The following is a 144,179-nucleotide window of genomic DNA, read 5'->3' on the forward strand; positions in this document are numbered from 1 at the left end:
GCTGAAGTCATCAAGTGAGACCCAGGGTCAAGTGGCATGCACGTTGCTACAGAGTTTAGATCAGATCCCAACAGAGTTTACGGTCATGCATTCGGAGACATCTCCCCTCATCCCAATGCACGACTGTTGGGACTAGATTACTACAAGCCTAGGGGTTGCGTGGTCACAATTGGATCTCATAGCATAAATTCTAGTCGTTGTCCAAATTTTATTTCATTTCTTTTTTAACTTTTTAATTTTCAGCAATTACAATGATTTATCTATGTAGATCGTTCTTATATGCATAGTACAGAGTCATCAATCAAGGGTTTTAGTTTGGAGTCTGGATCTGTATCCGATGCACGGTCCCAACAGCATTCCAACAAGTGGTCAGATTCTTCCTCTATGCATAACTGCAATGACTTGTTGGGACCATGTGTTGGGATTGGATTGGGAATTTTAGTTTGGGCCCTTTTCCTTCTCTCATGGTTCAATTACCTTGGTCAATAGGTGAATCCATGGGGTCATAATCATAACAATAAAATTTTGAAAAAAATAACACCAAACAGTTTTGGTAGTATGACAAGTTAATGCTTGACTCAAATCGGAAATATGGTCAGACCACTAGTCCGACCAGTCGGGTCAGCAATGATTTGAAAATTCTACAATCAACCAATCTCTCTTCGATCATTTTACTCATCTCTCATTTTCATATAGATCTGTTCATAGGTCAGGTGGCCTGGTCTGTTCTTGGTCAGGCATGGACAATATTTTGAGATCACTTCTGCGCTCCACAGAGGGCCCCCAAACAAATGCCCCACATATACATCTATCTCAGTGTGCATTGAGAACATCTCCTGAAGTTGTCAATGGGAGATGTTTCCAATACATAGTTGGATATGCTGTGGAGCTTTTGTGGGGCACAGATGTGATTCTAATATTTTAGCCCTACAGGCTTAGGCTCAGGTCCAAAACACTTTTTTTTTTTTTTTTCAGGTTAGGCTTAGGCTTCCTCAAAAATTCCTGGCCTGAGCCTGAGCCCAAGCCCTATGTAATGATGTTTTATATAATAAAAGTTATATAATACATATTTTTTTCTTTACTCCTCTTCTATTTTCTCAATCTTTTAGTATTTTGGTTTTCAAGTCATTTAATTTAAATAAATTAGTTTTATTGTTGAGTTAAAATAAAAATTCGTCTTACCCAATTTTCTTGGTTAGGTTTAGGAGTTTATATCAGGGTTGGGCTTAAATTCAAAATCTAGGCCCAATGGTCAGGACTTAAGCTCAGGCCTGAATTCATTAATATAGAGGCAATGCCCATCCCGTGAGCATGTCTACTTTTATGTGCAAATGGACACGGTCTTACTAGTTTTCTATGCTATTATAAAGCAGATAATTGATTTAACTTTGGTGCAAATCATAAAAATTAAATTTGAATACTTAATGTTGATTTTTTTTTAAAAAAAAACCTCGGTTTATATCTTACCCTTTACTTGCCCATTTGCATATCACATGTCTTACACTAGATTATGTCATTATAGGGTAAAAAACTTAGGGTCTGTTTGGTTTGAAAGAATAAGAGTTCGAAATTGAAATCGGAATGGTTCACTCCCATTCTGAATGTTTGGTTAAACGGAATGGGAACATTCTACGCGGATGGGGGAATGCCCATTCCCGACCCCACCCTAAGAAATTCCATTCCCATTCCCATTCCCATTCCGGTTTATGCTTTTTTATTATTTTTTTTTGACAAAAAAACCCCATCGTTTCCAAATTCCAACCCTAATCGACTAGAGGAAGAACTGAAGAAGCGTAGACCTCCAAGATACTCGTCATCGTCGAACCGCCCTCCGACGAGGTAAGATCGTCGCTGATCCATTCTTCTTCGGTTCTTCCCCTCCTTCTTCTTCCAAATCAACCATGCATGCTTTGATCTGGGATCTGGGATCTTCTCTTATGCAGGATCTTCTTCTTCTTCCCTGCCTCCTCTTCCTCTCCTTCTTCCTTCTTTTTTTATTTTAACTGACTACAATATGATTTTTATTTTTTTCTGATCCGCCCTTGCTCTAATTTGGGGTTGATTTATTTCTTCACTGCTGCCATTAACGAGTTCTTCAAATCAGTCAATCCAGGTTTTGCAGCTCTATTTTATAACTTAGAAATCAGTTCAGTAGATACTCAAACCAAATTGGATAATCAATCAGATCTTGTTTGGTATAGATAGATTTGTCACTAAAATCTCACAATCTGAAACTACAATTGTTCTCTTTTTTACCCAACTAGCAATGTCTTTGCTTCCCGAAACAGAGGCCATCTACGCTGATCATCTTCTAATGCTGCAGCTAAAAACCTGTGCGCAGATCATTTCATAGCAGTTAATTTTTAAGTTGTTATTTTAATAAAAATAATAATTTGATTATTTCTAAGTGCAACTTATTAATAATACACAATATCCAAATCCTTTATGAATCTGATGGATATGATCCAATTCAAATCTGAACATTAATGGATTAAATTTGAATGTGAGTACATCCAATTTGAATCCAATCCATTTGCAGCACTAAATAATTAAAGAAGTCCCTTTGATTGGATGGACATGATTTCCTCAATATATTTGTTATATACTTAAAAGGACATTGAGAAGCCAGAGTGGGGAATGGAGAAGAAGAACATACCTAGACAGATTATTTCAATTACAAGGAATACTTTCCTTGATATTTCTTAGATAGTTCGTAGCATACATAGATAAACATAAGCAAAGTTATGTTACTATGATTTCCTTTGTTATTTTGAAACAAATAAAAGAACAGTACAAGAAGGCCATAGATATCTTGGGTTGGGTGGACCCTAACTGTGATCCTGATATTCCTATTAGTTTAGATGCAGTGATATTTTCTATTGATTGTGTGATTTATAGTAATCATTAATTAGCATCCGATTGATGCAGTTGCTCTCACTTGTATTCCTTGGATGTCATCATGTATCAATTATGTTTATTTCTACAAGAAAATGTGAACTTGATACTCTTGCAATGAACTTTAATGAGAGAGAAAAACATCTTGGATCTTGTTATTTGAGATTTGAAAAATTAATATTTTAATGCTTAATGAGACCTTTGTGCATATTCTGTCTTATCTCAGTTGTTTTCTTTAGGTGCCATTTTTTATCCATTTAAATATGATGTGTTGCCTTGACTTTTTTGTGTGTGACCTTTTATTGTTTCCTTGGTTACTATTTTCATAATGGTAGTAGTTAACAAGCATGTCAGTATTACAACCAACAGTTGTCCAATAAAACTACTCATATAGTTGGGATAAGGCATAGATGATGATGATGATGATATTTTTCAGTTACTACGTTTTGAGGATTCAACATATGCCCAAAACCCACGTTGATTTTAAGCTTTATCTTGCTAACATATATAGTTTTCATCCCTTTGATAGTCTAAAAGGTAAGTTTTATATTTGTTGGCCATCATTTTTATACACCAAAAAGAAGGTATTGATCACCATCTGCTTGAATGTGAACATTTGTTTTTGGTCTATAATATCTAGTTGTTAGAAGCCTAGAGCCCATTGGATTTTAGAACATATTATTCATGTATCCATGTTGAACTATTCATCATGCAGACCTATAAGACTAGAATCATATTTTAAGAAACATCGTTGTCACATAAATTTCTCAACTTTTGGATCACTGTGACTTGAGCGCATATCAAACCAACCTTCTCATTTTTCTTCTACGTTTTTTGTTCAGTGTTTATTTCAGAAAATCATTTTGAAATATATCATAGTTTATCTCTCATTTTTTAGGTGATGTGAAGATATGGCATCCCAATACCTTATGACAAACTGAAGGAACTAACCATAGGAAGGGTAGTAACTAAAAGAGCATACAAGAATTTATTGAAGGCTTGGAATTGCCAAAGGTACAAGTGGGCATGTATTTATCCACGCTGCAAAAATTACTGAAATAATATTTATGTATAGGTGTTAAACACCTCTCCACCCTTTAATGACGTTTCTACATGAGTGAAATAATTTTTGTTCAATGTAAAAATTTTTATTTTCGTCCTTTTTGGTATTATATATCACACTATAGGGTTCGACTATGATATGAAAAAGATATGATATCGGAAAAACATCTGACCAATCAACTGGAATCATAAATGAAGTAGTGAATCAGGTGTTATTTATCAAAAGTCATGGGTGGGTTTTGATTTGTCAAAACTCTTTTCATATCATATCTTTCCCTCATCATAGATTTTCCCGAAATGAAAAACCTCAAAGGAGGTTTAAATCTTTTACCCTAGATTATAAGAATTTCAATAAATTAGAAGTGTTTTCAGGTTCAGACAGAACCAGGCAATTGAACCGTTGAACTGGTCACCCGCTAAGTCCCAATTTTTTTAGGGGTTTGTACCATTCAGTCCACCCCTAGGTGGAGCTACTAGTATACTCGGGATGGATTGAATCCTGCCCCGTGGATTGATGCCAAATTCACGGGTATGAAACCACAGGGCAATGAGCCAATGAACCAGGAAACAGAAGCAGAATCATCCCTGAATTCTATGGAATTCAAATAAACAAATCTTGGTTATTTGGTTGTTTTTTTATCATATATTTTGGTAGTTCAAATTCTAATTGTTGGTTGTTTTTTCTCATTCGATGGAATCACTAATCCTAGGTCGACCAGGTTATTGCTCTCTCTAGTCCCTACTGAAAGACAAATTTAAGCATTATAGGATAATTTTTACAGCACAATGATGGAATATGAATAGGGTTAGCCTCTGAACTAGGCGTTGTCACAATTACGCAATTCTGATATTTAACAATAATTATAACTGCTTGATAAAAAAAAAAGAAACAAAAAGCATTTCATTTGAAAACTTGAATCAAATGCAGCCTCTTCTTTTTTCTATGCCATCCATCAAAAGAAAAAACACCGATTTCTTTTTTCCTCTTCTATAATTTCTTTTCCTTTGTCTTGCATCTCTTTGATTCCCTTGTTTGATTCAAGTTTCTTCAGTACACTAGCTCACAAACATGTGTAAATGAACGGGATTGATCCGAAATTAGATGGATTGGCAAATTCGGGTTTTGACATCGATTTGCTTTCAGGAAAAGGCCCCATGTTTAGGCTTGGTCTTGGGTTGGCATTTAACCCCATCCAACCCATCTAATTTATACCCATATTTTATTAGAGATGTTCAAAAGGGGTTTGAAGTTATTTAATAGGAAATGAGGGATTTAATAGAAGATGGAGATATTACAATCATTGACTATTGAAGAGGGAAGAGGGAGAGGGATATTTAAGAATGACTTTATTAGAGAAGAATAATAATAGATTTTAATAGAGGAATTAAGGCATAGGAGGACTTTTATGAGGAAACCTGTCTAATAAAATTTCTATTTTTAATTTTTACGCATGGAAGAGAGAAAGGGAGACTGACGCCTGTGGTGAGAGACCTTTGGCCTCCACATGAATTCATGTCTGTCCCACAAAGCATGCCCCAAAAATGACCCACATCACATCCCAACCATGCATTGGGAACATCTCCCAATGACAAGTACGGGAGATGTCCCAATGCATGCTGAGATGTACATGTGGGGTGTTTTCGGGCACAAACATGAATTTCCTCCATATACTCATCTTTCTATTATATATGTAGACGAAGGCAATGATTAAATTATCGATATGATACACCTGATACAGAGCGTATCGTATCCTTAGCCGTGTTCACTAGTACAAGATACACTACAATTCTATGAATATCCTGCTAGTTGTGTGTATTGGCACGATACGCCATTGTATCAATGCATATTCGCATTCACCTCACATGCCTTTCAAAACAATTGCCATTGGTGCATTTTACAATGTATACAGCATTTCATAAAATTAAAAAAATTAATTCAGTTTTTATCTAATGCTTAAAGCACCAAAAGAACAAGGTGTATCAAAAATACAATTTTAAAAGACGTATCGAAATATACTTTGAATATGCATGGATACAAACGAAAAATCAAGATACACAAATATACTAGAAAACTCAAATAAATCATAACAAAACATATTAATAACAATAGTTGTACGTTTTATATGATCGTAAATAAGTTACTTAAAAGTAAAAAAAAAAACTGTAATTTAATGATTTATATAAAGTTCAAGATACTGAACACACTTGGCAACTATTGACAAATGATCAAATAATTAAAATGTGAAACAACAAAAAAAGCTAAAATGTATATGGATATACACCTAGTTTTAAAATAATCAATATAATTTATCTTAATATTTATTAATATATAAAGAACCAAAACAGTCCGATACAGGCTCGTATATGTTCAGTACATACGAAAAGGAATGCTACAGATGATTTCTATATGTTCCATTTATTGGACTTGTACTGAAACGATACATATCAGCCAATACGGTCCAATCCATTGTGAAATTTTGAACCTTGCTTTTACTATCATTAAGAATAACAAATACGAAGGCTAACTTTTTACTTCGTTTTCAATATCATCAGTGCTGTTTTTAAGCCCTTAGTTATAGATTAATACAATAAAGCACCCTAAAATGAAAGAGGCTGTTTATTTGTGAACTGTGACCCAATCTGATGGCTTTTACTACATTAAACTAGGTGCAAAGCGGTCAATATCAGCTGCATAGTCATTAGTTTCATTTTTGAAGCAAAAAATTTAGATAATTAAGCGTCTGTTACTGCATTCAGGAGGTAGCCAGTTGATGCCCAATTTGCAGGGAAAAAAAGAAAAGAAATGTAAATAATTGAGAAAATTACTCATTATAAATAAACTAGTAATACCTCAAAAGAAGATGGTTCAATACATTACAATCTATTATTATAATTTACTTGTTGTCATAATAGTCAATGCCGTAATATATTCCAAGTTTGTTCGCCTCTCGTATCATGAGAAAGAATATTTTGAGATTTTCTTGTAATAAACAAGACAAATGGCACAGGTAAAAGAAGATAAAAAGGAAAAAAAAAAAGTTAACATATCCTACCTGGGTATATTTGAGCACAAGCTTCTTCAAAATTGTTGAAGGCACAAGCTTCATTCCTTGGGCTTATTCCTCATCATTTTCCGCTTATTAGCATCCAGGTATCTCTTCCTCAACCGAATAGCTTTTGGAGTAACCTGAAAACATGCAAAAGGGTATTTTCAAATTAAGAAAGTGATTGATCCATCCCAACCATCAGTTAAGATCAGGTGCTCAGGGATTTCACCTCAATGAACTCATCAGAAGCAACATATCCTATAGCTTCTTCAAGTGTCATCTGCATAGAAATGCATTCAGTTAATACATCGTGCTTGTAAAGAAATTTCTTAAATATTACTCAAAAAAAATGTAGTAGTGCTTTTCCACCTTGCACTTCAGCAGTAATGCATTATTGTATGCTTGACAATAACTCCTAGTAGGCTAGCCCAAGCATTTTTAACAAGGCAACCATGTATACTGTTGTATGTAATCAGAAGTCAAAGGGAAAGAGAGGAAAATAGAATCCCAAGGAAGCAAACACAAGTTGCAGAAGGCAATCGTTCGTTAATATGGGGAAGAAACAAATAAAGGTAACTTGACAATGGACCTGCTAACTCTCTCCCTCCAAATATCTTATGTCACCCTATAAAACAACAATTCTGGACATCTAAATGAAATCATCACAAGTAAACCATGAGAAACATATATAAAATGTTTTATTGTTTGCTATGTATTTCCTAGTTATCACAAGTAAATAATTGACAGGCCTAGGTAAAAGAAAATAAGAAAAAGAAAAATTCACAGAGTATCTCGTAGGCATCTTTTCTTAGAATAATTTCCTACTGCAATGGTTGGCTTTACATGGCTATTGATAAGCAATACATTAGAACACAAGGCACAGGCTAACGAGAATGGGCTTTTAGTCTTTGCTTTAGCACACAGCTTTGTGGCATTCAGGGCTACTACAAGGACTTCATGTGCATTGACCTACCTTTAATTAGATGAAGCCTACTACCAAACCCAGCACGAGTCTGCTCCTCACAGAGCACTCTTCGCACCATCCTCAAAGCACATTGCATCCGCACATCGGGAACATCTCCCCATGAGGTTGGTGTGAGAAGCACTCTGAGGAGAAGATCCGAATTCTATCAAACCGCCCTCCCAGCACAGATATAAACCACTCTAGTGGACATAGATGAAATGGCTATGGGCTCGCAAGAGAAGCTTGATCAAATCTAGATGTTTGGATCACCATCATCATCATTCCAAGTATATGGGGTCAGCTAAATGAATCCTGTTTTGTCATTCCATTCTGTTCAGTGTCAATATCCACTGTTAAATTATGATCCCTTAAATCAATTCTTACTACTTCAGCCCATATCCTTTGTGGCCTGCCCCCCAGCTCTTCTAACCCCTTCAACTTGTAACAGTTGACTTATGTCCTGTGCATAGCATGCACATTGCACACAGCAGATTCACCCTCATCCTATTGGTGCTGTATACATGGTCTTCTCTGCATGTGACCAAACCATCTTAGTCTGCTTTCCCTCATTTTATCATCAATTAAGCTACTCCTAGGTTCCTTTGAACGAGTTCATTTCTAATCCTGTCCTTTCTAGTTTCAAGATTAACGTATTATCAAACAACAGTTACATTTTGCTCACCATTAAAAATCATACAACTATCACATGCTTGTCTCTTCTAGATTCTAATTTTAAGGTTAAGATCAAAACCTTTTGGAAGGGTAAGGTTACTTAAAGAGTAAATTTAAGTATAAGGTTTATATTTTAGTTTCTGTTTCCAACTAAAGTTTTTTTTCTTTTTTTCTGATCGTTTTCCAACTAAAGTTCTCTTGAAAAACTTCTTCCTATTCAATCGTGTCCAGGAAGGATTGCAGCCATAGCTTTTAATTTGTCAACTTTCACAAGTATAATCATTAACTCATGTCCCCTTGGTGCAAATTGTGCAGTTTTGATGCAATTGTTAGATATAGTTCTTGGAATTCGGAAGAACTTAATGAATTTCTTTTCATCTTCTTGCAAAGACTTATGCTTTCCAATTCTTTGTTATCCAACTTTAAGCAACATATCCTTAAAAAGTCAAGAAATCCATCCTATGGCATTCAGCAAGTCTAACTGAATTCATCTTGTGGTGTGCATTCTTAAGTATCCAGAATTTCTGCCTTCATATCAAAGTTTTGAAACCTTTCAAAAGGTTGTGTGGACCTGAGCTCTGATGCCCCATCATCCTGCTCCTCACGTGAGGATGACCATGGAAAGGATTAAAGTAAATATCTTCTTGAACATGATTCTTGTCGCTTTTCTCAGCTTCGTAGCATGCAACATTCTATGGTTAATGTGTTAACTATCTCCTTGATTACTCTGTTTTATCTTTCATGGACATTATGCAGTGAGAATCTAGACCAGGCTCCCTTTTTTGACCTCTCCTAGCTGATATTTTATGGAATCTTTAGAGGAAAGTGATTTCTGGAAACAACCCAAAGCAGAGATATGATTGGCTGAACACAATACCTGTTCAGCAGGCCGTGGAACCAATAGTAACACTCCACACCAGTCATAAAATACATGGGGCCCACAACCATTCAATCTGTGTGGGCTCCATGCATTTTGTCACTGGTGTGGGGCATTATCATTGGTTCCGCAACCTGCTATACAGCTAAAGCATTCAGCTAATCCGAATTCCCCAAAGCAACCCAAATAAAGGGCCTCATCCCTAGAAACCTGAGATGAGAACCAAAAAAACTAAATATGATAGAATAGCTGATAACAATTTGAACAGAAAGAAGTTTCATATGGCTGTATTTGTTTCTTTGCAAAATGGGCACAAACTTTTTCACAATTTATAATTTAATTTCATGTAAAAGGGGTAAAAATATAGCTAAAACATTTAATGATGAAAATTATTTATTCCATTTTACTTTAAACAAATACAGCCAAGAGATTTCCATCTTCATTAGAGAAAACAGAAATTCAAAAACTTACTTGCAGTGTCAAACTTTTGGGATTAAGAAGGGGGGAGCCCTAAAATAATTCAGCTTCTAAAGATCTAATGATCTAATTGTAAGTACATTTAGTTCACTATGTCTGTGATCGCGATGAAAACATTAAACCGGAAGAATGGAAGCCACCGAGGGCCCGCAATGAGCCCATAACCCATTACAGGTTTGCGATGAGACCATAACCCATCACAGGTCTGCAATGAGCTCAAAGCCATCGCAGACCTGCAATAGACTAAAAGACCGTTACAAGATTGCAACAAGTCAAAGACACCCACAACAAGACACCCAGCAAACTAAGCAAAACACGTCAGACTAGTTCCAGCGTCATGTGTGCCACGACGACGCAGGGGACCCACGAGGAGTAGCGCACATCTATCATGAGAATCCACGGACGAAAGGAAACTTCGCCCTAAGAGGACCTCAGGCGACACGTGGCGAACCCCCAGCAGTGTCCTCCTGGCAACCAACATCTAATCTAAGATCTCCTTTCCCAATAGGAATCAAACCCCTTTTTGGCACCTTCCCTTTAGGATCTCAGGGCCTTCCCCTATAAAAGGGGGGAATAAACCGTGATCGAGACATGATTCTTTCAACTTTGTGACCCCTACTCGCCTTTGCTACTTTTGGCCTTTCTTCGTCCTTCAAGGAGATCGTCACATTCTGCCTTACCACACTGCTTACACTAATCATATACATATAATTAGAACTTAAAAGAGGCTAGCATGTGACAGTCATTTGACCTTTTCATAGATAGAAATATGTTACTATCATGCAATTTTTCATAAAAGAACATAAGAAACAAACAACCCAAGTTGCTGGGCAGATTACACAGAGTCACAACTAAAATATGCAAACCAGCCAAAGAGAGCAGAAGTAACTGATCTGCATCCACCACCAAAACCCCATTTATAGTGTTCATGCCAGTTTTTTGGCCACTACATTGGGCCTTCCCTCTTCTATTTCTATACTTTTTATATTCCAACTCTGAATTAACAAAACTGCCCACGAAAGAGTCTCTTTTTCCATGATGGAGGCTGAAACTTACTATGCAATTGGTTATTTGGCAACAAATTGAATTTTGTGGGCTGCCACTGGCAACAGGCAAGCGAAAAATTCCTGGTAATTTAGATGATTGGTAGACTAATCCCCTACATATATACTCTCTTCCAAAATCATCCTTTTTCTCGCACTTTTTCACCATCTAACCACCAACTTCACTGTTCCTTCTTTGATAGTTAAGATCATAGCATTTTTGAGTTCCAATTGCAAGATTTATAGCAATGGCTCAATGAGGTAATGTAAATAGAAACTGGTGAACCTTTGTTCTTTTTATTTATTTATTTTTTGATAAACTAGTGAACTTTGGTTCTTCAAAAAAATTTAGCACAATTTCAAATCTTTAATGAATATATGTACATATATCACCATATTATTGCTTTGCTTAATAACCCTCCAACACCATCTCCAGATAAAATGAGATAACAAAAAGATTCCAGACTGCTTGGTCAGACATGGAAATGCTGTATCTACCAAATGTATGAAAGAGTTGGACCACATAAGCAAAGCCCATGGTGAAAGTTTATCCCTTTTTTTTATCAATAACTGTGAAATTTCATTAGATTAGAAAAATGATGTAGTACAGTGAGTAAAAACCATAGAAAAATACAGTGAGATAAAGCAACTTATCTCTCCCCTTAAATGCACCCTTCCCTTACAATTGTGCCCAGAACAGAACTTGTCGTCCCACCCCTTGTTTTGCTAGAGAATCAACAAAAAAGTTGGCACTATGCTTGCACCAGCTGAAAGAAACTGCCATATCCCTTGTTAGCCATCTGAATTTTTTCTTTTCATTGTTGTAAACCCACATCTTCATCTCAACACTGTGCAGCCAATTTACAACCAATTGTGAGTCCCCTTCCACTACTAATTTCCTAACATTCAAAGATCTTGCCCTTTGAACTCCTTCCATCATTGCCAAAACCTCTGCTCTGAGAGAATCTCCCTCTCCCACCAGGCCTGAAAATAAGGCAATTATTCTCCCCTCATCATCCCTAAACACACCTCCAATTCCTGATGGTCCTGGGTTTCCCATGCTACAACCATCAAAGTTTGATAGATCCTGTTTCTGGTAGAGAAAGTGTATCCTTGATTGATTTAGATTTTCAATAGTTGTAATAAGTCCACTTGATCAATGAAAGTTTCACTATCCTCCCATAGTTGTGTGGTTATTTGACAATCCTATGGCATGGAAAAATAATCAGAATTTCTTTCATGCACAGTCTAAGAAATTGTTATTGGAAAACTGCTTACACACTAAACTAACAGTAAGATCAGAAGCTTATTTGGAAAGTAACCAATATTAAAATAAGACATGACAATTCTTTTTCCATTATCCTAATTTAGTAACAAAAGAAATTTTATGGAAGTATCCATCAAACATCTAGTAGCAATATCATGTTGAAGTATCCCATGTAATCACAGATACCAAAAGAAAAATATTGTATTCAACTGTGGTAATACTATATCCAGCAACACAATATGCTTAACACAATTGCTTGTAGAAGAAACTAAATTGTGCAAGACAAGGCCAAGAAAGGAGAACATGATGGTTGAAGAAACATACAAGGCGAGGTGGGGACAACTTCACATTCTCATCCTTCCCAGCAGCACGGACATTGGTCAGTTCCTTTGCTCGTACAGGATTTACCTGTAACAAATTAATCACTCCAGGGTCTCATAAACTTCTCTGTTTTTACACATAACACATATCATAAAGGGTTGCCATGCCTTTGCACTTACATCCAGATCTGTATCTCTTGAATGTTCCCCAACAATCATGCCATCATATGTCTGCAAACAAATTAGACAAAGAAAGTCAACCAGCAGTATATTATGCAGATTGATTTAAGGATATCACATAATGTGTTCTGTTATATACTTTTGGGTGGCAACAGTAATTGTTTTATACATCATGGTACCAAACATCTCAATTTATTGGATTGAATTGCCAAAATAACAAATGATCTATTATAACCATCCAACAAATTATATAATTTTGATGGTAAAGAAAGGTACCATCAATAAGTTGATGTGATTGTTATAATGAATATAATAAAGAAATACGAGTACAACTAATCTGCTAGGTCATGTATTAACTTGATAGTCCAGATCAAGGAAATGGCTTGCCAAGATGACAGGCATATAATGGAATGCATAGAGATTTTAAAATTTCCTGGATTATTTGATATAACCTGTTGACTTAAAAACATCAAGCAGAAGAAGAGAAGAAACACAATAATCAAATTAGAAGACAACCTCCATTCCAGGGGTAACAAAGAGGGTTCCACGAGCTTCTAAACTCATAAGTGCATGTGCAGTTATGGTTCCATTACCCATTGATACCTGTTCAACCAAGTGTTTCAAGTGAGTCAGGTGTCAAATTAACAACTGATATATCAATCTACAGTATTTCTATTGAATAAAACAAAAAATGGTTAGTATGATTGACCAACACATAAACATTTATTTAATTTTAAAAGATGCCAAAGAAAAACATTCTGGTGGATGAGTTGTTTGTTTTATTCATCTATTTTCATGGGTGTGCATGTATTACCACGATATCAGAATAAGAGAAACCATAAATATGGTTTTAAGGCATTGTCCTATATCAATAAACAATGCCTGGATTATATTAATTTTATTCAGAAACAATTGAGTGAAACAATTTGATTGTGATTTACATGGTTTCATTCGCAACAAGTTTTGCACTATATGAACTACATGGACAAGCAAAATGGAAAACCACTTAAGGGAAGCAACCAAGTTCAATTTCTTTTCACTTGAACCCTATAACTAATTTTCCATATCCTCTGAAATGTACACATATGTCCATGTCATGAAGACAAGCTGTTCAGAGGTCTCGAATTCATAACAAAGATTGAAGCCTGGATAACTAGACCCAAGCACTTGGATTTGAAATAAAGGGTTCTTCATTTTTTTATGAATATAAAAAGGAATCTCCATTGTGAAGTACACCAAACCTTTTTCTCCCTATGTTTTAGCTTTTGTTTTCCTCAACACTAACATGTGTTTCCTTTTTTTTCCATTTTAAAGGGGGATTTGACTATGAATTATAATATTTGAAGGAAGCAAACAAGATCTATTAGAAGGCTTTTAACATGATGATTTCAAATAATTGGATGTGGTTTAAAAGGTAATTTTAGTGTTTTTAGTGTTTGAACAAAGAAATTTGTCTTTTAGGTATCTCCAATGGCTCAAAGCAATTCTGAAAAAAGGTAAACATTACAGTCATCACTTAGACACTATTTGTTATTAGGATCATATCCATGTTTCTGGCCATACACTATTTTTTATAGTAAAATAAGAAGAAAGCTTTATTAAGAAAAAACAAGAGAGAAAAATTACAAAACAGGTGATAAGGTATCACCCACAAAAAACAAAAGAAGAAACAATACCGAGACCAGAAACCCTCCTCTAAATTTCAACCATGACCACCCAATATCCATAAAAGAATTAAACAAAAACAAAAAACCCACCTACCCTTATTGATCAAAAAAACAAACAAAAAACCCCCTACCCTTTCAGCAAAAAAACTTATCCCACCCCTGAAGTAAACCAACTATACCAACCAATCACAGAGGAAATCCATCTCATCAACAAATAAACAAATAAACAACAAACCTCAAATCTTTATAATCCTTACACAATCTCCACGCAAAAAACTCCTCACCCTGCAAACAAAAAATTACTCCATTTCCCCAAGAATCTCAGATAGAGTTCAATGCTTTTTTTCTTATTTATCTTCTTACTAGGGCCCATCCAAAAAGACCCATCTTCAATCTGGTGAAAACTCTCGACACTTGAACTGTTCGATGCTTCTTCTTGTTCTTAATTCACATTAATTAGGTAACTGTTCTCTTTCAAAAGAAAGTCCTTAGATTTATAGATAAATCCTTTCCAGTTCGAGAACCAGATTCTTCTCAAACGTCTGGGCTGCCACCTGCTCTCTAACTCCTTCAAAATCTTCCACCTCCTCATCAGAACATTGCAACCTCTTGCTTGTCCATTGGTCTTCCCTATCCACCAAAACAAAATTTCCTTTTGCTTCTTCCTTATTCTTCAAATTTCCAAAGTGTTTATCTTCTAAGTCCTTGAATTTCTCCCTCACAAATCCCCCCCTCCCAAATAAAAAACAAGGTCAGTGTTTTATTAAATTCCACCTCTTTATTCACCTCTGTCTCCAAATCTATTGTAATTCCAATCTCATGCTTTTCATCCACGATCACTTTGCCATCATTTTCCTTAGATTCTTCTCCATCTTCATCAACAACCTCCTTATCCTCGACCAAAGAAAAGGTTCTGTACTTTCTTTTTCTTTTATAGTTTTTGTTCACCAGGTAATATTAATCCCAACCCTGATCCATTTCCTACTTCTTCACTCTTAAGTTCCTGCCATTAAACCTCCTCCTCCTATACTACCCTTTTTCAAGAGAAAGCAACTGAAATTCATTAATAAAGAAAACAGGGGTACATGATACGATGTACAAGCAAAAACTAGAGGGAGGCCCAAAGGAGCTACACAGGTACAGACCTTTCACTATACAAAGCATCTGAATGAGCACCAAGCTTTGCTAGGTCATTAGCTATTGACCAAGTCTTCAACCTCAGCAAAAAAATGACCAAGTCTCCAAGGGCCACCCTCTTTTTCTTCGAACCATTTTATAGTATTTATAAAGTCATCTTTAGTGGTTAGATTCAGAATGCCCAGATCTCTAGCAATACAGAAGACCTATGAGAGCTACAGCACCTCTGCCTTAGTACAGTTAGCGATCCCAATTGGTCCACTAAAGGCGCAGCATATGTTGCCATTTCAGTCTCTGAATACTCCTCCAATTCCAGGCTATCCAGCTAGTCCACGATTCCTAAAGACACTTCCATCAAAATTTAGTATCAACACTTCTTCCATTCTACTACCCTTTTTGTCATTAACTCTACCCTTATCTTTTGAAACAGAGATTCCACTCAAACCACACAGTCTGTCCCCCCTTTTCACTTCATTCTCCCTTCCTTCAATCTCTACACCCACATTGTTTACCAATGTTTTCTGTTCATACCCCATCTCGCCGTCTGATTCTCTGCCCACTTCTCTGCCTTCCCCTCTTGGCTTTCCTTCTTCAAACCCATTGCAAGGTTCTCTTCCCTTCTTACCTTCCTCTATGCTCCATTCCTTTGAACTGCTCATCCCACTCTGTACTGTCTAATCAACACCTTTGTAGGTGTCTAAGCACACCAATGCCAACAAGACATTTTCTGGTTGGTCCGTTGGTGTCTTTATATTGGTTTTCTTTTTCATACATGTTTAAGGTCTTCTCAGGCAAGGAAAAGGGCAAGACAGACACCTTATTACATGTTGCATACTTGTACACTATCACCATCATGTAAGCCTTGTCCCAACTTCCCAACTATATGGGGTGTACTACATAAATCCTGTTTTGCCATTCTGTTTAGTGTCATGCCATGTCCATCGTCAAATGACGAGTGCTTAAATCATTTCTTACCACTTCAACCCAGTCCTTTTCGTTCTGCCCCTATCTCTTGTAGCCCTCTTCAACTTGTAGCCATGGTTCAAAGTATCGATACACCTCTGCGTATCAGTACTTTAAACCACGAAGAAACATGATTTTTTTTTTCAAAATTTGGTTTTTGGGGATTAAACTACCTATATTTTTCATTAGAAAATAGTGGGGTACTGAAACACCTATAAACAGGCGTATCGGGACCCAAAAGATACAATACGATACGCCCGATACGGGGCGTATCGTATCGATTTTTTGAACCTTGCTTGTAGCAGATCAATTCTTATGGATGTTCTGTACCACTGTCTTAGCATAGTTGTCAAGCTGACGCCTAGGCGGGCGCCTAGGTGACAAGGTGCCCTTTGAGGCTCGTCTCGCCTAATCACCTAGGCGCCCCCCTGTTGGCTAGCCTCACCTTGGCGCCTTGAAAACTATGCGTCTTATTCTAATTTCTCATTTTATTACCTATGGGACCTACTCTAGGATTCCTCCAAATGATTTTATTTCTTACCCTATCCTTTCTAGTTTTTCCACTCATCCATCTCCGCATTTGCATTTCTGCTACACTCGTTTTTTGGACATTTTGTTTCTTCACTACCAACACTCTGCTCCATGAAACATCGTTGGCCTTACAACTGCTTTATAGAATTTTCCCTTTAGTCTAAGTGGTATTCACCTATCACACAAAACTACAGATGCACCTCATAATCATGCCCATCCTGCTCTAATTCTATGGATGACATTTTCCTCAATTTCTCTCTTGTTATGATATATTGCTCCGAAGTAATGGAAGAGGCCACATTGAGTTCTCTTGGTCTCCAATCCTAGGTATATCCTGATTTACAATCCTATTATTATTAAATTTACATTGCATATGTTATATAATATGTTGCATTTTTCTTCAATTCTTTCTGCAATAAAAGTTTCTTGCTCCAATCCATGTGCTGTTACTTTGCTTAAATAGTCTGAATGTAGCTTTGGGCTCTTCCCAGCAAAACGAATCTGGAATCCTTAATCCCCTACAAATATTAATGCTTTGGTTTGGGCTGCAGTATCGGACATTTGTCTGACATAGGATAACTCTGTTAGAAGGGGGGTGCAGCTTCCTGACTTGAATTGCAATTTGTGTGGATAGACAACATAAGATGTTGACCACCACTTCATTCATTGTCCATTTATCCCTCAGATTTGGTGACACTTCCTTAAAGCTGTGAGAGTAAGTTGGGCCATGCCTAGATTGGTCAAGGAGATATTGTGGTGCTAGAGCCTCCCAGGTTTGAGTAAAAGAGGGAACTGTATTTGGCTCTCCATTCTGGCAGCTGTAATAGGGGCAGTATGGGTAGAGAGAAATAGAAAGTAGTTTAGGAACTCTAAAAAGAAAGTGGATGAGCTGATTTCCATTTCAGTTGGTAAACCTTTTTCTTGGGTTTCAGTTGTAAAGGAGTTCCAGCATCAATTTCTGTTTGCTTTGCTGAGCTCCTTGAGTATTAGGAATGCATAAGTATAACTGGTTGTTTGTGGTTGGCCTGTACATGTGGGGGCCTGTGGCCCGGTTTCTCTTGGGCCCTATTGTACTATGCTCCTGTGTTTGACTCAATAAATTTTACCTTATCTTTTTCAAAAAAAAGCAACTTTAAATATGCTTTGTTATTTTTCTGAATGGAATTGATTATATTGTATATGAAATATTGAAATTTATGATTATGAGTTGTTAGAGTTGGTCTAGTAAGGGTAGATTAGTCTTTTCATCATGTTTAAGTTATATGCTGATGTGGTTTTGACAGTAAATCCGATTGAAGATTACAGAAGAAGAGGAGAGAGGAGAAGAGAAGAGAAGAGAAGAAGGTAGAAAGGAGAAGGATTAGAGGCAATGGAACAGTGTTGGCGGCGCCAGCTTCATTATAAAATATAGGGCAAAAAAAATAAGAAGGGAAAGGACCCTTGTGCCCCTACTAAGTAAAGTTACAATAACATATTGAAATAAAAAAGTTTTAATCAGCCAAAGAGACCCTAACAAAATAAAATCAATTATTTCAACGCTCCCCCTCAAGTTGGAGCATAGATGTCAATCATGCCCAACTTGTCACACAAATCATTATGCCACACATGATGAAGACCTTTGGTGAAGATGTCTGCAAGTTGTTCTTCTGAGCTGACATATGGGGTGCACACTTCTCCATTTACAAGTTTCTCTCTAATAAAATGCTTGTCCACTTCAATGTGTTTCGTCCTATCATGGTGGACTGGATTAGCTGCAATGTTGATAGCAGCCTTATTGTCGCAATAGAGTGACATAGGGTTGCTAATTGTAAAACCCAGTTCTCCTAACAGATTTCTTATCCACATGATTTCAGCAACTCCATGAGACATAGCTCTGTATTCTGCTTCAGCACTAGATCTAGCCACCACACTGCTTCTTACTTCTCCATGTGACTAGGTTTCCCCCTACAAAGGCATAATATCCACTGGTAGACTTCTGGTCATCAACTGCCCCTGCCTAATCAACATCAGTATACCAGCTCCAGGAAACTTCTTGAGGTATCTGAGGAACAGTAAACCAGCTCCAGCAAACTTCTTAAGGTATCTGAGGATCCTCTCTACAGCTTCAAGGTGAGTTGTCCTAGGATTGTGCATGAACTGACTAAGAATACCCACTGCATAAGCAATATCAAGCCTGATCATAGACAAATACAAGAGTCTCCCTACAAGTCTCTGAAACTTCTTCACATCTTTCAAGAACTCTCCTTGATTGTCTCCCAGTCAATGGTTGGGTTCCATTGGTGAGTCAATTGGTCTCGCCCCTAGTTTGCCTGTATCTTCTAGTAGATCTAGTACATATTTCCGTTGGGAAATAAAGATGCCCTTGTGAGAGCGAGCAACTTCAATTTCAAGGAAATAACGTAAGGGGCCTAGATCTTTCACCTCAAATTGAGTGGCTAGGAACTTTTTTAGTCTCTGTATTTCAGCCAACCAATCTCCTGTGACCACTATGTCATCCACATACACAATTAAAGCTGCACTTTTCCCTTCACCTTTCTTCACAAATAGTGTGTGATCTGACTGGCATTGTTTGAACCCCATCTATTGAACTGCTAAGTGGAACTTACTAAACCAGGCCCGAGGAGATTGTTTCAGCCCATATAAAGATTTTTTTAACTTGTACACTTTCTGTTCACTGCCTTTGGCACAAAAACCTGGAGGTTGGGTCATGTACACTTCCTCTTCTAAGTCACCATTCAAGAAAGCATTTATGATGTCAAATTTGTGAAGTTCCCAATCAAGATTTGCCACCAGGTGAAAGGAGAATTCTGATAGAGTTCATCTTGGCTACTGGGGCAAAAGTCTCTGTATAGTCCACTCCATATACTTGTGTAAAACCTTTTGCCACCAGTCTAGCCTTGTACCTTTCAATAGTTCCATCAACCTTGTGTTTCACTATGAACACCCACTTGCACCCTACTGGTTCCTTCCCTTCAGGAAGATCCACCAACTCCCAAGGGCCATTTTTGTGTAATGCATCGATCTCTTCCTTCATTGCATCTGTTCATTCAGGTTTGGATAAAGCTTCTGCCACATTCTTAGGAATAGGGATACTGTCAACAGAGGAGAGGAATGCACGATATGAAGATGAAATATGATCATAGGACACAAAATGAGAGATAGGATGATTAGTGGTACAAGATCTAACACCATTTCTGTTAGCAATAGGAACATCAAGATCATTAATGACAGGGGAATCAACATTAAGAGGAGCAAGCATATCAATAGGAGCAAGTGTACCTGGCTGATGGGAAGGATCAACCTCCGGTGAAGCCGATAATGTTGGTTGCATAGTGTCAGGTTCCACGGCCCTTGAACTCTGCTGACTTTTGTGGTGGCGAAGAAAGACACAGAACAGAGGAGGGTCAGGTAGAGGAGGTAGTTGAGTCTGAGCCTGTTTCTCCTCAACCCTACTCTCCCCTTGAGGAGAAACCGAGAAGAAAGGTTGATTCTCAAAGGACACGTCGATTGAGACATAGTACTTACGAGAGGCGGGATCATAGTAACGATACCCCTTTTGAGATAGAGGGTAGCCAAGGAATACACAAAGAATAGCACGAGGATCAAGTTTACCCCGAGTAGGTGACAAGTTATGTACAAAGCAACAACACCCAAAAAAACACACATTGGAATGGGGAACAACGGAACTGTAGGAAACAAAAGCTGATGCGGGGCCTTATACTCTAGTAACCGAGATGGCATACAGTTGATGATGTACATAGCACACAGAACAACATCCATCCAAAAGCATTTTGGAACATTCATATGGATTAACAAGCAATGAGCCACTTCAAGAAGATGACGGTTTTTTCTTTCAGCAACACCAATTTGTTGGGGTGTCCTAGCACAAGAGCTTCGTTGAAGTGATCCACTCGAAGCAAAGAATTCCGTGAGATCACAATGGAAGTATTCCTTTGCATTGTCCGACTGGAAAATATGGACTTCAGTTTGGAATTGAGTGAACACCATGTGTTGAAAGTCTTTCACAATTTTAGGCACTTCATCTCTAGATCGCATAGGGTTAACCCAGGTGTATCTAGAGTAATCATCGATCAAGGTAATGAAGTACTTATATCCAACCTCAATAGGTAGAGTAACAGAGCCCCAAACATCAGATTAAATAATATGAAACAAAAATTCAGATCTTTTATTTCTCAAAGGAAAAGAGCTTCTACAATGTTTACTCAATTGACATGTCTGACACTGCAACTGACTCACTGACAATGACTCAAACAATTTTGGAAACATAACTTTTAATGACTCAAAAGAAAGATGACCAAGATGATTGTGCCATAAATAGGCTTGACTCTCATTGGACGAACTCAATGACTCTATAACCACAAGACCAGCTTTATTCTCCAACACGTAGAGACCATCCACCATGCTTCCTCTACCAATCGTCTTCCCTGAGGCCAAATCTTGAAACACACATGAAGACGGATAAAAAGTAACTGAACAGTTCAAGGAGTGAGCAATACTACTAATGGAAAGCGAATTTATAGGTAATTTAGGAACATGTAGTACAATAGAAAGGGTAAGGCCGAGTGGGAGAGATATGGTTCCTTGGCCGGCTATGGTGGAGAAAGATCTATCAGCTAGTCTCACCTTATCTCTCCCAAAGAGAATATTGTATTCCTGAAATAAACTTGACTTACCGGTCATGTGGTTTGAGGCTCCGAAGTCAATTACCCAAGGGGAACCAGAGGTATGAGATCACACATGGAAGGTAGTGGTAGTATTACCTGATGCAGACACAAAAGTAGGAGTAGGACCAGAATCCATCTGGCGAAGAGTCCTACCATATAACTCCAAATGGTCACGGAAGGAGTTGATGATCTCTTCCTTAAGGTCAGAACTGGAATGCCTATCCTGAGTTACCATGGGACCAATCTCTTGAGATGCCATATTAGCTGAGTTATACTTTTTCTTATTCTACTGACTTGGTTTCTTGCCTTGATCAGTTGCTGACTTCTTACCCAAATCCTGTGCCCATTTAGGTTTTCCATGGAGATCACAGCATGTATCTTTGGTGTGTCTTGTCTTCTGGCAGTGAGTGCACCAAAGCTTACTCTTATCATCCATTCTCTTCTGAGAGCCACCCTTCTTAAAACCACCTCTGACATTAGTATCTAAACTCCCCCGGACAACTAGGGCAACTGGCTCCCCCTCTGTACAATTCATCACATTTCTTCTACTCTCTTCTGACTGAACCAAGGCATAAACCTCCTGAACCGATGACAAGTCTTTACTTCCCAAGATCTGCACCTTGATGGACTCATATGAAGGATTCATCCCCACGAGGAAGGCAAATACCCGTTGTTGAGATACAGGTGATTTGTATGCCTTTGCACCTTCATCACACTTCTAGTTAACATTCTGATAGTGATCAAGTTCTTTCCATATCGATGCCAGATCTGAATAGTACACCGAGAGACTCCTTTCCCCTTGCTTGCAAGTGGACGATTCATCTTGCAATTGGTATATCTTGGTATATCTTCCAGTTAACTTTGTTTGTTCCCATATTTCACAAGCAGTTTCAGCCCACAAAAATTTTTCTCACCTATGGCAGCATGGAAACCAAGAGCCATGACATCACCATACTACTTTCTTGGTTCCATCTATCATATTCAGCACTTCCGCTCTTCGGTTCCTTCACTTTCCCATTGATGTATCATATTTTTCCCCTAGCAGTGATGTAGAGTTTTATTCCCCTACACCATTCAAGGTAATTGAGACCATCAAAGGGAATAACAGCCATGGGGGAACTCATATCCATTCCCCCACTCACTCCATTTTGACTTCCGGAAATCCTTGAAGTAGCAGAATTCTCAGACGACATGGTCAACACAATTTTTTTATCTAAAACCTCAATTTAGCATCCCTCCTTATACCAGAACAAAAGATTCCACACACAACAAGTGATCAGTCCACACACACTTCAGTTTTTTGGACTTAATCAGTGCACAAGACCAGCACCAAGCATTAATCACAATCCTTACACATAAGACATCAAACCAACAAGTAGAGAAAACAGGTCATATGTGACCTACAGCCACCTTTCATAGGTACAGGATCACACGATCCAAAACAAACAGAGGTAAAAAACCTCACAAGGGTCTGCCGACATTCAGTGGTTCAGATCCATTCGTTTTCCTCTTGGTACACGACCAAGGGAAGAAAGAAAAACAGGAAAACAAAGGGGCGGTACCAGTTGCAGATCTGATTCGATCAGCCCAATTCAGCAGCTTGGAGAAGACACTTGATCGCCCAGATTCAATGGCCACGCTTTGATACCATCTTGACAGTAAATCCGATTGAAGATTACAATAAAAGAGAGAGAAGAGAAGAGAAGAGAAGAGAAGAGAAGGTAGAAAGGAGAACGATTAGAGGCAATGGAACAGTGTTGGCGGCGCCAGCTTCATTATAATATATAGGGTGAAAAAAAAAATAAGGGAAATGAAGCATTGTGCCCCTACCAAGTAAAGTTACAATAACAGATTAAAATAAAAAAGCTTTAATCAGCCAAACAGTCCCTAACAAAATAAAATCAATTATTTCAACATGTGGCAATTCTGATATTACTTCTGTAGTTCTCTTGTCCCATACTTAAGTGGGGGCAGTTTTGTCCTTGTACACTAATTACAATATAATACACATTATGGTCGACTAGTAGGGTTCGGACTCTAGTTCGACAGCTTCTTCTTCTTCTCTTTCTCCTTCTCTACTGGTTCTAACTGTTGAAACATGGTATCAGAGTGCTAAACGAAGGAGAAGAAGGCTGCGGCTTCAAGTTTTCTGACCTGCGATCTCTCCTTCTCTTTTCTCCTTCTTTGGGCTGCGAAATCTGAGGTACACAACTTGGTAGCTGCGGCACTATTTTATTTTTTTTAGGACTACGGAAATCCCTATTACAAGTGTTAGGAAGATGCGGCAGCCCTAAAATATCAACCTAATACTGTTGTCACCATGAGTGACAGCCCTAGTCGTCGTGTGGTGGTGTTTGTAGTGTTTACCCTCTATTGAGCAGTTTCAAGAGGATTTGTGTGGTTGTTTGAGTTGTTGAGTTGCTGTCATGGTGATTAATTGTCAGTAGTGGTGTGAAAAGAAAAAAAATAAAAAATTTGCTGAAAAGAGTGGCCGAATATCTCTGAATGGTAGTTTACATCAACGTTTTTGATCTGAATGGTAGCCGAATCTGTCTGAATGGTAGTTTACATCAAGTTCTTGATCTGAATGCTAGTTTACATCAAGTTTATTGATTGTGACTGGTTGTAAAACTGTTATAAGTGATTTGGAGACTGTTGTAGTGTTGCCTTGACAGCAGTATTTGTTTGGTGGCTGAGAACTCAGCATTAGAAATAGCATTGGAGGACATAATGGCAGCAATTGGAGATGGTGGTAGCAATCAGAAATCTGGTGTGATGGTTCCCTGACTATCTAGGTGTGCAGATGACTTCAATTAAACTTAATGGTGAAAATTATGTGCCATGGACCAAGTCAGTGAAAGTTTCTCTCAAGGCAAAGAGGAAAGTGAGACATGTGAAGGAAGATAAACCATCAGCTGAATCTCCAAAATTTGATGATTGGGAACAAGAAGACGCCAAAATCATGACATGGTTGTGGAACAATATGGAACCCAAGATAAGTGTCAACTTTATGTTCTTAGATACAACTAAGGACATATGGGAACATGCCAAGAAACTTTATTCTGGACAGGATAATACTACGAGAGTATATCAACTCTATCAGGAGTATTTCAATCTGCAGCAAGGGAATCAAACCCTAGAAGAGTATTATGCCAATATGAGAAACCTCAGAAATGAACTCAATGTCTATCATCCCCTAACTCCAGATGTTAAGGTTTAGCAACAACAAAGGGAGCAACTAGATGTCACTAGGTTCTTAGTGGGGCTAAAATCAGAGTATGAACTAGTTAGAGCACAAATATTAGGGAGTTCTGCTCTTCCTACACTTGAGGAAGTATTTGCACGGCTTCGCAGGATTTCTTTGGGATCCACAGAGTACCACACCGTCTAACAGATCAGCATTTGTTGTAGCAAGAGGAGGTCGACATGGTAATAGAGGGGGAGGACATGCGTTTCAAGGAGATCGTGGTGGTTCCATGTTTGGCCGTGGTGGTGGTCGTGACTTAGGGGGAGGTCGTGGTAAAGGAAAAAGCAACACTACTAGGAAGTGTACACACTGTGGTAGGGAAGGGAATTCAGTTAATTCCTATTATGATCTCCATGGCCCACCTTCTACATGGGCTAATCATGCAGCTGCTAGTGGGGTTGATATGAGTGATAACCAACAAACGGATCAAACACCTTCCACATCTACATCTGCATCCGGGAAGAAGATGATAAGTGTACCACGAGATGAGTATAAGAGGTTCCTTCAGGCTACTTCACAACATACTACAGCCACTCTTGCACACTCAGGTATGAACTGTCTGGCATCCAAACCCTCTTCCTGGATTATTGACTCTGAAGCCTTTAATCACATGACCGGGACTCCAGGTGTATTTTCTTCCCTCTCTGAAACTTCCACATCTCAAACCGTTACCCTGGCCAATGGTTCCTCTTCCCCCATCTGTGGTGTTGGTAATGTTGACACGACATCTCTTTCTTTATCATTTGTTCTATATGTGCCTAAATTTCCATTAAATCTCATGCCAGTTAGTAAATTAACTAAGACCCTTAATTTCTCTATTACAATTTTCCCTTCATTTTTTGTTTTTCAGGATCTCAAGACGGGGAAGAAGATTGGTAGATGGCATGAGACTGGTGGATTGTATTATCTTGACGGTGGTGGATCGTCAGTTGCACTTCAAACTTCCTTAACTCCTCTACAATGGCATTGTCGGCTGGGACATCCATCTCTCAAGGCATTCAAGCTATTGGTTCCTTCTTTGAGTCATTTGTCTTCTTTATAGTGTGAGTTGTGTCAGTATGGGAAACACCATTGGGTTTCCTTCAGTCCTAGAGTTGATAGTCGTATGTTCAATCCTTTTGCTTTAGTCCACTAAGATGTTTGGGGTGGCTGAACAAAAGAACCGTCATCTCCTTGAAACTGCTCGGTCTATTCTTCATCATATGAATGTTCCTAAACGATTTTGGAGTGACATTGTACTTACTGCTTGTTTACTTATTAACCGGATACCCACCTTCGTCCTTCACGATTGATCTCCCTTTTCTATTTTGTTCCCCACCTTGTCTCCCTTTCCATTAACACCTCGAGTCTTTGGCTGTGTGTGCTTTGTTCACAATCTGAGTCCTAGTTTAGAAAAGTTGGATGCACGCTCTATTAAGTGTATCTTTCTTGGCTATTCTTGAACTCAGAAAGGGTACAAGTGTTACAATCACACCACTTGGAAGTCCTATGCCTGTCCTAATGTCACATTTTTTGAGTCTGTACCGTTCTTTTCGGGACCTGAAGTACCATCAAATCCACCATTGCTTCCTCTTCCTCTTCCAGTTAGTGATCCCGTTCTGGTTTTTCCCATTGGGGTTGAACCTTCACCTCCTCCCGTGCAAAATCCTACTAAACGACCACTGATCTGGCACGTGTATACTCATCAACAGACACCGGCACCTCCTCCGACTTCTACCTCGTCTACAGATCCTATCATTGCTCCTATCTCAGAACCTTTAGAACTTGATCTTCCCATTGCTTTACGGAAAGGTAAAAGTAGTTGTACCCTACACCCCATTTCCAATTTTATTTGTCTCTCACCTTTCCGTTTCACATCGCCAATTTGTTTCTCTGTTGTCCACTATATCTATACCCAAGGATGTCCAAGAGGTCCTTACTTCACCCGGGAGGCATCAAGCAATGGAGGAACACTTTGCTCTTCAGCATACTCACACGTGGGAGCTCACTACTCTTCTTCCAAGTAAATGGGTGTATACTATTAAATACTTTCCAGATGGTAGTGTGGAGCGGTTGAAGGCCTGACTAGTTGCTAAAGGTTATTCTCAGTTGTATGGGGTGGACTATATGGAGACCTTCTCTCCTGTGGCAAAGATTGGTTCAGTCTAAGTCTTAATTTCCTTGACAGTTATGTATGGTTAGCCCATGTTTCAGCTTGACATTAAAAAAGCCTTCCTCCATGGTAACCTTATGAAGGAGGTATATATGGAGCAACCACCTAGGTTTGTTGCTCAGGGGGAGGATGGTAAGGTGTGTAGACTAAAAAAGGCAATTTATGGGTTGAAACAATCTCCTCGTGCTTGGTTTGGGAAATTTAGTGAAGTGGTGAAAAATTTTGGAATGAAACAATGTCAGGTAGACCACTCAGTGTTCAGCTATGATTTTGAAGCCGAAAAGATTTTATTAGAAGTCTATGTGGATGATATTTGTCATAACTGGCAGTAACAGATTAGGATTTTGATAGACTAAAAGCCTTTCTGCAAGACCATTTTCAAACAAAAGATCTTGGGACGTTGAAGTATTTCTTAGGTATAGAAGTTGCCAGGTCAAAACAAGGTGTAAACTTGTGCAAAAGAAAATATGTCCTTGATTTGCTGGATGAAACAGGGTTGTTAGGTGTGGAACTGGCTGAAACTCCCATGGAACCGAATGCTAAGTTGAGTAGTGATACAGGTGAAATATTTGATGATCCTGGAAGATATAGACGATTAGTGAGGAAGCTGAACTACCTGACCATCACAAGACTAGACATCTCCTTTGCTATTAGTGGGATGCAAAACCCCCGAATACCTCACTGGGATGCAGTTCTTAGAATTGTAAGGTACCTGAAGGGAACTCCAGGCCGTGGGTTATTGTACAAACCAGCAGGAAGACTTGAGGTAGTTGGGTATACAGATGCAGATTGGGTAGGCTCAGTGTCGGATAGAAGATCTACTACAGGTTACTGCACATTTCTTGGAGGAAATCTAGTGACATGGAAGAGTAAGAAGCAGACCATTGTGGCAAGGAATAGTGTTGAAGCCGAATACAGAGCCATGGCACACACTACATGTGAGTTAGTATGGCCGAAAGATCTCCTACAAGAGATTGGATTCTCAATGGACAGACCTATGAGATTGTACTGTGATAACCAAGCTTCAATTCACATCTCATCTAATTCAGTTTTCCATGAGAGAACAAAGCACATAGAGATTGATTGCCATTTTGTGAGGGAGAAAGTCCTTACTGGAGAGATAAGCACAGAACACGTGGGCTTAGGTGATCAGTGGGCAGATTTGTTTACAAAAGGTTTGAACTCAGGGAGAGTGAACTATATATGTAACAAGCTGGGATTATATGACATATATTCTCCAGCTTGAGGGGGAGTGATAGAGTTGGTCGAGTAAGGATAGATTAGTCTTTTCATCATGTTTAAGTTATATGCTGATGTGGCAATTCTGATATTACTTCTGTGGTTCTCTTGTCCCATACTTAAGTGGGGGCAGTGTTGTCCTTGTACACTAATTACAATATAATACACATTATGGTCAATTAGTAGGGTTCAGACTCTCTAGTTCGACAGCTTCTTCTTCTTCTTCTCTCTCTCCTTGCTTCTCTACTAGTTCGAACTGCTGAAACAAGAGTAATATTGTCTTATGAAATTAACGATATAATGTAAATTACAAAACCCAGTTCTGATATGTGCAGCATTTTTCAATGGAAATATTAAGAACTGATTGGCTTCTGTTTAATCATTTGGTACAATATGTATACATATTTGAAAGCTCGAGAAGAAAATAGAGAAGCATACCAATACTCCTTTTCTCACATTTCCAAGAGGGCCCCTGTATTTTGAATAGGCTGGAAGCATAAAAGTAAATAAATAAATAAAAGACCTTACCAATTATACTGTGTTATGAACCAATAGAAACTCATGCTATAACAGAGGAGAACAATGCACAAAGAAACAAAAAGTAAAATGCAATAACAAAGAAGAAAAATGCATAAAGAAACAAGAAGGAAAATACATCATGAATAATGGGGAATAAATAGAAGAATACATCGAGAGTACACAGAGGCCATTGCTTGATGTAATGGTAAAATCTAGGCTTACAAGTGTGAGAATGTGGATTCTAGTCTGAACATCCACTTTATGCAAAAAGAAAGAGAGAGTGAGAGAGAGAGAGAGAGAAGAAAAGAAAAGAAAAGAAAAAGAAAATTGCAAAATGTTAGGAACAACATCCATTCCACCCCTACCAAGATCCCAGATAGCTAGGATCAACATTAGACAATGGATTTTTTATACATTCAGAGCCCACATTATTAGAAATTTGCAGATAACAAGGGTTCACTTTACTTTATTGAGATATAACATTACCATTTCCATTCCTCATCAATTATCACAAACATAGAAAACCACTCAAGAAATGTCCCCAACATGCTTCAATCTCCACCTTCACTACACCTTCTTTCAGCTTCTCTCCTTCCTGATTATTTCCCTCCCAAGAGTTGGATTTAACACACCTCGTTCAGTCTAGTTCCGAAAATACTTTTTTAGTATGTAGCATATTCCTCACCACCTAACCTAAGAACAACCTTAATTTCTTACAAACATCTACTTTTATAAATAGCTTTGTTTAGATCCACCTTCTTAAAGGCAAGCCTAGTTATGGGACTCCCACCAATGATGACATGTTTGAAATATCCTCCTATTCCTGATCACACTCACTTTCTCCCTGAACTCTCCTTTCCAAAAACAATCTCCTCTGATGGTTTTAGAAGAATCCAATGATTTAAAAGGTGCACCTAAGGCATACCTAGGCATACAGGCGAGGCACATTTTGGGGTGTGTGCCTCGCATAGGTCCTAGGCGCACCTCTTTTAAAAGGATGCGCCTTGTGCCTCAGCCCAGGTGTGCACCTTTTTTAAATTTTGTTCTTTTTGCTTTTTTTGAGTCTAATGGCCCTGGACCCCCGACCATGCCCCTTGAGGCAAGCCCGAACAAGTCTATGTTAAGGTCTGAAATTCTTATTTCTCAGATAACAAATAATGATTTTATAACTTTCACCGAAGCTCCGAGAACCCCCTATTTGCCAATGTTCATTCATTCATTGCAATAAAATATCTTCTTAAAAGGCAATGAAAGTTATAAAATCATTATTTTTTATCTGAGAAAGAATAATTTCAGACCTTAACATAGACTTGTTCGGGCTTGCCTCGTAGGGCGTGGTACAAAGGCGACTCATAGAATCAAGAATGCAATATGTTTTACATCACATTAGCTACTTGAAGCAATGCAATTAAGAAGAATAAGAGATTGTGGGTTTTACATGCTTGAAAATGCTTTATATGTTTGCTTTTATTTTTAAATTTTCATTTGAATACGCTTTACATGTTATGTTTATGTATTTTAATTTTTAGATAATAGGTTTTTTAAAACATTTATTTTAAAATTTAAGTTTATATTTTTTATTAACATTATGTTTAATATTTTTCGAATTCTTTGCATTTTTTTTTAATTTTTTGGCCTTTTTTTTATTTTTTAGCTTTTCTTTGTAATTTTGCGCCTTGCTTAAAAGGGCGTGTGCCTCGCCTTGCGCCTCAGGCGCAAATTGGCCCTTGCGCTTTTTTTGCGCTTTTAAAACACTGGAAGAATCAGAAGATGTCCAAAACCATGTGGAACTGTGAATAGCACCACTGACCTAGAGGAGACTGTTTGAAATATCCTCTATTCACAGTTCCACATGGTTTTAGACATCTTCCCATACTAGAGTAATTAAATAAGAAAGAGAAAAAATCTGCACTAGAACAAACTTACTAAGGAATGCACGATGCATAAATCCAGTCCCACGTGTGTCACTACTGAAAACACACCTATAACCAACCAAGCCCCTGCAATTACAAAACGAAAAAGAGATTAAGTTTTTAACATAACAAAGAAAAGCAAAGGCTATGAGGAAAAAATAAAGTATTTTTTTATTTTTATTAAAAACACATCCTATGCACATTTGTTAGGATTAAAGATACCTGAGAGCACAAGAGAAAAATATAAGAAATTGATTTGGACAAGAAAGCAATGAGTTTTCACTTGTATACCCCTCTTCTATTATAAAATATAAGTTCTCCAAAGACCATTATGCCCTTACAATGAAGCCTTGTAGGATTGATTTGTGAACATCACCTTCTTTGATAAACCAAGCACATCCATAGTTAAAAGAAAAAGAAGAGAAAAAGATGAGAAATATAAATTGGTTTGGGCAAGGAAGTGGTTTACACTATTTGTCATACTCGTCATTTATTATAAAACGTAAGGTTTACGAAGAGCATTATCCTCTTTCAATAATGTCATCTAATTTAAAATATTGCAATTAGGGAACTGATTTGGACATGTCTCTTCTTTGATAAATCAGGCACATCCCCAAGGAGAAGGCAAAGAAACCACTGTTAGTTGTCAGTTGTGACAAAATTCAAAACATGGAGGGGCTTTTGTCTTTTAATCAATGTACTTTGTGACTAATGATAATGTACCCCCCTTTATCAAAATGGTTGTGCCCAAACCACTCCCCTTACAAAATTTTTTATAAGTAAAAGGGACAAAATTTATTAATGCAAGCAAAAACAGGTAGAAATAAAGATGTCGAGGCAACACCCACCATACACTTGAAAGAAAACTAGACCAACTGTCCAAAATAAATAACATCAATTGATTTTTTTTTCAAAATAAAAGAACCCTGCATTTCATAGAAAACAAGTCATCTAAAACCTCAATTTGAGAGGAGGTTCGTGAAGCATATATAAGCAGAAAAATCCCCTTTCACAAAGTGAAATTGAAATTAAAAAAAAGAGTAATAATTTTTTTTCTTTTTAAAAGAACGGATGTCTGATACAAGAAAACAGAAGCAGGTCCCAAACAATACCACCTTTTTCTTCTAGATCCTGGGAGATCTATATCATGAATGTCCAAAACAGATCAAGATCTGAACCCAACATAAACATGCATTCCCTCCGCTATGATTATACCTTTTTCTTCTAGACTGTTTTTGACTTGGGAACCATCTTCTTGGCTTCTCTCTTTGGGATAGAGCTGAACTCAACTGAAATAACTATCAAAGTCACAGACTTGTAATTCTAGTGCCTCCCAAAACCTTTCCCCTAAATCTTCCTTTTTGATCTGAGCAAATTCAAGGTGAACCAGCACCCAATCAGAAGAAATTTTGCCAATAGCTGTCACTAATTTCTTCAAACTCCAGCATTTGTCTTCATAACATCTCCTATACTTTTCCTTCCATATGCACCAGCAAACCACAAAAGGAATGCAGGAATAGAAGCTTGCCCTTCTTATAAGCTCTGAACTTTGGCCACGAAGAAAAGATCTGAGCAGGGGAACCAGGTTCAAGATATCTCAGCCCAAACAATGCAGAAAATAGCTTCCAGATGAAAACAATCACCTTGCACTGAATGAACAGTGACACAGATTCCTCTTGCTCTCTGCCTAAGTAGCACATGCTAGAAAGACAGAAACCTCTATTCTTAAGGTGATACACAGTGAGTACACTATCCATAGAAATAAGCTAAACTAAAGCTTCCACCCTCGGGGGCACTGGGTTGACCCAAATGCCCACACTCTGATCAAGCTCCAGATAATTCTTGCACAATGCTGAGTAGCAAGATTTAACTGTATATTTCCATTAGAACACTCATTCCACCACAGCTCCTCTCTCGAGTGGTCTGTAACCTTAATGCCTTCCAGTTTTTCCAACAAGTAAATACATTCCTCCACCTCTCCTTCTAGCAATGGTCTCCTGAACCTAGGACACCAAACCCTCTAATCTGCATGATGCTCAAAACATTGGTCGATGGTGACCTTATGCTCAAAGAGTCTATACAGCCTTGGGCACCTCCATCAGCTTACCCGCCCTACTCCAATCATCTTCCAAAAACCTTATCTTCTCCTCATCTCCAAAGTCCAAATGAGAGACAAGTTCTTAAACTCCTGGTTGAATTTCATAACACCTTTCCAGACACAAACCCCATAAGAAGCCCTGACCTCCCTTGATTCCCAACCAAACCGAACCACCCCACCACCACTCTCCTCCAGAATGATTGACTCTCCCTCTCTGAGCCAAACCTCCACAGCCACTTCCCAAGAAGAGATTTATTAAAAAATCTCACTCTTCTAATCCCCAAACCCCCTCCCCTCTTTTGATCTACATACTTCATCCCTTTTCACCAAGTGAAGTTTCTTGGCACAATGGTACCCCCTCCTCCCACTCCTTCCCAAAGAAAATCCTTTTGAAGTTTTTCCATTCTTCTTGCTATCTTAGCTGGAACCTTTAGAAGAGAGAAATAGTATGATAGAAGATTTGACAATCTAATCCTAATGAGAGTAATTCTCCCTCCCAAAGACAGATATCTTGCTTTCCACCCATCCAATCTTTTTTCTAACCTCTCAACAATAGGTTTCCAGATAGTAGAAGAGGACTTTGCCCCCACTAGAAAACCCATTTCACCAGTTTACTTGCTCATGTGCATTGGCATAACATGGATTCCAATTGCTGGGGTCCTTTTCCCATTGTTGATTATGCTACTAGTCCCAGTGCGGCAATACATACTCCCTAAATTTTTTGAAGGAGTCCATCTTCAAGACTTAGATGCAGCAGCTAATACAATCTTGTCATTCAAGATTTTTGCCTGGTTACAGTTTGCATTTGCAACTAGTGCTTTTTTTATGTGCATCTGATATAGTGCTAACAGCTATTCATTTTTTGACAACCTATATAACCTTAGGACAAGCATCACATAGTTTCCCAAGAAGAGTTTTCTGTCGGCATTTCGTAAGATGGGAAGTTTCACTCAGGCGGGGAAGTGGCGAGTGGAGCTGGCTATAGAGTCAAAGAAATTCCTATTCGAGCACAGACGGACAAAGGGCAAGTCGTACTTGAAGATCAGGGAAGGAAATAGGGCAACGATTATTCTACCAGAGGAAGCTTGCAGTTGGCTGTAAGGTTTTGTTGATGGAGTAGTCAATACTATGAAGGAAGAAGGTTGGAAAAACTCAGTGAGTTGCGGTGGTAGAAGATACGATGCAGTATTTAGGAAAAATGAGAGGGGCTGGTTCTTCACAGTAACAGAGTATTTTGGCATCAACAAGAAGCAGATGATTTGTGTGCCGGAGGGGCCAAGGGAGCAAGGTTGGAGCTCCTTTGCTAGGAACCTTCAAGCTTTCCTAGTGAAGGTTGAGAGGAAGGGCGAAGAGCCTAATGGAAGCCCAATGGTTTGTAACTCCACCTCCCTCTGTTTACCAGCGTCGAGTAAGAAGCAGACCGCGCTCTGTCAAGAGGTCTTAGTAAACTCTGCAACTGTTCTTCAGAAGATAACTCTCGATGAAGAAGGAAGAAACTGGGAGCACAGAAAGGTGTTAAAGGCAGATAAGGTGGTAAGGGATTGGACAAAAGTCCTTAACGCAGTGGCAGAGAGATTGGGTTTTGATGGCAATGCTGTTCTTTTGCCGTTTTCTGAGAAGAAAGCAATCCTTGACATGGGTGGTGAGAAGTTGAGTTTCAACACGGTAAGAATTGAGGATGGGCTGATACAGATTCAAAACTGGGTCCCAATCTGCAATGAAGTCGACCCAGAAGAAGGCGGTTTCTCCATTAAACTGTTAGGGCTTCCCTTCAACCTCTGGAATGAATCGATTCTGGGAAAAATCACAAGAGCTTTAGGTGGTGTTTTGCTGGAACAAAACCAGAGGAACCTGCGAGCTATGGAGATCAAGGTCGCAGGCATAAAGCCAGAGAACGTGCCTCGCTCGTTGGAAATCCTCTCTGGTGGCGCCTGGTACAAGATTTGGCTTGCTTCTGAAGCTGAAGCATCGCTTTGGGGAAGACGAACAGAGGTAGGGGATGATGGTGAAGTGGCAGGGTGGAGGACACGTGGCAAGCTAGGGATGGAGAAGCGGAAGTTCGGCAGTGTGAAAAGGGAAGAGGAACAGTCGCAGGAGGTTAATCAGTCCCGAAATGCTCTATTTAAGGCAATAAATTCAAATATTTTTGAATTAAAGACTTTTATTAATGGTGGTCCTTCCTTTGCTGACGTGGCCAGGAGAGGAGCCGGCCCGGTCGGTCTCAACCAAGTGGCTCTATCTGAACCGCTGGAAGTAAGGGTGGCCCAGCCTTTAGACCTTTGAAGACTTTAAGTGAGCCACGTGACAGTTTAAGGTGTCACGTGGGTCGGGGTTAAGGAGAGAGAGATGGTAGACAAGACTTACTGTCTATCATCTTCCAAATCAGGTGTGTCTGAAATGAACCAGATTCAGGGGCGGCGAACAGAAGCTGGAACTAAGTCTCTGAGCTGGGTCTCTCGGCCGGGATGTCGACGAACAGCTCTCTCTTGCAGTAGATCGCCCAAATCCGCGATACCTGAGGGACAAAACAGAAGAAAGGGAGGAGGATGATAAGGGTTGGTTAAGGTATAGTTCCGAAAGTGAAGATGAGGAGGAGAGTTCAGAAGAAATTTCAAGCAAAGGGAGTTTGGAAGACGATGAACTCCAAGGAGATCAAAACAGGGAGACTCTAAATCTGATGGGTCTCTTTCTTGGAGATTGGGAGTGCGCACAAGTGGAGTCGGGCGGATCGGAAGGAAAAGTCAGTGTTAGCCAATGCCCACAAGGGGATAAGCCTTCACCAAGTCTTGGGGCCAGGCAAGAAACCAAGATGGTGGCAGATCGTGTTAACCCAAAACTGAACAGGGATACACCTCCGAGAGGTAAACAGTCGGATTCCTCCCCAATTCAGAGTTTGAAGCCCATAGTCAGAAGACCACAAGAACTTTTCAAGGGGTGTTGGAAGGGGAGATGAGGGTGGAGGGAACTTGCAGGGATAAAAGAATCTGGGGAATCATTGACAGTATAATGGGAGCAATTGAAATAAATGAATTATGGAGGAAGGCTACAACTGGGACAGAATCGGATTATAGTGGGGAGGCTGAGGACAGAATTGAGGAGATGGCTAGGAGTGGAGAGCACAAAGATATTAAAAGAGGGGAGGCTAGTAAGGAGGACTCAATAGCAGAATTTGTTGGCAAGCTAGGGTGTAAACTTAAGAACCCAAATGACCTAAAAGCCTTTCTACAAAAAAAGGAGGAGAGTAAGATTAAAAGAGGAAAACTGAGTGAAGTTGAGAGGTTAAGGAGAGATATTGAGGGGGATAAGAAGTTTGGGGTTCGAGGGGAGAGAAGGAAAGGGATTAAATAAATCTCGGGTGAGTTAGGGCTGAAGCCTAAATTTGAAATGCGGATCCTAAGCTGGAATGTAAGGATCGGATGGGTAGTGCGAGGAAGAGAGCAACTATCAAAGAGGTGATTAAGAAGTTTGACCCGGATGTGGTGTTAATTCAAGAATCTAAGAGATCTGATTTTGACAGTAGATGGGCAAGAGGTGTGTGGAGATCAAGGGGGATAAGGTGGGCAACTTCTCCATCATGGGGAGCTTCAGGTGGGATTGTAACTTTGTGGAAAGAGGATGTGGTTGTAGGGGTCAAAGAATTAATAGGAGATCACTCAGTATCTGTAAAATTCAGGCAGGTGGCAGATGGTTTTGATTGGGTCTTAACAAATGTATATGGCCCCAACGACTACAGACAGAGAAAGAAACTGTGGAAAGAGTTGAGTGATATTAGGGGCCTCTAGGAAGGACCCTAGTACGTGGGAGGGGATTTTAATGTGGTGAGGTTCAAAGAGGAAACTAATAATCCGAGTCAGAGGGTGACTACAAGCATGAGGAATTTCAATCAGTTGTGGACACCTTTGAGCTTAAAGAAATCCCTCTTCTAAATCACGATTTCACCTAGTCCAACCTACAACCTAGGCCGTTTTGCTCCAAGCTAGATAGATTCCTGTTTTCAACAGATTGGGAAGAGCATTGGAGGAATCTAACTTCTAGGGCACTCCCTAGACTTACCTCATACCACTGGCCCATAGTGATGTGTAAGGAGGAATTAAGAGGAGATGGACCTGCCCCCTTTAGGTTTGAGAACATGTGGCTGGCTCATCCGGGATTCATCGAGAAAATCAGAGACTGGTGGGAGCAATGTAATCTATCAGTAGAGTGGGAGAGTATGAAATTCCACAAGAAGCTTCAATTTCTAAAATCTGAGATAAAGGAGTGGAACCGGCTGGAGTTTGGAAGATTGGAGGAGAGAAAGCAAACTTTGCTGGAACAATTAGAGGACTTGGATTTGAAGGAAGTAAGGGGTCCCTTTGGATAGGAAGACAGAGAGTTGAGGTGGAGTGTGAGGCAGATGGAAGACCTTTTGCTCAAGGAGAAAATAAGTTGGAGACAGAAATCTAGGTGCAAATGGTTAAAGGAGGGAGACAGAAACACGAGGTTTTTTCATTCTTTGGCAAATAGCAGAAAAAGGAAGAACTTCATTCCAAAATTGGAAGTCGAAGGTGAAGTAATTTCCCAGCAAGCAGAAATAGCAGAGGCCTTTGTAAATCATTTTAAATCTATTTTCATAAGGCCAGTAAATGTGAGGGTTTGGCTGGAAGGGCTGGATTGGCCTACCCTAAGTGTAGTGGATAGGGAGAGGTTAGAGAAGGTTTTTGATATAGAGGAGATCAAGGAGGTAGTGTTTATGATGGATAGGAAAAAAGCTCCAGGCCCAAATGGATTCACAATGGCTTTTTATCAGGATTGTTGGGATATTGTGAAGCAGGATATTATGCAAGTCTTTGAGGAATTTCATAGGAGGGGAATTTCATAGGATATTATGCAGATGGATTCACAATTTCATAGGATATTATGTTGGGATATTGTGAAGCAGGATATTATGAGGGTTTGGCTTAAACTCCACTTTTATTGCTTTGATCCCGAAGAAGAAAGAGGCTTCACACCTAAGGATTTTAGACCTATCAGTTTGGTGCATAGTTTGTATAAGATAATTGCAAAAGTGTTGTCTCTAAGAATAAAGAAAGTTCTTCCTTCTATTATTGCACCCAATCAATGAGCATTTGTGAAGGGGAGGCAGATCACTGATCAAATCTTGATTGCAAATGAGAGTTTGGAAAGTTTCAAGAAGTCCAAGAAGAAGGGTGTGGTTTGCAAACTAGATTTAGAGAAGGCCTATGACCTAGTTGATTGGTCCTTCCTAGTGCAGGTGATGAAGAGTTTTGGGTTTGGAAACATATGGTGTAAATGGATTTGGGGTTGTGTTAAGAGCTGCCACTATTCAATCTTGGTGAATGGAGCTGTAAGGGATTTCTTTCCTGCCTCGAGGGGAATAAGACAAGGAGACCCACTTTCCCCCTTCCTATTCACTCTGGTTGTAGATGTTTTGGGCAAACTAATTCATAGAGCTGATGCAAGGAACTTAGTAAAAGGGTGGAGAATAGGAAGGGAGCAAGTAACACTAACACACTTACAATTCGCAGATGACACAATTCTTTTCTGTGAAGGTGGGGACATAAATTGGATAGGGAACCTGAAATTGGCCATACAATTATCTAAGCAGATGTCCAATCTAAAAGTGAACTTTGATAAGAGTTGTTTGGTGGGAGTGAATTTGGAGAGAGAGGTAAGTGAATATGTGGGGTTGTTAGGGTGTGCAATTTCATATTGGCCATTGACTTATTTGGGTCTCCCCTTAGGAGATAATCCCATGAAGGACAGCTTCTGGAACCCGGTTATGGAAAGACTTGAGAAAAGGCTTGCCTCATGGAGGAAAAATTATCTTTCTCTAGGGGGGAGAATCACTTTAATTAGGCCTACCCTAGCTAACCTTCCTGTTTACTTTCTATCGGTGTTTAAGATTCCCACAAAGGTCTCAAGTAGAGTGGAAAAGTTAATGAGGGATTTCTTGTGGGAACCAGGAGAGGAGAAGAAAGACCATAGGGTGAGTTGGGAGGTGGTAACTAGAAGCAAACAGTTAGGACGGCTTGGGATTGGGAATATCAGGAAAAGAAACATGGCATTGTTGGGAAAATGGTTATGGAGGTTTCCAATGGAAAGGGACAAACTCTGGACGAAGATTGTGACTAGTATACATGGGCTGGAAGACAATGACTGGGATCCAGAAACCTTGGCAAGGACTACAGCTGCTTCTCCTTGGAAAGCCATTCATGATCTACTTCCGGTTTTCTCCCCTTGGATAAGGTATGATCTGAACTTTGGTAATCTCGTAAAATTCTGGGAGCAGCCTTGGGTTGGGAACTCATCTCTAATGGACCAATTTCCCTCCTTATATGTGTTGTCAGACCTGAAGAATGAACCCATTTCTTTTTTCTTAGTTTCTTCTGATTCTAATTCCGGTTTTGGATGGAATCTAGGGTTGAGGAGAACAATAAGGGATACGGATTTGGGCTGTTTGTCATCTCTACTAGCCACCCTTGAAAATGTTTTCTTGGACCCAAGTAAGGATGACTCCGAATTTGGACCCCATCCTCCAATGGTTCCTTCTCCTGTGCGTCGTTTTTTGAGACCTTGGTCCATCCTCCTACTCCCTCTGGCCTTTCCTTCCCTGTTAATGAGATTTGGAGTAAACCCATTCCTCCTCGGGTTTGTAGTTTTTGCTAGGAAACTTTCCTGGAAAGAATAAACACAACCAACTTGCTTCAAAGAAAGAGACCTAATTCTTGCTTACTTCCCAATAGGTGTGTTCTTTGTAAAGCTAATGGGGAAACGGCTTACCACCTTATGGTTACTTGTCCGGTTACTCAGACTATTTGGGAATGGGCTTCATCCTTGTTTGGATGCACTTGGAATCCCCCCGTGAGTTTGCAAAGCTTGTTCTCTCCCCCGTTCTCTAGATGGCCTAAGAAAAGAGGGAAGATCATGTGGAGAAGCATTAGAGCAGTTGTGTGCTGGTCCGTATGGGAAGAGAGGAACTCTAGACTTTTTTCAGACAAGGAAAGAACTCTAGTCATTGGCTGAAATCTTTGGAGCTTTTTTCAGAGTTCTCCATGACTGGTCTTTTGAGAAAGTGGAAAGAAGTTGCTACCTCGGCTCAGTGCAAAAGGACCTCTAGACCTTCTTGGTCCCCCCCTCCTTGAGGATTCATGAAACTGAATTTTGATGGTTGTAGTTCAAGGAATCCTGGGCCTTGTGGGATTGGGGGAGTTTTCAGAAATGAGGCTGGGACTATTTTTGCTATGTTCTCTGGCCCTATTGGTGAGGGTGACTCTCTTAGGGCAGAGATTTTAGCAGCTTTGGAAGGAATCAAAAGAGCAAGAGAATTAAACATTCGGTGCTTGATCATTGAAGGGGACTCAGAGGTGGTAATTAGGTGGTTGAAGGAAGACAGCAATGGTTTGTGGAGCTACAGAAATGAAAAGAAAAAATTTAAATGGCTGAGTAGGGATATTGAGGTGAAGTACAGCTGGGTGAAGAGAAGTGCTAATTCCATGGCTGATGGGTTAGCCAAGCAAGGGGTGCTTAAGGATTCTTTGTTTTGGGCCACTTTTTAGCTTTCCTTCTTGTTCTCTGTTGTGGGGGAGTTAAGATATTTTACCTCCCCTCTCTTGCACTCAAAGTTTCACAATTTTTATAATCTAATAAAACATTCTGTTATTGATCAAAAAAAAAAAAAAAACCATTTCACCAATCTTGCAGTCGAAGACATTTACACAATCTGTTAACACCTCCCTACTCACTTCGCTCACTCTAATTAAAATACTCTTAGACAAATTCACCTTCAAACCAGTTAACAGCTCAAAATTAGCTAACACAGCCCTCAATTCAGAATTTGATCCACTAAAGCACCAAGGAAAATAAGTGTATCATCTGTGTATTGCAGATGAGAGATGCAAGGGCCATCTGAGAAGTCTTCAAATAAATCCAACTGAACTCCTCTTGATGGAAGCAAATTCAGCACTTCCATCATTAAGACAAAAAAGCCAATTTCATTAAAAGAAGAAATTAGTCCAATAAGAAGGGGAGGGATAAACACTCTTAGCTCTCCCCAAAAGAAAGATTACAAATAATACAGTCCAAAATAAATCATTCCTTTCCCCCTTTGCATCTCTTTTGACCCAATTACAAGACACCTCTACTCCTTGCAGATTTGCAGCAATTTAACAGCTTTTCTCTTCTCATGGGTCCCTTTTTCTAAAGCCAACTAATTACAAGCTTCGAATCACCTTCTATTACTAACTTCCTGATATTCAGCTCTTTAGCCTTTTGGATCCCTTCCATAACAGCCATAATTTCAGCTCTTAACAAATCCCCTTCACCAATTGGGCCTGAGAATAGTGCAATTATATTTCCTTCTTCATTCTTGAAAACTCCTCCAATGCCAAAAGGACCGGGATTGCCTTCATTGCAACCATCAAAATTAAGTTTAGTGAAACCACTAGAGGGTGGGGACCACAAAGGCCTACCCACCTCATTAACTGGAGCAGAATCAGCCACCTCCCTCCACTTTCTCATCACCTCAATACCACGAACATCTCTAGAAGTATCCAATGACTTAACACAATGGACTACCTTGATGGTGATAGCTTCGATGACAGCTTCTATACTTCTTTTTTTTTTCATGGAAGAGTCTTTGATTCCTCTCCTCCCAGATTCTCCAACACACCACTGCCCTTGTGCATCTCCAAAGTATTCTTCCCCTCTTCTTTGACCAACTTAGGAAATTAGAACCGAATAGGCTTTGTACAGGGTTCCACCTACACCCAAACAAAGAAAAGAACCATTCCCAAATTGAAGAAGCAAAAGGGCAAGAAATTAAAAAGTGATAGCAATTATCACCATTAACTTTGCAAAAGGAGCACCAGTGAGGGGAAAGACACCAACTAGGTCTTTTTCTTTGTAGTAACTCACAAGTATTAATTCTTTTCAAATACATTCCCAACACAAACCGCCTAGCCTGAGAGGAATAGGTTTATACCAAATCTCTTTGGATAGTAAGAAAGACCCTTGGCTTTCACTCGGTTGAATAAGGGCTGAAAAAAAGGGAACCACAAGAGAAGGTAGCTGAGGGTGATGGGATCCAGATTCTCCTATCCCTCCCTCTTACCACCTTCCAAAAACACCCCTTCCAAATTTTGTAGGAGGTTAATGACAGTGTTCATTTCATAATCATGTATCCCACTTCTGAAACCCAAAAGGCAAGAAATAGGTTCCTCCCTACGGTTGGAAATGTTATAAAGGAAAGGGAATTGTGTTCTTAGTGATTCACTACCCACCCAAACATTCTCCCAAAATTTAACATGGTTTCCAACTCCTGGGCTATACCTGATGTGTGGTAAAAAAAAGGGGTAGAATATCATAGATGGACTTCTATGGCGAAGCCCTTGTAGCCCTAGCTGAAATTCCGGAATCCCAACCATCTGCCACAAGACCATGAATGCTAACTATTACCCTTGCCCACAACTTGTCTCTCTCCATCATCAATCCCCACAACCATTTCCCTAGAAGAGCCATGTCCCTTTTTTGTATGTTCCCTAGCCCTAATCCACCATATTTCTTACTTCTGCAAACCAACTCCTAGTTTACTTTGTGATCCTTCCTTTCCTCCCCTAGTTCCCACAAAAAATCTCTCATCAACTTCTCTATAATTGTACTTAACGCCAATCAGAATTCTAAACACTGACAAGTAGTAAATCGGTAAGTTGCAAAGTAGATTTCATTAACATGATTCTTCCTCCAAGGGATAAATACTTGCTATTCCACGAAGACAACCTCTTAGTAATTTGTCCCATAGGATCCCAAGAAAACTTATCCCCTAAAGGTAAACCCAAATAAGTCATAGGACACTTGGAGACAATACACCTCAAAATTTCTACACTTTCTAAAATCTCCCTTTCCTCCATATCCACTCCTACCAAGCAACTCTTCTCCGAGTTAGTCTTCAAGTTGGACATTTTTTCAAATGTCCGCACCACCAATCTTAAGTTCCTCACTTGGCTAATTTCACCCTTTTCACAAAATAAAATAGTATCAACGGCAAACTGTAGGTGAGTAACTAAAACTTGTTCTCTTCCCACTCTCCAACCTTTATTAAATTTCTTGAAACTGCCTTTTCGGTAAGTCTCCCAAACACATCAGCAATCAGTGTGAAAAAAAAGGGGGAGAGTGGGTCCCCTTGCCTAATTCCCCCAAGGGCTAGAAAATGATGTACCACTGTCCCATTATCAGTATTGAGTAATGACAGGTCTTAACGCAACCCAAAATCTATCTACACGTCACTGAAACCAAGCTCACCATAACATCCTTCAAAAAACCCCAATTCACTAAATCATATGCCTTCTCCAGATCCAGTTTACAAACAAACCCTTCCCTACCATTTCTCTTCAAATCCTCCACACTTTCATTAGCAATCAGAATCTAATCAATTATTTTCTTCTCCTTAACAAAAGCCCCTTGATTTTGTGAGGTAATGGAGGGGAGAACAATTCTAATCCTTCGAGACAGCACCTTAGCAATGATCTTGTAGAGGCTATGTACCAAGCTAATTGGTCTAAAATCCTTAGGATGCAATGTCTCCGCTTTCTTTGGTATCAAAGTAATAAAGGTTGAGTTTAGACCTAGATTAATCACCCCCCTATCAAAAAATTTTAGGACTATGTGTGTTATTCCTGTCCATAGAGAAAATTGCATCCATTATTTCTTCACTATCAAATCTTCTTTCCAACCATCTTTGAGAATTCTCTAGAAGCTTAGGCCACTCCAATCCATTAATTTGAATTCTATCATTCAGAGGCTTCTTAAAAATTGATCTGAAAATGTTCCACAAAAGCTTGAGCAATCTCATTCTGTTGGCTAACACTCACCCTATTAACCTCCAACTTTGGCACTGAGTTCTTCTTTCTCCTCCCATTTGCTAGTGCATGAAAAAAATTTAGTGTTCCTGTCACCCTCCTTAATCCACTTGCTCCTTGACTTTTGTCTCCAACTGATTTCCTCTTTCAATAATAACTCCTCTAGTTCCTTCCTCAACCTCCATCTTTCATTTCTATCACTTTCCTCTAGCAAACTAGCCACTTCCTTTCCATCTAACATTGGTTTGGGAAACAAATGGTTGCTTTTGCTCCTTAATACTGCCAAACTGTTGTAAATTCCACTCTTAAGTTTTTCCTTTAAGCTCCTTCAACTTCCATTGAAACCTCATACCTTCCCAATGTACCCTTGGATTGCTCTCCTACCACCATATTTTAACTCTCTCACTGAAACCATCATTAACCACATATTCTCAAATCTGAATAGGGTTGAACCTCTACCCTCCAAATTTTCCTCAGAAATGGATATTGGCCAACGATATGAAGTTATTCTTGGCAAGGCTCTAAACACTAGACCTCTCCAATGCTCCTCTCAATCAACTGTGAATAAAAAATCTGTCCAGTTTAGAGCAAACTGGGTTGGCTTATAGGTTGGACCAGGTAAAGTTATTATGAGTCAAATGAAGTTCTTTCAGCCCGAAAGCATCAATAACCTGATTAAACTTCTCCACGCTTAAACTAATCTTCCGACTCTGATTGTTAGTCTCTTCCAAGAATTGTATCACGTTGAAATCCCACAGTCCCTTAATATCTTCCAATTCCTCCAAAAGTTATTTCTTTCCCTATACCCATTTGGCCCGTATACATTTGTCAACACCCACTCAAATCCATCTGAAATCTGCTTAAACTTAATCGAAACTGAAATTCCCAATCAGCTCCTCCATTCCAGTTACAATCTCAATATTCCACATAGTCAAGATACCACCTAAGCCTCTAACATTCCAGCTTACTATCCTCATTCCTAACCTCTGTAGTCAACCCAATCCCGAACCTCGCCTACCTGTTCCCCCTTACCCTTCCCTTTCTTTCACTAATTCTTTCACTAAACTCATTATCCCCTTCTACATCTTTTCTCAATCCCTCCACTTCGCTCAATTTTCTTTTCCTCCATTATTTTTCTTTAAATACACCTTCATATCATTAGGCTTTTGTACTTCACACACCAACTTTTCCACAAACTCCGTCACTGGATCATTCTGCCCATCCCCATCTCCATCTTCTCCCCCCCCCCCTTTCATTCTCGCCTCCTAAATTGGTCCCATGTTCATTATACTTAAACCTACCCTCTTCTACTTCACAGTAATTCCCTTCCTGTAATTCTTTCTCCTCAACTCCCCTTGATCATCTCCCAAATTTTCCTACCCCCACCTTGTGCTTCGAAAAATTTTGAGGAAACTCCATTTAAGAGGACCGAGAAGGAAACCAAGGATAACATTCAGCTTCTCCATCTCTCCCCAAAACCCATAAGGCTTTGAACCTCCTTCAAAAAACCCCACTCTCCTTATAATATTTGTATTATTTGAAAGAGAATAACTTATTTGTATTCTTGTATTTTCAGTAATCATTTTATTATGTAAGACTATTGATTTGTTCTATTAAGCAACTGGAAAAAAAAAATAAGAATGGTTTTCATACAAGGAAAGAAATTGCAACTACTATGTAGATTAGCCATGTTTTTCCTAACCAAGCACTTTTCTTAATGGACTCAATGTTTTAAAAGTGCAAGGCGAGGCATGAGCCTTTTTGAATCAATGCGCAAAAATACAAAAAAGCCAAAAAAATGAGAAAAATGTTAGAAAATTCTAAAAATAAGCCAAAAAATCAAATAAATGCAAAAAAATAAAAGTATATATTAAACATAAAATTAATAAAAGATATAAACTTAAATTTTAAAATAAATGTTTTAAAAAAACCTATTATCTAAAATTAAGATACAAAAACATAACATGTAAAGCATATTCAAATGAAAATTTAAAAATAAAATCAAACATATAAAACATTTTCAAGCATGTAAAACCCACAATCTCTTCTTTTCCTCAATTGCATTACTTCAAGTAACTAATGTGATGTAAAACATATTGCATTCCTGATTCTATGAACCGCCTTTCTACCAAACCCCTTGAGGCAAGCCCAAACAAGTCCATGTTAGGATCTTAAATTCTTAATCTTACACAAAAAATAATGACTTTATAATTACCTTTTAAGAAGATATTTTATAAGGATGAATGAATGAACAACATTAGCAAATAGGGGGTTCTCAGAGCTTCAATGAGCGAGCAAAGCGAGCGAATTTTTAAAAATTTAAAAAGCATAAAATGTTAAAAAAGGCACACGTCTGGGCTGAGGCACAAGGAGCATCAGGCGCTCACCTACACTAAAGCACAAGGCACATCAGGCGTGCGCCTTTTGAAAGTGCTGTGCCTAGGACTTAGGCGAGGTGCATACCCTAAAATGTGCCTCGCCTATGCGCGTAAGTGCACCTTTTAAATCACTGAATGGACTTGGCATATGTTTGTGAGTTTGTGCTAAAATAAAATATATAGAACAATACTTTAAAATAATGAAAAGTTTCTAAAAAGCAAGCCAACTCATATTCCATATAGATCAGCAAACCAATATGACTGATTTTTTCATCATAATTCTTTGAAGGAACACATAAACCTTTAAATAATAAGTAAATAGTATTTTTTTTATAAATGTAAATAATGTTTTTGTTTGGATAGATAACAGGTAGCATTTCATTAACATAAACAAGAATGTACAGTGAGTTAAAACAGGGTATGAGTACCTAAAGAGCAGTTAAAACAATTGAAACCAAAACAATCACACCCTAACAACTCCTTGCCCTAAAGAGCATGTAAAACAATTGCTCCTTAAAATTAATAAGAAAATATATAAATACTTATGGTAACTGGCTGACTTCACTAGAGATACTCATGAATAAAAGAAATGTTTGCTTTTGATATTTCTTCATGTTGGAGGACTTTAATCATGGTTAGGGATCATTCAACTTTATATAATAAGATCTTTAATCATTGTGCAAGCATTATAATTCTCAATAATTGCAATGTCCTATACTCCTATATTTCCTTCTTCAAAATTTCCCCTTCTCTTTTTGAGACCCAAGTGTGTTTTGATGCTTACTCTATCATTTACTTTTTTTAGTTTATTCTTGATTTCCAAAACCTATTTCCACTGTTTCTGTATTTAAAAATACCCCTTCTAAGTTCCACTGTAATCTTTGAGCAAAAAAAGTTATACTATAATCCTCTAAGACAGTTCCACTTCCATTAGGAGCCTGGTTTAAAGTATTGATACGATACTCCCAATACGGGACATATCGTATCTGTAACCATGGCCACGGGTACAAGATATGCCATGTCTGGGTACATATCCCATGAGTCGTGCGTGTTGTGTCAATATGCCTCTATATTGGGCCATACACCAATACAGCCCAATATGCACGAATACAAAAGCATAACGATGGCGAGTTTGACAAAACTGTATATTGACCACTTTTGGATTGTTTTTTATCTACAATAAAAATTGAACTTTTTTTTGATAATTTATAATAAAAATTATAACAATTGAACATTTTTTTTATAATTATAATGTTCAACTTTTATTGTATAATAAAAATTGAACATTATAATTATCAAAACTGAAATAAATAATTTAAGATTTATTTTCCCCAAAAATTTAATAAGAACTAAAAGTTATAAAGATAATTTATTTTATCTATCTTAAATGATTTATCTATTTTATTTTACATATAAATTATCTGTTAAAATGAAAACATATTTATAATTATAAAAACTGAAAATTGAAAAGAAATAAAAATAAAACTTGAAAATTATAATTATAAGAATTGAAAATTATAATTATAAAAACTGAAGTAAATAATTTAAGATTTAATTTTCCCCAAAAAATAATACAACTTGAAAATTATAAAAACAATTTATTTTATCTATCTTAAATGATTTATATGTTTTATTTTACAATTATATGTTAAAAATGAAGACACATTTGTTATTTGAAAAAATAGGGTTATTATTTATATAAAAATACTAAATAAACAAAAATTCCCAAAATTTTAATAAAAATTCAAAATTACAAGTGATAATTATTGTATGATGTGTACATGTTTTAGAGTCCTGGTATTGTTGATTGCAATGTTTCTCTTCATATAACCTATTAAAGTGTGCATTTGTCATGTGTTTATACCCTACTCACAAATAATTCAGTTCTGGATTTAGTGTTAATAATGTATTTATGTGATTTATATGCATTTCCTAGTATATCCAAGTGTTTTGATATGTTTTGTCACATCTATGCATTTCAAAAGTGTATCAGTATCAGTATCCATATCTGAGTTGTTCGATACGATACGCGATATTGATACTTTGATCCTCCATCAGGAGAAGAGAAGTTTGCAAACAAACCCAAGTTCGAAAATTTGATTGGTCAAATAAGGATAACCAATAGACTGACCTGGAAGGACATGTCAAAGACATTCTTGTCCTGCCAACATTCCCTGGGACAGGACCCATGTCAATAACCTCAGCACGCCTATGAGATAAAGCTTCCATGACAAGCCCCACATGCTCTTCATTCACCTGAAATGTGTGCAACGAATGGAATTCTAAAATACAGACCAAAAAATGAATAAAAAAATAAGTATCCCATTCTTGCAACCATAGTTAGCAGGTGCCTAGGCGACACCTTGGTGATAAGGTGTTCTCTGAGGGTTGCCTTGCCCAAACACCTACATATTATATGTAAGACACCACACAATATTTTTATATTTTCATTTCATGTTATTAATAACAAGGTTCAAAGCATCAATATGTATCAGGTGTATCGTATCGTATTGGAAAGGTTCTGATACACTTGTTTAAAGGTGTTTTCAGGAACCCACTAATTTTATTTATTCAATAATATAAAAATAGTTATAAAAACGAAACTTTGAAAAAAACTAAGAATAAATAAAAAACACATGGTTTTAAAGCACCGATACACCCCTATCAATACTCAAAAGTGTATCAATACTTTGAACCATGATTAATAGTAGTACAATAGATATTATTAGACTAAATTATTCTTATACTAGTTTTTTTGTTATTTTCTTATTTGTTTGAGTTCAATCGACACAGAAGACAGTAATATAGTCTTGAATCCTTTAGGACTTCAAAACTTGAATTGATAAGTAAGAAATAACTTGAAGATTTTATCTATTGTACTACTATTATGATTTTGAAGAGTAAAGAATAAATTCCATTCAAAAGTAAATAGAATTGCAAGCTAATGGGTGTCAAGATGACAAATCAAAAGAGCAAATCAAGATGAAAAAGATTCACATTACAAGCTTGAAATTCAAGAATATCCCAAAAGCTTCCCACCAGATCTGAACTGCTAACTTGCTCAAATTCTGGAAGAAACAAAACCCAGTCCGTTACAAGCTTTTCCAACTGAAGCAACTATTACCTCAGTGCACTTTGACTTGTTCTCAAACAACCTTTTACCTTTCATTCCATATTGTCCAACATACTGCAAAGGGAATGCAGCTCCAAATGATTCTAGCTTTCTTACTGCCTTTGAATCTTGGCCAAGAGGAAAAAATTTCTGCTGGTGAAGTAGGCTGGAAGACCCAAACACCATATAAGAATGAGTAGAATTCCAGATGAAATTTTCCACTTTGCAAGAAAACAATAAGTGACAAACAATCTCATCCAAATTACACAAGTAACAATTATTAGCCATACTAAAGCCTCTGTTCTTCAAATGATCTGTAGTTAGGATGCTGTCCAAAGCTACCAGTCATGCAAACACTTCCACTTGTGGGGGAACCAGATTCCCCCACACACCTCCTTGCTAGCTGCCATATCATCTCTGATCGAATCCAAGTAAAAGGACTTCACCAAGAACTTTCCATCCCTGCACTCCCTCCACCACAGTCCTTCCTTGAAAAATGTTGAGATTCTGGACTGTTTTAGTCTATCCAACAGCATGATACACTCCTCCACTTCTTGATCCAACAAAGGCCTTCTGAATTTAGGGCACCAAACCACCTGCTCACCTCTTAGCTCATAGCATTGCTCAATCTTAATTTGTTGTTCAGCCAAACCTGTACAGCCTTGGGCATGGATCACACAGTTTCCTAACTCAGCTCTATTCATCCTCCCAAAATCTCACTCTAGCTCCATCTCCCACATTGAATCTAACCAAGCCTTTGAACTCCTAGTTGAACTTCATAATACCTTTCCAAACACTCACCCCGTAAGAGCTTGACACCTCTCTCAGTTCCCACCCAAACCTCACCACCCCATATTTCCCTACCACCACTCTCCTCCATAAGGACTAAACCTCCAAAGCCATTTACACGAGAACTTTATTGAAAGTTTTTATTCTTCTAAACCCCAGCCTCCCATTTTCCTTTGGCCTGCATACCTTTTTCCCACTTAACTAAATGAAACTTCTTAGTTCCCCTTGCCCCTTCCCAAAGAAAGTCCCTCTGAATCTTCTCTATCTTGCTGGCCACTTCTGTTGGAGCTTTCAATAATGAAAGATAATAAGTAGGTAAGATTGACAGCACACTCCTAATAAGAGTAATTTTACCTCCCAGTGAGAGGTACTTTGCCTTCCACCTTTCCAGCCTCTTCTCAGCTCTCTACAAGAGGCCTCCAAATGCTAACTGAGGCTGATTTGGCACCAACCGGGAGAACCAAATAGGGGAAAGGTAGCTCCCCAATCTGACACTCCAAGGCTGCTGTAAGCTGTTCCATATTCCAATCATGAGACTTCTTGCCAAATCACTTTCATCCCCGACAACATCTCAAAGTTAGCCAAAAAGATGAGTGTATTATTGGCATACTGTAAAAGAGAGATAATATGGTCCATCTATCCCCACTTTAAAGCCTTCAACCTAGCCCAACTGAATTCCCTGTTCATAAGCAAATTCAGCACCTCCATAACCAGTACAAACAACAAAGAGAGGATTGGATCCCCTTGTCTCAGCCCTCTAGAAGCTTGGAACACACAAGAACAATCAATAGGATTTATTCTTTTTCCAATCTTCCTAGGACCAAAACTAGGACTCAACCCTTATGTTTTCTTTCCTTTCTTATTTTTCTTCTCATAAATATGTTGATTTTCTATCTTTTGATATGGGGTTCATACTTGTTTCATGAGTATAAGGGTAATTATTAGTTAAAGATCACTACTTATTACCATGAAACCTAGGGAACTACCCTATTATATTTTTTTTATTTTACCGCCTGGGAGACTAGGCAACATGGCACACCCCTATTGCCTATCTTCACCTTGGTGGCTTGAAAACTATGTTTGCAGTTGCATGGTTAGATATAGTACCTCAATTGTCACTTCTTCCAATGGTTCAAGCTTCTCCCTATTCTCAGTTTTATACCTGAAAAGGCAGTGGAAATTTTATTCATTTAAGCTGTAAATGGAAATCTACCTAACATTAGAGATCAAATGATGAAACAAAATCAGATATCTAAAGGCACATTTAAATTTAAGTGTTAAGAGATTGTAAACATCTTAAAGATGGAAACTTTAAATATTTAACCATAACCCATGGTGCTTTGCTAAATCATACAAGAAAATGCAAAACAAATAGTATAAAAAATATAATGTTAAATCTCAAAGAATTGGAAACCTTGACAAGATCTGCAATGGCGAGTTCATAGGTCAAAGATAAGATAACCCTAACGCCTAACAGTTAAATTTCAAGTTCAGTTGACACTTGACAACTCTACAGGAAAATTTTGGAGAAGGCAAATATGCCATAGACATTTTCAAGAACACTTAAAAAAAAATGCATGCAATAGTAGATTTCACAAAAGCTACAAGCTATCCAGATTTGTCAGAAACGGTTGGCAGTTGAATAATCATTCCCTTTTCAAGCACTACTAAATTATTTTGAAATCTATAGCATAAGTTTCTGAAAGCAAAAAAGAAAAAGAATAGAAAAAGAAAAAAATACCAACAAACAAGTGCTTCTTTAGTTGCTTCTAGGTAAGCTTTCCAAGCAGCTACTTTTGTACCGGGGAGGCAGATGCTTGATTCTGTTCTTATTGCAAATGAGCTGATTCACTCAAGAAGAAAAGAGGGCTCCCCTGGTTTGATTTGCAAACTGGACATTGAAAAAGCATATGATCATGTCAACAGGAGGTGTATTGATTTGGTGTTGCAGCATCTGAAGTTTGGGCAGAAATGGAGAAACTGGATAAAAGTCTGTGTATCCACTTCCAAATTATCAGTGTTGGTTAAAGTCAGCAGGGTTTTTTGATAGCTCTAGGGGATTAAGACAAGGTGATCCCTTGTCCCCCTTGCTTTTTATTTGTGTCATGGAGATTCTCACTTTGTTTTGTAAAAAGGCTGCAGAATCTGGCGAGTGGGATGGTTTTGCATTCTCTCCTGAAGGAGAAAGGATTGATACCCTCCAATTTGCAGATGATACTTCATGCTTTGTGGATGCTTCTCCGTCCCAGTTAGATCTTCTCCTTGGAATCCTATCATGGTTTGAGGTAATCTCCAGACTGAAAGTCAACTGGAATAAAAGTCAAATCACTCCAGTGGGTCATGTATCAAACTTAGCTCATTGTGCGGAGGTTCTGGCTTGTCAGACTGAATTCCTCCCGGTGGAATATTTGAGACTGCCTTTGGGTGCAAATTGTCCTGCCCCATCAATTTGGGACCCAGTTATTGAAAGAATGGAAAGGAAGTTGGCTGCATGGAAGGCTAGATATCTCTCATTTGAGGGTAGGGTTATTCTGATAAAAAGCACTCTTTCCAATTTACCTACTTACTTTCGTTCTCTCTTCCCCATCCCCAACAAAGTTGCCAAAAGATTGGAGCAGATCCAGAGAAATTTTCTTTGGAGGGGTTGGGAGGAGGAGAGAAAAATACATCTTGTAAGCTGGGATCAAGTTTGTCTTCCTAAGGCTGAAGGTGGGTTAGGCATTAGGAAAGTGAAGAATTTCAATTCTGCCTGCTAAGTAAGTGGATTTGAAGGTTCTCAGCTGAAAGGGAGGCTTGGTGGAGATCTCTCATTGCAGGTAAATATGGGGTGGAGTGGGTAACTGGAGATCCAGGGATCCTCCCCTAAGTTGGGGTAGTTCCCCTTGGAAATCTATCATGAAAAACTTCTCTGTGTTCATGGAAGGGATTTCTGTCAAGATTGGTAATGGGGATAGAACAAAGTTCTGGAAGGACCCTTGGTGTTTGGATGGGACTCTAGTCTCTAGCTGAATCTTTTCCTCATCTTTTTCAGTGTTCTTTTAACCAAGAAGCTTCTGTGGCCGAGTACTGCTGTGTGACAGGTGGGTCTCTAACTTGGACTCCCATTTTTAGGAGGGATCTGTTTGATTGGAAATTAGAAGAGATTGTGGGTCTGATGGCACTTCTTCAAAATCAGAAGATTGATTAGCAGTTGGAAGACAAATGGAGTTGGAAATGGAATTCCAATGGTGAATTTTCTGTCAAGTCCCTTGCATCTAAAATGGGTAGTTTGGGTCCCACTGATTTTCCTGCTTCTCAGATCCGGAATACTATAAGTCCTTCAAAAGTCAACTTTCTGATTTGGACGATGGCCCTTGATAAATGTCTTTCCAGAGTTAATCTGGTGAGGAGGGGCATCCAGGTCATGGATCTTTCATGTAGTCTTTTTGGGCAACATGCTGAATCGACAGATCATTTATGTATTCATTGTCCATTTTCCTCTCAGATTTGGGGACACTTTCTCAGAGTCTTGGAGTTCAGTTGGGTAATGCCTAGATCGGTTAAGGATCTCCTCTGTTGTTGGAATGTGAGAGGCCTAAGCAAGAAAGGGAGCCTGGTGTGGAGGACTATTCCTGCTGCGGTCTTATGGTCCATTTGGGCTGGGAGGAATAGTAGAATTTTCAATAAGAAAGCTAAAATTCCCGAAGATATCATTCAGAGAGCTTTGGGCAAGCTGATTTCTTGGATATCTGTATCTGAGGAGTTCAAAAGTCTGAATTTGTCTTCTTTTTATTGCTCTGGTTTCTGGTGGAAAGTGTAACTGCTGTGGTTTTCAGGCTGCCCTTCTGGGTCAGAACCCAACTTGTATGTTTTTGAGCTGAATAAAATTACTTTACCTTTTCCAAAAAAAAAAAAAAAGCCTATCTTCTGGCTAATGAATTTAATGGTTGAGAACTAGACTAGTTAAAAAAGCTCCAATTGATTCAATTAGGAGCTATGGGCAGAATTTAAAGCTTAACTCCAAGCTTTGAAGTTGGCTAGATCGCTGAATGTTAGATATGTGGTAATAGAAGGAGATTCTCAGGTTGTAGTGGGGTGAATAAGTAAAAGTCAAGGGCCATGGTACCATTGACACACAGCACACACTTTAAGGGAAATCAGTCATATGATTATGGAACTGGGTGCTGTTTGTAATTGGGTTCCAAGTCCCAAGATTAGCAAATAGTTTTTTTTTATGAATAAAGAAAATTTTATTACTTCAAAAGATAATGGAGAACTCATACAACAACCCATGGAGAGGCATGAGCTGCAGCCCCTCTAAACTAGTTACAAAGGAACTTAAAGAAAAAGACAAGCATTATAGCTGGGCCCAAAACAAAACTTCCTTATTTGCCCCTTGCTTAGCTAAACCATCAGGCAAAGCATTTACTGTATCTCCCCAACCATTGTGTAGTAACATACATTCCTTGTCAGCCACTTAAATTTTTTGACTTCATTTCTGTAGCACCATATAGTTTTCTCAGGGTTCTTCAACCACCCCACCACCACCTTGGAATCCCCTTCAATAATAAGCTGCCCTACAACCAAATGATTTGCAAGTTGCACTCCTTGTATGGATGCTAATGGTTCTGCTCTGACCGAATCCCCAAATCCCAAGGGACCTGAACAGATAAGTACAATATCTCCAACCTCATTTCTCAAGACCCCCCCCCCATTAGAGCACCTTGCTACTGCTGACCAATCTCTCCATAAGTTTGAAAAGGAAAAGTGATGGAGAAGTTATAAAGTCTTTAGCCAGTGAATTCCCTATTCAACACACAATTCTTCAGATCTTGGCTGCTCCTCTCCTTGTCTTGAAAGATTCTGGCGTTCCTTTCTTCCCAAATTGTCCATAGAAGGATGCTCTAGCACATCTCCACATGATTCTCCCTCTTTTTTTTGGGCCAACTGAAGGTAGAAGGGTCGAAGATCATGCACACTTCTGCTGGCATGTTCCAACTGCACCCAAACAACAAAAAAAGCCAACCCCATAATTATGCAGAAAAAGGGCAAGACATCAATAGGTGGTGACAGTCCTCACGGACCTCACTGTGAGCTCTACAGAGAGTATACCAGTTGGGTGAAATGCAAAGGTCTTCTCTTTTGTAGGTTATCCTAAGTGTTCACTTTCCCATGATACACTTCCCAACAAAAAGCCATTATCATAGGGGGAACCAGCCTACACCAAATTTCCTTTGAAGGGAAAATGGGGAATAATTGTTAGGGGGGTTAGCACTTTGAAAGCACAAATAGAGTTTATTGTGAGGTTAAGCACCTAGTGATGGCTTAACATATTTGGGGCATACTGAACATTACTTATGTATCTATTCTTCTATCCATCTTAATAAAATTCAGTTACCAATCAAAAAAAATATTAATTGTATCTAAAAAGTTATGATAATGGGTAGCAAACAGATGAACCGAACTGATCAATAGGGAGGCTTTGTTTTGGGCTTTTTTGTAAGACTAATAGTGTTTTTGGCTTCTCCAACCATCCTTTGGGTGGTGACATTTGTACCCTTTATTTAACTTCATCAATGAAAGTAACCGTTTCCTATTACAAAAAAAACAAACAAACAAACAGATGAGCCAATATGAAGTGGTCAATTCAAATAACCAAAAAGCAGACAACTCCAACTTTCATATAGCACATCTATTGTGAATCCCAAAGACCTTGTCACTCAGATGATCTAAAGACAAAATGAGCAGGAGAGATATCCCTATCACCTCCTCCCAATTGCCCCCTTTCCAATACTAAACAGGAAATAGCATACCATCCTTTCCTGCATTGCTCAGTGAGCAGACTCATTTGGAACCATTTGCTAGACAACCAGCAACTGAATTGGATATCCCCTGGCATCATTCTTGGTTTCTTAAATAACTGGTACATTGAGGGTCTATCAAGCAATGGTAAGACTGTTTGGTGCAAGCTTCCTGCAGCTGTATTTTGGACTATTTGGATGGAGAGGATAGCAGAATTTTTAAAGGCAGAACATCTCAAATTGGTGAAACCATACACAACCTGTCAGGTAAAATCTTTTATTGGGCAAAAGTTTCCAATCTTGAACAGATATACTCGCTTTTTGTAAATACTTTTCTTATCAATAAGTGCATATCTTTTTTGTAATTACTTCATATACTGATATTTTGTGTACTCTCTGCTCATGTACAGCTTGTCACTGTAATGAGTTTACCCCTTCTATACAACCAATACAATATACTTTACTTTTTCTCATAAAAAAAAAATGGTCCACTTGGAGCACCATAATGCCAAATGAAGGCCTTAACAGTCAGCAACAACAAACTCAGTTTTCCCTTTGCTCCAGGAATATCAGAACATCCTCCATGCTATGAAGAAAAAATACCTTCACCTGCTGGTGCAAATAGATCACCTGCATTTTGGCCTATGATACCCAAATACTTGTACATGCTCAGAATACCCATGTATGACAGAATAAACATGCAATACAGCATCAGATGCTGCAAGCACATGTTATCTCTGTATATGAGAGATAAGGAGAGAGAAGTTCAAAATGCATGAGCACAGGGATGGATTTGCATGCATTGACTAATTAGTTACTAGCTTCATCAAAAAAGACTAATTAATTACTAGTAGTTGAACCAGAACATTTAAGACCAGATCTTGCCGAATTGTAATATCAAATCACTAGACACTAAATAGTTAGATCAAGTAGAATACTCCTATCAAAAAAAAATTAAACAAATCAAATTAGAACATTTCTCAATTAGCAAAGACAAAATATAGCCAGGTTATCATACACAACATACAAAAAAGATAAATGAATGGGATTTAAAAGAAAAAAGAAAGGAAAGAAAGAATATGAAATAATAAGAACATGCTTTTAAAAGATGCATAGAAAACTCAAAAATGCATTAGAAAACTCACATTACTTTAGGTGGCGAAACAGAAAGCTCAAACCCTTCACGCCTCATGTTCTCAATTAAAATTCCTGTGATTCAAAAAAAAATCCAGCTTCAGCATAAAACATAAAATACCTATGTAATTAATCGTTAGTACAAGCAAAGGAACAATACAAGCAAGCATATTAAGTAGTAGCTCATCACAACTTAAGTGATGAAACAATAAAACCCAAGTCAAAAGAACTAACCCAGTTGAAGTTCGCCTCTGCCTTGAACTTCATATGAATCTGACATGCCTGGAATCACATTTATAGCAAGATTTGTTTCTGCTTCTGCCATTAGCCGATCACCAATTTTCCCTCCAGTCAACTGTAAGTATATTGCCATTAGCAAATAATACATGAAAAAGTCTTATAAAAACAAATAAATAAAAGACAGATGATTAGTCAACAAAATACAAATATGTGTGCATATAGAAAGCAATCTGAACATATCATTAGTTAGTCTTATGCCTAGCTTCTAGGTTTATACAGTTTGATTTGATTTGTAATTTGTAACAACGTAGGGTTAGTTAAAAGGTTCAAGTGGAGACAGTTTTTGTAATAAAATTACTTTCTTTTTGCACTCCATTGGACAATCTGGACAAAGTGGAATAGCAGAAATTTTTAAGGGAAGAAGAGGGGAAGCTGTCATTGGTAAAACTGAAAAAATGCACTGAGCTTTGATCCTAAGTTTGCTGGTTTTAAACAGGACCACTTTATAAATCATACGTTAAAGAATCATATTCAATCAACAATATAAAAATCATCTTCTATGAGTATCTTCTGTTGTAAAAGGGCATACAATGTTTTAAAAGCGCAAGGGGCATTTCATGCCCAAGGCACACGCCTTTTTGAAGCAAGGCGCAAAAATGCAAAAATGCAAAAATGCTAAAAAATCAAAAAATACAAAAATGTTAAACATAATATTAATTAAAAATATAAACTTAAATTTTAAAATAAGTTTTAAAAAACCAATTTACTCAGATTAAAATACATAAACATAACATGTAAAACATATTTAAAATGAACATTTTAAAATAAAATCAAGCATAAAATATAAAACATATTCAAGCATGTAAAACAATCAATCTCCTTATTTTTTTTCCCAATTGCATTACTTTAAATAGCTAATGTGATGTTAAACATTACGCATTCCTGATTCTATGAGCCACCTTTGTACCAAGTCCCTTGAGGCAACCCAAATAAGTCCATATCAGAGTCTTAAATTCTTAATCCCTACTAAAAAAAAATAAAAGATTTTATAAATTTAACTAACTCCTTTTTCAAGGCTCTAGTTTCAGAAGATCAGAACACTCCCTTCCTGGTTAGGAACATTTGGAGATCACATGTTCCCCCTAGAGTTTCCTTCTTTGTCTGGAAAGCCTGCTTAAAGAAAATAAACACTTGTGACAATACAGAAAAAACTTAGAGGAAGGTTATGTATCTCCCCTCATGTTTGTCCTCTTTGCCATGGTGATGGTGAGACAGCTGATTACATTCTTCTCCACTGCCCTATCACAAGGAAGGTTTGGTGTTTCTTCCCAAACTTAGTTGGTTACAGCTGGGTTTTCCCTGAGAAGGTGGATGACCTCCTGTGGCAATGGAAAGGCAAAGGTCTAGGAAAAAAGGAAGGGTATATTGGAGTAGGGTGATGCATGCAGTCCTTTGGGATAGTTGGGAAGAAAGGAACAACAGAACCTTTGAAAACAAATTCAGAAATGTGGAAAATCTAATCTCCTACATAACTTTCCTCTGTAACCTTTGGGTGGTTAATTCTGAAGCTTTCAAAGGTCTGTCTCTAACTGACCTCCAAAGTAACCTTCCAGCCATCCTGCAGTCCTCTCCTAGATCTGAATCAACCATGAGAAGCCTTGTTGGGGAAGATGGTGGGATGACCCTAAACATTGACGGCAGTGCCCAAGGATCTACCGGCCAAGCAGGAATTGGTGGTGTCTTCCATGGGAAGAGGGGAATTAGCTGGGTTTATAGTGGTCCGATTGGGAGGGCTGATGCTACAAAAGCAGAGGTCTTGTCTGCACTTACAGGAATTCAGCTTGCTAAGCAGCTAGACTTTTTCTCCTTAACTATAAAAGGGGACTCTGCAAATACTATAGCCTGGCTAAGGGAGAAGGAAAGAGGGCCTTGGAGACTTGCACATCTGCTAGCTGAAGCACAGGATATCTTAGAGTTCATGAATGTAAATCTGGTCTGGATTCCTAGGGAGCAAAACACTGTTACAGACAGCCTTGCAAAATCAGGGTTTTTTAGGGAAAGCTTGTATAGTGACTTCTTCTTGCCTCTATAATTCTGCCTCAGCTGCTTTAGCTTTCAGTACATTCACTCATGTACTTCTTCCTGTTTTAAATCAATAAAAGTTACCTTTGCTCAAAAAAATAATTTTAATTGGCTTTGAATGTATGAGCAACACTAGCAAATAGGGGGGTCTCAGAGCCACTTGACATAAAAATCAGAAAAAAATAATGTGCAAATTTTCAAAAGGTTCACGCCTGGACTGAAGTGCAAGCCGCACCAGGCACACATTTGAAAGTGCTGCACCTGGGACCCAGGCGAGGTGCATACCCTAAAATGTGCATCACCTGTGCACCTAGGTGCACCTTTTAAATCACCTTTGTAAACAAGTATCTCTAAGTTTTTCTTGAGGTTTTTCCTCATGTAATCAATCCTTTGATTGAGTAGCTCCCTCCTTTAGTTCAATACAATTATCATTTATCCAGAAATAATAATAAAATTACTTTCCTAACTATGTTTACATATATGTAGAAAAGAACGATTTAAGTTCAATCCTTCTAGCTTCTTAATTAAAAGGAAATGTCTAAGGTTGAATGCCCTATACCCCTGTCCCTATTCTTCATAGAGCAGCTGCAATGATAATTATATGAGTTATTGGTTTATATTAAATAATTAAACATAATTACCTAAATACCTAATACAAATAAAACCATTAGCCAGGAAGCACGAAGAGTGAGATATAATATTCCTATTGGCTCAACCAAAAACATGCAGCAATCAATAAACTCTTCTGTTAAGAAATCTAGCCATCAACAAGCATATGACAATCAAATATGATAATTAAATACAATTAAGAGAAAGACAAAGCTCCTTCTTACATGGGTTCCATCACGCCCAGCCAATGGAGAGTCATTCACACCGAAAGTCATGGAAATGGTTGGGGGATCTAACTCAACAGTTGGGAGTGCAGTCATAACCTGAGACACGTGTAATAAGCAATTCAGATACATAACATAATGTAACACTTTTTTTCCAGCAATAGGACAATATGATGCTCGGAAATTTAAAAACTGCAAATAATTAGAGAACAGTTCAAAAATCCAAGTATTAATCTAGCTTAAGAAAAGAATTACAGAAAATACATGGGTCAATGCACAGAAGCTAAGAAAATTAGTTATCATAACAAAATGAAAGAGCTATGCAAATCAGTTCTCTACTGTAACACCACTGCCAACAAATGAGTTTGAGCCCATTTGGGCAAAGGACATGCATCTTTGCTGTATCTCTTTTATTGCACCATGGCTTTGTGTGTCTATGTTTTTTATTTTCATTTTATTACGTGGCTCTCTGTTAATGATCAAAAAAGGAAAAAAATAGAAGTAAATAAGTCAAAATAAATAAACATGCAAGTGTACATCCACCATGGCTGTGTTTGAATTGCTGCAGTGGATGCCAATCTAACTCCATAGAATTGAAATGACAACTCCCCCCAAACCATTTTGAATTGTGCTAGAAATTTGTGCTCAATCAAATTAACTCCACTGCAAAAATGGACCTAAACTACAATATCAGTGGCAGAAATGATACTTTCAATACCACACACCACAGTCAAATCCAACCCGAATCCAAAACCTCTTTCTTTTATAAATAAAGAAAACATTTGTCAAAATGAAACAATATAAAAAGTACATGGCAGACACCTTCAGGGAGCTACCAACTCAAGGAAAAATACACAATAAAACTTCTTTTATAAACATTTACACCTTTAAAAAGTAAACATTTACGCAATAGGACTAACTGAATTAATCTTGAACTTTGGGATATACCTAAACACCGAGGCTTTCACCTCTCTGACTAAGCCAAGATCTCCCCCCCCCCCCGACCCACCCACCCACCCACACTTTAGAAGGCCCTCAACACCTTAAAACAGGGATTCCTAATAGAAGACCCATTTTGAATTGAACCTAATTGCCCCAGTAGCTGGATTGCACAAGAGTGACCCCAACCAGAGCTCTTGCAGAATGGTAAACCAAGCAATCATGAGTTCTCAAAGAAACTTCAAGTCCAAAGACAGAATAATAAACATTACAGACACCTTTTAGCATTACATATCATCCAATTCCTTAAGAAAAGACCATAGCCAATGTTGGCCTCTGCTATCTGGGGACATAGAATTCATTTCCCTATTTATGTTTTAGTGGTAATCAACATGCTATTAGAAAGGAGAAGACAAGAGACCAAACAACCAGGCAAGTAACAATCCAATACAAAAACTAACCAATCAAGCCAGTGGCAATTGGATGACAAACCAAAATGATCTTGGAATATTTTATGCCGTAAAAATCAAATTAATTTGATTATGTTACAGCCAATGTTCCAAACCATGAAAAAAAAAAGTGGGCATGCAAATAGGAAGTATTAAAAAACAAAATGCAAAGAAATACCTCAACATTTGCCACTGTGTGACCAATTGATGGACTTGATAACCCAGCCATTGATATTATATCACCAGCTCCTGCGCTATCGACCAGAGAAATGTTTGTACCCTTCTTTTTCATAAGTTTCACAACCTACAAGGTAAGTATTCAAATTTAATGTAATACATACTAATACTGCCAGCTTTTAAATGTAAATACTTATTAAGAATGATATCAGTGGAGATGAACTGGATTATGGATGACATCAATAGCACAGGCAATAAGAAACATGACAGACCTTTCCTTCCTCAATCTTTTCAACACCAGAAGGGGTGTTACGAATACCATGCACTCGATCTCCAATGCGAATAACTCCCAAAGAGATACGTCCAGTCAATATTCGCCCAAGATAGAAGTCGCGTTCCATCATGGAGACCTACATGGGACTATTAAGCATCTTTTTCAAAGTTCCCAATATAAAAAGATAAAAAGGAAAATGTGCCAACACAGATAAAATATTCACAACATGTGAACAATTTGTACCCTAAACAGTTGGAAAAATATTTTATTTGATTCTCTCTAAACTGCTGAAAGTCTTTCATCCTGAGAGGACAATAATTAGTCCAAAAAGAATACTATAATTAAAAAGAATGTCTGTTCATTTATCAAAAGAAAAAAGAATGTCTGTTTACAATCTTTGTTTAATTAAGCATGCAAAAAATCTCCTCACACCCATAATATAATTAGAATGGACAAGCTACTAAAAAAACGTCATTATCCAATGTTGGTCCCCGCAATTTGGGGTCGTGGGAGGGGTGGCCCAGAATATGGTCCAGTAGAAAAGTTTGGACAACCTGTTTTGATATAAAAACTGTAAAAGAAAGAAGAAAAGAAAGAGAATAAAATGTTTCAGCTGAGAAAGAGAGAGAAGAGAATAGGAGAAGCTCAGAATTAGGTCTGGCCGCCCCTTTTCATTAGACTATATACTCATAAATAAAAGAGAGTACAAAGACAAAGTATACCCTTAGTAAGTCGGCTACTCGTGAGAACTCAAAAACACTCTTAACTTAAAACATAAACTAATGGGCCTAAGGCCCAATAACTCCCTAACTATTCTATGTAAATAAAAAACATGTTATATCAGCCCAAAACTCAACACTCCCCCTCAAGTTGGGAATATATGTCACACATTCCCAGCTTGTGTAGATCATGCTCCAGTTTGTTTCTTGCAACTCCTTTTGTAAGGACATCAGCAAGCTGCAATTCAGATGCAACATATGGCAAGCAAACTTCTCCGATGACATCCTTTCCCTTATAAAGTGTCTATCCACTTCTACATGCTTTATCCTATCATGCTGAACTGGGTTGTGGGCAATGTTAATTGCTGCCTGATTGTCACAATATAGCATCATAGGTTCTTCGGCCTCAACTCCAATCTCCCCTAACAAGGAACGGATCCAGAGGAGCTCTAAAACACCATGTGCCATGGCTTTGTACTCAGCTTCTGCACTTGACCTTGCCACAACTGTCTGTTTCTTACTCTTCCATGAAACTAAATTGCTTCTAACAAGAGTACAAACTCCTAATGAAGATCTCCTATCATCTAGGCACCCTACCCAATCAGCATCTATGTAAGCCTCTAACTTCAACTGTCCATGGTCAACAAACTATATGCCTCTACTTGGATGTCCGTTCAAATAGGAAAGTATCCTGTCAATAGCCTCCCAATGCTGAACTCATGGGGCATGCATGTATTGACTCACCACACTCACTACAATAAGAGATGCCTGGTCGTGTCATACATAAGTATAGCAATCGCCCCACTAACTTCTGATATCTTCCAACATCCTTCACTAGTTCACCCTCTGAAGCATTTATCCGGTGGTTCTGATCAATAGGTGTATCAGCTACCCTTGCCCCAAGTTTTCCCATCTCCTGTAGTGGATCTAGAACATACTTCCTCTGTGAGATGAAAATCACGTGCTTGGACCTTGCCACTTCAATGCCCATAAAGTACTTCAGCTCCCCAAGATCCTTAATCTCAAACTCTTTCTGTAGATTCTTCTTCAGGGTATAAATCTCACTCAAATCATTTCCTGCAACTATAATGTCATCCACATACACTATCAAAACTGACACCAATGACCCCCTCCTCTTCACAAAAAGAGTATGATCAGATTGAGTTTGAGTACAGCCAAATACAACCAATGCACTTCTAAACCTGTTAAACCAAGCTCTGGGTGACTCCTTTAAACCATATAGGGACTTCTTCAACCTGCATACCTTTCCTTTTTCCACATTATTGTAGAAGCCGGTTGGAAGGACCATATACACCACCTCCTGCAAGTCCCCATTGAGAAAGGCACTCTTCACATCAAGTTGGAAGAGTCACCAAGAGTATGTAGCTGCTAGTGATAGAAGAATCCGAACTGAACTCATCTTTGCAACTGGTGCAAAAGTTTCTAAGTAATCTATGCCATAAGTCTGAGCATATACCCTTTTGCAACCAGCCTCGCCTTATACCTTTCTATACTCCCATCAACCTTGTACTTCACTGTATAAAACCATCTGCATCCAACAGTCTCCTTGCCATTAGGCAAATCCACAATATCTCATGTCTGATTTTTAATCAATGCTTTCATTTCCACCTACATAGTTGTCTTCCACTCAGGTTTGGAGAGAGCCTCACTAACACTACTAGGCATAGACATAGAGTCAAGGGAGGAAGGCCTGGTAGGAAGGGGATAATCAACTGTAGGAAAGATAGTGTGAGATGCAATGAACAGTACACTTCCTCTTCCCTTTTCTGAGGGCAATAAGGAGATCAAGGTCATCTGCAATGGTGTTAGGAGCAGGGATAGTAGTATCAATAGGAACTAAACCATCAAGGGGAACAAGAGGCATACCTAGGTCTGTATCAGTCGAACCTAGAATCTCCAATGAGCCGATAGGAAGTGATGTGGGTTCCTCTACTGTGGAATCAACCTCCCTATTCTATCGTAGGTGATGTCGTGTAAAACACTAAGAGACTAGATGCAATGAAGGTAGCAAAGTGGGTGAGATAGGTAGGCCAGACACTGGAGTAGACAAAGGAGTTGGAACAGGAAGTGGTATAAGTTGTTCACTTCCTTCTCCAAAACACTCCCCTTGAGATGAATCCCCCAAGAAAAAATGTGTGGACTCAAAAAAAGTGGCATCCACAGTAACATACCGACTCCTAGAGATTGGATCATAACAACAATACCCCTTTTGATTTCATGCATACCCAAGGAAGACACACCTCTTCGCCTTAGGATCCAGCTTTGAGTGGTGAGGACCAAGAACATGGACAAAGCATACACATCCAAACACCTTTAGAGGAATATGGAATGTCTCCCCTCAGGAAAAAGAATGTTGAACGGAGTGCTATATCCAAGAACACGAGAAGGCACCCGATTAATCAAGAACACTACTGTAAGAACTGCATCACCCCAAAAACGAATTGGAACTATAGAGCTCAACATCATGCTTCTTGCTACTTCCATAATATGTTTGTCCTTCCTTTCTACTACACCATTTTGTTGTGGAGTGTATGTACAACTGCTCTGATGGAATACTCCATGCTCCAAAAGGTATGATGCCGGTTTTTTTCAAAGTATTCCCTGGCATTGTCTGATCTAAACACTTCCACTCGTACCCCAAACTGTGTCAATACCATCTGATGGAATTGTTGAACCAAAGGCGGTACCTCATCACGGGATCTCATCAAATATATCCAAGAGTACTAAGAATAATCATCCACAAACAGAAGAAAATACCAATAGCCACTCATAGAAGAAATATGGTATGGCCCCCACACATCAGTATGAACAATATCAAAAACAAAACAACATCTTTTATTATTTGCTTTAAAGGAATGTCTACAATGCTTTCCAAGTTGACAACCTTCACACTCCAAACTAGACAAACTAACAGACTCAAACAATTTGGGAAACAAAAAACGCAAAGAATAAAAAGACAAATGTCCTAACTGATTATGCCAAAGCATAATCTGACCCTCTGACTCTAACTCAATACTCCTACCAACATGATGACTCTGGTGACTAAGAAGTGCATCAAGAAAAAAGATTCCATTCACCTCACGACCACTCCCAATCATCCTCTTTGATTCCAAATCTTGCAAAACACAATGACCAGGGAAAAAATCATAGAACAATTCAAATTCATTGTCAAGCTACTAATAGATCAAAGATTAGTGTTCAGTCTAGGAAAATGAAGGACAGAAGGTAGGGTAATGGTATCAGTTTTCCTAATAGACCCTTTCCCAGCAATGGGAACATGCGATCCATCAGTTGTGGAAACTCTAGCTCTGCCACAGCATAGGTGGTATGAGGTGAAAATGGTGGAAAAGTTGGTCATATGTTCTGAGGCTCCTAAGTCTATAATCCAGGGAGGTCCCCCCTTACCTATAGTGGATAGATAATTTGCAGTAGCATGTGAACTACTTGTGTTTGCAAACAAGGTAAAATGACTACCTCCTGATCCACCTGTACCTTGTTGTCCACCTGATAATGAGTTGGAACTGGTTGTATCCTTCTAACTCAAAAACTGCCCATATCTCTCCAATTTGGCCCTCGCTGTAGCTGCTAGAATAGACTCTAGAGAGGCTATAGTAGGTGGCCCTGATAAATCACCAATCACTGCCATATTCACACTTCCCTTCTTATTTCTGAGTCGGCTCAGTGCAAGGTGTGAGTAAAGCTTCCAATAGGTATCTCTGGTATGTTTAGGTTTCTTACAGTAGTCATAGATCAGATCCCTTTTGTCCTCCTTCCTCGGTTCATTTCCACCCTTGTCCCCACTCAGCTTAGGCTTCACTATGCTAACCATAGCTGACTGCTCAAAGCCTGGGTTCCTCATCATCACATTCCTCCTACTCTCCTCTCCAAACACAAAGGCATATGCCTGAGAGAGAGTTACACTATCTCGGAAAAGAATATGTTGTCGTGAAATATTGTACTTAGGGTTAAGTCCAGCTAAAAACTCAAAATCCCTATTTTTCTCTACCAACTTCTGATAAGTTGTTGCATCTTTGCTCCTTTCCCAAACCACATTCTCCAAATGATCTATCTCTTGCCATAAGGTTTTGAGAGCTGAAAAATAAATAGCAATAGACTTATCTCCCTACCTAGTAGTAATCACCTGGTTTCTCAATTGATAGGCTCTAGCAACATTCTCATTCTGTGAATAGGTTTCTGCTACTCCATCCCAAATCTCCTTAGCTGTGTTAGCCCATAAAAAGTTCTTACTTATATGGGGCAACATGGAATTACATAGCCAAGTCATCACCATGTAGTTCTCCTGTACCCACCGAGAATTGTTAGTTTCAGGTTTCCTTTCCTCACTGATGACATACCCCAATTTCCTATGAGCACCAATGGCCATCTGTGCAAATTGTGACCATTCTAAATAGTTTATACCATCCAACTTGACTGTAGTGATGGTTCCAGCCCCGAAGAGGTCTCCAACACCTCCTCCCCCAAGTCCCATTTCTCTTGTAAATTTGTTTTCAACTCCACAACCTTCCATAACTCCCAAAATAGATTAGGAAGTCAATTTGAGATGAAAAGAAAGGTATTTATCTCCTTTAGAAACCTCAAACACCCTCCTAGAACCCTAGAAGCCCCTCCCTCCAAAGATTATTTTTTCTGTGGAATGGGAGAAGCTAAGAAAAATGGTCTGGTCGCCCCTTTCATTAGATTTTTTTTTTTTGACAAATCCCCTTTCATTAGATTATATACTCATAAACAAAAGAGAGTACAAAGATAAGTATGCCCTTAGCAAGTCGAATACTTGTGAGAACTTAAAACATAAATTAATGGGCCTAAGGCCCAATAACTCCCTAACTATGCTATGTAAATAAAAAACATGTTATATCAGCCCAAAACTCAACAGTTTGTCCTTGCTCATGCATTGATCATAGATTGGTCTAAGCCGACAACATTTTTTTGTTTTCTTTTTCTTTGCCCTGTTTACAATTACTGGTTCTATAGGGGATACATTTGTACTTTTGTATATGGCCACATAGTATCATTTTTCATTAAATACATGATACTTTATTTTCTCAAAAAAATGCACAGATCCATAAAGGGAAAGTGTTGAATTATCCATTTGTTCTTCTAGAGCAAGCCAACTATCATTTTTAACAGACAGTGGAAAAACAAAAATATGACAGTAGGGAAGAATAATGACAGAAACTTCTGAGGATGACCAAAACAACCTTGAAAATGCGCTTCTAGGAAGCTAATAGCAACAATGCCTCCATGATACATACTGAACCAGAGCCAGGATGGAGCATTTCAAGGATTTTTTCCAATGTTCTGAAAACCCAAGTGGACCGACCAGTTGAACCAGTTGGATCGTGACCCAACCCCTAGCCGGTCTAGATATACCCCCAAAACCGGTATGTAAAAAAAACACGAATAACCGGTCACCCAGCCAGTTCAACCAACGAACCGTAGAACTGGTCCCAGTTTTGTAAAACCAATCAGTTTTTTTCATTTTCACATTTAGTGCAAAAAGACAAAAAAAATGTCAAATTGGGCCAAACAGGCCCTTAAGTGCAACTGAATCCCAAGTTCCCAACCCAGCCAAAGAAAACCATTGATCTCTCCTCTACCTCTCTGTTCGTGATTTGTTCAAACCTGACTTAACACCACCACCAGTGCCTCCATCTCCGCCGACGCCATTACTGCCGCCACCGACAGGTACTCTCTCTCCTCCTCTTCCTCTTCCCGCACGTGGACTCTATTCATTGCACACGTCCCTCTCCCTCTAAATCCACCGGCCAGTTTCCTCTGATCGACTCTGTTCACCGCACTCCTCTCCCTCCAACTCTGCCAGCGGTTCCTCTCCTCCTCCCACTGATTTTTTTGAATTTTATTATATACATATATATATATATATATATTTATTACATCAGCACGGTTCGACCCCAGTCGGACCTCTGACCCATGAGGCCTTTGTCGGGTCAATGGCCGGTCCAGTTCTCTAAACAATGATTTTTTTTTATCAGCAACACAGAAAAGATTTCGTTGAATATAAAAAACCATGGTTACAACAAGAAGTTGTGAAAGAAACCCAGCTTTAGAAAGCTGACCCAAATCAAATTTACAATTGAGCCCAAAACAGATGTGTTCTTTGTACCCCTTGCTTAGCTAAGCTATCTGCCAAGCTGTGGGCAGTTCTTCTCACCCATCTCACTCGGATTGACATGTCCCTTGAGAGACATTTAAATCTCCCGAATTCATTCCTCAACTGCCATGTCACCCCTTCCCCCTTCTGCAACCATTTTATCACAGTTCTTGAGTCTCCCTCAATGATCAGTCTATTAATACCCAACTCTTTTGCCTCACTGCAGCCAGAAACTCTGACCTTGCCACATTACCATGTTCCACAGGACCAGAGTATAGAGCAATGATGTTTCCATCTTCATCTCTAATGGCCCCCCCATGCCTGAGGAGCCCGGATTACCCACACAACTCCCATCAAAGTTCAGCTTCTTCCAGCCATCTATTGGGGGAGACCATGTCTCAACAGATTTCTGTCTTGAAGTATTTCAATGATTGAACATCTAGAATCAAAACACAATTCTTTCCAAACACAAAGAGGTTTCGTCACAGCAATGATGGATTTGCAATCCCTCACTTTACATATGCTAGAACCCATCACTTATTTGGACCCTTCAACCCAGAAGCCTGTCAGGAATTAAAAAAAATAGCCCCACTACCTTTAAGAATCTTGAAATAATATAGATATCCTACCCCAATTCTTACTTTTCACTACAATCTTGCTACCTAACTGAATAGTCACTTTCCTACATCAGTCTATGCTGTCAAGAAGCTGAATACTTAGGTAGTTTTCTTTTCTTTTGAGAGAGAGAGAGAGAGAAGGTATTGGGCATCATCATCAAAATACACAAGCAAACAAATGTAGATCGTACAAAAGCTTCAAGCACTCATTAATTTAAGCATAAGAAACTTTCAAAGAGATTGTCTGTCTTCTAGCTGCACTACTTCAAGTAGCTAGTGTGATTTTAGATCGTTAGACATCTTGTGTTCCTAATTCTAAGAGATAAGGCCTTTTCTAGTAAATATCTCTTCAAGGCTCCTTGAAGAAAGTGCAAACAAGCCAATGCAATGGGTTTGGAGATAGCACCACCGACCTGAGTTTTTGGCCTGTGTATGTGAGGGGGTTGGTTGTATGATCTTACTTGCAGCTCATCTTATTCCAATGTTAAGGGTCAAGTTTAATTGTATTGTTATTGCTTCTTTAATGAAAATTTTGCTACATGAGATCCTATCCTCAAGGACTAGGGTTTCAGGTATTCAAAACTTCTTTGTTTTTTCTTTCTTTTAAAAGTTGATAGACCATTACTAGTGCATAAGCACCAATAAAGGGTAACTTAGATGTTAGAAGTTAATAAAACCATTACAAAGGTGTAAAACACATAAGAACGTGTTAAAAAAAGTAATCAAAAAGCAAAGTTATGAAAAGGTGCATGCCAGGGCCAAGGCACAAGGTGCCAAGCACACACCTTTTAAAAGGAGCTGCAGCTGGGTTGAAGGAAGGTGCATGTGTGCCTTAAAATGCACCTCACCTTTGTTGTGTCAATAACCAAAGTCCATGCAATTTAACATTAAAAAATAGAACCATTCTTTAGCATAATCCAAGAGCATTGTTATACCAACCAGCATTTGGAAAGGTGCTTCAAGACTTGCTGTTGGTGGAGGAACATGTTTTATAATGGCATCAAGCAATTCTGACATATTCTTGGCTTCATCAGGAGGATTTTTGGTGAAAGTGGAGGAAGCCCATCCTTCTTTAGCAGAAGCATAAAGAACTGGAAAATCTAGCTGTTCCTCTGCAAAATACAATATATAGATATTCAATTCAGCAATGGTCAACTGTAGAAAGCAAACTAAAATATGAAAGATATGCTAGGAACACAAGAATGGTAGTAGTTTTCTCAGTAGTAATAGGTCCCGCACCTGAAGCACCAAGATTTGCAAAAAGGTCAAACACCAGGCTTTCCACTTCATTGCATCTCTCTTCAGAAACTGCATAAATGAAGATCACAAAACTTACAGACCATCTAGGTAAGGATGTCAATGTTGTATCCAATATAGCATAGGAAATGAAGCAACTGCAATGTGCTTGTAAGCATACTTAAACACTCATCAGATCAAAAGGGGTAATAACAATGCATACACAGCAAAACATGTAGTACTACTGCATGGCTAGAAGGGGATCGTCTCTCAGCCTTATCCAGAAAGATTGAAGAACTTAAGTAGTTTAAGGTTTTTTTTTTTTTTGATCAGCAACGCAGAGAAAAGAATTTTATTAAAGAAATGATAGAGCAGATTACAACAAGAAATTGTGTAAAAAGTAGTCCAGGATAGGACAAGCCCCCCAAAAACTACAATTGTGCCTCTTGCTTAGCCAAATTGTCGGCCAAGCAACTTAATTAGTTTAAGTGTTGCCATTCCAAACACATATTGAAGTTAAAAGTGAAATTTTAATAGCATGATTAAGGCCCTTATATTATATAGAACATTCTGAAAAATCTAAAAATCTAGAACCAAACAAAGTTAATCAGATTGATTGGAATCCTTTTTATTGATAGCAGCATTATGTTAAATCAAAGGGGTATATAAAAAGTACACAAGGGCCTAGAAAGCCCCATAAAGAAGAGAAAAAGAATATAAGGGGCACCCCAGTGCACAAGGTTCCTACAAATGTGTGGTCTGGGGAGGGACAGATGTATGCAGCCTTGCCCCTGCAGATACACAAAGAGGCTGTTTCCAAGATTTGGACCCTGGTCACCCAGGTTGCAATGGAGCAAGCCAAACATTGTGCCAAGCAGCCCCCCCACAAATGTTGCAATGATTGGCACATACAACTTATTATTTAACATTTGATCTATAGGGTCATATACTGATGCTACAAAGAAGCATATTTTGTACTTTTTTTATCAGCAAGGAAAATTATCTTTATTAATAAGAGAGGAAACAAGATAAAGAATTACAATGTGTTGCTGGATATCAATGAAGCCCAAAAAAGACTACAATAATACCCAAAACAACTGCTGCCTATAGACCCCCTGCTTGGCTAATGTGTTAGCCATCCCATTTGCAGTTCTTCTGATCCAAGAAAAGGTGTTGTTGAGTTCCCTTGCCAGACTTTCTACTTCCCTCAAGGAATGTCTATGAGTCCAAGGAACATTACACCTTGTGGTAGTCCAAGAGATAACCAGTTTAGAGTCCTCTTCGACCTCCGAGTTTTGTAGGTTTGCTTGCTTAGCAAGTTTTAAACCTTGTAGCAACGCTAACAGCTCAGCCATTAATGAATCTCCTACCCTTAAAGAGCCTGAATACATTACCATCACTTTACTTGATGAATCTCTAAACACACCACCAATACCTGCCAATCCTGGGTTTCCTAAAGAGCTCCCATCAAAATTCAGCTTGATTTTATTACTAGCTGGGGACTTCCATTCCACGCTCTTATTATGTTAATCACTGAAAAGCTTTGGAAGAGCTCTAATGTTTTTATCCAATGTGCAACTTTTATCTTTATAGTTTCCACAACTTCTTCCTTTGACATGTGCTTCTCATTGAAGATTCTTGCATTTTTTTCCTCCCACACCATCTCCGCCCTTACTGGTTTCCACGTCACTCTTCCTCTTTTCGTTGGATGCCTTAAGAACTTTGGGCTAAAGAGACTACTACCTCTTGAGGAGTGATCCACCTGCACCCAAAGAGAGAGAAAAAAGCCTCCCAAACAAATAGCACAACAGGACAATAAAGCAGTGAATGGGGTAGGGATTCACTATTTGCAAAGCAAAGAAAGCACACATGAGAAGAGAGGCATTTGTTTGGCCTCCTTTTTTAAAGCTGTCACAAGTGTTCACCTTACCAAGAAAAACCTCCCAACACAACGCTTGAACTTTGGGTGAAATGGGCTTGCTCCAAATCTCTTTTACTAGGAAGTTCTCCCCCCTGAAGGAGGCTGCACAAGAATATTGAAGAAAGAAGCACAAGTGAAGATACCATCAGAAGTGACAGACCGAACTCTGGTGTCCTCCACAGTTTGAACCAAAAAAACTGACTGAAGTTTGTCTACCGGTTGAATAAGGGCCTCACATTCATTATCCCTCAACCCCCTCTTAAACCCAAAATCCCAGCTTTAAACCTGATGAAGAAAAGGTACCAAAATGCGAGATAAGTTGAAATTTATAATCCAACGTTGAATAAATGTCTGGGCTAAGAGAACTAAGGGGAGTTTCAATTAACCAAAGGTCTTCAAAAGAGTACCCTAGATCCACATCCCACATCAAACCTAGTAAGATTGATAAAAGTTGGGTATTGCTCTAACTTATTTTCCAAGTAGAGCTCAAAGTTGTGGAATTGGCCACTTTTGCATCCCAACCATTGTTCATCAGCCTGTGAATGCCTTCTATAACTTTATGCCACAGCCTGTCTCTTTCCAAAGGAAACCTCCAGAGCCACTTTCCTAACAAAGATGTGTTCCTATGAATTAGGTTCCATATTCCTAGTCCTCCCTTCTCCATTGTTTTGCTAACTTGTTCCCATTTTACTAGATGGTCCTTATCTTTCCATCCCAAGTTCCCAAAGAAAGTCCCTCATTAATTTCTCTAGCTGTCTAGCTATCCTAGCAGGGATCCTAAAGGTGGGTAGGAAATATATTGGTAGGTTACCCAAATTTGCCCTAATCAAGGTTATTCTCCCCCCTAAAGATAAGCATATTTTGTATCTTTGATCAAGAAAGATGAATAATAAGGAGTATATTTAGGTCTTACAAACTCTTTTTAGATTCAAGAAGCACACACTCACTCTGTTCAAAAGAATGGCCAAGGAAAACCAGGGTTAGAAGATTCTGAATAGACTGAGAATTTATGAGCACAGGCAAAACTAAAAAGTTTTAGCTTTTAGAGATATCCATCCTTTTAGACCTTCTAGCCAATAGTCTAGCTTATGAAAAAAGACTTGCTTTGGGTGTTTTTTTAAAGGCAACCTAGGAAAACTTTCTTGAGACCTAAATCCCCACTCTTTAGCTTCCTTGGGTTAGCGAAGCATTCATATCATCAAAGGGCTTTGAGGGATTCTTGGCAAGGGCAAGATCCTTGTCAGGTGTCATTCAACCACTTGTTCACTACACTCTAAGATCTGTCGATTTCAGAGCTAATAGACTAGCTAGGCAAGGGATTAAGAGATCTTCTTTGTACTGGGATAGTTGGTTTCTTCCATACCTTCCATACCGGCATAGGGACTGTGCATTATCCATTTTTGTATTTTTTTTATGTTTGTTTTACCCTGCTTCTAGGGATGCAAATTAGTTACCAAACTTGAAGAATTTAGATAGCATCAGGCCCAGGATCTCAGACTGGGCCCATTCAAGCCTTTGCAAATGTTCAACCTGAGTGCACCCAAGTTGCAGCCTACCTACTTCATTGGGCCTTTTCTTTTTTGTTCCTTCTTGTGACCCCCATTAACAATCAACACACAAAAAAGGAATAATCCCCAATTCACAACAACCAAAAATGTTCTTTATTCTAATTCCTAAGCCTAAAGACTTTGTATTGATCAAATAGCGCATTTTGACCAACTCAGATTTGTGACTTTAAAAACAAACTTATGTTTGCACATCTTCCAATCTATAGAAAGAACAATAAGCCACCCATGTCCCCCCCCCCAAAAAAAAAAGAAAAAAAAAAAGCAGAATGAACTTTATTTCTAAATTTATTGGCACAACTATTAGTTTGGGATGCCACACCAAACAACCATGAGTTTTTTTTTCCTCTCTTCCCATTCCTAAACCCAATGACTCTCTCTTGATCAAGTTAACGGATCTAACCAACTCATTTTTTAAAACTTTGAAGACAAATCAAGACTCCAAACCAGTATAGCCCATTTACTGAGTCTAGAAAGAGTGACAAGCCATTGCCTCCTCCAAAAGAATGCACTTTATTGATGAAATCATTGACCCAATAATTGATTTGAGAGAACCACCTATGATAAGGTTTTATTCAGTTTACAATTTACATCCCCTTGGTCAAAGCAGGGGGATTGAGACTATTGAGGAGGACTTAGACTGAGCAATCATAGACCAGTACCCTCTCTTTTTCCTCTAATATGAAAGTAAACAGAAAATGTTTCTTCACAATAGAGAGAGAGAGCAGCAGCAGCACCACCACCACCACCAGACTAGCCAATGAACAAGAGACAAGTTACCGTACATCATTTCTATAAGGAAACAGTGCATCTTTTTGATCAATAACAGATAAAAATCTCCTAGGCAACTAAGCGCTCCACTATCACAGTGTCACCTAGCTTTGCCTTGGCACCTTGACAACTATGAACACCACATCAACTGCAAATACCATGCAGCTTGGCCAATAGTTGCAACCTTAACTATTTTAGCCATTTCAACATATTAATTCATACCAAATAAAAGGAAAACAAACAATACGAATAAAAATATAAAAGTAAGATAACAAAATAAAAATGAAAAAGCAAGGTGCACCACAATGCACAACCAAAATAGACAAAGTCCCATTTAAAACATATATATCATCTATATACATAAATAAAGAAGTCATACCTGCAGGCCTGTCTACTTTGTTTAAGAGGAGTATAGGGCGTAATCCATATTTTAGAGCTTTTGCAAGGACAAATTTTGTCTGCGCAAGGGGACCTTCACCAGCATCTACAACTAAAATTGCTCCTTCAACCATGCCAACTACCCTCTCAACCTGCATATGCATCAAAATGTTTCCCAAGATAGATAGATAGATATAGAAACAAATTCAGATTATTGACCATATAAAGTTGATCCAACAGAAAGAAACTTGCAAACTTCAAATAGAAAACACACTTCACCGCCAAAATCTGCATGTCCTGGGGTATCAACCATATTCAACTCACTCCCCTTCCATGAGATGGATGTAACCTGCAAATAATGAGCAACAAGAGGAACAATCAAGATCTAATGTAGAAAATGGAACTTAGGCTCCATTTGGTTGCATGTAAAATGAAGGAAAGTGAATGATTTCGTGGAAATTGCTATTTTACAGTGTTTAGTTGCACATAAAATTGCTGTAGAAAATGAATTTTTTCCAAAATGTAAGTATCCTTTTTCGAAATGGAATTCCTTCTAATTTTTCTAAAGTCACTTTCCAAACAGAAGTTGGTCGTTTTGATTCACATCATGCGACACTTATATTTTTCTCAACCATTCATCAAACTCAGCTTGAAAAATAAATCAATAGAGTAAGTTCCAATTAAGAGAAATATGTCTTGCCTATTCAGATACAATACAAATCCAATCATCGCTACATAGGAATCCCAATTGTGTTTATATGGAAATAACAATACATGATATAAGAACCGAAACCAAATCATACTAGCAACAAATCACCAACTTCAGAGAGAAATGATCTAGTTGCGTGGTACAATACAATTACACCATGGAAGCCTACAGAATGTAAGATGGTGTGGTTTACCAGAAAATAACTTCATCAACCCCTTCATCCTTTTGGTAAGTTAATATTGTATTGAAATTTATAGTGTCAACCACAGGGCTATCCCTGCACAAAATTTCTACTCTATCCTCCTTCTGAAGTTTAGCTCAAACAGGAATCAAGTTTACATTTTTCAAGGTTTACAATCATATGTTAAGGAGGGGAGAAGGAAGAAAGACTAGAAAATAGATAACTAATTACACAATCAATAAAAGGGTGTATAAAACCTTAGAAGCAATGGTGATGCCACGCTCACGCTCGAGGGTGATAGAATCAAGGGCACGCTCGTGGGGGATGTCGGCGCCGCACTGCCTGAGAAGCCTGTCCATAAGGGTAGTCTTGCCATGGTCGACGTGGGCAATCACAGCCACGTTCCGGAGTCGACTTGGGTCCAATGGACTGCCGGGGGCGGCGGCGGGGGCAGGAGCAGGGGCGGCGGAGAAGCCGCGTGATAGACCGGGAACGCGAGTGAAGAGAGAGATTCTGAGCTTGCTGTGTCGACTGGCATAGTAGGATGAAGAAGAGAGAAAGCTTCGACTGGTACACCATAGAGAGCGCAGCAAGGGACCGGCCATCTCCGTATGAAGAATGGCAGCAGTTGTTACCCTTGCTTCCCCCTGCTCTTCACTCTCTTCAGTCTTCCCGAAATATAATGGAGAAAGACAACTCATGGCCCTGGTCCATGTTGAACCGTTGAAGTGTTACTGGGCTTGGCCCTTGGGCTAATGGGCTCGTAGGTTTCAACTTTAGAGCTCAGGATTCCCGGTTAGTCCGCCGGGTTAAACGCTTGATAATGGTTCAAGTGGCTGAACTATGTGTTTGATTCCGTTTATGTTTTTTATTCAATGTTTGTACTTTATTTGCTTGCAAAACTAAGAAAGGTAATAATTACAACCGTTTATGACAATTAAGCGCTATTAGGCTCTGCATTAGTGTAACAGTGAAAAAATGCTCAACCGTTTATAGAAGCTTTAAAAAATAACTTCCCTAAACAGTAGACATGCACAAAAACTGAAGTCCATTTTGCCATTCTCGATGGGTACGAAAGAGAGAGAGAGAAAAATTGCTGCAGTGGCACCTATATGATTGACTGGTTGCATTGAATAAACGCCCACGAAACCAAATACCCTATAAATGACTGGTTGCATTATCTTTAAAATTTAGGGTAAATTAGAGAATGACACCTTATATTTGGATTTAGTGGTCAGTGTTTAAAAAATCGGATCAGATCGGCCGATTGAACTGGTTAACCCATGACCCGGGCCCTACCTCAGGTCAAATGATTCAAGCTCTAGAATGCGGTGAGATTGAGGTGATGTTTGGTACCGTTTACGTTTATTCAGTAAACGTTTATTGATGTTGCCATATAGGCGCCATCTCAACATTTTCTCTCTCTTGCTCTTCTGCATACATCGAAAATGTAAAAGTGAACTTTGGTTTATGTGCATGTCAGTCGTTTATAGAAGTTATTTTTTGAAGCTTCCACGAACGGCCAGGCATTTATTCACTATTATGCTGAAGTGGCGCCTAATGGCACCCAATTGTCATAAACGGTTGCAATTATTGCATTTCTTAATTTTACCAACAAATAAAGTACAAACATTTATTCAATAAAAATAAATGGTATCAAACACATACTGAGTCATTGACTTCTGCTCTAGAGTTTTAAAGTAAATGGGTAGTTGAAAGTGAACGAGTAGACTGCGGATCTAACTCCGATATGTAGAAATAGATCGTGGGTAGGAGATCTGGAGTGTTGTGGCTGTATTATCTTGTACATAGGGTGTGGACTGTGGAGCATGGGTTCAAAGTTTTAAACCTACTCAGCACCCTTTGGTTGTTTCATTGTCCCAAAAGTAGACGTACTCTCCATCTGCACTCACAGCCACAGGTTATTACAGTTCCAACTATCTCATGTATAATCTGTCCTGATATATGTGGTGCAAGGTTCAAAGTATCATATCGGGAGCACCCCGATATGCCCTTACAGAGGGTGTATCGGGGTTCTGACCGGTTGAAGGGTAAAGAAGCCTTAAACCGGCCCCTAAATGGGTTTTGAAAAAATAAAAATAAAAATAAAAAAATACCAATACGCCCTTACCAGCGTATTGAACATATCGATATTTAAAACCTTGATGTGGTGATATAGTATGCAAACCTCTATAAGACATTAAGGCTATAATATCGGCCCAAAAGGGGTTTCCAAATTGAATGGGTTAGGCAGCTCAGCCCGGCCTCAATATCCAAAGGTGCACTTTGTTCCAACCAAAGAGTGAGTCCTTGTAGTTTGAGGGTGGTAAGATAGCAGCTAGGGTGGGTTAGACACAGATTGAATCTAAAACAAACGAGGCCCAATACAGACTTGGCCCCCAACTGGAGGCCAGGCCGTGTTAAACCCAATCGCAACATGGGCCAGGTCTAGGCCTCAGTGGTTTGAGATTTACAGTTTTCTATTTTATATTTTTAGACAATATCTATGATGCTGAAAAGGTACGATACTTGGGCTACCTGACACCCCAACCCATGTCCATTCCAGATAGGGTCACATCCAATATTTCAGGTTCCGGCCCAATAGAAGGCCCATTAATTGAAGTTTCTCTTTTCCTACCACAGCCCACAAGGCATGACCGACCTCTCCCTAAGGCCACCACCAGTATGGTGAGAAAGTTGATGCACATATCAGGTTTGAGTTGTTTGGCTTGACCCTCACAACTCAACCCCGAATCATTTATTTATTTATTTTTTGGTCTTATAAATGGAATTTGTTATTGAAAGTGATATGATCTTACTAGGGGTGAAACTTGGACTGGCCCAACACAAACCCAGATTGACATAGCACATATTTTTGTAAGGGCTGGGCTTAGGTAGTCTAAGCCCGTCCAACTACACATATACATATGTTTTATTTTATTTTTTATTTGGGGAAAATAGGAAATCCATATACATAAGTTGTTACATAAATGCATATACATGCATGCTTATATGCAAATATACAAAGTTTCAGTTTGAAAGTTTAAATTAGTGTTGTTAAATAGGTACGTGCAACTTTTTAGTGTATTGGGCCTAATAGATTTGCTTGAGCTCGATAGACCACCCCGAGTGTGTCAATCTCAGTTTGAGCTTGGGCTGGGTTGAAAAGGTTGGGCTTGACCTTGGGCCTAGATCAGGCTCAGGCCTTAGACCCAATATATAGGATTAGGCCTAGGTTGACCTTAAACCCGGCCCAGTCCGCCCAACTTGCACCAGTAGTTCTTAGGTTCATTGTAGGAATGGCAAAGGGGTGGGTTTGGGGCGGGGATTATATTCCCCATCCCCGACCCCGATTATGAAATTAACCCCCGTCTCCATCCCCGATCCCCATTGGGATCAAATTTGTCCTCCATTCCCGATCCCCAATGGGGATGGGTTCCCAGTGAGGACCCGAATCCCCGAAATTTTTTAGATAACAGTATTATTTGAAAAATAAATTTACTTAAAATAAATAAAAATTTTAAATTATAAATGATTTTTTAAATATATTTTGATATATATATATAATATAAATAATATAACAATATATATTTAATATATATAATATAAATAATATAATAGTATATATACATAACCGGGGTTGGGGCGGAGCGGGGACCTCAATCCCCATCCCTGACCCCGACGCCGATCGGGGATTCCTATTAATCCTTGTCTCCATACCCGCCCCGCCAAAATAATCCCCATACCTGACCCCATCGAGTCGGGGAAGTTGGGTCCCCGTCGAGGATGGGTAAAATTTCCATCCCTAGTTCATGGAGACCTTATATTGACACTTTCTATTAAAGATTTAAGAATTGCCAAATTTAGCATTTTTTATTTGAAACACACGACTTACTACACTAGTGGTGTACTAATGTTTGAAGAACTCTTCTAAAGTTCTAACAAAGAAATATATATTAGAAGTAAGGTCATAAATCAAAACCCAACTCTAAGGATCTACCCAATTATGGGAGTGTCTCTATAGATATTTTTCTCTTCTTGTGATCCACCTATACCCACATTTAAAATCGATCCTTTGTTTGGCCTTCTTTTCGTTCTCACCATCCAATACCTTCTTCTGTGACATGCATCCATGCATTCCCTTTACACTGTATCAACAACACTCCAAGAAAAATCTATAAAAGGTATGCATTGTGCTTCATTGATCACTTTTTTTTTTCCTTTTTTGTTATTTTTTTGGGCAAATTTCTTAAACTACCCTTATGGTTTAGTTAATTGAATAACTCTACCCTTATTATTTACATATTGTCTTAAATTATCCTTACTATTTCTGGCAATTATCTAAAACCTTCATTGTCGTTAATTTTCCATCACGCTCCGTTCAAATATGACATCACATAACTAATACTTTTTTTAAATTCCTAAAATACCCTTCATGCATTTCTGGTTTATCTGACTCCTTCCCTTCTCATCCATACTCTTCAGCCTCATCTCAATTTCCAAGGGATAGTCGTCGAAAAGACTTTTCCAAAATTTTAACTTTTTTCAAAACTTCTCATATTGGACAACAACTTTTTGTTTTCGGCTTAGAATTTGAGTCAAGGTTCTATGTTGGCTCAAAAGTTGCTGAAATTGTGAAGGGAGGGAGAGGTATTTGGATAAAATTGGGGTTTCAAGGAGAAGAAGCGAAGAGTAAGCAATTCTAGCTAGGTCTAGGGTCCATGTTGGAGTTTGGTGGGGAGAAGAAGGAATGAGAACTAGGATTAGGGTTTAAGGCACCGAAGGCGGTGAAGAAGGGTTTTGGGTTGAAATTTCTGTCTCTTTCTCTCTCTCTCTCTCTCTCTCTCTGTTATCTAGTTTCATGATCTTGAAATTTCTGTTGGGTTTTGTAGAGAGAGGTTGACAACCTCGTTTCTCATATCGATTTGAGATGGTGTTTCTCCAAAGCTTTCGAACAAAAATAGGGGCGGATCTTGCGATGCTGCTAACCTGATCTCTAAGACTTCAAACCTTCCTTCCATCTTTCCATCTCTATGTCTCTTTGAATTTAAAGAACAAAGGAAGGTAAGTGAATTTAAAATAAAAGAAAAGATGGTTCATGAGATTCAGGTTTTGGTTTTGTACAAGGATGGAAGAATTCTTATGTGTTACCATAGTTGGGGCTACGGAGTTGGGTTCATCCAATACCACAATTGAAATTGAATGTCGGTTTTGCTTGGCATTGTCATTCGATTCTTATTTTGTTGCATCTAAGGCATTTTTTGACCAACCTCATCAAATCCCAACGGGAGTTCAACAACTGTTCTGAAAGTTGGGAGTTTCCTCCTTCTGGTAGATGTTTTAGTTGTTGCCAATATGCGTAAAATGGAGCTTGCCAATGTTGATTACATCAAGAAAGATCCAAGTGGTCAATATGTTCGAGTATTAATCCTTTCTCTCTCTCTCCCTATTTTTTTTCATGGTGTTAAAATTAAATATATGATATGATCAATTTTATCTGATTATATGTTAGAGTTGGGTTTCACCATAGACTTGATGGTCGTTTGAAACTTTATACTTCCACTCTCTCATAAGGGAGAAATCAAGCTCCCTACCTTAGCTGAAATCCTTTAAGTTCTTGAAATTGAATAGACTTTGTTTTAGACAGTGTATGCCCTTAGCTCCAATCAGAATGATGTACCTTATGACATTTAATGTAAATGAATAAAGTACATATTTGATTCATGTTATTATGGTGTGTTTCTGTGTAATACCATTAAACTGGACACATATGAGACTCGTGTTAGTTTAGAATGTTCACAGCCGTTGGATAGATCTGAGGAGATTTATCCTGATAAGGCTGACGCTGATGTGCCGCCAAGTTGGTTGGGGTAGCCTGTCTCAGCTGCCAAGGTGAGACTCGAGGTACATGCAGTGTAGGTTTACTTGAAACCTTGAACCGGATGAGAATTCGAGTATTGCCCTGGACCTTGGTGATTAGTGGGCAAAACTGGATTGTTACACCTGACCCCTAGACTCGATTATGATACTGCACTAGGTGTCGGATTGGGCTGTTTTTGATATGCCAATCAGTGAGATCCTTAGAGGGGGTTAAAACCTAGGTATGTTGGGACAGTTTGAGAATTCATTTGAGTGGGTGATCATAGTGATAGGATTAGCCCCTTTGCCGGACAAAGGTAATGATCGGGGGTGCACTCTCTCTGATGGAAACCAAAGCTGTCGGCAGCCGATTTTAATTGTTGAAATTTGTTTTTGCAAAATATATTTATATAAAGATATACATATATATTATGGTTTTAAAATGTTTGCAAAAGGTTTTAATTTCCGGGATCCATGTGAGTAAGAGTGCAACACTGTTCCTTGCAGCCGAGGGAGAGGTTCTCTTTTGTCGGGTAGTGTTTGATCATTATGGGCTGAGAGGTTAAGTGTAAGACCATTGAGGGTAGTACCTGATGGTCTAATCTTACATCTGCCCGCAATCCCTGGGTTTTTATAAAGTGGCTTGGCCCAGGGACCACTTAGTGTAAGTGTTGGACCCATTAAGAGACCATGGTGATGGGCTCAGGGGTTCACTATCCCTAATAGTGAATTCGGTTAGGCCTTGTAACAGAGTGGCTTGGCCCAGGGACCACTTAGTGTAAGTGTTGGGCCGATTAAGAGACCATGGTGATGGGCTCAGGGGTTCACTATCCCTAATAGTGAATTCGGTTAGGCCTTGTAACAGAGGCTAGGCTGAACCCATGTGGGTGATGTGTAGATCAATGTTTGGGTCCCACACCATACAAGAAAATCCAACTGGGCAACAGTCTGTAAGGTTAGTGAGCACATGGACTTAATGGGCCTAAAGCCCAATTCGAACTGGTCTAATTTGATTAGTTAAAGAAGGGGGCAGATCTGGGATTTGGATCAATAGATAGGATAGGGAGTTATCCCTATCCACTCAGAGAGTCAGATCCAAATAAAGATTTGGATCAAGAAGTTCCTAATGAGATTAGGAGGGCTGATCTAATATGCAGATAAGATAAGGGCTTATCCTTATCTCTTAAAGAGAGTCCAGACTCAAATAGGGATTTGAATCAAGAAACTCCTAATGGGATTAGGAGCTGGTCTCTTTAAGGCTATAAAAGGAGGAGGAGGGCGAACCTCCATTCATCTCAACACAACTGATCTTAGATCACAGAAAGAGAGAAAACAACTACAGTAAGACTACGCCATCTTCTGCTCTTGCGCCCTCCTCCTACTACCGCCATTGTCAATTCGATCTCCACTGTAGGAGCGATCAAGAAGTGTTCTTGATATCAATTTTTGGAGAAAAACTGATATGAAGTTGTGCTCACATTACCTCCATCGAATTCTTGCTGAAGGATTCAGTTCTTGTGAAGAACCTACTGATTCTGCTCCACCCTACGTTGTGCCATCTTCAGTGAGAGCAATTTTTGGAGTTTTTCCTTGGGTGCGAACACCTTCATTGGGAGATTTTGTTTCTTCGTATCAGGTACCTCCCTCTCCTACCTTTTGGTTTCAGATCGGGTTCGGTTCTTGGTTCAAAATTGATCATTGAAAATGCAGATTTTCTAAAATAGGGAATGTGATTCCCAACATGGGAGAGAGAAATTTTTGAAATTTCGCCCACCTACCTGCAGGGTTCGGCTATCCATATGATGGATCTCTCATCCCTTCACTTTGAAACTTGCATTTTCCTCTCTTCTCATTTCTATCTGTTTCTTTGTCATTTTATCTTTACTAATTTACCTGCTTAGGTACAGTTTTTAGGAGGTGGGGCCAAAATAGTGAAGGGAAGATGGAAGGGAAGAGGGGAGGGCAAAATTTTCATCAGTTGGGTTTTATTTTAAAAATTTGATGTATAATGAAGGACGGATTTGACATTTCTCTTATTTTTTTTAGCACTTAATGACGATATCAATTGTTAGAAACAATAGGGTATTTTAAGACAATATGTAAATAATAAGGGTAGAGTTAGTCAATTAGCTAAACTATAAGGATAGTTTAAGAAATTTGCCCTTTTTTTTACTTCAACATGTTTATGTTGGATTTGAACGAGTTTCTCAATCTTTTACAATGAAACAAAGATAACAGGCTAGAAAAACAAAGTGGGTTTTTCATTTCTTGTTTCTTGTTTCTTTTTTTCCTTTTTCTTTCTTTCTATTTTTTTTCCTGAGTTGGGTTATTTGATTTAGAATGCAGAGAAGTCATTACCCACTAGCTATCTGAGGATTCCGAGCAGAGTGAGCACGCGACACATGCAAGGTTCAGAGGAAGAGATGTGGATAGAATTGTTTTCTCACGCCATGCTTTCCTCAAGAGAAACAACAACAATTCCAGCAGTGCACCAGGTGTTCAGTGCAAGTAATGCCTAGAAGATGATTTGGAAGCTTGATAGGCACCAAGAATGGGTTAGGGCAGCTGAGTCACTGGTATGGGAAGAAAGACATTGGATCAATGACCTAGTAAATGGATGTTATGGGGAGTATCTGGGAGTTGTTTAAGAGCTTAGGTCGCTTAAAGCCCAATAAATTATAGCATCACTATCAAGGTTGTTTGCGATATTCAAGCCTCGTCCTATTAGGGGTTGGACTAATAGCAGCACCATTGACATGGTAACGAGCTCCATGGGAGCCAACAACAATAACTATGTTCTGGGTAGTGGAAACTTGCTATTAGATAATGCACCTTACCAAGTAAATGGAAGCCAATCAAGAGGTTCTCTTGCTATTGTTAGTGCACCAAAAATCCAGTCAAGGCTTTAAACCTTATTAAAACTTTCTTGTAGGCAAGCCATGCAGCTTTCTGTTTTCAATGACTTGTGTCTATCTCTATGAACTGAAAATCTTGTTTGCATAGATGTTGATTTTTCGTTTTCTATGGTTATAGAACAATGCAGTCAAAGGAATATTGTAAGGGAGATGAATGGTGCAACTTGGGGTGGAGGTTTATAGTTGCTTTTTTAACCTCTTTAAGTTTTTTATGACACCAACAGGAGTTTCCGATTAAGAGTTCTTTCATGGAAGGTCGTTACAACTTACAAAGAGGTTGAGTTAGACCAATTTCGTAGTTTTCTATCTATTCCTTGTAGATTGTTATGAAATTGTGTTATTTACCTTTTTGGGTCAAAGAAGATAGACATAAGATTTAGTTTTCCTAAAGCATTCATTAAGGAATCAGTGAGGAAACCATGAGACAAACTTTGTAGCAAGAAAAGGTTTTGGTTAAATATATATGCTTACTTTGTTAACGGACTTGGTCCAAAACCAATTAGAGAGCACCCATATATGGTTTTGAACCAACACAAACCCTCTTGGGTCTCTAAACTCTAAGGTAGAGGCCCAAACCCGACCCTATTATTAACTGGGCTCATGAGAGAAGAATTGATTATGTTTAGATTTGATCCCAACATAGGTCTCAATGGCCATTGCAGCCATACATCGAGATCATCTCCCTTGTCCTTCATGGTGAGACGAGATGTTTTCAATGCAATTGCTTGGGACCGAGGAGAAATCAATTATGCTTGATGGCATAGCCTTGAACTAAAACTATGGCATCATGACCTTTGATGTTTGCTTCGTCTTACCAAGGTGGGGCCATAGTAATACATCAAGCGGCCATGATCCACGGTTTTAGCACAAGGCTACACCAACTAGAGTGGTTGATATTTCTTGGTCCTAGGAGTGGGCAAAAAAAATTGAAAAACTGAACCAACCAAAATAAAACTGAAAAATCGGTTAACTGAACCAGTCAGTTCGATATTCTTAAAAAATTAAAAGTTCCGGTTCGGTTTTGGTTAACCTTTTAAAAAATAGGCGGTTAACCAAACTGACCAGTATATATATATATACAGTAATATATATTATAAGGTAAAATACAAAAGCCTCCCTTGAAGTTTTTGACAATCATAAAAACCTCCCCAAAGCTTCTTCACCCTCGGAAAAAACCCACAAGCACAACAAGAGAAAAAATAAGCTTAAGGGTTGGATCTTCAGATTCCTTGTCGATGTGACTGTTGGAATGGTATCGGGATTGATTGTGTCAGTATTGTTTAAATTACTACTCATTTGCATAAGAGGCAGGGTGAAAGACTCGGGCCTTGCTATTTTCAATCCACTGATCAAGAAGGCCGAAGATTTAGCATTCTTGGAAAAAGAAGATGGGCTTGCATCTCTGGAGATCATTGAACGAGGAAGATGTGGAGAGGTTTACAAGGCTGAATTGTTGGGAAGCAACTAGAAGATTATAACAATCAAGAAGATAATACAGCCTAACCCTATCGATGTAGTTGAACTAGCGGAGGAAGATAATATGCTTTTGACAAAGAAGATGTGGCAAATTCGTTCGGAAATCCAAACTATGGGTCGGATTCAACCCTGAAACTTGCTACCTCTACTAGCCCATGTGCCATAGCCAGATTGCCACTACCTGGTGTATGAATACATGAAGAACGGGAGCGCAAGACGTGTTGAATAAGGTATCAGAAGGGAAAAGAGAATTGGATTGGCTAGTGCGGCACAAGATTGCGCTAGGAGTGTCTGCCGGCCTTGAGTATCTCCATATGCACCACAACCCTCGTATAATTCACAAATATCTCAAGCCTGAAAACATACTTCTTGATGATGATATGGAGGCGCACATCGCTGATTTTGGGCTAGCGAAGGCAGTCCCAGAGATGAACACCCATGTCACAACCTCCAATGTGGCTGGGACTGTTGGATATATTGCACTTGAGTACCACCAAACGCTTAAATTTACAGACAGGTACGACAGTTACAACTTTGGCATCATTCTAGCTGTGTTGGTTTTGGGCAAGCTGCCTTCAGATGGATTCTTTTAGACTACATAAGAAATGAGCCTAGTCAAATGGCTCAAAAACCAAATGATTTTGGAGAACCCGAGTGCACCCATCAATCCCAAGTTGAAGGGGAATGGGCGTTATGTTGGAAACTACTTGGCTGTTTTTTATTTTTCTCTTATCTGTGTATGAATAGGAAAAATGATGTAGCATCCATTTGATTAGTATGAGCTTTGTTTGATGATCAAAGAGCTCCATGAATGTGAAGAAGAAGAAGAAGAAGAGAGAGAGAGAGAGAGATAGTATGTGAAACAAATCGACATCTATGAGAGCATGTTTGCTAGAGTAAGAAGAAAAGTTCCTAAAGAGAAAAGAGACCATAAAGAGGTTTGGGTCCTTAGGGAAAACCATAGGAGGTCACAGGGATCGATACTGTAGATCGGATTTCCACTTGAGGGCTATTCTAGTTGGAGGGATAGCTGCATTTGCAAAAGTGGCCGGTGCAATGAAGGATGCAGGTGGAGTAAAGTTCGGGGTTGTTGTTACTGCCATGTCAGCAGCAACAACTGCAACTATGGCAGAATCTAAACGGGAATTAAATGATGGTAGCAAGTAGCCTTAACGGTGTCATTGATGAAAGGGTAAAATGTAACTATAAATGTTTTCCGTCTTGGTCATTGACGGAAGTAAGGTATTTGTCGATTTTTTCAAAAATAGAAGGGAGGTTTTTGATAAAGTGAAACTATAGGGGAGGTTTTTATGATTGTTAGAAACTTCAGGGGAGGTTTTTGTATTTTACCCTATATTATTATATATTATATTTTTATTTTTTAAAATTGAATAAACTAGTAAAACCACCGCCTTTCCCCTTCTTCGACACCTAAACCTAATACTCTAATACCCTTTCTCACTCTCTCAGTCCCTCTTGTCTCTTCATCTTTCCCAATTCCCAATGGTTAACCAAACTTCCCCTTGCTTTCCTCCGATGCCGATCATCCTCCAACCGATGGCCTCTCCCCCAATGGCCAGTTTTCCTCTTGCTTCCCTGTGTGTGTCTCTCTCTCTCGCCTGTCATCTTCGTCTCCGTTGCACCAACCACCAAACAGCAATGCCGGTCGCCACCTCGCCAACAAGCACCAAGCCAAAGCTATTAGCCTTAGCCAGCCCCAGGTACAACAACCAAGACATTGGTCACCGCCCCGGCTCCGCCAGGACCGCCACCTCTTTGCCTCTCACTTCAGGTGACAACAACCACCAACCAGTCTAGCACTGGCAAATCATCGACCACCACTTTGTCCTTGCCCCTTTGTCATGTTTGTTCAGGTAATTCTTTTACTTTTTTGTATTTTTAGAATGAATGAATGTTTGTTGAACTAGGGATGCAAGAGGGAAGGTTTTTTCCCCTTTTTTTATTTTGAGTACTTAAAAAAAATGAAAAACCAAACCACAATTAACTTGTTGCATCAGTTCGGTTTTGGTTCAGATTTAAAAAAACTGACCAGGTCGGTTCATTTCAAAAAAACCTCACAATTCGATTAACCAAACTGTGAGCACCCCTCCTTGGTCCAAGCCAAACCTAGCCTCATTGTTGGCTTTTATTTACTAAATCTTTTTTTCAAAATTCAAAGTGGGTGTATAGAGGTAAAACCAGTCCCCATCCTATTATAGTGGGGACTCAAAGTGTAGACTAAGAACCAATCCAATAGATAATTGGGATTCAAAATGCAAGCTAGGCCTTGTGTAATAGGGCTTGATAGCTTGGGTTTTACCCATTGACAACCTTATAATAATGACGTTCTACTTGCAAAAGAAAAAAAATCTCAAGTGGAGAACTAGTAGTTATTGCAGTATTCCATTAGGTTCTCAACTCAAACAAGCTTGCCCTTAATAGCTCGGCCTGGCTGATCTCCAGTCACGGTTCACTGACTTGAGCGCCAAAGTGCAAGAGGGCAAGAAGGCTAGAGAGAGAGAATAAAGAGCCTAAAGAAAACCATACCTTGGGAGATGCCTTTATATAACCATGTACTCATTGTTTATTGGGTTATGTTATGTGTCTTGCGCTTCGTTTTCTAGAGAGGTCGAGGTCTGTGATTTCCAGGGGTTCTGTATTCTTCGGTGTAGGGAAAATTAGAGCTTATGCATTCGGGGTCTTTGTGAGACAACATGATATCCTAACTTAGAGCTATTGATGTGGCTGAGGTCGTTGGGTAAGGCTTATTTGCATTGGCTTCCATGTGGAGAGCACTAATGGCTAGGATATGACCCCAACAACCAATTCTAAAGTCAAAGAAGAAGTCTTTGGCCAAAGTTTGGGAGGCCAAGTTCTTCTAGTGTTTTCTTATGGAACTCTTGTTAGAATCCTAAGTGTTAGTTGAGCCATGTGGGTAGTGGTCAAAGCATGGTGTAAGCATTTGGACCCGAGTGTGCAATTGCATCATTTCATCTTATTGAGCTTATGCATGTAGGTGAGCCTTGGGATTTGATCTGGATCATCGATTTGCCTTGATCTGATCATTGGTTGCCACTATATAAAGCAAGGGGGGGGGACCATTTTACTTTGTCATTTGAGCGAGAGCAATTTGGGGAGCTTGGCTATGGTCTTCGTCCTTAGTGAGGTATGTCTTCATCCTCATCTCCTTCTTTTGAGTATTCTTCTAGCTATTCAAGGACTATTAAGCCCAACTCAGGTAGTAAGTGGAGTGGGGGCACGACATCACAAGGAGAGGCTGCTAATGTGAGGGTCCTTGAGACTAATGCCAATAAGGCCGAAGTTGAGGTGGATGTTATGGGCATGGACTCTGAGGAGGAGGTTTGCGTGGTAGGCGGTTTCCTTATAGGAAATCCCGAGGTCTAAGGTGAGGATGACCAAGCTGAGGTTGAAGCGAATGAGGAATCCAATAGGGCTAGGATGGATAGGCAAGACACTACCTGTAGCCTTCTAGGCCTTGGCAATGTCCCATGTTGTTTGACTGGTGCCGATATGGACCGTATCTGAAGTACCTATTTGATCTTTGACGAGTTTAGGTTAAGGTGTCCAAGGAGCGGGAGCATGCAGATGAGCCTAGAGAGGGTAAACTGTGCGTGTACAATCATAGCTTGGAGGCTAGGCTCAGTTCCCAATGGATGAGGGGTTAGTGCAGATATTAACAAAACACCAAGTATTGCTCGTCCAGCTAGTGCCAAACTCCTTTAGATACTTGATAGGTCTCTTGTGCTTTTGCACATTGCATAGGCACACCAATGATTTTCCTCTTCTACACCCTTCTTTACTTGAAGAAGCTCGGATAGCCAGGATTTTATTACTTCTTGGGTCAACAAAACCTAAAGATCTTAGTCGATGCCCCTTCACCTATGGCTGAGGACCCTTGTGACCAAGGTGAAAGTGCTTCCCACTAAGTGTTTGACTGATGAGGAGAGGGAAGCGTTGGGTAAAATGTCCAGCCATCGGATCAACGTGATGGAGTACACATCTGAGGCTTAACTGATTAGTGTCGAACTGTGCCCAACTTAGTTGGGCAATGGTGTTGTACTGCTGTCTTGTTCTTCTTTTTGAGTACTGATCAAACACTCCTCTTGTAAATCTAGAGATGTCACCATTAGGTCAATAGAAGTCAATTGAGGAGTTGGAGAAGGAGGTGGCTCACCTAAAATGTCTCTAGAATGCCCAGAGAAGGAAGATGATAACCTCTAACTCCAAGGGCGCCATCGCGGTCACCCCTGCAAGGAGGTGATTGAGGTTGATTCGGATGCAGAGAGGCAATCAAGACCTCCTCGTCCTGCACCACCCCTGAGGCCTCAGGCTCATGAGGGTGAGGACTCATTCTATTAATGGAATTAGATGGTCTAGCCCACCGACACCCTCGAGAGTGAGGGAGTATGCAAGGAGATCGACCAAGGGATACTACTTCTTAAGGTAGACAAGGATCTATGGAAGTAGATGAACATTGCAGTCTACAACGCGTCCATTAAGTTCACCATCCACTTCATCTGACTTATTACATTTTGATAGGGTGCCTACTCCCTCGTCCACCTCATCAATTGAAAGTGTGGCAATTCTTAGTTCATGGAGACTTTGGAGGGGAAGACGGAAAGCTGTTAGGTCTGCCTTGAATGAGGAGAGGATGAAGGTAAATGATGAGGAGAAGAAGATCCACACCTTAGAGAAGGAGCAATCAGAAGTTAGGGCTGTTGCATATTCAAATGAGAATTCATTGCCAATGATGCTCGACATTGGGACACCAAGTAGGCTAGGCATTAGGCAGTTGAGGAGTTCTGTGCTTTGACCCAGTATGAGAAAGAGTTAGATGACTTCGCCATCGACTCCTACATCTTCTTATTTGAGCATTGCTAGAAGAAGATGGCAGAGATGTTTCCCAAGGTGGCCGAGGCTGTCCTTGGACTTCAGTCTCTTGTGCAACAAAAGGCTTCAGCCTCCCAAACGGACCAGGCCAAGGAAGGAGCAATGAAGCAATCTGAGGATGGTGAGCAAGCTATGTCGAATGCCCCTCCCTGCGGGTCAGTGACTCAAACGCCATTGGTTCCTTTAGTCATTTTTTTCTTTTTGGCTTGTATGGCTTGTCGTGATGGGCAAGAACACTTCTTTTTGTTTCTTCTTCTCTTGATTTGTATGGCTTGGTGAGCCAAGCTAAAATGACTTGTAAACATTTTCAAGGGTGAATGGAATGTGATTATATTTTTATTTTGGCTCACTTTTTTCCCCTTTTTTGTTTTTTTGAAGAATATACTTATGCTAGGAGTAGGAGATCAATACCACACCTTTGTTTGTTACCTAATTCGTCAATGTAGAGTGTCCATACTAGAGGCTCTTTGGCTGGATCAAGGGCTAAGAAGGTGCATTCGACAATGAAGTCGGCTAGAGTCTGAGCTTTGATGGTGAACCGAGGAGCATAGTTAAGGTCAGATTCGTTGAGTTCTATGTTTGATCTTATCATGTGACTTGATGTCTTGTTTCTGTAGCACTTGCCTGAGAGGCTGATCTGTGAGTAAGTGAATATTGTGGGCTTAGAAGTATGACCGAAGCTTACAAGATGAAGTTACGAGAGCTAGGGTGACCTTCTCCAAGTTTGGGTATCTAGTCTCCGCGTCGGCAAGCACCTTTCTAGTGTAGTAGATGGGCCTCTGTGTTCTGTCATCTTCTTTCATTTAGACTGAGCTGACCACCTCGTAACCGACAAAGAAGTATAATAGTAACTAGTCTCCTAAGTTTGGCTTCGTCAATAGGGTGGCGAGCTTAGGTATTGCTTCAACAGTTGGAAGGCTTGCTTACACTCTTCAGTCCATTGAAAGTCTTTCACTTGTTTTAGGGCCTCGAAGAATGGGAGGCAATGGTCTGCAAACTTTGACGTGACTCTGCTAAGCGCAACAATCCGCCATGCATGTGAGGTATTGTACTTCTTTGTGTGCCTATAGAGACTGCATATCTAGGATGGCTTGGATTTTCTCTGGATTGGCTTTATTGCCTCTTTGAGTCACCATGAACCCTAGAAACATGCTTGAATTGATGCCGAAGGAACACTTTATTGGATTTAGTTTCATCTTGTACTGCATGAGGAGGCTGAAGATTACTTTGAGACCGACTAGGTGTTGCTCGGCCTTTTTGCTCTTCATTAGCATGCCATCAATACGCTTCCACATTTTGATCGAGTTACTCTTTGAAGATGTGTTTCACTAGCCTTTGTAAGGTAGCACTAGCGTTTTTGAGTTCGATGGGCATGACTTTGTAGCAATAGAGGCCTCAGTCAGTGATGAAAACAATCTTTTCTTGGTCTTTAGGGTGCATCTTTATTTGCATATATCCTGAAAATGTGTCCATGAAGCTAAAGAGCTCATGATCTATCGTTGCATCGATGAATTGATCTATCATCGACAGGGTAAACTATCCTTAGGGCAAGCTCAATTGAGGTTGGTGAAGTTGATGCAAATTCTCCACTTCCCATTTTCTTTCTTCACCATCACTATGCTTGTGAGCTAGCCTGAGTACGACACTTCCCTAATAAAAGCCGCATCAAGGAATTTGTTCACCTTCTCACTTATCACCTACCACCATTTAGGGGCAAAGCTCATCTTCTTCTATCGTATAGGTTAGTAGTGGGGTTCAATCCCCGTCATGTTTGCTACATACAAGGAAAAAATGTCAACATCAGCTTTTAGAAACCGAACGATATTGTCCCAAAGATCATCCCCAAGTAGGTAGCCCACCTAGATAGTCTCTCTGAATCACCGCCAAAGAGAGGTACCTGTGTTAGGCCTTTCAAACCAAGAATACCTATAGCCAAACTACCTTCTTCCATCTCCCTCCTTTTTTTTCCATTCCCATCTCCTAATCAAAATCCTAGCCTCCACCATTCCGTCATGTAAACTCAAACAAAAAAAAAGAAAAGAAAAAGCCTAGGAGAGACCTTGGTAGATTTTGACCAAAGGAGAAGTAAGGAAAGAAAAATGATGGAAGAAGAGAAAAATTTGGCCCATGAACTCTAGGGTCTAATCGGTTCAAGGAAGAAGTAACAAAGAATAAAAAAGGGAACTCGAGCCAACCACTCCACCTATTCGGTTCAAGAAAGGCATCATCCAAGGAGGGATTGTAAACCATTTTAGCACCATCATCTCCAATTGAGGTTGTCATCATCCTACACCATTCTTGATCCAAGGCCACAAAAGGGGTGTGTTGCTCACCCAATTTATTTGGTTAATCATAGTATTTTGTTTTCTTGAATCTTATTAGTGTTCTAATGTTCTCCCAATGTGCAATTTTGAGATTGGTCCCATTATAGTTAAGTATAGGAAACATGTTGAAATAGCTTATTGTAAAGGTTGGATGAATATTATACGTCTTCATTAGTGTTTCTTGAACCTAATGTGAGTTAATATCTTGATCCATGTTTTAAAAACCAACCCGACGGCCGAACTGTTTTTGCCTCTGGGTTGTGGGTCACTAGTTTGACCATCCGGTAGGGGTGCAAATGGATCAGATCATGATTCGATCTGATATGTATTATATATTTATTAAATATAAATATATAATACATATATACATGTTATTTATTTATTTATAAATTTGTTATATTATTTATTTTTTATAGAAAACATGTATATATATGATGATAATAATTAAAAAGTACTTGTATTTTTTGTTTTTACTTTATTAAATTAGTATATTTTATTTTTCTTTTAATAATTTATTAATTTTTAAAGAAAACAAGTTGGATCGGATCAGATTCGAAGATCCAACTTACCGATAGGATTCAAAATCAAATTGAGTCCTATCAGATCCGATTGGATTCAAATATACCTTGATTCCAATCTGATCAGATCTATTTGCATCCCTACCAACCGGGTTGAATGGTTCAGACCGTGCCACATCAGCGTGTATATACACACACACACACACACACACACACACATATTTATATACATACACACATATTTATATACATATATATGTATTATATGTTTTAGATATGTTATATGTATTATAATTAATATATGCTTTTAATTCAGTTTTTAATTTTTTATTTATAAAAAATATAAAAATTGCAATTTGAGGCCAAAAGAGGGTTTTTTTTGCCAAAATATCGGGGCAAGGTGCCTATAGTGCCTTGGAACGCATAGATTTCAAAAAGTTACCCAAAATAAAAAAATCACCCCAACCAAACATCAGAGTAGAAAGTTATGGCCGCCAAAAGTTTGCATGTATTTAGTGTGCAACCTACGACTCGGTCACTGGGCCGAATGGGTCAACGATTGAACTGAATAGGTTAAATGGGTCAACAGTCGAGTCAGATTGAACGGTTCTTAACCAAGTCAATGGTTTTGACCATCTGATAGGTCTAGATTGAATCGGACCCAAAATCCTAGCCTAGTGATGGTTTGAGCGGTTTGACTGGCCGAGTCAATGACGGGTTGAAAACATTGATCTTGATGATATTGAAGTATAGAATCATGTAAGGTCGAATTTTCTCTAGGTTTTTTCGTCATCTTTTAGTTTGTCTAATTACATAGAATGGTGTAGGAATGTATGGAATGATTCCATGATTTGTTGAGGGAATTGGATAGGATTCTGTCTTTAGTAGTTTTTTTACTTAATCTAAATTGTTATCATTAGTGAAACCTATCTATTTTAATGTGCTGTTTAAATTTGTTTTGCTCTTGTTAAGTAAATCATGCATGTTTGAATCATTTGGTTTGGGTGTTAGAGGACATGTTCAATCAATGTTTTGAATCCGTCGTTGACCCAACCAATCAAATCATTTGAATCGTCACTTGACTAAGATTCCAGGTCCGATTCAGTCAAGACCCGTCAAACGGTCAAAAACCATTCACTTGGTCAAGAACCGTTCGACCCGACAAACTACAAACATTATCACTTCTATTTTTCTAACTATATTCCTCAGAATTAATTTTCAGTAAAGAATTTTAAGTTTATTTATTGAAGAATGAAGATGCATTTTGTATAATTCTTACTGAATATGCATATTTGTGTTCTGTAATGGGTAAAAGACTTCCAATTTCATTTAAGTTATTCCTGGGGTGGAACTGATCAAACCAAAGGTTTGGTTTGGAGAGGTAGAAGGCCTGTAATTTCTATTAATTTTCTCCATTTTTTTGGTGCTTTTGTATAATTTATGTTGCATTCATATATTTTTGTATTTTACTATAATTTCTGTTTTTTTTGCAACTTTTATACATTTTTAAGCAATTTATTTTAATTTATATTTTTTATGTAATTCATGATAAATTTCTTCTTTTTATGTTTTTTATTTTTCTTGTAATTTTTACTTTTCTACGTTTTTGTGTAATTTTTGTTATTTTATCTAAACAGGCTGGATTGGGTCAAATCGGATTTGGATTGAACCAAATTCATTTAATTTTATTTAAATGGGTCATTAATGGGTTGACAGATGAGATGGGTTGGGTTGAAGTTCAACCCAAAAGCTACCCAAGCCTGCCCGATTGCCACCCCTACAACCAATTATGTATAACATATGTTTATTTTCCTCTATTGCCAATGACCCAGTAGTTGAGGTGGTTCCTAATATGAATTTACAAGATCAAACATGCATAATTGCAGGTTTTCCATGGTAAGTTTAATGGACCTTATATACACCCTGACCCCCTTAATCCTTGTGTAGTATATGGGTGCATGTGGAATGACTCCAGATCTCTTGCCCATGAGAATTCTATCCACACCTATCCACAATACACTATTCCTCGTGAATTGAGAACATCTCCCCTGCATAATACTATACAGAGGATGAGATGTTCTCCATGTGTGGCCACGATAAACGTGGGCAGAAAATTGAGACTCATGTGAAATCTGATGCTCATACTGCTATGTATATGGAACCGATCATGAGTCAACAATTTATAGAACATTGGCATGTGACCGAGCAATAGATTGTACCAAATTGAAGTATTTAGAATGGTCATTTTGCTAGGGGTGTATGACTGCTATCTCATGTGAGTAGGTGTGAATAGAATCATCGTGGATAGGAGATCGATCCGGACTTAAAGAGCTGAGACATTCAAGAGGGATCAGTACTGTTTCAAACAGAAAGACTTGTATTCGGTTCAAGAACAAGATAACCAATTAAGTGAATTGTCAACTTACCACCACGGTGATAAGAGCTCTAGAAGTTTAGGCCGCACTCAACATGTTCTGGAGACCCGTAAGAGTAAGACCTAGGTGGTCCTAATTCCTAATTAAGATAAAAATGCACTAGGGTTTATTTATCTTGGGGAATCAAGGAAATTGAACATGTGATATAAATATAATGTGTGGCTGCTTTTGAGTTTTGACAACCATTGGATGGAAGAAAGCGGTGGAGGGTCAAAGAAGATGATCTACTTTTAATCAGTCAAAACGGATTATTGGTTTGATGGAAACAACTAATGGGCCTATTTCCCTTATTTTATTCAGACACTTGTCAGGAGTGGTCATGTATGGGACCCCCACCTCATGAAACTATGAATCGGAGACTATAGGCTTCTAGGCTATCACATTCATTCATTCCTCCACCTATGCTCATTTCCTTTTTTTTTTGTCCCTCAAAAAAATATTTCTAACTTTTCCCCTGTACGTTACATTGAGTTTGAAAGGGACATCCAAATCATAGTTTTCAAAATCGGATCGGACTGGATGGTCAGATGAGAAAAAATGGGAATCAGTTAGGTGATTAGTTTCGTTTTCTTTAAAAACTGGATTTTTCCTTAAAATTGTTAATTTTGGTCAGCGAATCATTGAATCAGGTGGTTAATCATTTAACCGTTCAAATCGTTTTTTATTTTTAATTTTTTTAAATTTTTTTGTTAAAACAGGCTGAATATTTGGTTTGAACAGGCAGACCGTACAACCTGATAACTAGACCTTGACTGATTCGATCTTCGGATCGGTTTTAAAAACCATGATCCAAACTCAATCCGGGTTCATGAAACGCCCTCATACAGGGTTAAGGTTCCGTTTCGGTATTTTTAAGTACTTAGTGAAAAAAAACACTTATTTTAGGTTGGGATGACCATACTAATAAACGCTTATATGTAGGCCTCGATGCCTCGTTATATTGTATCTTAGCGTCATTGAAAGTTGAGATGTGCTCTAGCATTTTTTTGGTACAAAAGGTGTGTGTGTTTTCTAGGCTGACAACTATATATAAGTATTTTTGTTTGTTTTTTTTTTAATTTTTTATTTTGATAACTAAGTATTTTGATTGGGATGGGTAGCAATTAGCTTGCGCTTTTATTTGATTAGAAAACCAATTGGGTTTGGTTTATAAACTATAATTAAATAACACACTTTATCTAGAAGAATGAGATCCACATCAAGTTAGGTCTGGAAATCCTTTGTGAAGATTTCATTGGTTTTGGGTTCTTCTAGATAACTAAGTATTTTGAAGAATGGCGTGGGTTCCATTCCAACTCTCAAAATTTTCTGTTTCCTGATTCAAGCCAGAAAGTTAGCTCAAATCGTTCAAAAACAAATCAAATATATGTAGTTTAAGATTCCTGAAACAAATAAAAAAAAATCTATCATAAGTCTTTTAAAACATTTCATTGGTTTTGGGTTCTTCTAGATAACGTAGGTTGTTCAATGATAAATAAAACATAATTTAATGTCCATAAAATATAAAAGAACTCGGTCTAAATGCTCCAGATATTTGGTCATTTTAGTCCATTTATTGTCCTCTCTCTCTCTAAATTGTCAATTGACTCAGTTGAATGTTGATTTCCAAAGGATAATCTTGTTCATCAAATTTAGCAATACAACTGCTAAGGCACGTGCAATTGCTTGTGATGCTTGTGATATTAGAAGTGGAAAGGGAACATATGAGGCTCAGTTTGGAAGGAATATAAATATAAATATATACAGTATAAATACATATAAAATATATGATTTTGCACTCTATATATTTGTATTTGTACACCTTTCAAACTGAGCCTGGGATTATTCGACAATATGATTAGTTTTGTTTTCAAAAACAAATACAATTTCCATGCAAGCTATATTATTATGGAACAACCCCTAAGATGTTTATTTTATGAGAAAATCTATAATACAGGAAGAGTTTTGATCAATTAAAAGACACTCTGAATTATGATGAAACCCACCGGATTGATAACCTCTTTTATGATATCGGTTAATTGGCTGTAAATTTTTTCGATATCATATCTTTTTGGTATCATAGTCAAACCCCTATTTTATATTTATTTTCTGATTGTGAGTTTGTGACATTGTTTTCTCCCAAAAGAGAGTATCTCCTTCATATGGCAATAGATGTTTTTATGTTGATTTTAATTTCTCAATGAATTTGCACTTTGAAAAAATAATTGTCATCTTCACAACTTTTGTGTTGGAAATAAATTAAATATCGCATTTAATATTATAACCTAAAAGAAGCTAGAAGATGATCTACGACATCTGTAAGAAGACATGCTCTGTCACAAGTTGAAGGGGTTACACTAGTCGAGAAAAAAAAATTAATTAAAATAGTAAACAATGATTTAAGCATTTGCAATTATAATTTAACAGTGGATACGATATTAAACAATATGAAATGGTGAAATATTATTCAGCATCTTATTTTATTAGGCAAAAGCTTTAGAATTTTCTCAACATCAGAATGCCATTTATCTCATTCCAACAATTGGCCAGACCATTCAATTCAAACCATCGAATGAAATCATAAACATTTTAGAGAGAGTTTGGTTCTGTTTATGTTTATTGAATACACCTTTTGTACTTGTGTAGCTGTAAAACCGAAAAAAACTATTAATGTATGTATTTATGATATATAGGCGTCATTTCACACTACATCAGCAAAATGTCAAAAAACTCTTAAATGCCTATTTTTCAAGAAGCTCCAAAATGAAATTTCCTAAATAGGAGAGATGTACATAAATTCATACTTACTTTTGCAAACATCATACATATACATATGAATACAATTAATGAGGCTTTACTGCGCTTGTACCGTTTACTCAATAAATATAAACAAAACCAAACATATAATTAATCGGTTTTGATCTTATAGAAAAAGATGGTCCTGGACCTAACCAAATGGCTAAGGTCCTAAGAAGATTGTGAACCCCACGTGCACAAAACTCCAAAAATCCTGACCCCACATCAAGATAATAAATTTATTAATATTTCTTCTAGGCTTAGGCATCAAACTTTTTTCAAAGTTCCAACCCTCTTTTCAGTCCCTTAAATAATCGAATTGTGTTTAGTCAGTAGATGCCAATTTGGATTTTGGAGTTCATTTTCAAACGTACTTTTCAATCAATAAAATACTCAAATTGGGACCAACTCTTAGAGATGCAGAGGGGACATAAACTCAAAACCTTTTGCCACATCACAGTCCTTTCGGACAGCAGGATCTACTGCCAACATAAGATGTGATTAACATGCTAACAGCATGACATCTAATCGCACATCAAGAATATCTTTCAAGCTGAGTCTGTTCTCAACAATCATCCCAATAACATCCTCAACAAGTCACTGCAATCATCCATTGGGAATATCTCGATATGAATGGCAAACGGGATAGTCCCAATGTGTGGCTGTAAAGGCTTGATGGGACCATTTATTGGAAATAGATCCTACTCATATCTCCTCATAATGTAACATACAGGAGATGTTCTAATGCCATACTATCAGCACGTTAACGTTCTTTCTAATGGAAGCAGATCCATCTCCTTTTCCCTGTACAAAAGATATTTTACACTATTTTTACATTCATAGGATACAATATCTTTTTTCTTCTTCTTCTTCTCTTTCTTCTGTACTTTTCTCCTTTCTATACACGTGATATCATACATCTTTTAAATTACACGAGGGGGTCTTCATTTTTGACCATCTTTCTCTCCCATTCTCCATACTAATGAATCCGGACCCAAAAGCAAAAAATCTCGCTTTCAATTTATATTTTATATCTTACCAAAAAATTATATTTTTATATTGGATAAATTTTAAAGATTAGCCATATCTATCTTTTTTTGAATAATAATGGATTGGCTTCACGTCAGACCGCCTCTGACTACAATCCAAAGCTTATTCCAATACGGTGGCTGTAAGTGGAGTTGTCTTTTTCGTGGAATTACTTCCTATTTTCATCAAAATGGTTGAAAAGTCAAGATGGAGACTGGATTTCGTTCGGGTCCCACAATGAGTCAGAATCAACGACCGAGGAGGGAGCAAGGAAGGCTCCCCGCATTGGGGTCTATATATGCCGTTACCGCCAAGAAAGCTCTTATCAATGACGTCACCCACTCACGCCATCAGGGCTCACGAATATGATGAGTACAAGGGGATAAATAATATGCTACCCTTGAAATTGCTTATAACTACCGCATCACCCTTTTTGTAAATAAGCTGAAGGATTTTTTTTTTAACTAAAATGTTCATTGAAATCAAAATTCCGCAACATATCAGTCCATATAGAATATCCACAGGGTATTGATATGTTGTTTTTAGGGCTTTTTAAAAAAGGTTTGTTTTAATGTTAATAAATATTATTTCCAGGCCTCCTTTTAAGTTTTGAAGAAAAATATTAAGATAATATAAAATGGAAGGTTCAAATTATTAATACATCCCTTCCATTAGGGGGGACGGGGTGTATTAATATTTTGAACTTTGACTTTATTGAAAAGTCAAATTTGCAGCTCTTGTAAACCTATTTTTGACTTTTCATGTTTTAATCAGACAAAGCTTCATGGCATTCCTAGTTCGTTAGCTCAGATAATGCGAGAAGCCATTATATGCCCTTCAAAACGGGCATTAAATGATTGGGACTTGGGAAGGTTTTCATGTACTGGCTTCTAGCTTTGCAAAGTGCCCTTATCCCGGCAGCCACAAACACACATAGAAAGCCCCAATTTGCTTTCGTTTAGCTAAGAAATTGGTTTTCTAGTAAAACTAGTCTTTTAAGCTTCTTCAAAATGACTCCGTGAGAGTAGCTAAATCAAAACTGAAATCCTCCCAAAATCGGAAGAGGGTTTTGGTCATAGTCTCCTAAAATAGGATGAGGATTTTTGCTGATGTGGCAAAATACTAGTTACCATTACGAGTGTCATTTCAATTAAGAAAAGTGCATGTATAAGAAACATCAAATTTGACGTTTTAGATAAAATAGTAATTTGTATTGATCAATTTATAAGATTTAAGGTATAAAAATATTTCTCATAAAAATTTATATTAATCAACCCACACCCCCTAAAAATGAGAGGGTAAATTATTCGTAATATCTTACGGAACAAAGGGGTAATTGTTTGCATCAATCCACAAAGACACCTCCCCCCCACCCCCACCAAAAAAAATAATAATAATAATAAAATAAAGAAAGAAAGAAAGAACAAATGAAAAAAGAAAATCCAGAAAGTAGAAAATGATAGCCTTTTCCACCGCTGATTCCTCCCACCTTCGTTTTCTCTACCCCCTCCACCCCAACCTCCGTAAAAGTCTCTCTATACAAATAGGACCATTTGCACTATCTCTCTTCAAACATCATCTACAAGCACCAACACCACCCACAAGCTCCACTTCCAGAAGAGCAGTAGAGGTAGAGCCATGGTTCCTTCATTAAGCAACGCTGCGTTCCTAGAGAGTGAGCTACCTCTCAACGAGAATGACTCCCAAGACATGGTCCTATACGAAGTCCTAAACGAGGCCATGGCCATCGGCAACTCATGGTCACCCGCCAGAGACAAAATTCAGAGCCAAAACGGCATGGAACCAACTGGGCATATCGGCAAGAAGCATTATAGAGGTGTGAGGCGCCGTCCGTGGGGGAAATTCGCAGCTGAGATCAGAGATTCATCCCGACATGGAGCTCGTGTTTGGCTTGGCACATTCGACACAGCAGAAGAGGCAGCTTTAGCTTACGACAGGGCTGCATTCCGGATGCGGGGTGCCAAGGCGCTCCTCAATTTTCCTGCTGAAGTTGTGGTTGCAGCTTCCAGTGGCAGCAGATTCAAGCCTACTTCCAGCCTGGGTAAGGAGTCCTCCTCCAGCACTGTTGGTAGTTGCAGTGGGGTATCAACGGATGATCAATCGGAATCAGAAGGTAGTTCAGTCGTGGAGCTCCAGGATTTGGGCTCAGAATACTTGGAGAAGTTGTTGAGGGGTTCTGAGATGGGAGAAGCCATCGACTTTTCCTCTTCTTCCTCATCATGTCGCCCCTGCAATGTTGAGACATGAACACACACCTGTTTTACTGGGAGATGGGATTTCTCTTTTGACTTTTGAGTGAGAGGATGCCTTTGTCTTATACATAGAGCCAATATTTTATATGAATATATGGCTTTGTAATCTACGCTCATGTGGTGGTTCTTCACTTGTTTGGAGTAATTAAGCAGGTGAGCTAGCTAAGCCATGACATGTTTGAGAGGCAAAGATATTGTATTCAATTTCTTTTCTTGCTTCAACTTTTAAATCTCAGACATGTATCATGTGGCTTATAACTGACAAGTAAGGCACAAAAGTGGGCTACTAAGCTTAAATTAAACCATTGTTGGTTCCCAGAGAGAGAGAGCTGAGTCACCAAGGATGGAGCACGTACATTGTATGGTTTCCTACCTTTCCTTTCCTTTTTCTACTTTTTCTTTCAAACCAAACAGTCTTAATTAGTGATAAGAACTGTGTTTGTAACTTCATATTAAGAAAATGGGTGACTGTGATTGAGAGTTTTGGTAATTCCGCAAACCAAATTGGTTTTGTATAAGAATCCCAAATCCCAATACTATGGTCAAATGCAAATATATTATTGAATGGCTTGATTTCTAAACCAAATTAATTGGTTTGACATATGTCAAACATGTGGCTTGCATTCATTCAAGGGGCATAATTACCATTGGATGGATTAATGATATTTTGAACCAAAAACATGGACTTTCTTTTGGAATATCCACCTGTTCTTTCTACTTTTCCACGAGAATATGGTAGATGAATGGTCGTAGTCATTCCATTAGGTCAAGATTTTGACCACCATTGTAGTAGGGGCCATGGGCTGTATAAGTTAGGCTAATCCTGTCGAAGGTGCCATCTGTGAGTTGTGGATTCTCAGTGCAGAAATCTACTCTCTGTAGCTCGACTCAAGACTTGCTTAATTATTGTGCCATGGAGTCTTCTTTAGTCATATTTATTGCCAAGACAGTGTAATTAGTGGGTCTTCTGTTTCCTGATTCATGGTTGTACTGATATTATTGTGAGTTGCCATTTTTTGGTGGGCTGTTGTTGTTACTAGCATGGATGATTCAGACTTAGGTGTACTGAGTGGTCATGCCACGATAGAATTGCAAAAAGGGTTGCAATGGTACACCTTAATCTAAGGCATTCAATGATCTATACCATGTGGGGGGCTCCAATGCCCAATTGCAATGGTGCACCTTAATGGGCCTTAATGGCCACCTGCCCAGACTAGCATCCACGAGAAAAATGACAATCATTTAAATCTCCAACTAGAAAAATTCTGGCCCATGTGATAAGGCATAGAGGAAGGAGGAGGAGGGGAGCCAATTGATTGACAAGGGTATTTCCATTGTGCCAATAGATAGAGGATAGTACTTCTGTGACTGAACAGATTCCATCTAATATTTTAGTTGGACACTTGCACTTTTGTGTTGTCAAATTGGAATTTTGTGAACAATCATCCACATCTTCTGTTGTCACAGGTCTCTTTGACACCAATTCACCAATCCCCCGACGAAAAGAGCATCACCATGTGGGGGTTACCCTTGTGGGCTTGTGGCCTCCAGCGTCTTTATGTCTCCATCCGAACAGATGATTCGAACCCACCTCACCCCAACTACCATGTGTTGTGTGAGATTCCCAGCTCATGAATTGCAGCTCACCACAAAGGATGTGGACCCTTCACCCTTCTTATGTAATTCACACACCCACAACCATATTCTGTCCTGTGTGAGTAGACTAGAGTGGCCCTTACTATTCCTGTCTAAGTGTCTAGTCTATAGAGATTTAATATCAAATTGATTTCATGTGTCCCCTGAAATCCATTACACCAGACATAACTCTGCTATAACTTTGTTTTGAGTGGATTTCAACACCTATGTTAGACCTTGCGTTTCTTGTGAGAAACAAATGATTTTCTGGACAAATTTGTTTCGAAGAGGGGTGTCGACTAAGAAACACCAAATTAATTTGCTTTAATGTTAGCAACAAATGTTTTGAAATGACAAGGGATTTCAATTTGGGAGGAAGAATTTTAGCCACTTGGCGCCTGTGTTTTTTGATTAAGATCCCGATTTACGATGCATGTTTAGGATTTCTGGTTATAGACAGGGGAGTATGGGACCAGCCTAGCAATTTAGAAATAGCTTCTCTAATAGCTTCCTGTGCATGGCACGTTATCATGGATGTGGGTTCCTGTGCATGACACGTTATCATGAATGTGGGGTAAGAGAGTATTTGCAATGCTAATATTCTGTTTGTAAACAAGACGAATAAGGAACTAAGTGGGGTAGGGTATGTGTCATGCGCAAAAAAGGTTTCCAAACAGCCCAGGCTGTTGTTTTCCAACAGCCTCAATAGTATTTCCTACGAAGGGCTGTTGTTTTCCACCGCTCGGTCGTGCCGTGCGGTACTGGCCCAGCGGCCCAAGGACCTAAAATCTCAGGCCTATTATGGTCTGTAGACTGTAATGTCGAGTCAGTCCAAGTTCATGCCGGGCCGTAGGCGGTATGGCCCAATTTACATCTCTAGATATGAATTAAAAAATTTTTCTAAATATTTACTCAATGTGTTAACTATGTATGCCTACTTGATCCAAACTGCTTACAATACCCCTTCCATGGTTAATATTATATGAAGCCATTGAAAAGATATTAATCATCAACAAAGCCTTATTTTTTTTTTGTTAGATGCAATTTGATGGTGGGCTGAACAATAGGGGGTAAACCATCTCCTTGAGCCCCAAACCCTAATGGGAACAAGAATAGATCCCAACTGGTCCACCAACCAATTAAGCCTCATCTCAACTACTTAGGCTATGTTTGGGAGTGCTTAAGTTAAAAATATGTGCTTATTGAATACGTGCTTATTCAAATAAGCACTTATTTGCATTTAGCACCCAAATTTTTTAAAATAAGCACTTATTTTATATTGGGTGTTTGGTAGTCTTTTTCTTTAATAAGCACTTAAATAAGCATTTGTGACTATTTTGTTCATCATTTTCTTTCAAAATTTTAAAATATACCCTTTGAAAGTACTTTTATAAAAGAACTTTTTGTGAAAACACTTTTATGGATAAAGTACTTTCACAAAAGTGCTTTCGTAAAAGTACTTTCATAAAAAGTGCTTTTATAAAGTACTTTCATAAAAAGTTCTTTTATAAAGTGCTTTCAAAAAAGTACTTTCTTAAAAGTACTTTTATATTTTATCCGTCATTTTCTTTGAAAAATTTAAAATATACCCTTTGAAAGTGCTTTCGTAAAAGTACTTTCATAAAAAGTGCTTTTATAAAGTGTTTTCAAAAAATACTTTCTTAAAAGTACTTTCATAAAAAGTGCTTTTATATTTTACTTTCTTAAAAATACTTTTATAAAAGTACTTTTGTAAAAGTGCTTTTATAAAGTTCAACCAGAACTAAGGACAATTTTAAAAGAAAAAAAAAATTAAATAAGTGCTTATTGTATAAGAATTTAAAAAAAGCTGAAAATTTAGTTTTAAAATAAGCCTTTATTTTTAAAATAAATACTTTTTTTTGACTTATTTCCCAAATACCAATAAATGTTTAATAACCCAAATAAACACTTATTTAAGCATTCCCAAACATAGCTTTATTCCTGTTTTGCCATTCCCTTCTATTTAATACTATTGTTAAATTATTTGAGATCCAAAACCATTGAATCATACCTCCACCAAATCATACACATGCACGCGCACAAACACATATATAAAGAGAGAGAGACATAATACAAAAAGACATGTGCTTTATATGAATCAGACAATGACTTAAAGCTCATCTCTTTTTTCTTTCTGTTCTCTTACTTTTCCTAATCCTTCCAACTATTCTTACTTACCTACCCTGCATGTTCAAAGCTACGCCATTATTAAATACTTATGGAAGGAAGGCTCTCTATATACGATAAATCCAAAGATTAGCACTATAATTAAATTGACGATTGGGCTCCATAAGTATGCAATATGCAAGTAGCCCCACCAACTTCACCTATCAAGTCATAATAACTTCCGCTAGGCCATTTGCTGATAAACATTTTTTTTGGTATTTATTGACACTTAAACGATATTAGACGTCATTAAACATCATATAAGCATAATAGTAAATAAAACATTTCTGTGGTAGAGAAACGTTAAAATGAAATTTTCTCAATGATTGATTTGCACATAAATCAAGATAAATATTTATAAGATAAATATATGTACAAAATAACATGATGGGACAAATATTCATATAACATGACCTGACAGTGTCTATCAAATAAACCGAAAGCCATATACCAAACACTGTATAAATTGATCTTTTGGGTATAAAATATCAACCTTCTTTTAGTAAGATCCATATGGGCTCTGCAAAAGCATCCAAATTTGATTCATTAAGGCCACATTTTGTTTGGGTGGAAAATCGAATCGGGGTAAACTTTACACTCCGGTTCAATTTTCCACATGTTTGGAAGATGTGTATACCATAAATCGGTATAAAACTGATCTTTGAATTTTTTTACATCGATAATCAATGTACATCAAAATTATAGGTGTAAAACTAACGTCTCTTTCTCCCCCCCTCTCTCTCTCTTCTTCTTTTTCTTCCCCCTTTTTTTCCTTCTCTGTTTTGTCACTGCCGCTGCAACCAGTTGCAGTGGCAAATCTGAAACCAAGGTGGCCGGGCCCTGGCAATTTCTCTTTATCTCTCCCTCTCTCTCTCTCTTCTCCTTTTCTCTTCTTATTCTTGTTCCTTTTTTCTTTTTCTTTCTCTGTTTCATCACCACCGCTGCAACTGGTTGCAGCGACAGATCTGAACACAGGGCGGCAGCGGCACTGGCGATCTCTCTCTCTCTCTCTCTCTCTCTCTCTCCTTCTTCTTCTTCCCCCATTTTTTTTTCTTTCTCTGTTCCATCATCACCGTTGCAGCGGCAAATCTGAACCCACCTCCCATCAGTCTCTCTTTCTCTTCTCCTCCTCAATTTTCTTCTTCTTCTTCCTCTGCTTCCCTCCTCATTTGCATAAATTTTCACAGAATTTATACCTTGACAACCAAACATGGTTGGCGTAAATTTTTAAAATCTAAGGTCCCAATTTCCATCGACAACTAAACTGGTTCACATTTTCTATCGATGTAAAACTAAATTTACACCTAAAACAAATGCAGCCTAATGTATATTTTTTTGAACTTCAAGATAAATTCATTCAGCAAACAACAAAATTACATCTCGTCTGTGACTACTGCTCTGAGGAAGTTAGGAACGATAGACCAAGTCATACAGCAATTGTGTCTAATACAAAATTGAGCAAACAAATGGGATGCTCTATTGCAGACTCGAGACGTATGATTTAGTACACACGATGAAAACTGTGATCGGACTTCGGAGAGATCGACAGTCAAGAATAGTACTTGGATTTGTATATGAAATAGCATCAATAATATTTTCCGAAATAACCAATATTCATTTATTACTAAAATGAATAAAAATGATCAAAATATCATATTTTATTAATAAAATAAATTAAAAATGATTTTTTTGATAAACCAAAGTGATTTTGATATTGTAGATCGGGAATAAAATGAATTTATATTTGAGGAATACTTTTATGATAAATGAACTTATAACTTTTTATTAGTAAATAGACAGCATTTGAACCTATTTTTTTGATCAATACAGAATCAAATAAAAGGATAATTTTTGTAGATGGGAAAACTTTGGCTGTTTGGGAAGCCAGCCTTGGCTGTTTGGGAGCTTTCTGAGCATGATACGTTACCATGAAATGTGGGGTAAATGAATATTTGCAATCAATATTCTTTTAATTAAAAGGACAAACAAGGAATTGAGTGGGATAACATGTCATGTGTAAAAAGCTGAAAAAACAGGCTGTTTGGCCCAAGTCCTCACAAATGGAAAGAAAAGATAAAGGAAAGAGAAGAATCGATACTACTCTGCAAATGACATGTAAGTTCATCCGACAACCGACATTGTATCTTGGGGTTCAATTTGGGCAGGCTTGGTTTAGGCTTTTGTCAAATTTGAATTATTCCGCCCAAAGGCCCAAACTTAAAATAATGTAAAATGCTAACTCAGGCCAACTCGAATCAAGTCGATCAATCCTTGATTCTATTCATCCCTGTAGGAAAAAGCTCTATTGACATCTCAAATTGTTGAAAGCCAATTTTTTTTTCCTGGGTCCAACCTATGAAAGCTTCTAATTTGATCTATCCCATATCCTTTTTACAATTAAAAAATCAGTATTCATAGGAGAATTTTAATAGAAAAAAGAGATAAATCATTAAAATAAGGAATGTTAAAAGCAATATTAGCCAAATCAATCCTTATTTCCAGGTTTAGCAGGAATGCTCTAGGACCATTCAAATTTTGACTAAGGCTGCGTTTGGTAGAGGTGTAAAATTGAATCGGGGTAAACTTTGCACCCCGGTTTAATTTTACAGGCATTTGGTAAACATGTAATTTTACACCGAAAATTGATATAAGATTGTATTTTACCATTTAATTACATCCATAATTGATGTGCTTGCACTCTCTCTCTTCTTCTTTCTCTTCCTCCGACGAGAACAGCGAGGCGGCAATCTCTGGCAACTTCTCCATCGCCTGTTTCTGGGTCTGATATACCAGTTGCAACACCCGACAAGGACTGCAACCCGATCACCAGACGAGAACGAGAATGAGAACAGAGAGGCTCATTGCAACCCAGTCTAATACGCTGGTTGGAGATGCTGACAAGTAGCAGTTATCTACGGGTATGGAGATGCCGACAAGGGTTGTGCTGCTTCCGTTAAGCAAGCCGGTGCCTGTGTAATCGTTACTGAGATGGACTCCATTTGCGCTCTTCAGGATCTCACGGAAGGCATCCCATTGCTGACCCTCGAGGACGTAGTAGCCGAGGCCGAATCAGAACTCTGGTTCCTGTGCACATGGCTAGAGGAGCAAGGCGCTCAGTAAAAGTAGCCTCATTATTAGCTTATAGCTCGAAGACCAGACTCACCATCCCCCAAAACTAAAATGAAGCACAGAGAGAGAGAGAGAAAAGTGAGAAAGAGAAAGAAAGGGAAGTCGAAAAAGGAAAACCCCTGTTCAGTTTTCACTGTCAACATGAGATCTGGGCAGTCAATCTGCCTATATTGCGAGGCACTAATTGTCACTGAGCCATCAGAGATTTATAAATTTCAATCAGCACTTTCTCGTCATACTCCTTCAAGGAAGGCCTCCTAAACCCAAAGCCTGCCCCAACCGCGCCACCACCACCGAACCCAGCGCTAAACACCCTGGAATTGGCGAACCCAAGAATCATCTTAATGTACGCATACCGAAGTCGGATGAGAAGCTTCTTGGGGGAGAGGTGGTGGAAGAAGTAGAGTTTGGGGGTGACCCTGATGCGCCAAAAATGACTCCTTCTGTTGGAACCTGCCTCGATGAGCTCCACTCGGGTTTTTCGCCAACGTCCAGCCCTGTCCAAACGCTCGTACTTCCTCCATTATTGCTTGCTTCGTTTATTATAAACATCAAATAAAGAGTTTCAAAGCAGAAATTTTACATCGTAACAACCAAATGCTATGAGCGAAAATTTCCAAAATACCCCGAGTCCATTTTCCATCAATCACTAAACCGGGGTTACATTTTTCATCGGTGTAAAACTGAATTTACACTTAAAACAAACACAGCCTAATATTATGCTAAATTGGGTGTTTCATTTGATTAAACACATTATCAAACCATTCACTCTTTATGTACTACCTTATAATGATCACTGCTATGAAATCCTTGTAAATGGATTAATCTTTAAACGAAGCCCAGTCCCTCGCCCATATATTGAAGTTACTCGAGCAGTTATCCGCACATCTATTTTTTGGGGAAGGCACTGGAAAGCTCAATGGGCATTTTGAAATCTTGAAGCATGAGCCCTCAGGGGTGGACAAAATTCGCCAATTTGGTCCACCAACTGAGTTTCTAGAAATTGCATATTAGAGCTGGTTCAACACTTTTTATTCAGGCTGCGTTCGGTTGCGGTACAAACACAAATACCATTCCTTTCAAACTTGTACCCTGCCCGGTTCATGAATACAATGTGGGTCCAATATTGATGCATTTTTGTTTCCTATTAATATAAATGCTAATGCATTTTTGTTGGTGTTTGATACATAGTTTGTATCGATGCAAACACTAAATGGCCACTATGATCAACAACTAACAGCCTAAAGAGCTGAACGTGCCAAATCTCTCTCTCTCTCTCCACCCATTTGGTGGTGGAGCTGGAGCCGTAGTTGGACTTACAACAGCGGCGGCATTGTTGGAATAGAGCGGGAGAGAGTTTTTCTCTTTGCTCGCACGATGGGGAGATGGAGTTACCGGAGAGAGTTACAGCGGTAGGGGCTGGGGTGGTGGACTTACTGTTAGAGTTGCAGCGGCAGTGCAGAAGACAGTTTAGAGTTACAGCATGGGGAAGAAGCCTGCTATTAGTACAATCGGCTGGCCTATTTACACATCTTGGCCAAAAAGAACATTGGTGTATCTTGAAAATTGATACAGTAATTCATATTTGTATCAACTGACGATACAAATATGTCTCAAACAAACACAAAACTTGGACCGGGAGCACATATATGCACCAGTTTAGCGTTTGTACCACAAACAAATAGAGCCTACCTCGAGGCAGGGGTGTCAATGGACCGGTTTCGGGGTGGACTCCATCCGATCGGAAGTGTTATGGATGGATTTGGACGGTCCTAAAATTGATATGGACTCGGACCGGTCCAAACATGACTCGTCCATTCATATAATGGACCAAAAGTGGGCAAGGCCAAAAGTTTCAGACGACCCTGCTGGTCTGTTTATTTTCATTTGAAGTTTGAACGTTGAAGGTTTGAAGCGTGGAAACTTTTGAAGGCTAGTTCGGCACCTCCGTCGTTCCATCTCAATGTCTCGTCGGTGGTATTTCGTTTAAAGCTTCGAACGAACTCCGGCGGTATTTCCCCCTCTCTGGCTATCTTCCTCTCGCCCTTAACCTGCACACCTCCCACCTCTCCATCTCTGCACTCCACCATCGCCGTCTCCGCCACAAGTGCCTGACATGCCACCGATAGGCTGGCCTCCATCTCTTTTTTGACCACCGGCCCTTGTTTCTGAGATCTAGCCTACATCTCTCTTCCGACCATATTATCGGGGGAGGAGGTGAAGTTTCTAGCCTTATAGGGTCCGTACACGGTAGAGGTGTAAATCAGGCCGTGCCGCCCGTAGCCCGACATGGCATGGTACGACAGCCCACGAGGCCATGCTAGGCCCAGCATGATAGTCCTTATTGTGTTGGGCTTGGGGTTCGAAGTCCACGGGATGTGCCAGGATGACCCCCAAATTTTTCATTCGGGAGGGCAGCATGGCTTGTGATAGCCTGCGAGCCATCACAGCACGACCCGCACTTTGTGCAGGCTGCCTATGGGCTGTGCCATGCAGACCCTACACAACCCACTTTATACCTCTAGTATGTGGCTTGGAAGGAATGTTGCTTTACCAAAACTCTCGACCAATGAAAAAACGACGCATACATGTTGAGAGGCTGTTGTATGTTGATTGTTGTTGTTATTTCACCATTGTGGATTCTTACGGAGTGTGAATAGGGAAAATATTTTCTGAGGAAAATATTTAATTTGGATCAGATTGGGTCCAATCCAGTCCATTTGCATTTCAATTGGACTAGACTGGATCCGATTTGTATGAGGTATGGACCAAATTTAGTCCAATCCATTTGTAAATGGACCAATATTGAACTGGACCGGATTGGACCAAATCCAGTCCAATTGACAGCCCTACTTTACATACTTTACATTGGATTCTGGTATCTCAATCATACTTCACATTGGTAAATGATTGAATAAATTGGTTTAGTTTATTTTAATGAATTAATTGCCTAACTAAACTGGGGGTTAGGGTTTGGGATCACTAACCAAAGCATATCGTCCCTATGAAGGTCGGCCATATAAAGCATTGTGAAATAAATTTAATAATAATTTGAACAAAACAATATCAAACAACTTTAAGTATACAAGCCAGAATCAATCAAGTCTTGCTTCTTAGTATAATACACTGCTGAAATAAACATAAAAAAATAATAAAAGTATACTACTTGATCAATGTATTGATATCGAGTATTGATGGAGGGTGATTTAACACGACCCCTTATGACGGTGACACGTGGACATGACTCAGCATAAGTAACAACTCAGTACAATAGTCTGACAGCGACTAAGTAATGAGCCTGCAGGATAGCTCGCTATGTCACAGCTCGCCATAGGGTGAGCTCGCTATAGTGAGCTTGAGGACCCCTGATGTATTGAAAGGAAATACTCCAAGACAAGTCTATCCCAGCTCCCAGCTCGCTCCAACATTTAGGCAGAAAAACTGCCCTAAGGGCAACCTCAAGAGGAATCACCTTGAAGTACCCCTGGGAGCTCGCAACAAAATAGCTCGCTACGAGATATCTTGCTATGGGATAGCTTGCTACAAGGCAACTCATTGCTAAGCGACACGACGTTTTCAGGAAGCTTTTGTTTGACAAGACTGTACCCGTTAGATTGCGCCACGTCTCCTGACTGGCGGCGTAGTCCCTGCCAGCCTGACAGACTGCACCCATGTCTCTCGACATATGGTGGCGTGTCTGTCCTTCCGGGACGTGTCACTCACCCGATTGGGTAGTACTCTGCAACGGTCACTTGCGCAGCCCTGGCAGATAACGGCAGCGACAGAGGTCCAGTGGCGGTTACGCCCGATTTGACAAGAATGCTCATATATAAGAGACCCTTGGTTGAAGGGGAAAGGGATCTTATCTTGAATATCTCATACCTTACATCTTGAACATATCTGAGCTCTATCTAGAGCTAATCTCAAACACTCAGTGATCTAGTGCGACCTACACTCTTAGCTTTCTTTGCACTCTTTATTGCTTTCTCCAGCGTTCTAACTTAAGCATCAGAGTATTCCCATCGGGCAAGTCCCCTGGGAATCCTTCACCATCTTCGTCTCAGGTACCATCTGTCGCCAGGTAGGAGCCAGTTAGCTGCCAGCTAGGAGTGCCCGGATTGCGCAACATCAAGTATCGTATTGTATAACTTGGATATGAATACAGATATATATATGCTTTAAGAAATGCATGGATGTAAACGCAAAATATGGAAACAGTTGGATATACTAAGGAAATATATACAAATTTTATAAATATATTAATATTTAATTTAATGTCAAAACATATAACTACAAATAATATATAAATACATAAGAATTGTTTAGAAACATATTACAATTAATACAACGGGGTGCATAGATATTATACAATTTTATTGATAATGCATCACTCAAGAAAGAGTCCAAGACACACATTACATAGATTTTTACAAATTAATACAATAATACATGCACAGAGCCATTATTATTTTATTTTCTATTAACGTCCAAGGCACAAACCATATTTAACTATTATATTTGAATTATTATATCAAAAATTTATATTTTATCATTTATAATTTTTAATGTTAAAAAAGTTAACTTAAAAATTAATTCTCAAATTCTTGGAAAACAATATTTTCATTTTTGTAAAAAATAAATATGTTATTATAAAATGTAAATTAAAATATCAATTAATAATTTATAAAAATATATAATCATAATTTAAAATATATCAAATCTATTAAAATTTTGGAGACATGTATCATATGAAAATTCATAAAATTTAATTACTAAAATAATTATTCCATTATTAATAGTTTTATTTTTATCAAATTTCTAAAATAAAAAATAATTTCTTGTTATATATGTAGATTAGTGGATTTTATAAATTCAATTTATATTATATTCTCAAATATCTTGCAATTAAATAATATTTTTATTTTTGTAAATAAAAAATACATTATTATTTAATGCAATTTAAAATATTAATTTGTAGTTTGTAAATTTTAAGATACATATGATATGCAAATTTATAAATTTTAAGTATTAAAATAATTATTTTATTATTAATATTTTTATTTGTATAAGTTTTTTGAAATTAAAACTCAATTTTTGATATAATTATAGATTTGATAGATTATTTATTCCATATATTTATAAAATATTAATTTTGATTATTATTCTTTTTATTTCGTAATTGGAGTTGTTAAACATAAGTGTATATTTGTTTGTTTGGGTTGCATATTGGACCATATCGGTTGATACTGTATGATACACACCGATAGAGTGGAATATTTTAATCATTGAGACTGATCTAGATGGCGTTGCCACTGTCAAAATATCTTAGGTCTAGTTTTTCTCCCAACAAATATTACGATGTGAAATTATCTCCTTGTACAGATGACCACTCACGTAAGGACTGTTTTTTTCAATAGTCTCTGTCTTTTTTTTTTTGCTATTTAAAGTGTTGATAGGAAAACAAGAACTCCTGGAGCCCAGATCTCCTGCCCACGAGAACCCTGCCTATGTTTATTTTAACCACACATGAAGAACATTTCATCCTCTGCATAGTATTATGCAAGGGAAGATGTTTCCAATTCACGGGGATGGTGTATTGTGGGTAGGCATGGATAAGGTTCTCGTGGGCAGAAGATCCTGTCACAAACTCTTGGAGGTTCAGCAGTGGAGATTCTGATAGTCCTGACTAGGAGAAACAGGTCTTCATAGTGTTTGATATAGGTAGTTATCTCCTAATAACTACCCATATGGATTGGGTTTAAGTCCTTATTTTTTTTTTCTCTTTTAAGTTCTAACCACCCCATGATCACAATTGAACATAGGGTTGATTTTAAATTTGAGTTGCCAATTCAAAACCCCCAAAATATGGAGTTTCTATGTGAGAAAGCTTTAGTCTCAACCACCTATTCGGATCTCCAGAGATGTTCATAGGGGCATTTTAAATGCAAAAAGAAGATAAATCCTTAAAATAAGAAATACCAAATACACCAATGCAGCCTTCAAGTCTATTTAATTGCTGAGAAAGAAATGAAAAAATGGAATATTTCCGAATAATTCCCTCTTTCCAGCATTTGTTTGTAGGAACAAGTGTTTTGGGGCGAGAAAATCGTAGGACATGGGATCCCAAAAAGGGCAAGCGGGATCGCAGTAAAACAGTGCAACCAACCCCAGTTAGAAAAGGAAAATAAAGACTCTTGAGAAAATTTATTAGGTATTCAAACAAGTTGCAACAAACATATATGAAACCTATTAACCTAACCAAATGCTTATGGGACCTGTAGAAGCAAAATTAAATTCAATTAACACATTTTCGGCTTGAGATGACAAAGCATGAGAACATGTGTCCAAATCTGAGGGTGGCCATTTTGCAGAAAGAAAATGTAAATTGTTAAGGTGGGTTGATCCCTGAAAGTCAGGGTGATGCCCTATTTTGTAAAAAACATCATCTGTGACTACAGTCGAAAAATATTTAGGATAAATTGTAAGCACGCCATCCTCAAATAAAAAATCAATTGATGGGATGAATTGAATTAATTGCAAAAAGTGGTGATGTACCACAATCCGATCATTCCTAACTGGCGCTCGCGTGGCTCTTGAGATGTATCTGAAACGAGAAGAAGGAGGAAGAACTCCTGAGAGATTTCCTGGCGGGAACGCTCCAATGCTTAAGTTAGTACAGTGTGCAAGAAGCTAGAAGAGAGTGAACACTAAGAGTGCAGGTTGCGCTAGTTATTCTAGATACCTTGTTCCTTGAGGATAAGCTCCTTATAACTGAATTCCATTGCTCCAGGCCCTCTGACTTCTGACAGGGCAGGTATAACCGCCACTGTCAGTTTGCCACAGCCGTTACAGGCAGGGCTGAGGTGGCACGCGCGGGGTCGTCGTGCAAGGTACGTGTCTGTCAAGTGTGGGACGCCTTTCTAAAGGTGGCAGGTGCGGCGAGGGGACATGCCTGCAATTCACAGGTTAGTCAGGTACGGCGGTCGGGCAGGAAGCCCTCCTATGGTATACCGAGCTGTTCTTCTGCGAATTTCCCTGAGCTGGGCTGTCCTTTGAGTGACGGGCTGCCTACAGTCGGTTGTGCCGAGCTAGCCGACCCGAGGTCTTTGTGCCTCGGGGCGTTCGAAGAAGAATCGGTGCGTTCTTGCTTGGGAGTGGCCCGAGGTCCATTGGGAGGAGCTCGGGTCTCAAAAGGGGTCAGGGTGCCCCGAACTCGGGACCCCCCGAAGTGCCTTAACCCTGGGGAGGAGGTTCGGGCGAGGCGGCTTTCGGCGAGTAGTTTACCTACCGAGTTGCCGTGCTGAACTCGGTGGGGTCCCACCGAGTTGTGCTCACGTCCGTTGTGCTGTCATGTTGAGTCACTGTTTGAGCTAGGTCACGCCTACGTGTACCTGAGCTACGAGGTCGGGCCAAATCTCCCTCCATCAATTGCCCCCCACTCCCTGCGCTGGCGGCGATGACCCAGCGCGGGGAGGTCATGACGCGCCAGGTGGATTTGGCATCGGTGTTGTCGCGCGTTCCGTCCAGCTGTACCGGTCTAGTGCCCGGCTTGACCAAAAAGGGATTCGAGTCGCGTCCGGGTTACGCGCGGACTTCACGCGACTTGGACTTCGCAGACGTAAAAAATGCGCTAAATCGTTTTCGCCTCGAAGAACCCGCAGTTGCGGCTATAAATAGGGGGTCCCCTGGCCATTTTCTTCGCCACAATGCTTTCATCGTTAGCGTTTGAGCTCGCGCTAGGGGTTTCTTAGCTCGGGTCCTCCAGTTCGTTCTGTTCTTCCAGCCCGGTTGCGTTTCCTTGGTGAGTCCCCCCGAGCTCCCTTTTCCCTTCTAGTTTGCTTCTTTCTGTTAGTCTGGTATGTCGTCTAGTGTAGACAGTCTCATTGACGAGCCCGAGGTAGGTACCTCGGCTCGGGATGTCCCCTCTACTACCCAGCCATCCGATGTACGGGTGGCTTCGGGTCATCTGGCGTCTACCTCCCACCGAGGTCGGGAACTAGATTAGTTCGGGCCCTCCATAATGACCTCAGAGAGGCTTCAGGACCTCATACAAAGGTTCCGCCTCCCTACCGAGTACTCATATAGTCTTCCCACCGGCAACTTCCCATGGGAGCACGGTCCCAACGAGATCGTGATCTTTAGGGAGCAGCTGATAGCCGGGCTCAAACTTCCACTTCATCCTTTGATCGTTGAGGTGTTGGTACACTTCAACATCACCCCGGACCAACTACACCCGAACTCTATACGAAATGTGGTGGGGTCCATTTCTCTTTGCTTTGACCGTTCCCTTTCCATAGATTTAGATGTTCTTAGTACGATCTTGGCTATAAAGAAGAGCGCTTCGGGTGCTCTCCCCGGGCATAGGCGGTCTTACTACCTGTCCCCCCGCCCGGGTTTTAAACTCATGCACAAGCTCCCAAGCAAAGTCCCAGCTTGGAAGTGGGACTACTTCGTAGTCCGGAGCAGCACGGGGTGGCCCTTTCCCACCGATTGGAGGATAGCCGTTCAAGACCCTGGTGTCATCCTGGACGGGAAGACCAAGAAGGAGCTCCAGTCACTGGCTAAGCTCGGGTTGCATTATAAAGACTTCACTTCTGAGGAAAAGCTCCTCCGGGCGGGCTTGAGTCCGGGTAGTTTTTTTTTTTTTTTTTTAACTTCGGCTTTTCCGCTCACATATTAGCTTCGGGTTATTGATGTCGTATTTCATCGCAGGTCCCATGGAGGCAGAAAAGATAGACAACCAGAAGCTCTTCCACCAGATGAAGAGGAAGAAGCGTGTGGCGAAGAAGGCGCGCGTTGGGTCGCCGCAAGCTTCAGTCGAGCCTCGACTTCCGCAAACCTCTGCCTCGGGGCCCGAGGTGGCAGCCACGCCCGTCATAGACTTGGAAGAGGGGGCTGTGCCTAAGGGGCCCGAGGTGACAGCGGAACCTGCCGTTAAGCCCGCTGAGCCTGTTGCCAAGCCCACCTGACCTGCCATTGCCGAGGCCAACGCCGCTGCTGCTGGGGCTCACCCTGCTGACGCTACTGCCAAGACCTCCGAGAGTTCCACTCACGATGTGGAGATGACGGCTTCCAGCTCAGAGGGTCAAGGGAGCCAAACCGTCCTGAACCCCCAGTGTAGCCTGAAGAAGAGTAAGCTGGCTACATACTCGGGGGAGGTCAGCGAGTGGGCCGAACTCACTCCTGGTTAGCTCGGCGCCCGAGCCGCCACTCATACTATGGTGGTGAGTCCCCCTCCTTTTTTTTTCTTTTTCTTTTTTCTTCTTTTTCTTCTTTTTTTTTTCTTTTTGGTGGTTTCCCTCTTAACTGGTTCTCCTTTTTGTAGGTGAACTCCACCATTTGCGCCTTGAACCTCCAATCAGATCGACATCTGAGGCAGGCTCTAGAGGCTGAGAAATCGTCTCGCGCAGGCCATACTGAGTTGAGGGCAGCTCGTTGTCAGGTTCACCGCTTGGAGAGTGACGCCTCGACTCAAAAGAGTTTTATCAAACTGTTAATGTCAGAGAAGGGAGAGCTGGCTCGAGATAAAGACAAGTTGAGGCCGAAGTGAATGGTCTCAAGGTCGGTCAGGAGGCCTTAGGGCTCGAGGTGAGCAGCCTCAAGGCTGAGCGGGATGCTCTGAGGCTCGAGGTACAAGACCTCAAGGAGGCGAAGGGGAAATTGGAGCATGAAGTGGGGTACCTCCAGGATGACATAAGGGAGAAGACTGCAATCTTCGAGGGTGCTCTCGAGGAGGCCAAGACCCAGGCCATCATTGACTACGTCAACTCTTCGAGATTCGACGATGTGATGACGGAGGCCTACCGTAAGGGCTTCAAGCTCAGTCGGTGGATGATCAGGCACCTCTACCCCGAGCTGGACACGAATGCCATTACTACTTCGCGGATTACTGACGACATCGTGCGTCAGTCAAAAGACGACCTTGATTCCGAGGATGAAGGTCCCGAAGATGGAGTAGAGGATGCCGGTCCAGATGCTGTCTCCGAGGGGGTCCCTGATAGAGGTGGTGAGCCCCCGAAGTAGTTTGCCCTTTATATTTGTAACTTAATCTTTTCCCTTTCTGAACTGCGAATGTACTATCTTGAGCCTTTGAGCTCGAGTAAAAACTCTTGTACCTGAACTCTCTTTTTAATGAAATACAGTTTTTTCGAGTATCTCTGAGTGCAAAAATACTTCTAAGCATGAGTGGACTTCAAGCTGGTCAATTTAATGTATAGGTTACCCGAGCTGTCAAGCCATCGAGCTGGCGCTAAGGGTAACTAAATGAAGTTGTGTTACTTTGGGTCGCGCGGGTTACCCCAAACTATTGGGTTTCCGAGCTGTGTGAGAACAACAAGGGTATAGGCACCGTAGGGTTCATACCCAAGCTGTCTTTCCCTTAAGGGTTTGAGATAACCAGGTTTTTGTCAGTTTGCCATGCCGAAGTGGCAACTGGGGCTTTCTTGTGACCCTTAGGCTTAAGAAGGGACCCGTAGCCTGTTCTTGGATTTCACCCAGGCCAAAGTGGTGACCAGGGTCTTCTTGCAGCTCTTAGGCTTAGGGAGGGACCCGTAGTCCGCTCCTAGGTTTTACCTTTACTTTCGCCCGTGCCGAAGAGATGGCTGGGTCTTATGTGCCGAGGTCATGTTAGCTCGGTATTCTGGCCCTTAGGCTTAGGGAGTGGCTCGTGGCCTACTCGATTCTTTACAGTTAATATTGTCTTAGATTGACAATATTCCATGCCCGAGGTATTTGTTTACCTTCGAGGGTCTCGAGCTCGTATGTTCCTTCCCTGAGCACTCGTTTCACTCGGTAAGGACCTTCCCAGTTGGACCCGAGCTTGCCAACGCCAGGCTCAGGCACCATAACTTTACGAAGGGCCAGGTCGCCAACGCGGAGGTTTCGCCTCTTGACCCTGGCGTTATAGTACCGATCTACTCTCTGCTGGTAGGTTGCGGTCCTAATGTACGGGTGGTCTCTTACTTCGTCGATTAGGTCGAGGTTGGTACGTGGCTCATCTTCGTTTGTTTGATCACTAATGTTTCTAGGCGCAACGTAGGTACTTCGATCTCTGCGGGGATCACTGCTTCGGTGCCGTAGGTAAGATTGAAGGGTGTTTCTCCCGTGGCGGTCTTCTCCGTGGTTCGGTAGGCCTAGAGGACACTGGATAGTTCATCTGCCCACAATCTTTTAGCTCGGTCCAGCCGTGCCTTTAGTCCGCGGAGGATGGCTCTGTTAGTGACTTCTACCTGACCGTTTGCTTGAGGGTGCGCGACTGAAGTAAAATTCTGTTGGATCCCCATGTCTCAGCACCAGTCTTGAAATTTGATGTCCTCGAACTGCTTGTCGTTGTTGGAGATGAACACCCAAGGTAATCCGAAGCGGCACACGATGTTCTTCCAAAAGAAGTTTTGGACATTTCGGGCTGTGATCGTCATGAGGGGCTCGACTTCTACCCACTTGGTAAAATAGTCCACTGCCACTACTAAGAACTTTTTCCCACCCGTTTCTGGTGGGAATGGCTCGAGTAGATTGATGCCCCACTACGCGAAGGGCCACGGGCTGGTGAGAAACTTGAGGTCGGCTGCGGGTTGGTGGTGAATATTGGCATGTCTTTGGCATTTGTCACATTTTCTGACGAGCTCAATAGCGTCTGCGTTTATTGTTGGCCAATAATACCCTTGTCGGAGTGCCTTTTGAGCGAGGACCCTGCCCCTCAAGTGCCCACCGCATCTACCCTCATGGGTGTCGCGGAGTACGAGCTTGGTTTTGGTGGGTTGCAAGCAACATAAGTAGGGGAGTGTGTAAGATCTCCGGTATAGTTGTTCGTCTATCATGACATATTTGGTTGCCTGGCGCTGCACCCTTCTAGCTGCATTGCGGTTTGCAGGGAGGGTCCCGTGTAGCAAGAAGCTCGCGAGAGGGTCAATCCAGCTCGTCTCTGCTTGAACGACGAGAGCGACCTCCTCTGCCCCCCTGAGAATGCAAGGCCGAGGCAGGTCCTCTATGTACACGGTTCTCATGGTGATGTCGCTGGTGCTGGCTAACCTAGATAGGGCGTCGGCCTCGGCGTTCTCTGACCTAGGGATTTGTTTGATAAAGTGTGATTGGAAGTTGAGCAGGGACTCTCTGACTCTGGCTAAGTAGGCGATCATGGTTGGCTCGCGAGCTTTGTACTCACCGGTAACTTGGTTGACGACAAGATGGGAGTCGCTGCAAATAACGATGTGCTTGGCTTTTACTTCTCTGGTTAGAGCTAGTCCAGCTATCAACGCCTCGTACTCCGCTTCATTGTTAGATGCCGCGAACTCGAAGCGTAGCGCGTACTCCAGTTTCGTGCCACTTGGGTCGTGCAGAACTATTCCGGCTCCACTGCCCTACTGGTTTGAGGAGCCATCTACGTGAAGGATCCAGGGCTCCTCATCCCAGCTTGGGTTTGGCCGAACTAGGAGAGATGCCACACTGGCTACTACCCCACGGGGCTCGGACTCGACCGGCCTGGGAGCTTTGGACTCACCTGAATTGGGAGCCTCATGCTCAACCAGCCTGGGGGCTTCAGAGATGAATGTGCATTCAGTGATGAAATCTTCCAAGGCTTAGGCCTTAATGGCAGTTCGCGGCTTGTACTGGAGGTCGTACTCGTTGTGCTCAACGGCCCACTTCGTTAACCGACCAGAGACCTCGGGCTTCAGTAAGACTTGCTTCAGGGGTTTGTCAGTGAGAATGATAACAGTGTGAGCTTGAAAGTACGGGCGGAGCTTCCGAGCTGCAATTACCAGTGCGTAGGCTAGTTTTTCTATCTGTGGGTATCTCGTCTCTGCTCCCTGCAATACTTTACTAACATAATAGATGGGTTGTTGGACCCGATCTACTTCCTTTATTAGTACCGAACTGACCATTTCGTCGCTCGCCGAGAGGTACAATTCTAAAACATTGCCCTCCTCAGGCCGGGTTAAGATCGACACACTAGCGAGGTATTTCTTGAGCTCGTCAAATGCGAGCTGACAGTCTCAGGTCCACTCGAACCCTTTGCTCTTGATTGCCTTAAAGAACGGCAGACAGCGGTCCGCCGATTTGGACATGAAGCGGCTCAGGGCTGCTATGCAGCCATTCAACCTCTGAACCTCCTTCAACTTACGGGGTGGTCTCATATCTAAGATGGCCTTAACCTTATCCGGGTTGGCTTCAATGCCGTGACGGTTAACGATGTATCCTAGGAATTTACCCGTGGTCACACCGAACGCACACTTGTTTGGATTCAATCTCATGTTAAACTTACGCACAATTTCAAAAACAGAATGCAAGTCTTGTACTAATTCATGTGAGAATTGGGTTTTGACGACCATGTCGTCTACATAGCATTCTACTTTTCTGCCGATTAATGGCACAAACAATTTATTTACAAGCCTTTAAAAGGTTGCCCCTGCGTTTTTCAACCCGAAGGGCATAACCTTGTAACAGTATAGGCCGAACTCCATGATGAAGGCAGTCTTTTCTTCGTCCGCCGGGTCCATCTTGATCTGGTTATAACCCGAATAGGCGTCCAAGAGGCTTAGCAACTCATGCCCCGAGGTCGCGTCCACCAAACGGTTGATTCTGGGGAGCGGGAAGCAGTCTTTTGGGCAAGCCCGGTTTAGGTCGGTATAGTCGACACACATGCGCCACTTGCCGTTGGCCTTCTTTACTAGGACGGGGTTGGCTACCCAGCTCGGGTATTGGACTTCTCTTATGAAGTCCGCTGCGAGGAGCTTCTTGACTTCCTCGTCGACCGCTTTCCACCGTTCTGGGGTTAGGTTGCGTTTCTACTGTCTAACGGGCCTAACTACAGGATTAGTATTCAGCTTGTGAGTTATGAGTTCGGGGTCTATATCGGGCATTTCTGCCGCGGACCATGCAAAAATATCTAAATTTTGATGTAAAAAATTTACCAATTCGGATCGTAGGGGCTCTTGGACGGAAGCGCCGATCTGAACTATCCGAGCTGGGTCTGCTGTTGAGGTCGGGATTGCGACTGTTACTTCCGTGGGCGTGGCTCGCTCTTCGCCTTGCTCTGTGGGTCGTTCCAGTTCGAGGTCATCGGCCACCTTGGTTTTCCCTTTTAGGGCGGCAACGTAGCACTTGCGGGACTCGAGCTGGTCGCCCCGCGCTACTCCCACACCGAAGTCTGTTGGGAACTTCATAGCCAAGTGGTAAGTGGAGACCACCGCCTGTAGGACATGGGTGATCGGTCGACCCATTATGGCATTGTAGGGAGAGGGGGTCACTACCACCAGGAAGTTGTGTTTGAATCTGACCACACAAGGCCATGTGCCGATCTTTACAGGTATTGTTATTTTCCCAAGGGGGCGGACTTCCTCTCCGCTGAAGCCCACTAAAGGGGTGTCCGTAGGCCTCAGATCGCTTCTCTGCAACTGAAGGTGGTCAAACGCAGCTTTGAAGAGGATGTCGGCTGAGCTGCCTGAGTCCATGAGTACGCGCCTGACTTCAAAGTCATTGATTCTTAGCTTTATCACGAGTGCGTCATCATGGGGATAGTGGACCCCTCGCGCATCGTCTTCTGTGAAGAAAATTGGATCTCCCGTCTTCGGCCGCTTTGGGGGGTTCTGCTCTTCCCGGGTGGCCTCACGAACTGATGTCTGAGCTACTGCTAAGATGCAACCCGCAACGATCGAACCTCCCACTATCATGTGGATGGTCCCCTGAACTGGCCTCTCCTCTGGAGGCTGCCTCTGCGATTGTTCGGCCGGCCTGCTGCTGGACTCGGGAGCATCTTTGCTGTGCTCCCCTTGCCGACTTGTTCTATTACTATTGTTATTATTATTATTTTGTACAAAGTTTCTCAAATATCCGCGACGGATGAGCTCCTTTATCTCGTTGTGGAGATTTTTACAACTCTCGGTACTGTGACCGTGGTCTTTGTGAAAACTGCAATACACTCTTTTTTCTCTCATTGGGATTCCCCCTCAGATGGGGTGGCCACTTCACGTACGGGGCGTCCTTGATCGCCATAAGGATTTCGGCCCACTTTGCGTTCAGTGGAGTGTAATCAGCTCGGTCTGGTGCGGGAGCTCGGAACAGTTGACCCGGCTTTGCCCCCCGAACTGTTTCTTTTTTCCTTCGGGTGTCCCCTTGGCTGGAAGGCTCTCCTTCTCTCTTTCTTTTTTCGGGTGCGGCCTCGCCCTTCTGGTTGATCTCCTCTTCAGTGGCTATGAACTTATCTACAAGCTTTAGGAACTCGGTTATGGTTGCGGGTTGGTTGACGACCATGTGCCACTTGAACTCTTTGTGCACGACGCCCTTCTTGGCTGCAGCAAGGCGTACGGTGGGGTCCAGGCGCGGTATCTGCATACAAACGTCGTTGAAGCACTTGATATAGCTCCGGATGGACTCTCCCTCTCTTTGTGCCACGTTGAAGATGCTTTCTTCGGTTCGCCGACACCGTTTGCTGGTGACAAAGTGGGACGTGAAGGCTTGCGCGAACTGCGCCCAACTTCTTATTGACCCAGGTGCCAAGTTCCGGTACCACGTGTGGGCCGCTGCCCTAAAAGTAGTGGAGAAGGCCACGCACATGCACGACTCACTAGCTCGCGCCAGGTGCATCTGTGACTGAAAGGCATCTACATGATCATTCGGGTCGAACGACCCGTCATACTTATCAAGAGGGGGGAGCTTGAAATCCTTGGGCATCGAGACTGCTAGGAGTTCGGAAGATAGGGGGGACGGAACCGAGAGGAGGGGAGCTTTGGTTTCGGCCGAGCCTACCTCTTCTTTGCCCATGAGCTCGGGCAAATCACGGGTGACAGATCGGCGAGCTCGGTGGCTGCGTCTCTGCTTCTTGATGGGCTCGGCGTTCGTGCTGCTCACCTCCGCGCTGTCCAGAATGGTTTGCGCAGTGAGTGGCCCGGTCTACTGGTGGCGGCTATGGACAGAGGGGTCCTGTTTGGAGTCTGTTGCCAGGATCTCGAACCGGTTTTCAAGGATTGGGGTTCCAAACTTCGACTGTCGCGGTGATGTAGACCTGCCGAGCCGGGGTCCTCCCGACCTGTCCGCTTGCGGCGAGATCGGGATAACCAGTCTCTCCCGTCTGCCGTGGGGGGAGGCCTGATTTTTTGGGAGATTTTCGGGGCCTCTCCTCGGCCGGAGTGCTCGCTCTGGCGGCGAGATTTGGCTTGCTGCGAGGCTAGGCACTGAGGCGAGAGCTGAGGCTGTTGAAGCTGAGGTTGGGGCAACTGGGGGAACTGCTGTTGATACTGATACTGGGAGACCTGGTGCAGTACGTGCTGTTGATAGAGTTGAAGTTGTTGGAACTGTTGCATTTGAGCCTGCATGGTCCTCATGCATTGCACCAGGTCCTCCAGTTGGTTCGGGCTGGCCGCTGGGGGCACGACCGAAGGTTCGGTGAACGTCGTTCTGACTGTAGCAGGGAGTGGGGCGATGACAGGTGCCATTGTGAGAGGCACGTTCAAGCTGGGGATTCCGTCCGCTGAGAGGGGGACGGTGAACTGTCCAATACAGACAGTAGGAAGCTGGGGTTGTTCCCTGGAGTTATCCATTTCCGTGCTTCGTCCGACGTTGCTAGAAGAAGCCATGAGCGTTGGGTTGTTTCAAGGAAGAAGAAGGAACTGATAGAGTTTGGAGGGAAAAGCTTTTTGAAGCGTTTCCCATAGACGGCGCCAAATGATGTAGCACAATCCGGTCACTCCTAGCTGGCTCTCGCGTGGCTCTTGAGATGTACCTGAAACGAGAAGGAGGAAGAATTCCCGGGGGGTTTCCTGGCGGGAACGCTTCAATGCTTAAGTTAGTACTGTGTGCAAGAAGCTAGAAGAGAGTGAACACTAAGAGTGCAGGTTGCGCTAGCTATTCCAGATACCTTGTTCCTTGAGGATAAGCTCTTTATAACTGAATTTCGTTGCTCCAGGCCCTCTGACTTCTGACAGGGCAGGTATAACCGCCACTGTCAGTCTGCCACAACCGTTACAAGCAGGGCTGAGGTGGCACGCACGGGGCCGTCGTGCAGGGTACGTATCTATCAGGTGTGGGACGCCTTTCTAAAGGTGGCAGGCGTGGCGAGGGGACATGCCTGCAATTCGTAGGTTTGTCGGGTACGGCGGTTGGGCAGGAAGCCCTTCTATGGTATACCGAGCTGTTCTTCTGCGAATTTCCCTGAGCTGGGCTGTCCTTTGAGTTACGGGCTGCCTGCAACCGGTTGTGCCGAGCTAGCCGACCCGAGGTCTTTGTGCCTCGGGGCGTCCGAAGAAGAATCGGTGCGTTCTTGCTTGGGAGTGGCCCGAGGTCCATTGGGAGGAGCTTGGGTCTCAAAAGGGGTCAGGGTACCCCGAACTCGGGACCCCCCGAAGTGCCTTAACCCCGGGGAGGAGGTGCGGGCGAGGCAGCTTTCGGCGAGTAGTTTACCTTTCGAGTTGCCATGCTGAATTCGGTGGGACCTCCCCACCGAGTTGTGCTCACGTCCATTGTGCTGTCATGCTGAGTCACTGTTTGAGGTAGGTCACGCCAACGTGTACCTGAGCTACGAGGTCGGGCCAAATCTCCCTCTATCAAGTGGTGTATTCGAGGGCCAAATCTCCCTCCAGCAAGAAGTTTCCATGCTTTATATTTCTATGTTGTCTTTGATGAGGTCCCAACATGGAGATAGTAATTGAGTAGATGTTTGGCATCTATGCCATTGCTTTAGAGATGTTTTTTTGAGAAAACGGTGCTATATGCATGGGGTCTATTGCACTGTTTTCTCAGAAAATGACTTTTTATTTTTGTTTGGCATCGATCCTACCACATAGGCTGTTTTTTTTTATGGGAAAAATAACACTATTTTTGTTTGGTACCACTTCTGTATAACCGTTTTCAGCATTGGTCTACATTATCTAATGCCCAAGATGATGCCACATTAATGCTATGTCATTGCACTACTGGCAGCAACAGACTATTTTCTGAGAAAACATTGAATTTGACATTTCTCTAGACTACACTTTCCCGATTTCCAAGGCATGGTTTAGAGCAACGTTTTTTCTAGAAAAATGATGTCAAATAAGAGGCTATTTTTTCAAGCACCATTTTTTCTGACGTAACACCGATGTAATGCCGTTTTCTCAAGAAAATGACATCATGCCAAACGCCTTCTGAATTGTGCTGCTATGAATCATCCCATTAGATTTGGTTTAAAAAAGGATCAATTATTTAAAGTATCCTTGAATTACCTAACAAATATTTTACAGAACCCTGGAATTTAAAAGCCTACTTAAAGTACTATACATACATCCCTTTACGATCTGCTACCAATACAACGCTCCCAATGCTATTCCAACATGCCACTGCAGCCACACATTAGATAAATTTTCCATTCATGGGGAAATGTTCCCGATCTGTCAGATCTCGTTGACACTTTTAATTTTTCTAAAGCCAAATTTTGCACTTATTAATCCCCACCAACCTTTAACTCTATCAAGAACAAACCAAAATTGTTCTTGCATATGTCAATTTGGGTCAGATTTGATTGGAAAGACAAGGAGTTCTGAGTAGAGCTCCATTATGATATGTTAAGAGCATTGGTGGTGGCTGCTAAAGAGCTGTGAGCTTTTTAGCTCGAGAGAATAGATTGGGAAATTGAGATGAATGAGATTTATAAGAAGGGTACGTAGTTTTAATGGACCGAGAGAATAGATTTGGATTTGTCAAACTAAACACAGATGCTGCTATTGGATGTGTCCTAAGGTTGGCTACAGATTATCTGATTGCTGCAGGAGGAAGACAGACCCATCCAGCACTGGTGTTAACATTAGAAGCTCTGGCATTGAGGAAAGGCCTAGTGGAGGCTTTAAAGTGCAGGAGGGATGAATCGATTAAGAGCCTGACTGTTAAGATCGCACCAGAGCAATATCCATAGGACGGAAAAGCTTTCAAGGTGAAGTTGGACCAGTCTTAAAAGACATAGAAAGTGTTAGCTCGTTGTTTTCACTCGATTAAGGGTATAGATGGACCAGTTTTGGATTGGACCCCATCCAGTCCAAAATCAAATTGGATGGATTGGTTGGACCAACAAGACATATTGGATTGGATCGATCTAGTCCAAATATTTATTAGATTGGATTAGACCTGGTCCATCTGTAATAAATTTATATTGAATTGGGTTGGATTAAGCCAATATCTAGTCCATTGATATAAAATAAGAATATAGGTGTCAATGAACCAGGTTTGGGTTGAAACCAATCTAAATCAAAACGAATTTAAATAGATTGGATGCTCCAGGCATTAAATTGGATCGGTTCAAAATATTCGTTGGATTGAATTGAACCTGATCCATTTATAATAAACTCACATTGGACTGGATTAGATTGGACCAACAGTCCAATTGACACCCCTTGACTCGATCTCCTTTGCGTGGATTAGCAGGACTCGGCTAAACGGGCTGCTCATGAAGTTGCTGCATTCTGTTCTCAAACAGTTGGCTGGCAAGGTTGTGAGTACCAAATCTGATTTCAGAGGGAGAGGACCTAACATACCTAATCTTCTTGAATTGCAGCTTTCAACATCCCCAGGGAGAAATTGTTACTATGACATGATCAATAAACATGGTATGAGGATTAAGGTATTGATATGATACTTCCAATACAGGGCATATCGTATCCATATCTATGATCATGGATACAAAATACGCTATGATTAGATACGTATCCTATGAGTCGTGCATATCGGTACAATATGCCTCCGTATTGGCCTGTATCGCACCGTATTGGTGGATACGGTCCAATACACATCGATACGGAGGTATATCCATGTCTAGTTTGACAAAATTGTATATTGATCAGTACTTTTCAATTGTTTTTCATCTTTAATACGAGTTAAAAAATAGTATTATGAAAACTTAAATAAATAATTTAAGATTTAATTTTTTTCAAAAAATTTAATAAAAACTAAAAATTAAAAAATAATATATTTCACCTACCTTAGATGATTTATATATTTTATTTTACACATAAATATATGTTAAAAATGAAAACATGTTTATTATTTGAAAAAATAGTTATTATATAAAAATACTAAATAAATAAAATTTCCCAACAAAATTAATGGAAAACAGAAAATTATAATTATAAAAACTGAAACGAATAATTTAAGATTTAATTTTCCTAAAAGATATAATAAAAGCTGAAAATTAAATATAATTTATTTTATCTACCTTAAATGATTTATTTGTTTTATTTTACAAATATGTGTAAAATAAAACATTATATGTTAAAAATGAAAACATATTGACTATTTAAAAAATAGTTGTTATTTAAATAAAATACTAAAATTAATAAGTATTCCCAAAAATTAATAAAAATTGGAAATTATAATTATAAAATTGAAAGAATGATAATTATTGTATTATGTTTGAATGTTCTAGAGTCCTGGTATTGTTTATTGTAATATTTCTCTTCATATAACCTATTGAAGTATGTATTTCTCATGTCTTTATATCTTATTCATAGATAATTCAGCTTTTGGTTTAGTATTATTAATGAATTTATGTGCTTTGTATGCATTTCACTAGCGCATCCAAGTGTTTCTATATCTATTGTTCGTATCCATGTGTTTCCAGAGCACATTTGTATCCATATCCGACTTATCCGATATGATACCTGATACCAATACTTTGATCTTGGGTAAGACCATCTTTCAGGTGTAGCTTCATAGGTTTACTGTCACAATGGTTGTCATAGAGTCGTTAAGAAATAAAATTTTTAGGTGGAAGACTGAGTAGTAAAAATGTAATATAATAGTATATTTTGAAATTTGAAGAGTAATTTAAAAGCAAGACTTAATGAAACTCGAATTTCCAAAACTTCAGGGTACTTCAAGTAGGTTTTTAAATTCCAAAGTCTTTTAAGGTTGCATTTGGCATTCTTTATTTTAAGGACTTATCTCTTTTTTTGCAGTTAAAACGTTCTTATGAGCATTGAATTTTTAACTGCAAGAATGAGACAAGGCCTTAAGATAAAGAATGCTAAATGCAGCCTAAGTATTTATTAGATAGTTCACATGTATTTTAAGTAATTACAATAGATTTGTATTTGAATTTGATAATCCATTAGACATATTGTGGCATTTTTTATATACATTTACAAGCATTTTTAACATTTGCCGCTAAAGCTCATATTTAGTGGCAATTAAATAAATATTGTTATAAAAATGCCACTTAATCAACATTTTGTTGTAGTGATTAGGTGATACCCAAAGTTTCTTAAAAAAGGTTTTGCAGTAGGAAAAATCTATGATATCTTTCCAGCAAATTTTGATAAATATCACTTGATTGGTTACTATTTTTTTTATGCCAATTGATTGGTTATAAGTTTTTCAAGAGTCGAACCGACATTATGGTAACTAATTAGGGGGTATTTACTAAAATTCATGGGAATTTTGATTGTTCAAAGCTCTTCCAATATAATATCTTTCCGGCATAATAGATTTTTCCATATATTAAACACGTGTTCTTTATACTTATAATAGTAAAATATGTTTTAATTTACTAATAATATTAAAATATAAAGATCATTGAATAATGAATAGTGATAAATCAACCTTTAAGAGTGGATATTAGCATTTAGTATTTTAATTTGAAAAAATAGAAAATAAAGAAAGTTCAAATTTCTTAAACTATCCTTATGGTTTGGCTAATTGACTAACTCTACCCTTACTGTTTACATATTGTCTTAAAGTATCCCCACTATTTCTCACAATTGACACCGTTCTAACAGAACAAAATGAAATGTCAAAATTATCCTGTACTATTCTTTAAATTTTCAAAATAAAGCCCGATGAAAATTTTGAATAAAGGAGATGGGAAGTCCATGTACCTATCAACTCCATAACACCAGAGACGGGGAGTCTGTCCAACCACTCTTCTCGTACATTTGCTTTATGATTGGATTACACACTACTTCTACCTCCTTCAACTTCTCTTCATAATCGTCCTTCTTTGCACTCTGGTTGTCGTCCAACCACTCTAGCGCCTCCTCCTGTGTGCTCTCCATCTTCTCCTTGTCATCAGAATTGATCTTATCAGATAGCTCGTCCTTGTTGATGGTGCTCTTCATGTTGTAGACGTACGTTTCCAGCTTGTTCCTCACACTAATCTTCTCCTTCACCTTCCTATCCTCCTTTGCTAATTCCTCTGTTTCTTTCACCATCCTCTCTATCTCCTCACTTAGTTGCCCTTTGTCATTTGTTATGGTGATTGATTCTAATTTCTTAGTCGCCTTGTCCTCCGTCCTCACATGAAGAATACCATTCGCCTCAACCTCAAACGTAACCTCAATTTATGGAACTCCCCTGTAATTCAATTTCAATCACGAGCCACTTATAAGTAGTGTCTGGTTTCTACATTCTCATTCATATATTATTCTGAGTAATGCTTTTTACTCACCTTAGAGCAGGTGGAATGCCCAAGAGATCATATCTTCCAAGCTCACGACAATCCTTGGTTAAGCTCCTCTCACCTTCATAGACTTGAACATTTTTTCCCAAACAGAGATTCAACCACTTCTGCCAAGACAACTAAAAACACGTGTTACTCACATGAAAAAAAGAAATCCTTCTTTTCGTTACCTTGATCAACACAGTCGTCTGTTGGTCTTGGCAGGTCGTGAAAACTTGAGAGTTCTTGATGGGGATGACGGTGATCCTTGGGATCAATTTGGTCATCACCCCACCAAGTGTTTCAATCCCAAACTAAGTGGCACAATATCAAGCAAAATAATGTGTGCAATGAACATAAAACAAAATTTCTTAAAAAAAGGAAATTTCATCTCAAAATTACAATAACTACGCCTTTTGCAGAGCAATTTCATTACATTTGGTTTCGTCTCCGCCTTCACCACTAGGGGTGTCAATGGTATCCGAAAAACTGATTTTGAATTCGAGATTCGATGTAATCGAATTGAATTCGGATGATGCGAATAGTATAAACGGTCGAATTCGAATATTCATTTCCTACCGATTAATTAATCAAATCAAATTCGAATGTAAGTTAATTTGATTCGATAAATATTCGAATTCGGTTATGTTATAAATATAAATATAATATATTTTTATCATATCCCCTTTATTATATAATATATTTTTATGATATACAAATAAGTGACAAGACCACTCAGTTCATCTCATCTTCCCCATCTCTGCTACTCCATCTCATTTGACTTGGTTCTCCCCCATTCACCATTCCCCTCTGTCTCATGAAAGTGGTCGTTCACATGAGACATCCAGACTTTAGTAGCTGGAGGTATTGCAGAAAAATCAGCCAAATATTTGGGGTTTTCAAGTTCTCTGTTGCATCTTCCCAATGTTCTTGTCCTTTGTTTCTCTTTCAATGAACAATCCCTCTTTCTACCTCTCTTGCTCTCCCTTTATTCTCCCTCTATTCTTTCTCTCTTTCTCTCTCTTGCTCTCACTCAATTCTCTTTATTCATGTTACTAGCGGTAAAGGGATTTGTTATTGTGACTAGATACTTAGTTGCTTGCTTTAGATTTTCTAGGTGTTTTTTTTTTTTTTCATTTGTTGTTCTTCGTTTTGATTAGTTTTTTAGGTGTTTTGTTTTCTTTCTTTTATCGTTTGTTGTTCTTCATTTTCCTTAGTTATTCGTTTACGATGAATAGAGGCTCATTTTTACTCTTCAAGGCATAGGGTTTTTATGTCGATTCGAATAATCAATCGAAGTCAAATATTCGATTAACTAGTCGAATTCGAATTCAATTGTTAACTTTTCACATCCGCCAAATATTTAATCGATTTCGAATCATCGCTTTTACAATTGAATTCGAATTCGAACTTAGTCTGATTCGATTCGAATTTGTTCCATTTACAGGCTTATTCACCACTAAGAATTTTGCCTTGAATGGCAGCACCATAAGCAACAACTTCATCAGGATTAACACCCTTGTTGGGCTCCTTCCAACTGAACATTTCCTTCATCAAAAGCTGCTGGACCTTGGAAATGCGAGTATTGCCTTCGATGAGCACAATCCAGAGAGTCCCTTGTTGTGATTCTTAATTTCCCTTGATTCTATGTTTTAACGAGTATTGTCCCGTTTTCTTCCTTTTGCATCTTATTTCAATGATGCATAGAGGCGGGCCACTAAAGATGCCAACGTGATTGCCAGACTCAATGTGGCTTGGATAATAAAGAATCCCATGGCCATGATCATTGCCTATGGTTTCAACAAGAAGGGAGGAGAAAAGAACATTCTGCTTTATTATCCTAAGACATTTTGATGTCTTCGATCCATCACTATCAAGTTGTAAAGGGTATTTTAGGAATTTTTAAAAATATACCGGCCACGTGATGTCACATGTAAACGGAGTGTGATAAAAAATTAATGGTAAGGGAGATTTTAGACAATTATCAGAAACAGTGAGGGTACTTTAAGACATATGTAAACAATAAAGGTAGAATTAATGAATTAGCTAAACCATAAGGGTAGTTTAAGAAATTTCCCCATAAAAAAATATGTTTTTTTAGAAGTGATTTCTTCATTTTAAGATCTAGAAATAGAAATACCAAGGTGAGAAACATTTTACTTCTAAAGAAAAAAGAGAATGCATTTTTTAACAAAAATAAGTAAGTAACTCCATTAAAATTTAGGGGTTTTTATTGTTCAGATTTCAGAGGTGCCTGTAAATTTAGATTTCTGAGGTGGATTATAGTCCACTTATCCCTAAAATTTAAATGTCAATCAGTAACATGGTGTTTGGAAGCGTGGGTGCTTTTTGGGATCGATTTTCAAGAAAAAACGCCCATGCTTCCAAGACCCATTTTTCACAAAAAAACACTTCTGCCACGTAGGTAGTGAGCAACACATTGTTGTTTGGTAAGGTGATTTTCATCATTGTTTTTCGTATATGTGTTGACAGGTAAGCACCACATAGGATATACAATAGTCAACTGTTGGGAGTGTTAGACAGTGTATGCCCTTAGCTCCAATTAGATTTATATACTTATTGACCTTTATTGTAAGTGAATAAAATACATAGTTGATTCATGATATTATGGTGTATTTCTCTATAATACCCTTAAACTAGACACTAATGAAACTCATGTTAGTTTATAATCTTCACAACCATTGGGTTTACCTGGGGAGGTTTATCCTGTCAAGGCTAACACTAATGTGCTGCCAAGTCAGTCAGGGTGGATTGTCTCAGTTGCTAGGGTGAGACTTGAAGCACATGTAGTGTGGGTTTTCTTGAAACCCTGAACCAGACCAAATTCCAGTAATGCCCTAAACCTTGGAGACAGATGGGCAAAACTGGAAAGTTACACATGACCCCTAAATTCGATTGTGGTACTGCACTAGGAGTTGGATTTGATTGTTTTTGATATGCCAATCAGTGAGATCCTTAGAGAGGGTCAAAAGCTAAGTATGTTGGGGCAGTCCAACAATTCACCTGAGTGGGTGATCATAGTGACAGGATGAGCCCCTTTGTCGGACAAAGTGATTGATGGGGGAATGAACTCTCTCTGATGAAAACCTAAACTGCCAGTAGTTGATTTCAAACTTGTTGAGATTTGTTTTTCAAAATATATTTATATACATATATACATATATATTATGATTTCACAAAATATTTGCAAAAATGTTTTAATTCCCGGGATCCATGTGAGTAGAGAGTGCAACACTATACCTTGTAGCCGATGGAGAGGTCCTCTCTTGTCGGGCAATGTTTGATCATTATGGGATGAGAAGTTAAGTGTAAGACCATTTATGGCTTTTACATGATGAGCTAATCTCACATTTGCCCATAATCTTTGGGTCTTTATAGGATGGCTGGACCCAAGGACCATTTAGTGTAAATGTTGGGCCCATTAAGAGCCCATACTAATGGACTCAGGGGTTCACTGTATTTAGTAGTGAATTTGGCCAAGCCTTGTAATAAAGGCTAGGTTGAAACCATGTGGCTTATGTGGAGATCAATGATAAGGTCCCACACCATACAAAGAGAGCCAAGCTAGCCAGCACTTAAAGGGAAATGAGCTTGAAAGCTTAATGGGCCTAAAGCCTAATTCGAACTGGGCTTAATTTGATTAATTAAATAAGGGGGCGAATCTGTGTATGGATTAGCAGATAAGGATAAGATGATAACTCTTATCCACTTAAAGAGTCCAAATCCAAATAAAGATTTGGATTAGGAAACTTGTAATTAGATTAGGAGAAGTTGATCATGATATGCAAATAAGATAAGGGATAAGCCTTATCACTTAAAGAGTCTATATCCAAATAAAGATTTGGATCAAAAAACTCCTAATCATATTGGGAGGTTAACTCTTTAAGGATTATATAAAAGGAGGAGGGTGAATTGGAAAAATGTTACATAGTTTCATAGTTTTCTACATTCAGTTCTTTCTCCTTCTGTTCTTACTGTCCTACCTTGTTCAATCTCCAGTTCTTGGAGTGATCAAGAATGGATCTTGATATTGATTTTTGCTGGAAGAATCAATCTTGAAGCTATGCTCACATCCCTGCTTAATTCTTGCTGAAGAATTGGGGTTCTTGTTGAAGAATCTCCCTGTTGATCCTGTTTCACCCTAACCTGTCTCATCTTCAGTGGAGGAAGGATTTGGTAATCTCTTTGGGCGTGAACACCTACGTTGGGATGAACTTTTTTGCATGGATTCTGTATCGGGTATTCCTCTCCCTAATCTTGGTTTCAGATTTGGTCTGTTTTGTTTCAAGAATGAACTTTGAAAAGTGCAGTTTTTCTAAATTAAAGAATAGGATTCCCGAAAGGGAGAAAAAATTTTTTGAAACTTCGCCCAGCCACCCTGCATAGTTCAGCCATCCATATGATGGATCTCCCTTCCCTTTAGTGGTATCAAAGCTAGGGTCAAGTCTTGATCCAAATTTGGACCAAATCTGAACCTGTGCAAATGGATACAAATTGTTCTACCCGATTTAAGCAAATTTACTGTTTTTCTAAGAAATCGGTTCTCAATAATGGGCATGTAGATCTGAAATTAATTCTTTATTATTTTTTAATGAGTATGGAATGGTTCTGTGATGGAGATCGAATTTTTCAAAGGCACCAAGATTTGTGCACCCTGCAATTTTTTTTCTATTCATTTTGGTTTGTAAATAATTTTTTTATTAGACAAAATGTGTAGGATTTAATGTGATGCAATTAATAGAAAAATAGGTTTTTTGATTTTTTTCACGTTTGAAGACTTGCTGGAGCACATGGAGGAAAAGAAGACCTTTGTAGTTAAAGAAACTGCAATCTGTGATTAACCCTTTGTTTTGCAGGTATTGCAATCACACGTATAACCCTCTGATGTGTTTCCTTGCTGATTCTTTATTGTGTTTAATCGATTGTAATTAATTTCAAATCCCAATCTTGAATTGAATCTTGCAATGGACACCAAACCCTAGGCCGGTTTGACCCAAGATTGTTCTTAGCCCCAAATTCTGATTTGGGCCAAGGGTTTGATGGTCCATTACAAGATGCAATTCGGCCCTCCCTGTAAAACTCAGTTTAGTTAATTTAGGGTTTTACAGTTGATTTAAATTGATTGGATCAATTATGTGATTATTTCATGCATGTGATGTGTGATGTGTGATGTGCTACGTACATGAGCCATAAGCACTTGGCACATATTCATTCGTTAGTGGTTCTCTACGCACACCATGAATGAACACACATCGTTGCCATGGTGCCCTAAAGATCATTAGATGATCTCCCCTTTTGATGGGCCCAGATCAGCTTGCTCCCCACAAGAAACTGTGCGGAACCCTAGTCGTTTTGGGCCCATTTGAATATGACTTTAAGAAAGTCAGTGGAAGTCATTTTGGTTTGACCTAAATCAGATCTAAGGACTTAAAAACTTGTTCCCTCCAGATATATAAGTGCTTGTGATAGGGAGATTCATATGATGAACTCTCTAAAGGCTTTTTGTCATTAGCGTGAAAATGCATTTATCAGTAATGAGGAGATGCACCCTAATTGGGCTATACATTTGCCGGTGAATCTGTTTGATTGCTTCATAAGATGATAGGGGCATCATAGACCGATGTGGGAGGGGCCTATCCTAAAATGAGAGACTCTCTCACGATACTTTGGCGTTTACTAATGTGATGGGTTTGCACTTACTGGATAAAAGGTTTAACCTAAAATGGCCATGAACCTTGTTTGACATAGGCCAAAGGGAAAGCTCATAAGATGAGTGGATCTAATCCATTAAAGAGACATAACCGTATGTGATTTTCCACATTTCCAAAGACATAACTGCATTTCCGTCACTGAGATGGGAGAGAAATCTTAGAGATGAAGAGATAGAAATGGAACATAGATTAAAAGCCTTTTTCTATGTAAATAACATGAATCAATTTAGGTTATGGACTAATAATTTGCATTGCCTTTTATCAGAAATGGTAAATAGACAATTTGCGAAACTGTTGGACGATAATAAGCTTAGGGGCCCAAATTATACTGACTGGTTCCATAACTTTATGCTGGTGCTGACGTTCGAGAAATTGGACATGGTAGCCAAAAACCCTACACTGAAATGTCCGAGTGACAGAGCTTGCGAGGCACGGAAGAAAGAGTATCAAGAATGGGAGGAGAAAAATTCTCTTGCTCGGTGTTATATCATAGCCTCCTTAGATAATCCGATACAGTGACAGTTCGATAAGACCAAAGTGTCCAAGGATATCATGGATAGTTTGATGACGATGTATGAAAAGCAGAATCATTCTACTCGACAAAAAGGTCCTAAAATTGTTTATGCCCGCTTAAATGATTGAGATCCAACGGATTCATGACCATTGTCTAAAGATGATGGCTATATCAATGAAGTGGAGGCTCTCTGTTCAGGGCTTGATGATGACACTAAAATCGATGTTCTTAACTCTTTACCACCCTCCTTCAATCAGTTTATCATGAATTATAACATGAATATGCTAAAAATTAACCTTCAGAACTTAGCAATATGTTGCAGAGGGCTGAAGAACTGATTAAGAAGGATAGACTGGTTATCATGCTTGTTGAAAGTGGAAAATCGAGCAAGAAGAATCATAAGAAGAAAGTTGGCAAGACCAAAAAGTAGAAGGATAAGACATCAGATGCCTGTCACTTCTGCAAGCAGACTGACCACTGGAAGAGGAATTGTCCTCAATATCTTGAGACCAAGAAACAAGGTAATTTTGAATCATTTATCATAGAAACCAATTTGTTGGACACTTCTACGTCCTGGTGTATTGACTCCGAGGCTTCTACTCATGCATGTAACACATTGCAGGGGTTCAAGACAAGCAGAAGGTTGAGTGATAGAGAACCATAGGAACTGTTGCAGTTGCAACCATAGGAATTGTAGAATTGTATTTCAGAGAAGGAGTTATCTTACTTAAAGACTGTCTTTATGTACTGAATTTGAGAAGAAATTTGATTTCTATTTCAAAATTGTGTATTGATGGTTATTCTATTTTATTCAGTAATGTGATTACTATTAAACGGAATAGCAAATTCCTTATTTACGGAGAACTTGAGAATGATCTTTATGTTGCCCATCATTCTCTAAAAACTAATTTAACCGAAATTACATCGGATGTAATACCCAAGAAAAAAACATGTGATACAGTTAATCCCATGTGCGTGTGGCACTACTGAGTTGGCCACATTAACATAGATTGTATCACAAGGTTGGTAAATGATGATCATTTGGATTTTCTAATTGTAGAAGATCTTGCAACCTGTGAACCTTGCCTTTAGGGTAAGATGACGAAATGATCATTTACAGGTAAGCCCAAAAGATTTACAAGCACACTAGACCTGATACATATTGATGTATGTGGTCACATGAATGTTAGGACACATAACCAACACGTTTACTTTATAACATTTACTGATGATTTTTCATGGTACGGTTACGTGTACCTAATGAGACACAAGTCTGAATCCTTTGAAAAGTTCATGGAGTTTATACAAGAGGTTGAGAAACAGTTTGAGAGAGATTAAGGCGCTTCGATCAAATCGATGAGGCGAATACCTCTCCAATGAATTCAAGGACTACATAAAGGAAAACAAGATTGTATCACAACTAGCTCCTCCTGCTACATCACAATTAAACGGTGTATCGAAGAAGAGAAATCAAACTCTATTGGATATGGTCCATTCACTTCTCATCCGCTTGGAATTACCTATATCCTTTTGGGGTTACGCATTAGAGATTGTGATATACGTGTTGAACCGGATTCCAACCAAATCCATTCCTAAGACTCCATATGAGATATGGACCGATAAGAAACCAAGTGTAAGGCATTTGAAGATTTGGGGTTGTCCGACACATGTTAAAAGAACAAGTGTTGACAAATTAGAATCCATGACCAGTCGTTGCATGTTTGTAGGCTACCCCAAAAGCTCTGCAGGTTATTCATTCTATGATCCAAAGGAGCAAAAGCTGTTTTACAGTCAAAATGCCCATTTCTTGGAAGAAGACTATATCTTGGACAATCATCATCAGAAAGTTGTTTTTGATGAGGAGAGCTCAGGGGTAGTGGGAGATGTCCCATAGGCTCTAGAAAATAACCAACCTAGAAAATCTACCGGGGTTACTAGGCCTCCAATTCGTTACGCTATGATCAAGAAAGTTACTTAATGGAAGCCATGAATAATGAAGAAGATCTCGTAACTTATACGGAAGCTATGTTGGACATAGATTTCTTGAAGTGGGTAGATGCTATGAGAAATGAGATAGATCCAATGAAGACCAATGGAGTTTGGACTCTCATAAATCCGCTCCTTGAAGTAAAAGCAATTGGTTACAAATGGATTTACAAGAGGAAGAAGGCCCCCGATGGGAAAGTTGAGACCTACGAGGCTCGTCTTGTGGCGAAAGGGTACAATCAGAAAGAGGGAACCGACTATGAGGTAACTTTTTTGCAAGTGGCTATACTTAAATCCATTAGGATCCTGCTATTTGTAGCAGCACACCATGATTATGAGATTTGGCAAATGGATGTCAAAACCGCATTCCTAAACGAAGATCTTATTGAAGATATCTACATGCAACAACCGCAAGGATTCATTGTTACAGGTTAGGAACACATGGTGTGTAAACTTAATCGATCCATATATGAACTTAAGCAAACTTCTAGGAACTGGAATATCCGGTTTGACTCTACCGTCAAACAGTTTGACTTCATGCAGAATTCGAATGAGCCCTGTATTTATAGGAAGACAGTGGGAGATAAGGTTACGTTTTTGGTTCTGTATGTAGATGACATCTTACTCATTAGGAATGATGTGGGAATGTTAAATATGGTGGAAGTGTGTCTTTCACAGCAATTCTCCATGAAAGATCTTGGAGAAGCCTCCTACATCTTAGGTTTTCGACTCTATAGAAATAGATCGAGAGGATAATAAGATTATTTCAATTTACTTACATTGACAAAATTGTCAAGAGATACAGCATGGAGAACTCTAAGAAAGGAAATGTTCCTTTCAGGCACGGAGTCACTCTTTCCAAGGGTATGTCTCCCAAGACTCCCGAGGAGATTGAGGGCATGAGAGAGGTTCCCTATGCTTCAGCCGTAGAGAGCATTATGTATGCCACGCTGTGCGTTCGGCCTAACATTGCTTTGGCAGTGAGTGTGGTAAGTAGAAATCAATCAAACCTAAGACAGGAGCACTGGACAGTTGTGGAGAACATACTGAAATACCTTCGAAGGACAAAAGAGTTTTGCCTAGTATTTGATGGTAACTCACTATAAATTGTAGGATATACCGATGCCGACTTCCAGTCAGACCCAGATGATAGAAAGTCTACATCTGGTTACATCTTTACGATGGGGTCCTATGTAGTTAGCTGGAAAAGTAGCAAACAGAGGCCCACTGTAGATTCCACAACTGAGGTCGAGTACATTGCCACAAGTGAAGTTGCCAAGGAAGCTGTTTGGATGAAAAAGTTCATTCAAGAATTATGAATTGTTCCATCCAGTACATCACCCATTCCACTATTGTGTGACAATATTGGAGCCATTGCTCAGGCTAAGGAGCCACGAGCCCACTCGAAGTCAAAGCACATCGAGAGAAAATACCACATACTACGGGAGATTGTTGGTAGAGGGGACGTCAAGATTCAGAAGATAGAATCAGCGGATAATGTGGCAGACCCATTGACTAAGCCACTCACACAAAAAGTGTTTGAGAAACACGTGGAAAATATGGTACTGCACTAGGTGTTGGATTGGGTTGTCTTTGATATGATAATTAGTGAAACATGTGGAAAGTATGTAATTTATTCATCTACAATTGGGGTGGGTTGTCTCAATTGCAAGGGTGAGACCTGAAGCACATGTAGTATGGCTTTTCTTGAAACCCTGAATCGGACTAAATTCCAGTAATGCCTTGGATATTGGAGAGAGATGGGCAAAACTGAAAAAGATACACCTGACCCCTAGACTTAATTATGGTACTGCACTAAGTGTTGGATTGACCTGTCGTTGATATGCTAATAAGTGAGATCCTTAAATGGGGTCAAAACTTAGGTATATTGGGGCAGTCCGAGAATTCACCTAAGTGGGTGATCATAGTGACATGATCAGCCCATTTGTCAAACAAAGTGATTGATGGGGGAACGAATTATCTCTGATGAAAACCTAAAATGCCGGTAGTTGATTTCAAACTTGTCGAGATTTATTTTGCAAATTATATTTACATCGAGATATACGTATATAATATGGTTTCACGAAATGTTTGCAAAAATTTTTTAATTCCCGGGATCCATGTGAGTAGAGAGTGCAACACTGTACCTTGCAGCTGAGGGAGAGATCCTCTCTTGTCGGGTAGTGTTAGATCATTATGGGATGAGAGGTTAAGTGTAAGACCATTTAGGGCTTTTGCCTACTGGGCTAATCTTACATCTACCCACAGTCCTTGGGTCTTCGTAAGATGGGTAGATCCAATGACCATTTAGTGTAAATGTTGGGCCCATTAAGAGCCCATACTGATGGACTCAGGGGTTCATTGTATTTATTAGTGAATTCAGTTAGGCCTTGTAATAGAGGCTAGGTTAAACCCATGTAGCTTATGTGGAGATCAACGATAGGGTCTCACGCCATACAAAGAGAGCCAAGCTATCCAACACTTAAAGGAAAATGAGCCTGAAAGCTTAATGGGCCTAAAGCCCAATTCAAACTAGGCTTAATTTGATTAATTAAATAATGTGACGAATTTGGGTATGGATCAATAGATAAGGATAAGAGGATAACTCTTATCCACTTAAAGAGTCTAGATCCAAATAAAGATTTGGATCAAGAAACTCCTAATCAGATTAGGAGGTTAACTCTTTAAGGATTATATAAATGGAGGAGGACGAACTGGAAAAATGTTACACAATTTCATATTTTTCTTCATTCAGTTCTCTCTTTTTACTTTTGCCGCCCTACCCTATTCGATCTCCAGTTCTTGGAGTGATCAAAGATTGGATCTTGATATTGATTTTTGCTGGAAGAATCAATCTTGAAGTTGTGCTCACATCGATGCTTGATTCTTGTTGAAGAATTGGGGTTCTTGTTGAAGAATCTCCCTGTTGATCCTGCCTCACCCTAAGTTGTGTCATTTTCAGTAGAAGAAGGATTTGGTAACCTCTTTGGGCGTGAATACTATGTTGGGAGGAGTTTTTTTGCATGGATTCCGTATCAGGTATTCTTCTCCCTAATCTTGGTTTCAGATTTAGTTCGATTTGTTTTAAGAACGAACCTTAAAAAATACAGTTTTTTTAAATCAGAGAATAGGATTCCCAGAAGGGAGAAATTTTTTTTTAAAATTTCGTCAATCAGCATGGTTCGACTATCTATATGATAGATTTCGATTGAGAAACAATTCACCAAATTTAGCGTTTCATGCATCCCCTTTTTTAAAAACGGCTTGGTTCCAAACATCCCCTAAATCCTCGTCTAAACTACAATTTTACTGTCTGCATTAACAAACACACACTGACACACGCACAGAGAGGCACAGACGATTTCTACGCGTCCCGTTCGTTCGGCAAATAACCTATTAAGAAGGAAAATGTGAAAGTCAACCTATTTTCAACGGCAATGGAGCAGAGGAGTTGCTGCAGTTTTATTTCCCTCGTCTCTACCTTCTTTCTCATCGCTTCCTCCTCTGCCTATTCCCTCCCAACTTCACCTTTTCTCGGAATTAATCCACAAGGTTCCCTACTCTCTCTCTCTCTCTCTCTCTCTCTCTCTACTATGTTTGTTTGTTTCGTCATCGGTCGATCTGAACACTAATTATGAGATTGTGGAATCCAGATGGTTTCGTTTCCAATTGGGGCATTGTTCCCCAATGCGCACGGTTGAAGAAAAGCACTTTTTTTTTTCTTCAAAATTAACAATTTCTTTCGTTTTCAGAGGAGAAGTACTACACATTGGAGGTGATCAAGTGCAAGGACGGATCAAATTTCTTCACCAAAGACCGTCTCAACGACGGATTCTGTGATTGTG

The 144,179-nt window shown here is 39.5% G+C and overlaps 3 protein-coding genes, 1 long non-coding RNA gene and 2 pseudogenes across 4 annotated transcripts in view; 4 read left to right on the forward strand and 2 right to left on the reverse strand.

Moving 5' to 3' along the window:
- Nucleotides 1-1,609: 1,609 nt before the first annotated feature.
- LOC104599513 (uncharacterized) lies at nt 1,610-4,055 on the forward strand. Its single transcript, XR_735526.3, has 2 exons — nt 1,610-1,839; nt 3,794-4,055. It is a non-coding gene; the product is annotated as an uncharacterized LOC104599513 (long non-coding RNA).
- A 2,708-nt stretch (nt 4,056-6,763) lies between these two features.
- On the reverse strand, nt 6,764-76,966 carry EMB2785 (elongation factor family protein). Its single transcript, XM_010262087.2, has 19 exons — nt 76,504-76,966; nt 75,631-75,705; nt 75,358-75,508; nt 70,725-70,793; nt 70,425-70,597; nt 61,994-62,131; nt 61,723-61,848; nt 60,157-60,255; nt 57,236-57,356; nt 57,013-57,076; nt 51,195-51,249; nt 48,318-48,442; nt 30,871-30,944; nt 28,864-28,913; nt 13,321-13,407; nt 12,805-12,855; nt 12,629-12,712; nt 7,234-7,284; nt 6,764-7,144 (listed from the first exon to the last, which is right to left on the reverse strand). The coding sequence occupies exons 1-19, from the start codon at nt 76,945-76,947 to the stop codon at nt 7,061-7,063; spliced, it is 2,121 nt and encodes a 706-aa protein (XP_010260389.1). The 5' UTR covers nt 76,948-76,966; the 3' UTR covers nt 6,764-7,060.
- A 7,895-nt stretch (nt 76,967-84,861) lies between these two features.
- Nucleotides 84,862-87,239, forward strand: LOC148803509 (leucine-rich repeat receptor-like serine/threonine/tyrosine-protein kinase SOBIR1; annotated as a pseudogene).
- A 14,788-nt stretch (nt 87,240-102,027) lies between these two features.
- LOC104599515 (pathogenesis-related genes transcriptional activator PTI5) lies at nt 102,028-103,260 on the forward strand. The gene has a single exon (XM_010262088.3). The coding sequence runs from the start codon at nt 102,127-102,129 to the stop codon at nt 102,754-102,756; it is 630 nt and encodes a 209-aa protein (XP_010260390.1). The 5' UTR covers nt 102,028-102,126; the 3' UTR covers nt 102,757-103,260.
- Nucleotides 103,261-131,545: 28,285 nt separating this feature from the next.
- On the reverse strand, nt 131,546-132,389 carry LOC104599620 (luminal-binding protein 8-like; annotated as a pseudogene).
- Nucleotides 132,390-143,641: 11,252 nt separating this feature from the next.
- Nucleotides 143,642-144,179, forward strand: part of LOC104599516 (kinase C substrate, heavy chain-like protein) — a 3,589-nt gene continuing 3,051 nt past the window's right edge. Inside the window, exons 1-2 of the mRNA XM_010262089.2 lie at nt 143,642-143,886; nt 144,087-144,179. The exon at nt 144,087-144,179 is cut by the window's right edge and continues 21 nt beyond it. Coding sequence (XP_010260391.1) covers nt 143,772-143,886; nt 144,087-144,179 — 208 coding nt within the window. The 5' untranslated portion in view covers nt 143,642-143,771. The remainder of the gene's footprint in view (nt 143,887-144,086) is intronic.

The sequence above is a fragment of the Nelumbo nucifera genome, chromosome 1 (assembly GCF_055504915.1).
Source record: "Nelumbo nucifera cultivar China Antique chromosome 1, China Antique-T2T, whole genome shotgun sequence".
NCBI lineage: Eukaryota > Viridiplantae > Streptophyta > Magnoliopsida > Proteales > Nelumbonaceae > Nelumbo > Nelumbo nucifera.

Bases quoted from the DNA above. Each gene is read 5' to 3' on its own strand.
- EMB2785 (XM_010262087.2), bottom strand. From the start codon at position 76,947: ATGAGTTGTCTTTCTCCATTATATTTCGGGAAGACTGAAGAGAGTGAA. The intron at 62,132-70,424 runs GTTGGTATAACA...AGTCCCATGTAG, and splicing joins AAGCACCTTTCCAAATGCTG to GTCTCCATGATGGAACGCGA. The intron at 7,145-7,233 runs GTGAAATCCCTG...GCATGTTTTCAG, and splicing joins CTTCTGATGAGTTCATTGAG to GTTACTCCAAAAGCTATTCG.
- LOC104599515 (XM_010262088.3), top strand. From the start codon at position 102,127: ATGGTTCCTTCATTAAGCAACGCTGCGTTCCTAGAGAGTGAGCTACCT.